The 140,393-nt window shown below is 33.0% G+C and overlaps 16 protein-coding genes and 1 long non-coding RNA gene across 35 annotated transcripts in view; 8 read left to right on the forward strand and 9 right to left on the reverse strand.

Moving 5' to 3' along the window:
- Nucleotides 1-1,956: 1,956 nt before the first annotated feature.
- Nucleotides 1,957-5,122, forward strand: LOC137828877 (F-box/RNI-like superfamily protein). Its single transcript, XM_068635619.2, has 4 exons — nt 1,957-2,211; nt 2,297-2,502; nt 3,000-3,093; nt 3,357-5,122. Exons 1-4 carry the CDS (start codon nt 1,984-1,986, stop codon nt 4,800-4,802), a joined length of 1,974 nt encoding a protein of 657 aa, XP_068491720.2. The 5' UTR covers nt 1,957-1,983; the 3' UTR covers nt 4,803-5,122.
- Nucleotides 5,123-15,481: 10,359 nt separating this feature from the next.
- On the forward strand, nt 15,482-27,577 carry LOC137829888 (serine/threonine-protein kinase STY46). Of its 3 annotated transcripts, none has more exons than XM_068636907.2 (16): nt 15,482-15,857; nt 16,227-16,341; nt 17,530-17,630; nt 17,807-17,926; nt 18,327-18,381; nt 21,589-21,699; nt 22,062-22,115; nt 22,210-22,385; nt 22,503-22,610; nt 24,263-24,336; nt 24,443-24,618; nt 24,792-24,887; nt 25,253-25,333; nt 25,410-25,463; nt 25,626-25,760; nt 27,189-27,577. In XM_068636907.2, the coding sequence occupies exons 1-16, from the start codon at nt 15,637-15,639 to the stop codon at nt 27,261-27,263; spliced, it is 1,752 nt and encodes a 583-aa protein (XP_068493008.2). In that variant the 5' UTR covers nt 15,482-15,636; the 3' UTR covers nt 27,264-27,577. The 3 variants fall into 3 exon arrangements, with proteins under 3 accessions (XP_068493008.2, XP_090160449.1, XP_068493009.1); XM_068636908.2 differs by having other exon boundaries at nt 15,606-16,098; XM_090304323.1 differs by lacking the exon at nt 17,807-17,926 and having other exon boundaries at nt 15,494-15,857.
- Nucleotides 27,578-34,034: 6,457 nt separating this feature from the next.
- On the forward strand, nt 34,035-38,434 carry LOC137828346 (mechanosensitive ion channel protein 6). The gene is made up of 5 exons (XM_068634869.2): nt 34,035-36,335; nt 36,446-36,569; nt 37,230-37,523; nt 37,612-37,814; nt 37,910-38,434. The coding sequence occupies exons 1-5, from the start codon at nt 34,489-34,491 to the stop codon at nt 38,193-38,195; spliced, it is 2,754 nt and encodes a 917-aa protein (XP_068490970.2). The 5' UTR covers nt 34,035-34,488; the 3' UTR covers nt 38,196-38,434.
- Nucleotides 38,435-39,128: 694 nt separating this feature from the next.
- Nucleotides 39,129-41,119, reverse strand: LOC137827947 (monooxygenase 2). The gene is given in 6 exon segments (XM_090305280.1): nt 39,129-39,838; nt 39,974-40,202; nt 40,318-40,480; nt 40,609-40,680; nt 40,769-40,915; nt 41,002-41,119. Coding segments are annotated over 6 exon segments (1,245 nt in total). The 5' UTR covers nt 41,082-41,119; the 3' UTR covers nt 39,129-39,284.
- A 5,485-nt stretch (nt 41,120-46,604) lies between these two features.
- ATR (Ataxia telangiectasia-mutated and RAD3-like protein) lies at nt 46,605-59,383 on the forward strand. Of its 2 annotated transcripts, none has more exons than XR_016523438.1 (16): nt 46,605-46,932; nt 47,111-47,255; nt 47,337-47,449; nt 47,619-47,917; nt 48,030-48,154; nt 48,323-48,467; nt 48,610-49,188; nt 49,263-49,338; nt 49,963-50,275; nt 50,752-52,005; nt 52,755-56,145; nt 56,261-56,830; nt 57,421-58,044; nt 58,288-58,463; nt 58,720-58,934; nt 59,007-59,383. XR_016523438.1 is itself a non-coding variant. In XM_090305281.1 (16 exons), exons 1-15 carry the CDS (start codon nt 46,755-46,757, stop codon nt 58,885-58,887), a joined length of 8,175 nt encoding a protein of 2,724 aa, XP_090161407.1. In that variant the 5' UTR covers nt 46,605-46,754; the 3' UTR covers nt 58,888-58,934; nt 59,007-59,383. The 2 variants fall into 2 exon arrangements, 1 of the variants encoding a protein (XP_090161407.1); XM_090305281.1 differs by having other exon boundaries at nt 58,269-58,463.
- A 556-nt stretch (nt 59,384-59,939) lies between these two features.
- On the reverse strand, nt 59,940-61,866 carry LOC137829891 (monooxygenase 2). The gene is made up of 6 exons (XM_068636913.2): nt 61,681-61,866; nt 61,456-61,602; nt 61,298-61,369; nt 61,017-61,179; nt 60,662-60,890; nt 59,940-60,531 (listed from the first exon to the last, which is right to left on the reverse strand). Exons 1-6 carry the CDS (start codon nt 61,800-61,802, stop codon nt 59,978-59,980), a joined length of 1,287 nt encoding a protein of 428 aa, XP_068493014.2. The 5' UTR covers nt 61,803-61,866; the 3' UTR covers nt 59,940-59,977.
- A 694-nt stretch (nt 61,867-62,560) lies between these two features.
- Nucleotides 62,561-64,399, reverse strand: LOC137829890 (pentatricopeptide (PPR) repeat-containing protein). Its single transcript, XM_068636912.2, has 2 exons — nt 63,874-64,399; nt 62,561-63,803 (listed from the first exon to the last, which is right to left on the reverse strand). The coding sequence occupies exons 1-2, from the start codon at nt 64,147-64,149 to the stop codon at nt 62,697-62,699; spliced, it is 1,383 nt and encodes a 460-aa protein (XP_068493013.2). The 5' UTR covers nt 64,150-64,399; the 3' UTR covers nt 62,561-62,696.
- Nucleotides 64,400-66,115: 1,716 nt separating this feature from the next.
- On the forward strand, nt 66,116-72,217 carry LOC137828018 (Transducin/WD40 repeat-like superfamily protein). 6 transcript variants are annotated; one of them, XM_068634416.2, is made up of 6 exons: nt 66,116-66,217; nt 66,393-66,509; nt 66,794-67,045; nt 67,395-67,538; nt 67,614-68,354; nt 71,792-72,217. In XM_068634416.2, exons 1-6 carry the CDS (start codon nt 66,155-66,157, stop codon nt 72,065-72,067), a joined length of 1,593 nt encoding a protein of 530 aa, XP_068490517.2. In that variant the 5' UTR covers nt 66,116-66,154; the 3' UTR covers nt 72,068-72,217. The 6 variants fall into 6 exon arrangements, with proteins under 6 accessions (XP_068490517.2, XP_068490514.2, XP_090160382.1 ...); XM_068634413.2 differs by having other exon boundaries at nt 66,134-66,217; nt 71,446-72,217; XM_090304256.1 differs by having other exon boundaries at nt 66,134-66,217; nt 71,449-72,217.
- Nucleotides 72,218-74,347: 2,130 nt separating this feature from the next.
- LOC137829894 (Zim17-type zinc finger protein) lies at nt 74,348-76,767 on the forward strand. The gene is made up of 4 exons (XM_068636915.2): nt 74,348-74,596; nt 74,676-74,761; nt 75,170-75,424; nt 76,409-76,767. Exons 1-4 carry the CDS (start codon nt 74,461-74,463, stop codon nt 76,574-76,576), a joined length of 645 nt encoding a protein of 214 aa, XP_068493016.1. The 5' UTR covers nt 74,348-74,460; the 3' UTR covers nt 76,577-76,767.
- Nucleotides 76,768-77,394: 627 nt separating this feature from the next.
- LOC137829893 (uncharacterized) lies at nt 77,395-84,701 on the reverse strand. The gene is made up of 14 exons (XM_068636914.2): nt 84,076-84,701; nt 83,051-83,162; nt 81,845-81,957; nt 81,316-81,438; nt 81,014-81,213; nt 80,834-80,909; nt 80,342-80,428; nt 80,130-80,210; nt 79,429-79,461; nt 79,294-79,347; nt 79,156-79,197; nt 78,627-78,705; nt 78,473-78,543; nt 77,395-77,951 (listed from the first exon to the last, which is right to left on the reverse strand). The coding sequence occupies exons 1-14, from the start codon at nt 84,238-84,240 to the stop codon at nt 77,856-77,858; spliced, it is 1,332 nt and encodes a 443-aa protein (XP_068493015.2). The 5' UTR covers nt 84,241-84,701; the 3' UTR covers nt 77,395-77,855.
- A 9,169-nt stretch (nt 84,702-93,870) lies between these two features.
- Nucleotides 93,871-96,449, forward strand: LOC137828787 (serine/threonine protein phosphatase 2A 57 kDa regulatory subunit B' beta isoform). Its single transcript, XM_068635476.2, has 2 exons — nt 93,871-95,256; nt 95,917-96,449. Exons 1-2 carry the CDS (start codon nt 94,222-94,224, stop codon nt 96,253-96,255), a joined length of 1,374 nt encoding a protein of 457 aa, XP_068491577.1. The 5' UTR covers nt 93,871-94,221; the 3' UTR covers nt 96,256-96,449.
- A 286-nt stretch (nt 96,450-96,735) lies between these two features.
- TRN1 (transportin 1) lies at nt 96,736-111,225 on the reverse strand. Of its 4 annotated transcripts, XR_016522881.1 has the most exons (30): nt 110,715-111,207; nt 109,732-110,019; nt 108,660-108,749; nt 108,489-108,566; nt 108,321-108,401; nt 107,906-107,956; nt 107,479-107,564; nt 106,951-107,017; nt 106,808-106,864; nt 106,688-106,717; nt 106,544-106,603; nt 106,276-106,389; nt 105,944-106,057; nt 104,227-104,325; nt 103,587-103,712; nt 103,405-103,479; nt 103,171-103,242; nt 102,930-103,040; nt 102,252-102,335; nt 101,559-101,663; nt 100,685-100,786; nt 100,358-100,420; nt 100,204-100,278; nt 99,794-99,912; nt 99,002-99,073; nt 98,804-98,928; nt 97,771-97,822; nt 97,630-97,698; nt 97,483-97,542; nt 96,736-97,365 (listed from the first exon to the last, which is right to left on the reverse strand). XR_016522881.1 is itself a non-coding variant. In XM_068635474.2 (29 exons), the coding sequence occupies exons 1-29, from the start codon at nt 110,916-110,918 to the stop codon at nt 97,282-97,284; spliced, it is 2,694 nt and encodes an 897-aa protein (XP_068491575.1). In that variant the 5' UTR covers nt 110,919-111,225; the 3' UTR covers nt 96,736-97,281. The 4 variants fall into 4 exon arrangements, 2 of the variants coding, with proteins under 2 accessions (XP_068491575.1, XP_068491574.1); XM_068635474.2 differs by lacking the exon at nt 99,794-99,912 and having other exon boundaries at nt 110,715-111,225; XM_068635473.2 differs by lacking the exon at nt 99,794-99,912 and having other exon boundaries at nt 99,002-99,088.
- A 2,769-nt stretch (nt 111,226-113,994) lies between these two features.
- LOC137828179 (DNAJ heat shock N-terminal domain-containing protein) lies at nt 113,995-118,279 on the reverse strand. Of its 3 annotated transcripts, none has more exons than XR_011083822.1 (4): nt 117,463-118,279; nt 117,027-117,209; nt 116,268-116,353; nt 113,995-114,841 (listed from the first exon to the last, which is right to left on the reverse strand). XR_011083822.1 is itself a non-coding variant. In XM_068634642.1 (3 exons), the coding sequence occupies exons 1-3, from the start codon at nt 118,123-118,125 to the stop codon at nt 116,333-116,335; spliced, it is 867 nt and encodes a 288-aa protein (XP_068490743.1). In that variant the 5' UTR covers nt 118,126-118,279; the 3' UTR covers nt 115,950-116,332. The 3 variants fall into 3 exon arrangements, 1 of the variants encoding a protein (XP_068490743.1); XR_011083823.1 differs by lacking the exon at nt 113,995-114,841 and adding an exon at nt 115,489-115,898; XM_068634642.1 differs by lacking the exon at nt 113,995-114,841 and having other exon boundaries at nt 115,950-116,353.
- Nucleotides 118,280-119,676: 1,397 nt separating this feature from the next.
- On the reverse strand, nt 119,677-120,121 carry LOC150025719 (uncharacterized). Its single transcript, XR_016522882.1, has 2 exons — nt 120,057-120,121; nt 119,677-119,943 (listed from the first exon to the last, which is right to left on the reverse strand). It is a non-coding gene; the product is annotated as an uncharacterized LOC150025719 (long non-coding RNA).
- Nucleotides 120,122-120,165: 44 nt separating this feature from the next.
- Nucleotides 120,166-127,344, reverse strand: LOC137828178 (V-type proton ATPase subunit B 1). Of its 4 annotated transcripts, XM_090304259.1 has the most exons (16): nt 126,934-127,210; nt 126,655-126,723; nt 126,374-126,438; nt 126,060-126,115; nt 125,840-125,938; nt 125,467-125,526; nt 124,678-124,789; nt 124,392-124,600; nt 122,898-123,029; nt 122,161-122,298; nt 121,827-121,977; nt 121,662-121,744; nt 121,223-121,270; nt 121,086-121,139; nt 120,931-121,014; nt 120,166-120,831 (listed from the first exon to the last, which is right to left on the reverse strand). In XM_090304259.1, the coding sequence occupies exons 3-16, from the start codon at nt 126,429-126,431 to the stop codon at nt 120,646-120,648; spliced, it is 1,470 nt and encodes a 489-aa protein (XP_090160385.1). In that variant the 5' UTR covers nt 126,432-126,438; nt 126,655-126,723; nt 126,934-127,210; the 3' UTR covers nt 120,166-120,645. The 4 variants fall into 4 exon arrangements, with proteins under 4 accessions (XP_090160385.1, XP_068490741.1, XP_068490742.1 ...); XM_068634640.1 differs by lacking the exon at nt 126,655-126,723 and having other exon boundaries at nt 127,177-127,344; XM_068634641.1 differs by lacking the exon at nt 126,655-126,723 and having other exon boundaries at nt 127,025-127,279.
- Nucleotides 127,345-130,238: 2,894 nt separating this feature from the next.
- On the forward strand, nt 130,239-133,663 carry LOC137827837 (chaperone (DUF3353)). 2 transcript variants are annotated; one of them, XM_068634190.2, is made up of 3 exons: nt 130,239-130,795; nt 132,005-132,350; nt 133,204-133,663. In XM_068634190.2, the coding sequence occupies exons 1-3, from the start codon at nt 130,472-130,474 to the stop codon at nt 133,377-133,379; spliced, it is 846 nt and encodes a 281-aa protein (XP_068490291.2). In that variant the 5' UTR covers nt 130,239-130,471; the 3' UTR covers nt 133,380-133,663. The 2 variants fall into 2 exon arrangements, with proteins under 2 accessions (XP_068490291.2, XP_068490292.2); XM_068634191.2 differs by having other exon boundaries at nt 132,038-132,350.
- A 2,745-nt stretch (nt 133,664-136,408) lies between these two features.
- The window catches only part of LOC137829594 (protein ALTERED PHOSPHATE STARVATION RESPONSE 1), a 5,135-nt gene continuing 1,150 nt past the window's right edge, over nt 136,409-140,393 (reverse strand). For both annotated transcript variants that reach the window (XM_068636434.2, XM_068636435.2), the window contains exons 2-5: nt 139,731-140,393; nt 138,442-138,662; nt 137,533-137,756; nt 136,409-137,447 (exon numbers count right to left, since the gene is read on the reverse strand). The exon at nt 139,731-140,393 is cut by the window's right edge. In XM_068636434.2, the coding sequence (XP_068492535.2) occupies nt 136,592-137,447; nt 137,533-137,756; nt 138,442-138,662; nt 139,731-140,393 (1,964 nt within the window). In that variant the 3' untranslated portion in view covers nt 136,409-136,591. The remainder of the gene's footprint in view (nt 137,448-137,532; nt 137,757-138,441; nt 138,663-139,730) is intronic.

Below are 140,393 nucleotides of genomic sequence, written 5' to 3' on the forward strand. Positions count from 1 at the left end.
ATTTCTTATAAATGATTATGTATGTTATTTTTAATAGGACAATTTTACTCTTTAATAAATAAATAATATTATATTTTTTAATGTAAAATTTAACCATTTTATCATTTAAGTTTGTGAAGATTTTTGTGAAAGATCATGTTATAGGTGACCTTAGAAACGTTGTAACTTTTTTACTAGATGACGTCACATATTAAAAAAGAAAATTAATATTTAAGTAATCATTTGTAATACATCACAATTACTATTACATGGTAACATCATACACAATTACACCATTAAATATAGTATATGATTTTTTTATATTATGAGTAGTTATTTCAATTTTTAAAAATTGTTATTTGAAGAGTGAAACCGTAAAAAATTGTATATGAATGTATTCTCTTTATATAATTTTATAAATAACAGTAATAATTGTCTATATATATCATCTTTAATTGAATAATTTTACTCTTTAATACATATATTATATTAATCTGAAAAAAAAGGATATACGTAATTAAATAGTTAATCCTATTGCATAAAAAAAATTAAAAATAAAAAAAATACAGTTGTTTATAATAAAAAATATATATTTATATAATTATTATAAAAAATAAATATAAAAATAATATTATTCTTTGAATTTAAGATATTTTTTATTTAAATTTTTTATAATTATGAATATTTAAATATTATTTATTTTATCTAACAATTTGTATATATTAACAATGTGAGATAATCCATATTTTATTAAAAAAAATAATTTTCATTATTATTTTTCATGTTTGAACAATCTTTCGTATTTTGTATTTTTTCAAGTCATTTATTGGACACTATTAGAGATAGTATTTTAATTATTAACTACTAGAATGTCTAAATAACTAAATGATTTATTAACTAATTATTTTTAATATAAGGGTACTAAAAATAATTTATAAAAATTTAATTAACTCAATTTTAAATAAAAATATCTTATATTTTATTATTTAAATAATTATATAAATAATGGTAAATCTGTAAACTTACATTTTAAAAATTAAAATTGTTCTTACTCACAACTTTCAATAAATTTTTTTTTACGAATCATTAATCTAAACAACTTTATTTTTTTTTTTTATGTTTTTCTCTCAAATCATTATAAATTCACTTTCTCCTAACAAAATTTTTCCTTAATTCAAACACGCTGCACAATAAATTTTTTAAGTGGACAATAAATTTAATCTTGTTCCATACTTTTTTAAGTTATTGAATGTAGAATCACATGAGTTGTCAAACAATTTTGGAGAAGCAAATTCAAAGTATACATTTTCACTCAAATAAAGAAAAATATTATTTAATTTTATATCCTCATTTATCAATTATTTCCACTTGATTCTTATAATTTCAGTGTAGATGTGATTATATTTTTGCTCTGTATATCATCACACTATTTTCTCCCTGTCCATATCAAATAAAATAAGAGTATACTTGGAAAAAATTATATTAAAAATATAAAAATGAAAAAGTACATTGAAAAAGCACATTTTAAGATAAATGAACAGTATTTTAAAAAACAAATCAACAAATACACGAGAAAGATAAATATAAGGTAAAAAAAAAAAACAAAAATAAAAGACATTGATTCAACTAAATATTATTTAACATAACTCAATAAAAACAATTAACAGATATAATTGAGAATACTCACCTTATTTTTATTCATTCCAAGAAAAATAATTGAGTTGGAATTTGATTATGCACCAACTAATTCTCGAGTTTTATCTGCTATGATTAAACGATAAAACACAACAAAAAAAATTGTGAATAATTGATTTTAAAATAATTAAGAACACGTTTTTTTTTATGTTTCCATGTTACATTAATGTTAAGGTTATTTTAAAATATTGACTCTAATATAAAATTTATAAAATCAATATTTTAATTAGTTTTTATTTATATTGAAAAAAATATAACTTTTTATTTTTATGGTCTAAGAATTATTTTAATTTTTTCATTTATGAATGTATGTTTAAGAGAGGATCCGAGGAAAGTGCGTGTGCGTGTGCGATGGGATCGAAGGAAGAAACGGGTGGCGCCGGCGAGACGAGCCTCGACGGGCTTCCGTCGGCGCTGGTGGCGACCGTCATGACGAAGCTGGACATCGCCTCCATCTGCTCCCTGGCCTCCACCTCCTCCGCCCTCCGCTCCTGCGCCCGTCACATCCTCTCCTTCCTCCCCTCTTTCAACCTCCTCGTACCCCTCTCTCTCTCTCTCTCCTAACCTTCTTCTTTCTTATTTTTTCCGAAATTTCCCAAACTCATTCTCCGTTTTGTTCCAGGACACTGCTCCCTCCGGCGACCTTCTCCGCCCCTTGCTGCCGCCCAATCCCTACCTCACCACTCTCAAGCTCGACTGTTCCCGCCTCGATGACTCCGCCATCGCCTTCCTCCTCAAACCCTCCCTCCACGACCTCTCCCTCCACAATTGCGCCGATTTCAGTGGCAGACTCTTGTCCGAGATCGGCACCCGCTGCAAGGATCTAAGGTTTCGTCTCTCTCATCTCCCGCATCGCTCGCTTTTTCGGTTTCATGCAATGCTAGCTCGCATCTTCGTTTGTAGATTTTTTTCATTGTTTTGATTTGAATATCTGTTACGGATGATGAAGACTATTGCACTATTGCGGAAGCATGAAGAATTGTAGAATTTTGATAGAGATAAAAATTATGAAGGTGAATTAGGTTAGGCAACACTTACTTTCTAGAGTGAACTATTAGGAGGAATCTATAAATTTTCCTAGCAATTCTAGAGTGAGGTTAGGTCCAACACTAAAAGGAATCTAGGAATTTGTCTACCAAGAAACAATTTAGAGAGAACTTTGAACAAGTAAAAGTGTCTCAATTTCATGTTGTTTCGGCAATAGTGTTCATCTTCAGTAGAAGATATTTAAATCAAAACAATGAAGAAGGAGATCTATAAATGAAGATGCAAATTAGGATTGTATCAGAGTTACTCCTTCCGTTTATAATTTTTTTCCCGTTTAGGTCTCTTTACCTTGGCTCCGTCGCCGAGAAAAGAGGGAGGGCCATTCATATTTCCGATCTGGAGGAGTTGCTCAGCGGTTGCTCCCATTTGGAAGTAAGCGTGCATTTAAAGTTAAAGCCTTTATTCAATCTCAACGTTTGGGAACATAATATTATGACAAAACTTGCGTACAGTTCCTTAGTTGTGTTTTGATACAAACTTTTAATACATGATTACACCGCAAAATCTCTGGATTAGGAAAACGTATTTACCATGTTGAATAATAATCTATTGTAGCATCTCTAGTTGTAAATATGGCAGTGTTCTTTGATTGTTGATTTAATTGGGTCTAAGATGTAGTCTGATTATTTTGGTAGGAGCTGATTCTGATGTTTGATGTCTCCCTCTTTCTACGTCACAACTTTGCTCGAGTGTGGGCTTCTGCTTCAGAGAAACTTGCTTCTCTTGAAATTGGCTACATTTCTTCAGTTACCGTCACTGAACTACTGAGCCCGAATTTGGGATCCCATATGCCCTCAAATCCCGTTCAACCTTCCATACTTCCAAGCATTCAGAAACTATGTCTTAATGTGGACTATATAACTGATGCTATGATTGGCACAATATCCAAAGGCCTAATCTTTTTGACTCATTTGGATCTTCAAGACGCACCATTGATTGAACCAAGAATTACATTTGACCTTACCAATGCTGGTCTTCAACAAATTAATCAACTTGGGAGATTGAAACATCTTTCTTTGGTTCGAAGCCAAGAGTTTCTTATCACCTACTTTCGAAGAGTGAATGATCAGGCATTACTTCTAATGGCAGACAAGTGTGCAAACATGGAAAGCATATGCCTTGGTGGCTTTTGTCGTGTCACAGACACTGGTTTCAAAACCATCCTGCATTCTTGCTCTCGCTTATACAAGCTTAAGGTCACTCATGGGACTCATTTAACTGATCTAGTTTTTCATGATATTTCTGCAACATCCCTTACTCTGACACATGTTAGCTTAAGACGGTGCAATCTGTTAACTAACCATGCTGTTTTGAGTTTGGCATTAAACAAGGAACTCAAAATTCTTGACCTGAGAGATTGCAGAAGCCTTGGGGACGAAGCTCTCCAAGCCATTGGCACTCTTTCTATGCTGAAAATTTTACTATTAGATGGCTCTGATATAACTGATGCAGGGCTTTTGTACTTAAGACCATCTGTCATTAGTTCACTGTATGCATTGTCTCTTCGCGGCTGCAAGAGACTAACTGATAAATGTATCACAGCTCTATTCAATGGCTGCTGTGTGCTGGAATTGCGAGAACTGGATCTATCTAATCTCCCTAACCTCTCAGATAATGGAGTTCTGCTGCTGGCAAAAAGTAGGATTCCCTTCTTTGAACTCCGTATGCGACAGTGCCCTCTAGTTGGTGATACTGCAGTCATGGCATTAGCTTCAATGCTGATTGATGAGGCCAAACATGGAAGCAGTTTGCGATTGTTAGATCTTTACAACTGTGGTGGCATTACAGCACTTGCATTTCGCTGGTTGAAGAAACCATATTTTCCAAGGCTCAAATGGTTGGGAGTGACTGGAAATGTTAACAGAGACATGGTAGATGCTTTAGCCAGAAGCAGACCTTTCTTACATGTGGCATGCCATGGTGAGGAGCTTGGGGCTGATCCCTACGACACTTCAGATGGGTTATACACACATGATTATGATGATGTAGATGAATTTGAACAGTGGCTTCTTGAAGCAGATATTGACAGTGACTATGAAGAGATGGGCGATGCTGAAAACAATGATGAAATGGTTGTGTGACTTGCTTTTATACTGTTGTTGTTGTGTCTTTATGTGATGACTCTGTATGTATATATCTATGTTTGTTGTAACTTGTTCTTTAGCTAGATGTTATTTGTCACAGGTTTTAGTACCAATCAAAGACTTTTGTATGATCCTTCCATGTAACTTTCTAATGTTGTGTAAAATTACCCTAGATTCATGTTTGTTGTAACTTGTTCTTTAGCTAGATGTTATTTGTCACAGGTTTTAGTACCAAACAAAAACTTTTGTATGATCCTTCCATGTAACTTTCTATGGATAATGTTGTGTAAAATTGCCCTAAATTTTACTTTGACCAATTCTCTCACCTTAATATTTTGATCTTCTTTAATCTTTCAAATCCTTCTAGTTTGCCTATATTTTTGTTGAGTTTTTTTCTTCAAAATTTACTAGATCATATATTAATATTGTGATGTGGTTGGATAGTTAAATCTTTTTATTTAATCATTATTAGTATACTTTCTATAATAATTAATTAGTTGAATTCACAAAGGATAATTGTATAAAACTCTAATTTCTTTCTGCAATAATTTTATTCAGGAAACTTAAAAAGTACAAAATTTTAAAACATAAAGGAAAGTCATGAATAAATTGTATTTGTGTTTGATGTTTCATGTGGACTAAGTATATGATTGATTAATTATTAACACATACAATATTCACTTTTTTTACAATAATGATAATGATAATTATATATTTATAAATTTTTAAAAAGTAATTACAAAAATAAATAATTTTTATGATTTTATTGTAAGATAATTTTTGTTATGAATAGTTATTTAAATTTAAAAAATAGTTACTTCAATGCTAAAATTGTAAAAACTTGTGTCTACCAAAAGCGTAGTTAAAAGGAAATTTTATTTTATTAATTTTATAGATTATTATTATTATTACGAGGAACATGATTAGTTACGGTTTTATTATCAAAAACTAATTTCTTATTATAATTGTTAAGAATCACTGAAGGATTATATACAATCGTATTCTTTAAGAGTGGTATTTAACATAAAATTTAAAATTTAACATTGTTTTTTTTTTTTTTTAGATACAAAAATTTAAAAATGGTTGTTATATATTTTGGATTTCGATATTAAAAGGTCATTTTCAAGCTTTATTTTAAGTTTTTGGATTACCATATCTGAAAATGAGTTATGAGTTTTGGATTTTCATGTTCGGAATCATGAGTTGTAAATGGTGATGGAAATCGAAATCCATAATTCATTTATGTTTGCTTATTTTGACATTTAGGATGTTATTTATGTTGTCCAAGTAAACTTTCGGATGGCTAAATTCAGAAATGACATATTAATTCTGAACTTGCATATCCAAAACTTTGTGATTTGACTTACGAATATGAATATTCAAAATGCAAAATCTTTATAAATCATTAAGGGCAAAATGGATATTTCACATCAGTATGTTGGGTGCAAATTTGAATTGTCTGGTGCAGGGAGAATCAACTCCCTACAAGTTGTTAAAGGCCCATTAGATTTTTAAAAGAAATCCAGCCCAAATTCATCACTCCTTTTATTCCAGACTGTTTTTCCTTCCCCCACACCCCGAGACATAAACTAAAGTATTTTTGAAAAATAATTAGTTTTCTTCATAAACTAAAATTAGTTTATGTTTAATTTATAAATAAATTTTCTAAAAATATATACAATAATATTTATATATATAAACTAATTTTAGTTCATCCCAGAAATTGCACATGGAAAACTTTTTGAATGAAATTATATATTTATACTTTCAGTCAACTTTTCAAAAGAGAAAAGATTCAATGGGTTAATAGTGTACTTATTTAACATTATCATCCAATAAAAAAAAAGTCTATGTACTAGTAAAATATGTTTACAATTTTTTATGATATAGAAAATAATAATAAATTATTTTTTTACATAACTATTATTTCAATAAAAAAATAACAAAACATAAAAAAATTTGTAATAAACAGTTATAAGATAGTTTAATTTTTATTAGTTATTGTAATTATATCATTAAATTATTTTCTATTTTGTATCACAACTACCGAGTAGTTTATTATAGATAATCAAAACTACAAAAATAGTTAATGAATATAAAGATAAAAGAAAAGAATATAATATACAATACAAAAATAAATCTCTATTGTTAATGATTATTAAAAATAGACTCAATTAAATTTGATATATCTTTTAAACTTAGATATTTTCAATTTATTTTATATTAAAAAATTATTCTATTAAATGATAACAAAAATTATTTAAGTGTCGTATAGTTTGATTTTGTTACCAATGACATGACTGGGATGTGATTATAGTTAATTTTGTCTTTTCATTTTTTAAAAGATTAAAGAAAGAAGGAACGAGTTGATTAATAAATTAAATACAAGAAAATAATAATAATGGTATCTTGAAAAAAATTAAACGACAAAATATGTAAATAAGTACAAATTTAAATATTTAATAGAATGGATTTTTAATATATAAAATAATATTTAATTTAAATAATATAGTAATAATTATTTTTATTTTTAAATTTAGTTATTATTTAATGATTTTTTTTTATAGTGATCTACCAATATAAATAGATAAATTATACTGAAAAAAAAACTTAGACTTGAAAGAAGTTGATATATAAAAAGATAATAGCTTGCTTAAAATTGATGTCAAGTTAATTTTAAATTTAACGAGATTAGTCATTTTATTAAAGTTAATAACTAAATGGTTTTAAGTGAGAAAGAGTAGCAATTTTTAAATTTCAAACACAGTTTTATTTACATCAAAGTTTGTGACTATATATATTTAACAAAAACAATTAATAAACTAAATTCAGTAATAAAACTAAGAAGATATTGCATTTAAATCACTATTTTTTTACTCTAATATTAGATGACATTAATTAATTATTCATAGTTCGAATAAAATGTCAAATGAATAGTTTGAGTGGTGTATAATAGTATTGTGATATAATGTCCACATATTACCCCAAACAAAAATCTAATACTCATAAAATAAATGTTGTTTATCCATTTTAAAATAGATACTATAGACTAAGCAAGTGATATAAAGTTTTTAAGAAATGAAAACCAAAGAAAAATATGTTACCCTAACTAAAACTACATTTTTATAAAAAAAAAATAAGAATATTTTATATGAATACAAAAATTCTAAATTAAAGTTTTCTAATTGTAGTGGAATTATAAACATATTTAAGTTCATTTATAAATATGGGTTGTTTTTTTTTTCAATCTTCATATTCATCATCTTAAAAAAAATAAAAAATAAAATAAAAAGAGAAGGTTTAATTTATGTAGTACAGACACTGACAAGGACGGACACAGACATATGTATAATCTGTAAGATAGAGAGACACAGATCTATATATTATATAATTATGAATTATATAAATTGACAATAAAAATTTATGTGCATTGAATATGTTTCAGTTTTTTTTAGTATAAATATGTTATTTTATGGTTGGTTCAAAAAAAATTTGTTCCTTATTTTTATAATCATAATAAAAAAAATATATATATATATATATATATAATAAGTTTGAGTTTTTAGAAAATTAATGCATTTTTGTTTTAAATTGTGTTAGACCTGTGTTGGAATTGTCGGAAATCCAACAAATATTTTTTGACTTTGACACTTAACCAATAAGTGTCATACGAATGTCGTGTCTGATATGTGTGTCCGACACGAACACGCCATTTAAGAGGAGTGTTCGAGCTTCATAGGATCCAATTAATAGATTGTAATTAAAAAATATTTGGATATTATAATTTATCACGTTACAAATATAATAAATTGTGGCCCAAAGGTAATAAATGATGGAAGATAATGAAACCCCAGATACAACCTCATCCATGGGTTTTTCTTCATTGTATAATTTCGGATTTGTATAAGATAAGATAAAAGAGGGAAGAAAATATAAGAAAAACAAATTAGAGAGATTAAAGAAAAGGTATTGTTTTAACTTGTTTATTTAAATTGGTTTGTCCCATTTTTGCTAAGTTTTGTTTATGGTGTGCAACTTCCAAATCAATCCAATTAATTAAATTTTAAAAACTCTGAAATTTACAAGGCGTAATTACTCTAATGTTCATTGGGTTTAATAATACAGTGTGACTCAATTTGATGAAATATAACCTAAATTAATTGTTATAATCCCTCAAATTTAACCAAATCTTAAATAATCAGATTTTTTTTATATATTAATTAAATCTAACTCTACTTAACTCAACCAATTTAGTTTTATTATTGTTCCGATTGTAAATTTAGTTTTATTATTGTTCCGATTATAAGTTCGTTAAGATAACATTGATCATCACATCTAAAAAGTATTGTCCATTTTAAAACCTGGTTTCAAAGAAAACAAAAGGATTTACTTAATTAATAGAGTATAGTTAAAAAAAATTGATTAAGTTTGTATTTGATCTATATAAAAAAATAAATTATTTCATTTTAAATGAATTCTTGAAGTCATTATAATCATAACACTAAATTCATTTTATTGATACATAAATTTACTCACAAATTCAAATATTTCATCAAATAATTGATAAAACAGATTCAATATGTTCGGTCTCTAAAGCAAACTTTTATTTTTTTTATTAAAAATTTATTTTTAAAAAATTTGCGAATCTCTATCCTTCTTATCTTACCTAATTTCCAAAGTTTTTTTTCGACTTTTTTTTAGATATCACTTATGGAATCTTAGTACTCTACATATGGAATTTTAGTATTAGTAATAGATGACATAAATGAAGTTTAAACTACTCGTCTTTTATAACAAACTAATAATTCCAACGGTTTTGTGTTTAAATTTTTTTTCTATGGATTAATGGATGAAAATGTATATAAACTCTCATTAATGTCGATTTTTTGACGAGATCAAACCTAAAGAGTCAATAGTGTACCAGAACAATTATAAAAAAAAAATATATGTTGTTAGACAATTTAGTTATTTATCATTTTAAGAAAAACATATTTAGAAATCCCAAATTAAAAAAAAATATTTTTTTTCTTCTAAATTTTGTATCTTTTTGACTGAAGAACATGAAATATGAATTGGGTATTAGGCCTAATAAAAAAACTTAAGAAATCTAGTTCAAAATAAGAACAATAATTATGAAAACTCCACTATAGATACACTTGTGACTTTCTCTTCTCTCCATGGTACAAATCTCTATTTAATAATTCATCACATTTAAATGTCAAAAGTTTATCTTGCAACGAGCTTTTTTAAATTAATTGTAATTTTTGACTTTGTTAAGAGTTTTTTTTTTATTCTCCATAATCTCATTCTACATTAATTAACACCCAACTTGAGGTCAAGCCTCTCTACAGTGACAGTTATACTTTTTGTACGATTTATGAGATGCAATGTATATTCTAATTGACAACGTTGATCATGTGGTTCATTCCTATTTGTTCGTATTATTTTTATAAAAAAAAACAAACTTACCTTAGTAATATCATGTTTTCGGATAATATAACTAATATTTTTCTTTAAAAAAACTTTAAATTTAATTGTATAAAACTAAAATTTACACCTAGTTATGTTATAGAATGTGTATTGTGATTTAAAATGAAGAGATATTTTGTGTTTTTCATAGCTGAGATTAATTGGTATAAGAATAATAATATAATGAAAAAAAATGAATGGTTGGTTTTGAAGGTTCAAAAACAAGAAAATGATATGTTGTATGAAAGAATTTGACCTTAGAATTCACAACTGTATTCATAAGCTTTTCTTTCACGTGCCGGAAATGGGGTATTTCTTGCCAAATTCAGTTAAGTTTGGTTGAAGTATTAATTGTTATTAAATATATATTTTTATTTAATTTTTAAACGTGTATTTATAAAGATAATGAGGTTTTTGAATATTTCGGTATGTTAATATAATCTCATATCGTTTAAGAGTTGAGACTAAAGACAGATTATATACTCATTTTTTCTTCAACTCATTCTCCATAGCGGTGAACTCATTGACGAACGAGATTCTTGAGTGTTCCGGTATGCCAACATAGTCCTACATCGTACAGGAATTGAGGTCAAAGACAGTTTATATATTTTTTTCTTACCCTCCACAAAGGTGGACTACAAGGTATTGTGGACTCCACGACGAACGAAGTTTTTGAGTGTTCCATTAATTGTGATCCATTGGGGATAGATCAAATTTTTCATTTTTTTTATCCTTTTGAATTTTTTTTTATCGTTGTCAAATACAATTTATATACTCCTTAGAATGAGCTTGTTTGGGCGAGATCCACATGTGGCGTTTAGGCTTTTTTGCGAGTTTGGAACAACTCTAGTGATGCTGTTTCTGAAACATTGTCCAGAAAGATTTTTTTGTTGAAATTTTATGAAAGAATCCCAACAAAATTTCAAAAGAAACACGACAAATTTCAGCTCAACGGACGAACGAGTATTCAGTTAAAAAATGATTAAACAGTTTTACACAAAAACAAACTTTTCTATATACTCCTTCAACTCACCCTCCCTAAACCCTAAACCCTAAACCGTAAACCGTTTCACAGAGTATATTCTACAACAACTTTTAAGAACAAAATCATGAAGTAACACTGACCAGGATTAAAATGAATAAGTATTTTTTGTTTAATTGAAGGTTGTGCTTGCCAATTGATGCTCTCCACACAAATCCACAACATATTTGTCCACAATGAGTCACACACACATACATTATTGAAGAACCTTAATTTTTATTAATAATAGAAATTAATATAAATACCAATAATTTTTCTAGTTTACAATTATATTTAATTTAATTAAATAATAATTAATTATTTTAATATCTTAAATTAGTTTTTATTTAATAATTTTCATATAGTAAATGTTTCGGTCACCATAAATATATTTTAATGATAAAATCATGACCAATATAATTTATCTAATTATATTAATAGATGTTTCCATCTCAATAAATATATTTTAATAATAAAATCATGAAAAAAATTATAAATTCAAAACGTATAATACTTCAAATTAATAATAATATATTATTCCTATATATTATTTTAACGAATTTGAATTAGTAGATATTGATATTAAGTGATAACTTATGAGAAGAAAAAGTTTTTAAATCTAACTTGTAAATAAAATGCTTATTCATTTGTTTTAAAAATAAAAAATTAAACATATTATTTTATTTTTAAAACAATAATATTAACTTGTTAATGCTTTTTAAAAAGTCAAAGAAAAAAAAACTTAAAAAAAAACACTGTTAATTTGACTTTTTGAATACATAGATTCGGATAAAGCGGCGAAAGAAGAAAGTAATGATAGTTGCACTGTCAACGTCATTCAAAACGTCCCTTCCTTTTCTCAAGGGTCACTTTTCCTTTTTCTTTTTTTAATTAACTATTATTTTTTTTATAGTTTTAGTCTTTAATATTTTTAAATCATAATTTTGGTCTAATTCTTTTTATATTATAATAATAATAGTTAAATGATTTTTTAATGATAATTCAAATGAACATGTTATGCACATGATTAAATCATATTGAGATCAAATAAAATAAAATGTACATTATATGAGATATGCTGTCCTTGATATTGATATTTTATAGTCTGTCTAAATATTATTTTCGTAAATAATTCTAAAATGTAAAAATCAAATTATTTTATACATATAAAACTTATTAAAAAATATTTCATTTACAAATACAAGATTTAATGGAAGAGAATGGAATAAAGATTATTTTTTTAACGAAAATAAAGATGATAATGAACAGAATTTGAAACTATCAAAACAAATAGTAAATATGTTAAAACAAACCATCATTATAATAATTGTAATACAAATAAAAAAATTTAGTTTCTGAATCATATTTTTGGAATTTTATGAAAGTTTAACAATTTTTTTTTATTAAAATGAAGTGGTTTTTGAAACAATTACAATCATGAAAATATTATATCTATATGATAAAACTTTATTTGAAAAATTATGTTAATATGTCTCGATTTCAGATTAACCTAATTTTTTGTCACCAATTTATTTTGAATTTGAAGTGTAAAATAATAAAATTATTTATATCTATAATTTTAAAAAAATGTTTTATTAAAAAAAAAAAATCCATTTTTATTAAAAAAGAAACCCATATTTTCTTGCATATTTAAAATTGTAACACATTTATTTAATCCAAGAATAATTATTTTCCACGCTGGCAAATGATGCTTCCGTGAATGTGAATATCACGTGTGCGGTGTCAGAACCTCGTGTTTCGCAGGTGCATTTCTGAGTTCGGGTTTCCTCATCCCACATTACCCTAATCCTCGTTAATTACGCTAATTAATTTTCCAGATTAACACAATCTAAAAAACCTAAAAACGTGTGATAAGCAATTTTTTAAAAAACTTCACAATGAATAAGATAATTTTGTTTAAGTTGATTAGCGTAATCCACGCTAATCAAGAGTCAACTTATTCCACCTTCTATTTTAGGAACAACGACCGTTAAACAGTTTCCGAAAATGACCAAATTCATGGTCCTTTTATTACTCGAGTTTAATAGTGAAAAGAATGTTTAAGGTGGTTTTTTCTTCATTTTATATGACCCATAAAGTTTCATATTCAAATTTCACTATCATAGATTGTAAAAAAACGAAGTGGTGCTGTTGTTTTATCACGTGTATGATGTATTATGCTTACGAATTACAGTGAAGAGGGAACATATCTCATCAAAATAAAATTATAATGCATTTCAAATCTTCATATAAGGATATCAAATGATGGTCATCACTACATGGGAAAAGGAACATTTGTCATTCAGTGGAAGAAGATGGTGTATTCATAAAAGAAACACAAGTGTTCACATTATAGGCATTTGCCAAATTTGACACCCCATATATTATAAACAAGTTTAACTACTAATTAAGTTCGATTCTACTTTACAAAATCGGTTTATAGAGCGAGATTTGTACCCATTTGTATATTATGAAAAATCTTTATTTTGATGTGGGTTTTTTTTCGTCAGAACCTATTATCTCGTGCGTTAAATTATTGGTTGTCATCCTTTCATGCTGAGACCTACAAACTTGTGTGTGACACTATATATTAAGAATGGTTCATAGCAAATCGACCCATAAAACCGACTCATAAGGTTGAGGATTGCACCCACTCATATACAATGAAAGACTCTGATCTCTAGTCAATGTGGGATCTCCAACACACCCCCTCACGCCACTTGCTATGACAGGTTAAAAAATGACTCTGATACCAGATTACGAAGTGGACTTTAAGCCTAATTCAACCCCATAAAACCAACTCATAAAGTTGAGGATTACACCCACTTATATACAATGAAATACTCTAATCTGTGAGATCTCCAACATATCTCTAATAGCATACAAAACATGTTAACATTTTTCATGATATTTACAAACATATTTAGATCTAATCTAGCTTATGATGAAATATAATATTTTTTTGTGTGGAGAAGGGTAGAATTGAGTTTTCTGAAGGGGCTTATGCTTATCCAAGTGAGTAGGCACCCACAATGCGCCACTTCATTCATTCTCACTTTGTAGTCTTCCAACAAATATTTTATTACCTTATCTTTCCGTTATATAATTGTTTTAACTTACATAACAAAGCGTGGTGTTAGAGAACATTCGTTCACAACACAGGTGCCGCTCATCTAATTCAAAAAAAACTCGTCAAATTTTATAGTGGTAATTTTTATAAAAAAAAAGTTAAAAAAACTCATTTATATGTAATTTATGTGCTAAAAAAAGGTGTGATTCCCTATCCTCGAAGATGTTCACCATTCCACCATCACGGCCACATACACCTTAAGCACACATGCATCCTACACTTGCACGTCACAATCACACAATAAGAAAGAAGATTTGAAGGGAATAGAAAATTTCAACTTAGAAGACCCATTATTTATAAGTACATGCTAACAACACACATGTAACATGTTTGCCCAAACAAAAAATAAAAAATACATAAAGATATATTGGTAGGTGGAAGAAGAAGGAAAAAAAGAAAAAAAAAAGTGTCCTCAATTATTATTATTATTTTGTTTTGTTATTAACTATAAGACTCAGACACACCTCTTAAATGATGTGTCCCTTATCAGTATATGGACAGTTATCTCTCGAGCACAGGTTTAGGTTTGGCCTCAATGGAAAAAAACGGAGCACCTAACAACGTATCTTCACAGACCAAGAACTACGAGATCGCCCCTTTCATTCTGGGGTGACGGCGGGATCGTACCATTCGAGCCTTTTTTTCATGCTTTTCTAGGGGTCTGGAGAAAATTGCAATCAATAGGATTTTTCTAATCCTTCTCGAAAGGAAGAACGTGAAATTCGTGTCGTACATGTATCGGACACCGACACGACCCCCGTACAATATTTGTAGGACATATAATTCAAAAAATATTTATTGGATTTCTAATAATTTTAACACGATTCTAACACAATTTAGTAAATTTATTATATAAATTTTAATTATAATTACAAAAATAAAGAATAAATAATTTTAAATCAGCAATGAAAAAGTCTTTATACTTAAAAAAAAATTAAAAACTTACCTTATACATATAAATCTTTATTAATTATATAATATATAAATTCGGATAATATTTATCGGTAAGAAAATAATAAAAGGTTTATTAATGGTTTTAATTATTTTGAAATTCTTGGTATCCGTTCTAATTTGCATAATCCATAATCCATATTCCGCATACGTGTGTAGTGGATTATAACAAACCCAGGTGAGGTCTATCCCTCACAATAAAAGCACCACTGTAGGTGCGTTGTTTCATGTGAAACGCCCAATCGCATCGACGTCGTTCCATGGCCATGATTGTGACGGAGGGCAACGACAGCTGCGGCAGCGGAGTGCAGCACCACACCACCTCCTCCTCCTCCTCGCCGGCGCAAACTCGCCAGCAGCGCCACAAGGTCGAAGTCTACAATGAGATTATTCGCCGCTTGAAAGATTCCGGCCACCAAGAAGCTATGCAGCCTGGCTTCAACGATCAGCTTTGGGCTCACTTCAATCGCCTTCCTACACGGTCCTCTCCTTGCATTCTCCTTTCTCTCTTCAAATACTCGCTTCAAACTACGTTAATTATTCTCCTGCCATTTCCATACGTGTTTCGTTTCAGCTTTGTGTACGAATCTCGTTTTCTTCGTCGTTTTGTTCGAATTTTATCTTATTTGAGTCTGTTTACGTGAGGTTTTGGCGGTGGATTCGTTTTGTCTGAAGCGTGAACTTGCGTAGTGGAATTAGCCTTTCCTACTTATCCTGAATCCGTGCGTGCGGGAGATACTCGATTTTAGTGAATGCTTGTTGTGATTGTGTTTTGTTTGGTGTCGTGTATTGGATTAGGTCTGCGATTTTGGGTGTCGGAGAGTGATTTTGAGGTTGTTCTGTAATGCAGGTACGCGCTGGATGTGAATGTGGAAAGGGCGGCTGATGTTCTTATGCACAAGAGATTATTGCAGTTGGCGCATGATCCTGCTAACAGGCCTTCAATTGAAGTTCGATTAGTTCAGGTGACCTGATCTTTACTCATTATGGGCGACACTGGTGTATTCTTCATGCTGTTAGCTCGTTTTCTTCTCAGTTTTTGCTTTTTAGTGCTTTCACGTGGTGCAGCATTGTTGTTGGCTGTGCTTTGTTGACTTATTAATTGTCATTTCCGAGTGGATCTTTTCGTTCGTGGCAGAGGATAACTATATGAAATGTACATGTTGCAATTAGGCTTGCATGTTATATTTATATACTAATACATTACTAAATGCCTCTGGATGGAGTCTATAGGTTTTGTTGGACTCCCTGCATGTGAACAATATTTTTATTTTGTGAAATCCTTCCGACCCATTAAAATAGTCTTCTATCTGTCTGGAGTCAGGAGGGTGCCATTTTGGTCACATGCAACTGCAAACAAATACATGCACTGTCACCAATGCAACATACCTAACACAATTCAGTCTCTTGCCGAACTAGCATCAAACCAACTTTTTATGATTTTTTAGGATTATGGTTTACTCTCTCCATAGTTCTTTCAGGATCCCCACCGCATCATCCGGGAATAATTTAAATGTATCTAAGATTAAGAAATGTTAATTTGCGTTTCTGCTTAATATGCGGTCTGAAGCTAGCTTGATTGTGCGTACTCTTGAGAAGGGGAAAGTTGAAGAAAAAAAAATGACGGTTTCAAACGGTAGCAAATTTAATTGTGAAATGCTGTTTCGAACCTGAAATAGCATCTGTTTCCATTTTATGCGTATGGATCATGGCACAGTTTACAGTTGTATGATCTATGATGGTCGAGGACTCTAAACTCTGCATTGCTTGATTTTTCTTATTAGGTTATTCATCGAAGAAATAAAATACTTTGTGAATTTCAACTTGTTTGTCTTCATATAGCATTGTGGATGTTTCATTTGAGCCACTCTCTGCATACTAGCACGATCAGTATTGTAAAAGTCTATTAGGTTACTGTATCATTAGAATGTTGAGGAATATTTTGTCAGCAAATCAACCTTAATTTGTTTGGTTGATTAGTCCCTTGTAATCAAAATATATTTTCATGCCTATGATTTTGTAAAGATTATGTGCTTTCCTGTTGGATTCAAGTTGTTTTTAGTTTTAATTTTCATTTTTTGTGTGTTGTGATTCATATCCTTTACCTCAGTCCATGTTGGTAATATCATTTTGGTATTGGAATCTTCGTGCAGGTTCATCCCATATCTGATGGAAACTCAGCTGACGCTCTTGAATTGGATGATCCAGGGACAGAATCTGGCCAAAGTTCTTCAAAGTACTCAAGCAGACAGAGGTACTATTTTCTCATTTGTTACATTGATTTCATAAATTTCTAGTAAATTATTGGATGCCATTATCACAACAAAGCTCAGGAAATGGGTCTCCATAAGCAATACTAATTATTCTAGTTAACCAGGGTTGATGCCAGGAGTTCTTCAATTCTAATTTTTCTTCTTTTCAACGTTTTAGTATACATCCACCTCCTGCTTTTGGTTCTTCTCCTAATCTTGAAGCATTGGCTCTTGAAGTAAATAGATCTGAAGACATAGAGGAGGAACAATCTGTACATGCCAATGTTCAATATTCACGGTGAAACTTCTGTTGCAAGCTACGCTGAATAATTTAGAACTAGACATGGATTTTTTTTTTAATGATGACGTAGAGTGTAAATTGCATATGCTTTTCTATGTATACAGCGGTGGATATGAAGATGGTCTGTGATACTTGTAGCTTTCATATATATGCTTTTTAATCTTGTCATGATTCTTTGGCTTTCTTGAGGTTGAGGTGTGATGATAATATTATTTGTATTTTTTTAGTCAATCATGTAAAGGACAAATTTAAGAACTTTGCTATATGCCTATCTCAACTTGTATGATGTGTGGAGCTTTTATAACAATCAAATGGTTTATGCAGTTTCTAGTCAAATTATTTAATTTTGATGTTTACTTTGAAATGTTAAACATTTTTGTCTCTAAAAATGATGCAGTCCCATGCATGAAATCACCATCTCAACAGATGACAAGCCAAAGCTTCTTAGCCAGGTATTTGATATCTTTCTAGTCAAAATATGTATAGAGAATATATTTGATGTTGTATTACGGAACAATAGAATCACGAATTAGAGTGTAAGAATCAATCATTCATAAATGCATAAGAATAAATTAAATCCCTAATTGTAGTAACTACAACTTTGATTTCTACTAATAAATATTCTAATACTTTAACCAATATTACATTTTCTTATCTAACAATCCCTCTCAAGTTGGAGCATATATGTCATATGAATCTAGCTTATTACCAATGTCATCGAAACAACAACTTTTGAGGGATTTAACATGTTAACCAATGGTCATTAGAGTCGACAAAGTTATTTTTTTATTTCCCCTAAAAGCATATTCTCTCTTACAAAGTGACAATCTATTTGTTGTGTTTAGTCTCTTCATGAAAGACGAAATTTGGTGCAATGTGAAGGGCAACATTGTTGCCATAGATGCGTGTCGTATATTCGATATCCTCAAATATTAGTTGTCGGAGAAGTTGCTTCAACCATGTAATCTTGCATGTATTTGTTGCCATAACATAATATTTAGCTTGACATTGGATCTAGCCACTATGTTTTGCAGCTTACTTTTCCGTGATATCATATTTCCTCCAATAAGAACATAATATTAGAAGTGGATCTCTTATTTGTTGATAATCCGACCTAGTTAGTGTCAAAGTAACAAAATTTTTTGGTACTGTCCTTTTCCTCACTTAACACAGTCCCATCCTGGTGAATTTCAATGTATTAAAACATACTTATAACAAATCCTAATGACTATCACAGGGAAACTAAAATTGGTCTTACCACTGTAACTACAAATGTGATGTTAGGTCTGGTGATAGTAAGAGTTGAGTTTGCTCACAAGACACCGATATCTTGGATTTTTCAATGGTTCCCCATAACCTAAAAGAAGCATGCGATCGAATTCATAGGAGTATTGTTAGGATGACAATCAAGTATTTAGTCAAAGTATGTAGTATATAGTTTCATTGGGTAAATGGCAATAGTAGAAGAGGATTGGGCAAAGTCTATTCCTTGGCAGTTTTTGAGTTGTCTCAACTCAAGCCTTTTATCTATAACAACGTGGAAATGGGAAATTTAGGTGGAGGTAATGTTGGGTACGCGAGTTGGCCCATCCGGTTAAGTGTGCATCCGCTTAGGTCCTTAGTGACATTAGTCAACTTGTTTAGTTCACATCTTAAATGAAATTGTGTAGAGTGTGTACAACCAAGGTTGCATGAAGAATAATGAAGGACAAAAAGGGTGAAGTCTCAAAATGTTGATTTCATTGAAGTTGACTCCAAGAATAACCATAACCCTTTTGGGGTAGCACATGTATCCAGAAAAATACATTCGAGACATGAAGGGGAACTTATCTTTACCTAAAATGAGATCATTAAAAAAACATATGCAACAAAAGACCTTGAGGAACTAGGTTGAAAGCATATTATGGGTACAAGATATGCAATAGGGAACTTAATGGTTGAGGACAAAAGAGGGCATACAATTGATTAGATAACATATTGTGAGAAGTGCTTCACCTTAGAAGTGAAAAGGAACATGATAGTGAAGTAGTGTACAAGTAGTTTCAACTGAGTGTTAGTTCTTTCTATGGCAAGGATCATTCTAGTATGGTGTGGGAGCAAAATATATTTGTTAAATGATACCTTATGAGGTAAAAAACTAAATATGGGAAGACAAGTGTTCACAAGCATCATGAATGCACACAATTTTAACGCAAGAACTAAATTGTTTCTTAATTTTAGTTGAGAAATCATGAAATTTAGAAAAAAAATATTTTCCACAAAGAATTACTAGAAAAATCACCAAAGTGACAAAATAGCAATAGCCTAAAGTTGAATTGACACTAGGACCCCATAATAGAGTAAACCAACACAAAAGGTGAATAGTTCCTTTTATTGACTCAATGACTAGTAGTATGGCAGGTATGTTTTTTCTAACTTACAGGACTCATTGAAAAGATTAAGTTTTAAAGAGACTAGGAACATAGGAGGAAAATTATTAGGACTAGGTAGTTCTTATGTACAAGAGTCTTTGAAGCAATAACGACAAAAATAATTGATAGTGATAGTATATATACCTTGAGAATCGTGTCTTACTCTAATCGTGTATCTAGCACATCGATTCTAGATAAAGTTGTTAACTAACTAATAGAACAAAGTACTCAAGGGTGCAAGTGAACTTTGCAAATGGGTTTTAAATTTAAAGGGCTCCTGAAATATGAAGTTCAGAGTCTAATGGAAGGTTAGGAAGAGAATGTGCTTGTCCAATGCCTTGAACTTTTAGTTGAGAATCCAATGTAACCAAAGGCAAAGACTCCAATCATATGATAAAAGGTATGAAAATCAAGTTACCAAGGACTTCGAAAGTAGGATAGAGAAACAAAGGGTACATGATTACAATACAACTGACCAGTGGCAATGATAAGTGGGGAAAGTTTGCTATTAATGGATATTAGTTGTTTTCATGAATAGGAAAATTTGAAGTTTACAGTGATGATGAACATTGTCTTAATTAACATTATTGGCTTTTATCCAAAGATCATAGTGGGTTATAGAGTCTTGGTTTTGCAAATGGAGTTTGGGTGCAATAAAAAACCAAAAAATGCTTCACAAAGAGGCAACAATTTGCTTCCAACTTGTTGGGAATAACCTTGGCTTGTTTGGTTAGGTATTTGCACTTGAAACCACAACTATACAGCACAATCTAGGAACTATAGTTGGTTGTCCCAATTAGTTTTTCACATTGAATCAGCAGGATAATGGTAAATGTTACTATAGCACCAGAGTCCAAAGAGGATCCATTAGGGACCCTAAGGAATAGAGGCAGAAAAGGGTTGGAGAGGATTGCGAGACTATGGGTCTGACATGAAAAAGGGTCACTTGTTAGTGTACATACAACAGAATCATAAATATGTAAGAACAAATTGAATCCCTAATTTGTAGTAACTATATACCCAATTTATAGTAATAGATTTGTTATATTTATAATCAAAATGTCATATATTAGTACTACCTTATTCTTAAACAGGTAGAAGAATAAATTAGCATTGTTTAGCATGTAACTTGGATCAAGCAGGCATTTAAGATAGCTTAGAAACAATTAACCACCCCACTTAGATAATCTCAAATTGGACTAACTTTAAATCCTACATGGTAACTGAAATGTCTAACTCCTTGTGCAGTTAACTGCTTTGCTTGCTGAGATTGGACTGAACATCCAAGAAGCACACGCCTTTTCCACAACTGATGGTTACTCATTAGACGTGTTTGTTGTTGAAGGATGGCCCTATGAGGTATGCTGATAATCATTTGCTATAAGTTTGTTTTTGACGGATACATAATGTTAAGAAAAAAGAGAAGTTTATTTCAAAGTTTGATGTCATTGAACACCACACCATATCTATTTTTAAAAGCATAGTTCTAATTCATATGAACCATGTTATAGCAACTGTATTTGATTTCACAAGCACCAGTTCATCAACCACATAGGCCAACTGATTCTTTCCTCTGGAAGGCTTTATTTTTCACTTCTCATGCATTCTGAAATACCTTGTTATGTTACCTTTTTCCATCACTTCCATTCTCTTTTTTAATGTTTATTATTGTTAGAGGTTCAGCTTATCCAGCACTGCTTGACTATTTGGTATTTAAACAGGAAACAGAAAATCTTAAAGCAGCTTTGGAAAGAGAAGTCTTGAAGAAGATTGAGGTAAATTGGACCCTATACTATGTTTCTAAATGTTGGTTAGAGTCAGTTTGACTGATGTTCATTAAGTGCAGTCTAATTTGAACAATGCTTTCAGAGACAGGTGAGTTCCAGTCCGCAATCTGTATCTTCTGTTGATGAGCCTGATCAAGCAAAGATGAAAAGCGAACTGGATCATTTGACAATACCGAATGATGGGACAGATGTTTGGGAAATAGATCCTAAACATTTGAAATATGGAACTCAAATTGCATCTGGGTCATATGGTGAACTGTGAGTCCATATCTGCTGAGAAATATACATTTCTTTTATTACTTCCTGTCAGATGTTCGCACTGATTGCATATTTCAAATCACTTTTTAATTAACTGGTTATTTTTAATTAAATCAGGTTTAAAGGTGTGTACTGTAGCCAGGAAGTAGCCATAAAAGTTCTCAAGCCTGAGCATGTAAATTCAGAATTGCAGAAAGAGTTTGCACAAGAAGTCTATATCATGAGGTTTGTTTTATTAAATTTGTGTTGTAAGCATCTGAAGTATATCTACCTGAGACTGGATTTCAGAGCTTGATTTCGAAAATTATTTAATTGTTGACCATGTCAAAAGTCTGCTCATTAAGATGGTACAACTTTAAAGTAGGACCAAGGGGAATTTGCTACTAAAACTTTCAATTTTTGTGGGGAGTGTTTAGTTATCAATCTCAGGTAGAGGTTGTGTACCGGCTTGCTCTGAAACACCATAGTGGGAATTGGGATGACCTCTATTTTAAATGTTACACAATAAAACTAAATAGTATATACACTACACATAAAATACTCAAAACGAAATAATACCCAAAATTAAAGAAATTCATGATAAATAATAAGTACACAAGCAACACATTCGTCTTCAGTCTAGGATCAATGGGTAATGATATTAAAAAATGAAATTTGATGGTGAATTAATAGAAAAGGAACATAACAAGTTAGATATAAATTTACAGAATGGAAATTGGGAAGTCTGACGGTAGAAGAAACAATAGAACACATGAAAAAAAAATACTTGTGTAGTGAGAAGGAATAGAGGTCAAAACAGAGGTATTTTTGTGTAGGATATTCTACCCAAACAATGGTGTTCAAAGGGTAAAAGTGGCTTTTTGTAAGCTATATCATGGTTGTTCTTCCTAAAGCAGTTATTGGGACCCAATGGATGATATTAAAAACTGCTCTGCTATTTGACTCCCGTAGCGGTCCAGTGCTGGTCCACTACACTACTGTGTTATATTGACTAGTACTATGAGGGAGTGACAATTAAAAATTTGTACATGCTGTAATTCTTGTTAAACTATAAGAAATAAAGCGCATTGAGGTAAAATCGTGTATTCTTCTGACAATATAGGGATTTTATTTATACTGAGAAAATTAAATCAATACAATAAATAGAGTAGATTTGATATCATTTAATAATAATAAAGTTATGATATTAGAATAAATAATAATGTTTCTAATAATACATATATAATCTTGATATTTCTAATTATAAAAATTCACTCCTTATTTTATAAAGATCTGTAATTATAACAATTCTATTTTCCTCCACATAATGATATTTGGAGCAATGTTCTGTGCTTCTTCCCATTGTTGATTGTAATTCAACATCCCTCATCTTTAGATGTGAAGTTGACCTTCATAGCAGTTGTCACCGATTTATCAACTCAGAAGACCTAATTACTTCAAATTTAGTGTCAACTTCCTTGTGTAATTTCTGCCTCTGATCTTGATTTCTATATGTCAATCTGAACCTAAATTTTTTAGGAGTTTTAAATTTTCTGCTCATAACATTCTGTAAAAAAATAGCCATAGTTAATGTAAGCAAGGGGGAATTGACTTAAATGAATATTAGATTGACTTTAAGTATCTCCTCACTATGTTATGGTAATGCACATGTTACCCACAAACAGTTTACAGATGTACTTTAACACTTACATTCCTATCAAACTTGATACTAGTTGTCATATGCCAAAGTTTTAATTTAGTTGGCTTATTGACGATTTTTATTTTTTTTTGGTCTTTTGGTACAGGATAAGAATAGAAAAAAGAAAATTAGTTATAGTATTATCGTTTAAAAAAATATTATGCATATACCATATTTAACTCGCTAATGGAACTTGCAGAAAGGTTCGACACAAGAATGTTGTACAATTCATTGGAGCATGTACCAAGCCCCCACGTTTGTGCATAGTAACAGGTGAAATTGAATGAATTACTTTTGTTGTATTGTAACAGAGTAGACATGGCCTTAAAAATGTAGCAATTGTCAATCTCGTAATGGTTGTTTCCTTTTCAATTTTCAGAATTTATGTCTGGTGGAAGTGTGTATGACTACCTACATAAGCAGAAGGGCTTTTTTAAATTTCCTACCCTACTTAAAGTCGCAATTGATATTTCTAAAGGGATGAATTACTTGCACCAACATAACATAATCCATAGAGACTTGAAGGCTGCCAACCTTTTGATGGACGAAAATTATGTATGATATGATGTTTCCTTTCTTGCATTTTTTTAGAAGTATATATACAGTGCTTCTTCTACTCTGCATCCCCCCTCCCCCACACACACAATATACCACACGTATGGATGAATACCGTGAATATTATAAACTGGGCATACAGAACTGCAAGTAGTGCATTTGTTCCATTACAGATTGTAAAGGTTGCTGATTTTGGGGTTGCTAGAGTTAAATCTCAATCTGGGGTTATGACAGCAGAAACCGGAACATATAGATGGATGGCTCCGGAGGTATTTGATCTTCTCATGTTACTGTCATCAAGTTGTTCAAATAGTTTCATTGATATTGTTTGAGCCTTTTAACACCCATGGTTTGTTTATCAGTTATATTGTCATGTGTTTGCACTTTTTTAACTGGTTTTTCCTACCTAATTAATGTTAGTGTTTATCTTGATGAATTTTTTGTTAGCCTGTTGTTATGGAAATTTATAACAAATTTGAAGGTTTCATGAATCTCAAGCCCTGAATGTTAGTACTAGGTCCACTAAAATTTGCTGTTTAGTAGTTTTCCTTCTTTAAATATTTTCTGGTGGCTAAAATAGATGGGGGATATAACTATTGTTATATTTTCTTATCATGATTTCTTTGTATTGAAGGTTATAGAACACAAGCCGTACGATCACAAGGCTGATGTATTTAGTTTTGGAATTGTTTTATGGGAGTTGCTCACTGGAAAGGTATTTCTTATTTGCAACACCTTAAGATTCTTACTGTATTTGTTTTCCTCTAGTAAGTTATTGGTTTTTTTTCCAGCTTCCATACGAATATTTAACCCCCCTACAGGCAGCTATAGGAGTGGTTCAAAAGGTAATATTTTTTCTCTTAAACTTGTGTGTTAGGATACGCCACCAATTATAATGTATTGTCTTGTCGCTTCTGGAAATTTAAGATATAGCGGTTTACATGATTAAAAGGAAATGTGTGTTCAATAGGTAGTGATTCTTTGTTACTTCTGTAAATGGGTTTCAGGGTTTGCGACCCACCATCCCCAAGAACACTCATCCAAAGTTTGTTGAACTTCTTGAGAGATCCTGGCAGCAGGATCCAACATTGAGACCTGATTTCTCTGAAATTATCGAGATCTTGCAGCAGCTAGCAAAGGAGGTATATCAAGATTTCTTTATGTTAATGTGTCATTTTGTTTTAGTCTTAAGGTGCATTGTATTTCATATTTCATATGATAAGGGCGGAAGGTTGGGGTTCGATCATTTTGATTTTGGTTCCTAAAAAGAAATTGGTGCTGAGGTTGTCCCTCATTCTTCAACCCAACAGTCATTTTATTTCCTATGTTAACTATACAACATTAATTATAGTAAACACTAATGCTAGTAACATGGAAACATCGTTTCTCCATGTTTTGGGTCCGAAAATTGTTTCCCTCTTCATTGTCTGATTGGTGATTTGATAAGATCACCATGATCAGAAGGGTGGTAATGGTGGCGATTCGTGGAGGGAATGGTGGTGCTAACAGGAGAGTGAAGGATTGGAATTGAGGAGGACAAAGGACTTAGTGGTCGGACCTCGAGTGAGATAATAGAGAGACCCAAGAGCGAGTGGGTTGATTCTTGTTCCTCTCATATATCTGCTAGAAACACTGACTGGAGTTGTGCAAGTGCAAAAAGTAGATGCTGGAAGAAACAGAGGAAGAGGTTGGAGGCAAATTGTAGTGGAGGAAAAGTTTTTGTGAGGAGCTTATGAAGGAGAGAGTCAGATGAAGAAACGGAGGATTACGGCGGGGAGTTGTGCTAGCAGAACTGATTGCTTATGAAGCGCAAACACTTCTCTTGTTTGAACTGTAGCAGTGTCAAACAGTTTCTGACGTTGACACCACTCTAACACATTTCAAACACTATTAAATGTCTAATAAAAAATTAATTCTTGTTAGTTTGGACCTTAGAGATTTGGACATTACAGAAGTTAATGGGAAGCAATTTTTAGAAAAGTAGATAGTGTGGATTTTAGTCCTGTCAGAGGGAGAAGAGAGAGGGTAATAAAGACATTGAAGGGAGTTTTTAAGAGAGTTTGTGGTAAATAATGCCTTTAAAGACATACTAATATATTTTTTTAAAATAAACTTTTAGAAAAGTCAGTTTAAAATAGAATATTAAAATTAACACGTCTCACTTTGTTTTGAGTAAACAGAATCATAGTAAAGTTGTTGGAAATCCATTTCAATTGTTGTTGGAGGCCAAGAAGTTTATGGGCCGAAAGAGGCATTGATCCATGAGGGGCGAGAGACACTAAGAAATGGAGGGTATTTGTGCATAAAAGGAAGAAGATCCTAAAGCTGAGATGGCATGATTAGTGGAGAGTTGTTAATGGCGAGAGATACTGTTATGTAACAATTGTGGTCATTCCTGATTCGTTTACTTATGATCTCTTTGGATTTACTTTAAACGAATTGTGAAGACTGATGGTTTGAAATTGAGTTCATGAAAATAGGTTTTATGAGATTAAGTTTAAAGAAAAGAGCATATTAAATTTGATAGTGTTTGTGGTTTATAGCAGAGATTTTGTTTGTATGTGGAGCAGATTGGAGATGGAGAGGAGCGGCACAAGGAAAAATCTGGACGACTTCTGTCAGTTCTGAGACGAGGACATCACTAACAAGTTGTTTGAATATGGATGATATCCATAACATGGTCATAGGTAGGATCAATCCATCACAAGCCCCATTTCCCATTTATTTCTATATTCTCATGTACAGTCACTCATCTTCACATTATCCCATTGCTTTTATCATAGATTTCTCACAATTTAAGCTTTTTCACAATATCATCAATTGCACATTTCTTCGACTTTTATGACATTTTTATTTATATCTGTAAATAAAAGTTGTTCAAGGTATGTATTAAATTAGAATCCTAACATCAAACGTATATTTTTTTACCTTTTTAAATTCATTATCAGTTCATTCTTCAGTTATTGCACATGATGACATGTTTATCAATATTGCATGGATCATGCTAGTAAATCTCTTGAGAGGTGTAAGATAATGTAGTTATTTTGAAGACGTAGTTGAAGAAGAGGATGATGCATGAGATATTGAATTAGTTATTATGTTGTTCGGACACGTCTCTAAAATAGTGTGTCGTGTCGGACATACATATTAGATGCCGATACTTGTAGGATACGTGTCAGTGAAGTGTCTAATTAAAAAAATATTTGTTGGATTTCTTACAACTTTAGTATGATTTTAACACAATTTTAAAAATGAGAAATACATCAATTTTTTAAAAACTCAAAATTATTGTATCAAATGTTATGATTGTAAATAAGGAACAAATTATTTTGAATCAACCATGAAAACATCTTTTTACTATTAAAAAATTAAAATATACTTGTATACATAAATCTTTATTGTCAAATTATATAATTCATAATTATATAATATATAACTGTGTGTTTCTATGTTCTATATATGTTAGAACACAATTGCTACATAAGTCAAATGAAATGAAACAAGAGTGTGTAGGTCTAGTTAAAACTAAGCATTCATAATTCAAATTGGTAGCAATTGGAAATTATTTATAGGTTTACACGCTCGGAAGGAACCATTATATATAAAAAATACTAACTTTTTTACTTTTTAATAAATAAAAAATAATAGCTCATTAAATATGAAAATAATAACGGTTAAACATCATTAGTTCCACAATTAACTAGGGCATTTTAAAAATGATTACCGACTAAACTACAGACATAATTTTTTGTTGCCAAGTTGTCTAAATTATTTGGATAATCATGATATAAAAGTAGCACCGAAAATTATCTATATTTAAAGAAATAAGAAACAATAGAGAAAAAATGTCTTAATGTATGTAAAAAACTAAAACACACAATGTTTGCTCCTCCAATAACTTGTAATGTTTTGTGTGGAACTGCAAAATAGAAAATGAGTGAAAAAAAGAAAAATAATTTTTTTAGATTAAAAATAAATAAAAACTGGTATAAAGGGAGTAGAAGGTGAAATATATAATTTTTTTATTTAATATCATATTTTAATTTTTTAATAAAAATATTAGCGGCATACTTTATTTAATTATGTAATGAAGACATAATCCATTATAGAAACTGGATTATATAAGTTTAACGTGTACTTTTTTATTAACTTTGTTTCCTTGTTTTTCTCTTTAAATTTATCTTTTTCATTTTTCAGTAAATTAGTACAACCAAATATGGGCTAACTTAAATAAAAAATTAGCCAACTTGTATATTAATTAAAAAAAGTGAATATAGTTTAAATTTACAAATCATATTTGAAAATAACTTCTTTTGTAAATTATCATTATCATTATTATTATCATAATAATAATAATTAGTAGTAGTACTTGGGGGTTTATTTAGTAACAATGAGGATGCAGTAAGCAAAAGTCCTAATTATTTACCATTTCAGAAATTAAAAAATGCAATATTTCAAAATGATTTTTTGCCTTCTAGATTTTCTATTCTGAAAAAACATTTTGCTTATGAAAATTCTATTCGAGAAATACATTTTGCTTACAGAACCTTTATTTCGAAATTATCCAAAATTATCAAAGATAGTTCTGGTATTATATAGAATGTAGGGGTGCAGGAAAAAAAATATAGGGATGCATGAAGAAATATTTCCATTCCTATCAATTTTTCTATTCATCGTTTTCTGAAAAGTCTAGGCCCATTCTCTTGGACCAATATTTACACTATTCGACACTTCCACATTTTATATCCTTACCCCAGTCTTTTAAAAGGAATGTGGGTCCATTCAGTTCACCCAGCATTTCCACTATTTACCAACTACGTTTTATATATACACCATCTTTCTTTTAAAAGCCTAGGCCCTTTCGGCTGTGCCAACATTTCTACTACTTGCCACTTCTTTGTTTTACTTATAGACCCACCAGTTTTTATTTTATTTAAAAAGGTTTGGGCTAGTTCATTTCCCTACGCTTCTTCTTTCTACCACCTGTTTTTACATATGCAATAACCAACGTTTTTTTTTATGAAAACATATTTTTTAATTCTTTGTCACGAAAAATATAAGACAATGCATATATCATATAATACTCAAACAATCATATTAAATATCACATGGTATGTTGTTGGAAAAATCAAAATTAATTCTCCATTTTTTTTATAGATACAAAATGGAAATAATAAGTCGATAAAAGAAAAATAGAGCAAATTATAATAATGACATTGAAAATTTGTAAGGTGTGAAAATCTTCTCAACTTAGATAAATAAAAACTCACGGAACATAGTCTAGAGAATATTTTTGCTATGAAAGTAGGATTACAATATTTGTTTATCTTACTCCGTGAGGATAACACTCAATCTCATCCAACAATGATTGAATACAATGTTTCTCTAATCTCTCATTATGATTTATAATCTCAAAGTATAGGGGATATTTATTCTCTCATCTACTCTATATTGCTCTTCTTGTTTTTTTCTTCCTCACAAGTTTCCTGTATATAGAGAATGAAATGAGGACTTATCACATAAACAACCAGTGGATAATTAAAGCTTATTACATTTTCAAAAAAGATAATTTCAAGACTTTTGGAATGAGAATATATTCAATGGATCAATTATCAATATTCACCGGTCATAAATTCTATTAAAATAAGGAGAAATTTTCAACATGTCTAAAAGGGTCTTTTAAATTTGCAAAAATGTTGTGCTTATGTAACATAGTATGCATTTATTTCAATTGAATTTATTCTATAAAGTCACGAGCATGTGGTTTCAATACAATCCAATTCACATTCATTTCAATTGAAATTATTCTATAAAGTCACAAGCATGTGCTTTCAATACAATCCAATGCATTCATTTCAATTGAATAATATTAATGTCCAAAACATATGTATAAACATTTATAATAATTTAAATATACAGTTAAATTGTAGCATATTAATACGAATATATCACGTTCTAAGTAGAATAAAAACTGTTGAATAATTTAATCAATAATTTTTCCCAATTTGTTTCAGGTTTATATTTAATGAGTAAACTCTGAATCATTGTTAAAATTTATCAAAACTATTAGGTGAATTAAATTTGAAATTAGTCATGATTCTGTAGATGAAATTCCTCAGACGAATCTTTAAATAAATGTAAGAATTATATTCATCAACCCATTATTTTTTTAAACTAAAACAAATAAATAAATGTGATATCAATTGTGTCTAACAAAAGGGATAATCTCACACAATATAATGAATTATAGTAATTTGAATCTTTATAGAAAAATGATATAATTAATGTACAAAAGTCTGTCACATATACATATTTAAAAAAACATGAAAAATAAATAATAAATAAAATATTTTGTCATTTTTTTATAATTTTTTGTTTTTTGTTTTGCCTACATTCCCTGCATTGATGTTGGCCCTGTGTGGGACACTGTGTTTGTGAAATGAGAAACGTATACAACACTCACTTTTATTATAATAATAGTAATAAATAATATTTTAACAAAATAATTTTAATAAATAATTAAAAAGTAATATTAGTTATCCATATATCAATACTCATGAAAAGTTATATTTCTTTATCATTTTAAAATTGAACCATCCTAATGAAATTAAAATGAATTATTAAATGACTTTTTAGGAAAACTAGAGTTGAATATTAGTCAAAAGATTAGTTATTGACTGAATGAAAGAAAAGAATGATTATGTTATTTCTTTATACATATTTTTGTCAAATGTATAATAATTTTTGTTCTTTCACTTCCTAAATTACAGCTCATTTTCTGGTACACTACAGCTCATTCATGTGAGAGAATATAATATTTTTAAAGAATTTAATTATTATATATTATTAATGGGAATGTATTGAATTTTAAAACATTCCAATTCTTGTAAGATTAATTACTTAATTAATATATTATTACTAAATTATAATAATACAATGTTTTCACTAAAATACTATTAAATAAATAATAATTTTATATATAAAAATAATTAATTATTATTTAACTAAAATAAAAATCATTTTATAAACTAAAAAATTATTAATATTTAAAATAGTTTATATTATTAATACAAAATTATTAAATAGTTTATAAATTTTATTCAAATTAGTTATTAAGATTTTAGTTACTTATATTTTAATTTATTAATTTAGAATATGTAGTAATAAGCAATTAAAACATTAACTAATAGTTAGATATTAATTTAAAAATTATTTTATAATTTTTTATTAATAATAAAAATTACTTTAAAATATTAATAATTTTTTAGTTTTTAAAATAATATTTAATTTAATTAATATAATTATTAAGTTTTTTTGTCATTTTAATATTTTTATAGAGACAAATAAAAAATAGATTTTCTTGTAATTCAAGTTTATTAACTTCCAACTTTTCTTCATGCATTTCATTATTAAATTTTAAATTTTCTGATATTTTGTCATTGAAGTTTTTTTTCCACACATTTTATCATTGTATTTTTAGTTTTTACACATTTGTTTTACGGTTTATTCACAATAAAACAAAATTTATTGCAAAAATTATAATCAAACTACGCCAACACTTTATTTTAAATCTTAGAAACTAGTAAAACATATGAATTTTAAAAAATACGATATGAAAACATACAAACTTGAATAAAATCACAAAATAATAAGTTAAGTTTTAAAATACGCAGTTTAAAAGAACAATTAAGAAACATTTCACTTTAAATAGCTATTTATTTTTGCACAAAAACAAAATTACGAATTAAACTTATTATACTTGATATAACAAAATCACGATTACAAAACATATTAAAATTAAGAATGTTACAACACCACATCACATTATAATTGGAAAGAGAATTTGGTTTTACTAAAACATGAAATTAAAAAAGATAAAACAATTCTAAAATTACACTGTAACAAATCATTTTTACTATACAATTATAAAAATAACATTTTCCTAAAATGAATATTTGTTTGGTTGTAGTGATAAAAGAAAAGTATTGTATGAGTATAAAATGAAAAAGGGTGGTGGAAAAGAGAGAAGGAGAAGCGTTAATGGCGGCAACAGTGAACACCTGGTGTTTTGCAGCATTCACAGCACATGAATGTTCGTGCATGCATGTCTTTTAGGTACACCTATTCTTCTTCAACAATACAATATTACACCATCAATCTTACGTTATTATTATAATATACTTTTTCTGTAGACATCACATGCCAAATGAACACGTAAGTTAGTTATGTTTCTGACATTCTTTGTCTTTATGTTCACCTTTTCATCCTTAGCTTTACCGTTTTCTTTCTTTTATTATTATGAAAACCTAACTGAATAACAAAAAAACCTAATTCAATTTCATTAATTTGGTTTATAAGGTATAAAATTGTTTTATAAGATAAAATTTGTTTATATTTATAAAGTATAAAATGTTTTAGTTAATGTGGAATCTGTAGAACATTTTATTTTATTTACGTTGAGACTACTCGTACATGCGATTATGTATTATAAATTGTCTGTTAATAATTCGAGAATGAATGGTTTGATAAACTTAACAAATAGATTTTAAATCATTCTGATACTGTATTTGTTGAATATGAAATCAGAACCAATTGAGTTAGGCTGAGTAGACATCATGGTTTAGTGAGTGGACTTAATCATTGTTTTCCGTCAATATTATGAGGTTGAGTTGTACTTAAGTAAACTTTTTAACTTTAATAATTTTCACATTTTTTTATTATTAAGAAAATTTAACTCAACTTTATAAAACCAAGTTTATAAGGTGAGATTTGTATTTATTTATAAAATATGAAACGTCCTAATCTTGATGATGAAGGATCTTCAATTCACCATCTTCACGCGGAGACTAACAACTCGTGTATGAGATTATATATTATGGATGATTTAATAGCAGATACTTTGATAAGTTCAACAAACACTCATTAATATACACTTTGTCCCATATTATGAAATTATATTAGACTTAAATTACACTTCTTTAACTTTAATAATTTTGCTTTGCTATCTAAGCCAAGCCAAACTCATTTTGTTTACACTTGATCTTGACTCACTGGCAATGAGAAAGAACAACATGTGAGGTGTTTATGAGTGCTTATAAGTTAGTGATTAATTTAACAGTGTAAATCAGGGTAGAAAGCTATAAAAAATCTTGGACCTTTCTTAGCCAAAAAGGAAAAAGCTCTCATCTGGGTTACATTGATTTCAAATTGACCCACTTTTTGTTTTAAATTATTTCTCAAACCATTTTTTTACAACAATATTATATTAACATGTAATTCATAGTATAAAAAAATACATTTTATCATTTTTATATAAAGAAAAACTGATAGTTTAAATAAAAAATAATATTATAAATCAGTGCAAGTTGTCAAAATAACAAAAATAACAAAAATGTCACAGCTGGAGCCCACATCGCAGAAGACATACGCGGATGTTCGAGAAACATCGTCACATCATCAACAAGAACGAAAACGTTTTCTATTCCCACCGTCTCACACGAACACGAACACGAACACTACTTAACCTAACATCGCATGCAATCTATTTAAGAACAACATAAATGGTCTGAAGAAGATCAAGAACACGCGTCAACACCAAAGACACTTTCAAATTTCAACCCTTCAATTTTCTATTCTCAAAAGCAAAAAAACCATTCGTATTTTTATTTTTTTGATTTTTCTTGGTCACTAAAACTCTCACTTTCTTTCTCTTTCGCGGATCCACTTTATGAAAATAAAATTTTATTTTATTGGATGTTGATATTGTTATGATAGTATGAATTTTTATTATTATTATGATGATTATTATTATTATTATTATTAATATTATTTGAAGAGAAAGAGAAGCATTAATCTGTGCCTTTAACCCTGATGCAATCTATCAGGAAGTCCTTCAAATCTTATGGTTCGTTCAAACAGTCAAAAAGGTTTTCCGGCGCCGGAAACCACGATTCCGACCACGAGCAGCTGCCTATTCTCCTCGACCAAGAATCGCACCGCCACACCGCAATGCCCGCCGGCGACTACGTCGTCAAGATAGACGACGGCGCCAACCCCCCGCAGGGCAACAGGATTTGGCGCGAGTCCAGCTACGAGTTTTGGAAGGGCGAAAGCTCCTCCTCCGCCGCCGCCGCGAGCGACCAGAGTTTTGATTTTCGGCAGACGGAGGACCCGCCGTCGCAGCTGATAGGGCGGTTCCTCCACAAGCAGCGGGCCTCCGGGGAGATGCAGCTGGACATGGATTTGGAAATGGAGGAGCTCCAGCGCGACGCCGACGAGCGGAGGTTGACGCCGGTGGAGGAGTCGCCGGTGAACCTTCGCGTGTCCAGGGAGCTGAAGGTCTCCTTCGACGAACCCCTTTCCAATTCGACTCTCCTCGAACCGCAGACCGAGGCCTTCAGGAGAAGGCACAGCAAGGAATCGCCGACGATGACGGACTTCCAACGCCCTCCGCAGGTGCCGCAGTACGACCGTCGCCGCTCGCCCTCGCCGTCTCCCGTCAGCGACAGCGAGGTCCTTCGCTGCACCTCAAACGCCTCCTTCGAGAGAAACCTCTCCATGCAGAGAAAATCCGCGTTGTTGAAGGCCAAAACGAGATCCAGGTTGATGGACCCGCCAGAGGAACACGACAGAAGATCGGGGCGGGTCATGAAATCGGGTCAGCTCGTTTCCGGGTTTTTGGGAAAAAAGGGTGATGAGGAGGAAGACGACCCGTTTCTGGAAGAGGATATTCCTGATGAGTTTACCCAGACCCATTTCAGCTTCTGGATTCTTCTGGAGTGGGTGAGTTTGATTCTGATCATTGGGTTGTTGATAACCACCCTCTGCATTCCCCTTCTGAGGAGGAAGCATCTGTGGCAGCTCAAGTTGTGGAAATGGGAGGTTATGGTTCTGGTTTTGATCTGTGGGAGATTGGTGTCTGATTGGGTTGTTAGAATTGCTGTGTTCTTCATTGAGAGGAACTTCCTCTTGAGAAAAAGGGTGCTGTATTTTGTGTACGGTGTGAGGAAAGCGGTTCAGAATTGTGTTTGGTTGGGGCTGGTGTTGATTGCATGGCATTTGTTGTTTGATCAGAGGGTGCAGAGGGAGACCAACAGTGATATCCTTGAGTATGTTAACAAGGTGTTGGTGTGTTTCCTTGTGGGGACTCTGGTGTGGTTGCTGAAGACTCTCATGGTTAAGGTCTTGGCCTCTTCTTTCCATGTCAGTACCTACTTTGATAGGATTCAGGAGTCACTGTTCAATCAGTTTGTGATCGAGACGCTTTCGGGGCCTCCATTGGTGGAGATTCAGAGGGCAGAGGAGGAGGAGGAGAGGCTTGCTGATGAGGTTCAGAAGCTGCAGAATGCTGGGGTTACCATACCCCCTGACCTCAGAGAAACTGCTTTTTCTAATATCAAGAGTGGGAGGATCAGGAGTGGAGTGCTCAAGAGCCCCAGAGGAAAGAGTGGCAAGTTTTCTCGGCCTCTTTCTAAGAGATCCGATGATGGTAATGTCATCACCATTGATAACCTGCATAAGCTCAACCCCAAGAATATCTCTGCCTGGAATATGAAAAGGTTGATGAACATGGTCCGGCATGGGGCTTTGAGTACCTTGGATGAACAGATAATTGATAGCGCCAATGATGATGAGAATGCCACACAAATTAGAAGTGAAAACGAGGCAAAAGCTGCTGCTAAGAAAATATTTCACAATGTTGCTAGGCGTGGGTGCAGGTTACTTGTACCTTCATCTGTTGTTTGCTACATACAATTTTCCATAATTTCAACTTTTTCTAGTTTGTAGAATCCTTTTTTCCGTTTTCTCATTGCTTTCTGCTTTGCAGGTATATATACCCGGATGACTTGATGCGATTTATGCAAGAAGACGAAGCTGCAAAAACCATGAATCTCTTTGAAGGAGCATCTGATTCTGGGAGAATAGGCAAAGGAGCCTTGAAGAACTGGGTGGTGAGAATTAACTAACATAACATATAACATATGCAGCACAATTTGAAGAAAAGAACTGGATATATATATATATATATATATATATATATATATATATATATATATATTTACTGTAGTGTCGAAAACATGTAGTTTCTGTTATATCTCCTTTTTCTATTCATTTTTCAATTACTTTACTTGATGTTTTCTTCTACATTTTCAGTATTGGTTCCATGACATTATTTATTTGTCACAAACCTTGGCATATAATAGTGTATTTACCAAATCTCAGTTGGAAGGGGTTGTAGTAGAATCCAATTCATTTCTTAGAATCTGTCTCTGTCAGTTGCACAGATGACACAGTAATGCACACAAGATTGACATCATATAATTTAACTTGCCCATGTCATTTTTCTACTCCAATTCATTTTTAATGGATGCATGGTCATGTTCTCTCACATGCTTCAAAAGATAGTTTTGTTCTTATGAATAATTTTTGCAGAGGTCAGAGTCAATATTTTTATCCTCGACTGGTTTCGATTGATGTTTTTACATGCAACAGTTTGTGCTTTGCTTTTATAGCATTTACAGATTGTGTTTATGTTTAATTAATGGTTACATGCAACTGTTTATGCTGGCTTTTATAGTATTTACAACAGTATTCTGCATTTAACTACTCAGGTCAATGCCTTCAGGGAAAGGAGAGCACTTGCTTTGACGCTGAATGACACAAAAACGGCAGTGAACAAACTTCACAGAATGCTCAATTTTATAGTTGCAATTGTTGTACTGATTATTTGGCTCTTGATATTGGAACTTGCCACCACCAAATTTCTTGTCTTTTTGAGTTCCCAGGTTGTCTTGGTTACATTTATATTTGGAAACACCTGCAAGACCATATTTGAAGCAATTATTTTCCTATTTGTCATGCACCCATTTGACGTGGGAGATAGATGTGAAATTGATGGGGTTCAGGTAATGTTCATCCATTCACCAGTTTACAGATTCTGTTTTCATGCAGACAGAGCCTAATTTCTCCCTCATGTTTGCTCACCAATTTCAGATGGTGGTAGAAGAAATGAACATATTGACAACCATATTTCTGAAATTTGATAATCATAAGGTGATCATCCCCAACAGTGTCCTTGCCACCAAGGCTATATTTAACTACTACAGGAGTCCTGACATGTCAGATATTATCGAATTCTATGTACACATATGCACCCCAGTTGAAAAGATTTCACTCATTAAACACAGAATAAACAGGTATGTGCTGAAAAATGTCTGTCTCTTTTGTCTTGTTGTTTCCTTTTTGTTATCTGAGTGCTTGAAAGTTGAAACTACTTATGGTCACAATGCAGTTTCTGTGAAAACAAGAAGGAGCACTGGTATCCTTCACCTATCATAGTAATCAGGGATTATGATCAATTAAACATGGTGAAAATGGCTATCTGGCCAAATCATAAAATGAACTTCCAAGATCAGGGAGAAAGGTATATAAGGAGATCCCTTTTGCTTGAAGAGTTGCTCAAGACTTTCAGGGAGCTGGACCTTAACTACCGTCTCCTTCCCATGGACATTAACGTGAGATCAGTGCCTACCTCTTCTGAACGGCTTCCACCTAGTTGGTCAACAATTCAAGGTTGAGTAGAAGCAAATTCATGTAATTCATAGCTCCATTTTGTGTGGAATACCGCGGCACTAACTGCTAGGAAATCCTATATTTTAGCAGGATAGCATGTGTAAAGAGAATGTCTTTGGTCTTTTTTAGTTAGATTAGTCTCATATGTACCAAGTTTAGTCTGTAGTTTTTCCATGTATGTCTTTCTCATGTACTAGTTGTGTTGAAATCAGTAGTATTAATGGCTACCTTCTTTATACTTTCACTATCACATTCACTCCAAGTTCCCTGTTTCTACCTTGCCTTTCCCCCAACATAAAGAGAGATATCTTATAAATCCACGCGTTTCAAAATTCTGAAACTCAACCAAATCAAAGTTTGCAATGCATATTTTCCTCTTATCTCTTCATATTAATGCACTTATTTTGAAGATACTGAATAGTTTTATGTTTATTCAGAATCAGGGGAGATAAACAAGATGTTGTTATCAATATAAAATTGTTTATTATTCTATATCAGAGGATATTAGTGAAAAAAGTAATGATTTAGCAACAATGATACTTGGTCTCTTAAATGGTGTGTCTGAGTCGGACACACATATCGAATATTGACAATCGTACGACACTGATATTCGTACTATACTTGTAGAATACGTATTACTATACTTGTAGAATACGTATTACTATACTTGTAGAATACGTATTATATTAGTAAAGTGCATTTGTTGAATTTCTGATAATTTTAACATGTACATTACTTTTTTTTAAAACTCAAATTTATTATACAAATTTTTATTTTAACTATAAAAATGAAAAAACAAATTTTTTCAACCAGATATATGTTTTTGCTAAAAAAAGTATTGAAACATATCTGTGTATGTATACTAAATAATTTAACAACATTACTTATAAGGGAATGTAACATGAGGATGACACTGTATTTAGTATTTCAGAAAAATATTAGCAAAGAAAGCCCCCATATCCCATTTAAGAATAGCAGTCAAATACAGACATATATTGCAACATTTAAGTCAGAGTAGGATAAGTGCAACATTTAAGTCAGAGTAGGATAAGTAACTCATCCATTACCAATCATGTTACAAGATAACTGCGTGGCTAAGAGCTATTTAATGTTCCACAATCATAACCTGTCTTGTTCAAAATTTGACTAGCTAAGAATGTAGCCAAGATGTTTTCCCTCAAAAAAGTAACAATTTTGGACTCAGTCTGCTGAATACGACCCAACATATAATCTGTAGCAGTGACATCAATGCTTCTCAATCTTCTCTCCCTTGCATATTTCTTCAAGCTTTCCTCAATCCTTTTGTAATGCACCTCTTCTTCATCTTTCTCTTTCATATCTCTTCCTGCTTCTTTGGAAAAGGCCTCAGCCAAGCATCTGGCTAAAACAACCCCATCCTCTAAAGCACAACACCCTCCCTGCCCAAGGTCAGGAGTCATGGGGTGGAGAGCATCTCCAGCAATGCAAACATTGCCCTTACTAATATTCCCCATCATCAGATCCCAGGGATGTCTATATCTCAGTGGAGCTGATATTAAACTCTCTTCTTCCGTTTTTTCTATGAAGGCTCTAGCATCACTTGGCATGTTCTCAAGCTTTTTTAACACATATTGTTTCAGTTAGGCAGGGTTCTCTGCTAGCTCTTTCTCTGCAAGGAAATCAAAGGTGACAACCGTAAGCATATTTTGAATGTCTTTACCATATCTAGTGAATGAATGATATGATATGATATTTTCTCAATACAAGTTTCCACAGTAAAGAACTTGTGTTTGTGAAAAATAACCTTGGCTGGTGGGTTTCCAATTGAAAAACCAGCACACCGTCTTTTCATCACAAGGAACAGCACCAGCTCGAATACCATTGCCAAAAAACCGGGTGAACGTGGGCTCAAACCCATGGTTGGTCTTGAACTCTGCACAACCCCTGATTGCATATCTCCCAGTAAAAGAGGCCTCCTTGAAGCCTAGCCACTTTGCCACCAAGGAGTTCACTCCATCACACCCAATCAATACCTTTTTCAATTGCAAACATCCATGCATTAATTCAAGTTCATTCATTTGGGTTCATAATTGTTATACATGAAATATCCTTGCTTATTTCTCATGAAATGTCACACATACTATTTACCTTGGTTTTGATGGTTGTCCCGTCAGCAAGATGGAGTATCTTATAGAAGCCAGATTCCTCAATAGCAACAACTTTTGACAAATATCTGACCGTGCCTCTTGGAAGCTCATTCACAAGGACTTCCAACATTGGCCTCCTTCTAACAGATCGAAGTTCAATATCTCTACAGCATCACAAAAACACCAATCACAGAAAGAATTTGGATAAAATTTAAGAAGCATGGCTTTTTTCCATCAGCCTCTACAAGTGAATTCAAAGATTTAGGCACAGTAATTCAAAGAGTATAGTTACTTGAGGTTTGGTGTTGCTCTGAGAGGCATGGATGCTGTTCGTTGCCCTGTAACCAATGAAGTGATGGCAATCCTGTAGTCCAATTTTGCAGTAGTTTAGCTTACAGAAAAATGAAAAATAGTAAGAAAAGAGAAAGTTTAAAAGATGTGGGTGCACATACCCATCTAGCTGGAGATGTTGGTCGCGGAGTATGTCTCCAACACCGACAGCATCCAAAGCCTTCCAAGCATTTTCCCATACGGACAAAGCAAAGCCAGTGACCCTTAAAGTATCCGAAGATTCCAAGACCAAACTTGGGATACCCAACCTGTGAGCATAAATGAAACATAAAAGAAAAATGAAGAGATAGAAACATAGAAACATAGTTGGTAGTGAAGGAAGTGGAAAAGATACCTGTGAAGTCCTAAGGATGTTGTGAGGCCAGCAATTCCAGCTCCCACAATCACAATATCCTCAACTAATTCCCTTTCCATTGCTAATGCTGTGTCTCCCTTCAATTGGATTGAGTGATCCAGCTAAGTAGTGTTTATATATATATAAGTAGTTGGATAAAGATGAAGAGAAGGTTGGCATAGTTAAATTTAAAAATAAAAGAGATACATAAGATGTGAGCATATTTGTAAATAATTATCATCATAAATTACTTATTAATGTTTATACATAAGAATAATATAGTTAATTTCAAATTTTTTAGACCACTTTCATCTTTTTATTTATAAAAAACCACCATATGTTTATCTTTCCAAATTACATATACATGTATAAATATTTTAAGAGTCATGATATATTGACACGCTCTGACAGTAACACATTTGACGTAGTAAACGTGACAATAACGTAACAGAGTGAGATTGTGCGCACACAAGCTATATTACATGGGTTCTTATTAAGAACCGATGTTTAAATTCAGAGTTTCGCCTTTGATCCCCGCAGCGAAGGGTCTTGTGACAGTCGAATTATCAAATGGCAGCATTTTGAGAGTCGTGTGGATTTGTTTCGACATCGATCAGTTCCGCGCCATTGTCCATGACAGCGACCGCACGCGATCCTTGTTGTTAACGGCGGAGTTGTTCCCGGTGTGCCGTCACGTCGAGTGCGTCAATGAAGATTTTGCTTGGTGATGTGGGAGGAGTCGTGATCCATGAGAACAACAACTTTCAATTCGACCTCGCAGCAGAGGAACTCGTGGAGGAGGCAAAGGAGCCAGGATATGGAGATGAGAGTCACCGGAGTAGTCCTCGATGGTGATGGACAAGAGTTTCGAGAAGTAGTCTCCGACTTCTGAAATCATTATTGTTACAAAATTGTCATTGACACGTAATTATTTTTTGCTGGTGCAATGTTAACAAAACGTTTTTGATATTTTAAAGGCATAACAGTTTATTTAAGTGAGTATTGATTTTTACTGTAGAAAAATATTGAAATGGGATACTTACATTACATAAGACAGGTATTGGAATAGTGTGTAAATTAGTTATTGGTATTATTTTTGTCTGTTATGCATTTAAATCTCCTTTTCAGTAGATCTCTTAATTAAATATATAAAAACGATTAACAAAACATCTCCATATTGGTTAAAATAACAACAAACAAATCATTCGTGCTTTGAAAATCATACTAATTTTTGAGTGATTGTGGTTGTGGTTGGGTGGGGAAGTACATCAGGAAAATTGTGGTCCCTATGCTGCTGGAAAAGTAATGAAATAGCTGTCACTCATGTGTCGTGTCATATGGAGTACGGGTAGGGCTGCTGTTATTTGTTTTTCTTGCTGCTTTTCTGCATAATCTGCAGCAATCATTTATTCATGGTTTGTGTCCTGTCATATATATATATATGGGGTAGGGGCTGCTGTCATATGTACTTTTTGCTGTTTTTTCTGCATATTCAGCATTCTTTTATCATGAAAGAAAAATCAATTTGTAATAGAAATCAAAATAATTAGTTTTAATAGTAACTAAATTATAGACTATTTTAGAAACTGAAAAAAATTTAGTTTTTAAATTAATTTTTATTAATTTTTATTATTATTAAATAATTTTTAAATTGATATCTAATTAGCGACCAATGTTTTTGCTACCAAATTTATAAACTAAATAATTGGTAGTTAAAACCTTAGTTGCTAATTTAATATCAATTTATAAATTATTTAACAATAATAACAAATAATAAAAACTAATTTAGAAACCATCTTTTTTTTAATTTTTAAAATGGTCTCTATTTTAGTTACTATTGTAACTAATTATTTTGGTATGTAAAAATTGGTTTTTATTTCATGATTGTGGTGATATAAGGCTCAAACACTTCTCTTAAATGGACGTAGACACTCGTAGGACACTTATTGATGAAGTGTTCAATTCAAAAAATATTTGTTGGATTTTTGAAAATTCTAACACTGTTCTAACACAATTTTAAAAGGTATAAATATAATAATTTTCTAAAAATTCAAATTTATTATATAAATTTTTATTATGATTATAAAAATAAGAAACAAATTATTTTGAATCAGTCATGACAAATATATTTCTGCTCCCAAAAGAAACCGAAACATACTTTTACACATAAATATTTATTTTTAATTTATATAATTCAAAATTATATAATATATAGATCCGTGTCATCATATACTACATTTTAGAGATTATAGGTATTTCCGTGTCCGTATTTGTATTTGTGCTACATGGTGAGAACACGGAATAATGCTCGTATAAAGGATGTTTAATGTATGTGGTTTATTTTAATATTTATTATTATCATTATTATTGTATATATATATATATAATAAATTACCATAAAAAAATTATATTAATTGATAAGTTAAATTGATTTACTGGTTCAATAACAAAACTCGATGAATCCGGTTGATTTAAGTTTGATTAAAACACTGAAATTATTTTACGCAATTGTGAGAGTTGTATGGAATTATCCTAAATTAATGAGTATTCATACCCATAAGCATCCTTTCTGCCAAACATATTTTTCTTTTTTAACTTAAAAATCAATAAGGATGATTAATTGACTGATAATAATACTAATTAATATATTAAGTGTACAAATTTTACACTATTAATTAATTAGTTAGATATTATATATATATAAAGGATGTGCATATGATTTATTACAATTTCACCTTCTAAGTAACTAACTACTCCTTTAAATTCATATAACTACTCACAATAAAAACTACCTACACAATAAAAAAATTACCTACGATAATTTTTTGTTATAATTACTTTTAATAAAAATATTTTGATAGTTTAATAATACTATTTTTTCAGTAATTATTATAATAATTATTTTTTTGAAAAGAAAATAAGTGTAGGGTGTGTAGATTATTTTTCTTTTAATAAAAAAGTTGAAGAACTATAATTAAATTATGAAATACCATAAATTAAATTTTAGTGATAAAAAATACACTAATGGCATAAATTTACTTTCATAACCCTTATTTGGAACGAGACACTCATTATTAACAAATATATTTTAGAAACATATCGATAATTAAAAAAACATTATGGATTGTGATGTTTTATTTGAGAAAAAAATGTATGATATAAGGAGAGGATTTTTGTGAAGGTATTGTAAATTGTTCAAAAAGGTATAAATGCAAAGATTTTTTTTTCATATGGTTAACTCCTCTTATGGAGTAACATAGAGGGTGTTGCATTTATAACACAATATGAGATTATTACAACATCACAACTTTTTGCAAAATATCGTGAAGATGAGATTAAACCTACAAATTTTGATGGTATGGTAAAATAAAAACATGAAGTGTCATGGGAAGAAGAGAGTTAAATACAAAAATTTATACAATAAATATCTTTCCAATTGAATTTTCATAAATCAGATGCATCTTAAGTGATTCATAAAGCCATTTTGACTATAAAATAGGAAGATATTGAAAAACTTAATAATATGTTTATCGATAATTTTTTAGATAAACAACATAATCTGATGTCATTTAATGATGTTGAAGGAAACACACATTATTTATACCAACACACGTATTTGCACTCCATTAGTCAAGGTTGCTTGTCACTCGTATTTTAAAGGTTACAAAAGGTGCACTATTAATGTTTTACGAAACATAAACCCTAAATATAGGTTATGTAATGAGATAAGATTATAAACATATTGGATATTGAAATCCCGACATATAATCATGTTGGAAAAATATTTTTCTTACCAATAATTAAACATAAAATAATAGAAAGTGTTGATCTATTTCTTGCTTACTAGGGAGCGATTTAATGTGAAACTAAGTTTTGCAATTTTTATAAATAAATCATAGAAACAAATTATACTCAATGTTGGAATTTACCTTCCATTTCATATTTCTAGTAATGACAAACTATATGTTGTGTTTGTCAATAGATGTTACTTAAACTTCCATAAAATATCTTATGAATTTTTTTCCAAAATTGTTATTTGTAAATATATTTTGTTATCTCAAAATCATATATTATCCTTTTTATTTATGCGTGACGCATGAAGTTATGTATATTTTAATATTCTATTTTATTATAAATCACTTTATAAAATATTGAGTAAATTTCATTACACTTAAACGAAGATAATACATAGAAAAATGCATTTATATATGTGCTTACATAAACATATATTGTCAATATACGCATATATTTTTGTTTATTTTGTAATTTTTAACAATTGACATTGTGACATAAGAAATTAAATTTGTAAACCAACGAAACACTTGGAATGATAACCGATTACTCGCATTAGTTAAGTCAGTTGACAAAAACATAATAAAATTAATTCAAATTTACAATAGCATATATGATTATTAGATATATGTTCTTTTTATGATGATTTTATATAACAATGAAGTCCACAATTTATTTTATTGGGTGAGGCTTTATATTAACAACAAATAAAAATAGACTTTCAAATTTGATAAAGAAACCACTCTACCAAAAAATAATATTTTGTTCATGGTTGAAATTTATAGTAATACATATATTATAATTAATTTTACATTTCTGATATAATATTATTCTTTGTCCTTGTTAATTTGGTGGTTCCTTTGGCAATCCGCTTAGAACTTAGGAGGCACAATAAGATTGGGCCGAATAGGGTCAAATGGGTAGAAGGTTGGGGCAAATTCTTCCTACACCTAATTTTTTGAACATGCACCCAATATAATTTTAATTTTAAAAAAATGTCATTCATTTCGAAAATAAAAATCTGAAATTGGAAATAATACATTTTGAAAAAAAAATTCAAATTCTGGAAAAAGAGATCCAGAAGAAATTATTGTGTTCCGGAAATAAAAATTTGAAAACAAAAATCAAAATTTGATTCCAGATAAAAAATTCCGCAATACAACAAAGACAATTTCTCCCTGCACCGTATCATTTAAAACACGCACCAACATAAAATTTAAAACTCAACATTGCCCTTGGCTTCATTTTTGCTTATGGATGCAGAAATCCGGAAGTGATTGTTATATACTCCGGGATTCGATATCCAAAGGTTATTTTCGTACTTCATTTAAGCTTCCGGATGACCATATTCAAAATTGAGTTATGAGTTCCGAATTTCCATATCCAGAATGGTGTGCTGCAAATGATGTTGAAGATCGAGATCTGGAACTCATTTATGTTTACTTATAAATCTTGATATCCAGAAGTCATTTATGCTGTTCAGGTAAGCTTCTGAATGACGAAATCTGAAAGTGACATATTAGTTTCAAATTTATATGTTCAGAATTTTGTGATTTAACTTACAAATATAAATATTCGATTTTTTTTTTAAATTATTAAGGAAAAAAAAACATTTTGCGTTAGTACATTGAATATGAGTTTAAATTGATATGATGCAAGAAGAATAAAAAAAAATAAATCCAAAAAACATGTTATAAAAAAGAAAGTCCAAAATGTATTTTTATATCTACCTTTATCTCAGAGCGTTTTCGTCTTTTTCATATTGAAATTAGGAGGAATATTATATATTGGTGGAGGAAGTAATTGCGGAAGGTTGGTCCTAAGCGAGGTTCTAGCGTCCGTTTTCTATTTATTTTTTATTTATTTATTTGAAACATTATTTGTTAATTTGAAGCATTGTAATAGGTTTTAGGAGGGAAGAAGCGAAGAAATGAATGAAGAAAGGTTGTAATGAAAAGTAAATGGCGAAAGCAAACCTTTCGAGTCTCGTTCACGAACTCCGTGAACGCATAGCTGCTTCCTCTTCCACTCCCACTCCCAACAACCCCTCAGACGACGTCGCTTTGGAGGTCAGGTTCCGTACCGTTCTCCCCAACCTTCTCCACGCCTACGTTCTTCCTTCTTCCTCCTCCTCCTCCGGTACCTCTCACTCCGATCTTCTCCTTCTCCTTCTCCTTCTTCTTCTTCTTCTTTTTCTTCTTCTTCTTCTCATTCTTCTTCTTCTTCTTCTTCTTCTTCTTCTTCGTATTAACTATGAATGCAATGTTACTCACTATTACTTAACTTCCTTCTTATCTCACTCTCATTATCAATGCAGGCAACCAGAGAGAAGTGATTGCTGTGGTGAAGCTTATCTCTCACACCGCCAGAAACTTCCCCGGAGTATTCTACCACGGCAAGCCCTCCGCCGTTTCGCCAATCGTCGCGCGAATTCTTCCGTTCTTTGCTCAACCTCTCTTCCGGTCTCTCGCTCTCTCTCAACTACTCGCTCTACTTTTATTTTCCTTGCTCTATTCTCTTCTCACTCCTCTCTCTAATTTCAGATCTCGCCACGGCGTCTTCTTCGAAGCTCTCGGTTCTCTTCTCGCGCTGCTTCGCTCCGGAGCCAGAGATGCTTACCGCCAGTTTTTCGTCGATTCCATGTCGCTCATTCAAGGTATGAAGCTACGCGTAAATTAGAGTTATGAACTCCACGTGTTTGTTGCAGTAGTTCGAAACTATGTTTCTGTTTTATTGTGTATGATGAATTAATGTGATATGTATGTATGCTAGTTTTGTGTGTGTGATGAATTCACGGTGATGTGTTTGTTTTTTTGCAATCGCAGATATTTTGTACGTGGCTTCGCTCGATGTTAATGGATCCTCCAGGGTGACGCTCAAGTGCTTTTGCGAGTTCTTTTCTGGAGTTGAAGACCTTCCGTCCGCCAACAAGCCGGCTGATGGCTGCGGTTTACTGGTTGACCTCACTGGCCGCAGCCGATGGCAACCGTTTGCAACGTGGATTTTGAAGCTTCTCAGTAAATGTCTCACTGAAGGAACGCTCTATGTTGAAGGATTGATCCATGCGTCCTTTATTTCTGCTGCGTGCTCTCTTTTATGCTATGGGGACGGTGACCTGCATATGGTGTGTAATGGTTGACGAAATTTAGAATTTGAGTTTGAGTTTTTCACTTGATTTTACTTACGTTATTTCCTGGGCGATACAAATTATTTGACTATTTGTGACGTTATGGAAGGCATGCTTTGACTTTGTACACATCATTGGAACGGTGACAAACTATGATGTCATTCCTTATCAGAATTTAATCCTGTCAATAACTACTATCTTGGGTATGGACAAGGAGGGGCTTCCTGTTTTCAGGTTTGGTTTTTATTTTAAAAAAAATCATGTACTTGGCTTTAATAACAAACTATATTCCATTAGATTCTTACGTTTGCTGCATTTGTATAAATGTAGATGACCTTAATTATAACTTTTTTCAGTATACGAGATTGCTTATTAACAAACATTAGGATTATACACCTGCAGAAACATGGCTTATGATTCCTCGATGGGTATTTGCCTTAATACACTCTACTCTAGCTGTCCAGAAGATATTGTCAAATTAACAGCTGCTGATTTAGTCAATGTATTCCTTCAATCGTTGGGGAGAACCAAAAGCCAGCAACTTAAGGTTAATATTGATACTTAAATTTTCTTATACCAATTTAGTTAACTGGGAAGCTATTCATTGATTCACTTCTCATTCCGGAATATGATGAATTTGAGCTACTGAATGGTTGAGTTTGAAGAGGATCTGATAGAAGTCCTTTCAGGTTGCATTATGCAGTGCCTATGCTAGGATTGCTCAAGTTTGTCCCCCTCATATCAGTAAGCCAGAATATCTCATATCTGCACTTTATCATTCGGAACCATGTTTGCCTTTGATAGAGTGCTTCGAGGTAGCTCTGTCTACTCTTGGCCCACATTTTGTTAGGGGAATCCTAGGAAACAACGAGGATTTAACTGTGTTAGCATCTGAAGATACGTCAACCGAAAGAACGAGGCTTGGCCAAAAGAGGCCTATTCGAGATATGGATATTTTAAGTATGAAGAGACAAAAATTGAATGAAGAAATTGTTGTTGCTGATGCCAGTCTTGACATGGAATGTAGAAGTGGTTATATAGTTACTTGCCAAACTGTAGAAGGTTATGCTAGCCATATGAATAAATCTCTTCTTTCATTTGTTGATTCATTAAATGCTCCTGCTGTCAGACCTGGTTCTTTGAGGCCAGAAATTGCTTTATCTGCACTTAGCATTTTGTGCATTACCTTCTCTATTTATCCAGAGATTGATCTGTCTCTCAGAATCTTTCAGCAGATGCTTGCATGGCTTCCATGGATAGCTGATCAGGTTGGTACTGTTTCAAATTTCTGTTATATATATATATATTTTGTTTCCAATAAATTAACTTGCTGGTATTATAGGCAAAACAAGGAAATTCAATTACTGTAGATATTTCCACATACTTGGAAGGAATTCACAGTGTATTGCTTGTGCAAAGTAAGCTTTACCTTGCATATATTGATACCGTCATTTAACTTTTCCTTTCCTTAGCAATAAAATGTTATACTTCTTCCCAGCTGTTTAAATTACTGTGCTTATTTGTGTGATGGAAAGTTATAAGGACTCTCTGTATTCTCTTAGTGGTTAGAGTTGGATCCCATATCGTAACCAGAGTGAGGTGCAAATCTCACCTTACAAGCCGATTTTGTGAAGTTTAGTTAGGTATAAATCCACTTACTAAAATGGTATCAGAGTCATTTAGAACCTATCCTAGTCAAGTTCTTTGGAGCTATTATGCCACCGTTATTTGATTCCGACCATCCATAAATATATAATCCAACCACGAGATGTTCATTCCTCGACATTAGGGTGTGTTACCGATCTCACATCGACTAAGAATAAGACCTTACTATAACATGTAATTGGGGTGCAATCTTTACCTTACAAGCTGATTTAGGGAAGTTAAGTTAAGCATAAACCCACTTTACCAAGAGTCAGAATTGAATATGAGAATTCTTTTACATATCCTTTATTTTTATTTACTCTACTTATATCATAAATTTGTGGTGTTTGGTAGTTCATGCTTATGATTTGTATCACTTTGTAATTTTTCTCAATCAGATGCATCTCTCGAAGAACACAACCCTTTAGATGATGAGAAGTACCATGTAGACCTCACACTTGTGCTTAAACTTCCCTGGACTCATATGTCTGTTGCTATTGATAATCATTGCCCATGGAAAACAAAATGCCTTGCTCTTCAAGTAGTATCAAAGCTAGGCCCAAGCTTGAACAGAAAAGTTGTTCTTGAAGTTTTAGATCTGGGTCTTCGTGATGAAGTTGAAGAAGTCAGAACTGAAGCCGTCATTTCTATGCCAGTGATGGTTTTATGGTCTGTTCTTGATGTACCATCTCATGTTTTTGAAAGGATGGAGTAAGTGAACTGTGGATATTTTCTGGTACATAATTTCAAGAAACATGTTGGTCAGATTTGTCATTCAGTTAGTTTGAATACAGGCCCTTGATTAACTTGAAGTACTCGTTAGATTTAAAATCTGAATTGCAGGAGCTGATTGAAAGAATTTATTTTATTTTAACATTATTAAGTATGGATATATGGTGGAAGTAAAGCGTAAATTAGGTTTGGATAATCTTTACCTAATGAGCTAGTTTTTTGGTGTTGACTTAGACCCAGCTCCAATTCAAGAGTTTTCAACAGTTTTTTCCATTCCTAATTTGTTATAGTTGATCCTTGTTCTTAAGCAAGTTTTTTATTTTCCCCATCGTGTATGTATTTGTTATTTTTTTTGCATCAGTTGGAAGTGTTTGGTTGTGTGTCTGAATTAAATTTTTGAAGAAACAAATCCTCTGGTAACCTGGTTTTTTTGCTTTTCCCTATCCAACACGCAGGTACTTAAAGAGAGATAATGAGAAGGTTAAGAAACTTCTTCCCACATCTCTTGGTCTACTGTCATGTATTTATGGATGCAAAAGATCTGTATCTGATTCAAATATAAACGAATGCAAATTATTTGTAAATGTGAAAAGTGGAAGAACGTGTTTGACAGTAGATTGTTTACTGCAAGGTTTCTTCTGTTCAAAATGCAATGCCAATTTTATTTGCAATCTAGATGAGAAGCAAGCTCCAATCATTCTCCGTTCTGGTACACATGGAGTAGATCCAGATTTTAGTTTTGACCATACTTTCATTCAACTACAATCTTTATTTTTTGAACTTCTATTTGATGAGGCATCCGAAGATGTCCAAATTTCCTGTGTGAGAGTTATTCATCAGATCCTTGCACACGGAGCTTCTGATATTCTGCTAAAAACAAGATTGAAGTGGATAAAATGTTTGGAGTTTCTTCTTACTTGCAGGAGCAAGGAATTGAGAGAAGCATTTTGCAGTCAGATTAGATTCTTTGTGGATGATCTTATTTTGAGTTCAATTTTTGCTGGAGACGCCGATAAAAGCAAGGAAGAAAAATTTCTCGATAAAATTAAACATGCCATGACCATTGCTGGTAGTCCACATATATTGGAGACTTTAATGGAATGTACAGCAGAAATAATGATTGCTGTCAATATAGATAGCAAACTTTTTTTATGTTCTCTTATACTGCTTGTTGATCAACTTGATAGCACACACATGACTGTAAGAATGAATGCATCACGGTTAATACACAGATCTTGCTATTTCCATCTTAAAGGAGGTCTTGAGTTAATTCTTTCAAAAGATGTTTGTATTTGTAGTGAACTGTATGATTATCTCTCTGAGAGACTTGCCAGCCGCCCAATCTTAGTGAGAGAGTTTGCGGAAGCTGTTTTTGGTGTTGAAACCAAAGAACTTGTCAAAAAAATGATTCCTTTTGTTCTCCCAAAGCTTGTTGTGTCTCAGCATAATAGTCAAGCAGTTGACACCTTATATGAGTTAGCCAAGTGTTTAAACACTGACATGGTGCCTCTGGTAGTTAATTGGCTACCAAAAGTTCTTGCTTTTTCTCTTCATCAATCCGATGACCAACAATTAATTACTGCCGTGCAGTTTTACCATGCACAGACGGGTTCTGACAAGAAGGAAATATTTGCGGCTGCTTTGCCTGCTCTTCTAGATGAACTTGTATGCTTTACAGATGGTGGCAATTCAGATGAGATAACTAGAAGGTAATTTGTGTATATTTCTGAAACTTGGTTTTAATTTGGTTCGTAAGTGGAAAACTTTCATACCAAGATATTAATCTTTGAAATTTGTGTTTTTGTTGGAAATTATGACACTGCTGCCATCTCTGATTTAGCTATATCAAGGATTATTATGTAAGGGTTGTTTGTTTCACGTTATGCTTTTTCATTTCTGGGAATGTGAAGATGGGACTAAATATTCCCACCTTTGTTAGAAGGTTATAAAAATATATTCTCAGGAAAATTAGGCCTTCACATTTTAATTATTTTTTTTATTCCCACAGGAATGGTGTTATTGTCTACAACAACTACCTATTCCCACTGCATTCTGTTACTTTCTTTTTTATATTATTTTTGTTTTTCAGTTTTTTAATTAAATAAAATTTAACTTTTTTTTCTTAAATTTATTGAATACCAACCAAACATGTTTGTGGGAATATCATTCTTGGTATAATTTCCAGAGAATATGATTCCTGGGATTACAAAATCATAACAAAAGCCCCCTAATTTGTTTTTATAAATTCTTGATTGGCCAAATTGGTTTGTTTCACTGTGGAAATTTCTTTCTTGATTAGCAACTTTATTAAATCTCATATTTCTTTGGGGTATAACCTTCCATCATAAACCAAACAACGATTCATACTTTAGTGCCGAGTTATAATGAAAAAAATGGCAATTGAAGTACATAGAAGTTTTACTTGTCCTTGATCCATCATTCTTCTGTTTGTTGACAGGTTAGCAAGAGTGCCTCATATGATTAAAGACATTGCTAAAGTTCTCACTGGTGCAGAAGATCTCCCTCTATTTTTGAGGAATCATTTTGTAGGCCTTCTTAACAGTATAGACAGAAAATTGCTTCATGCTGATGATTTTATGCTTCAGAGGCAATCACTGAACCGTATTGAGTTGCTGATTAGGATGATGGGTTCTCATCTTAGTACTTATGTGCCAAAATTGATGGTTCTTCTCATGCATGCTATAGTTAAAGAGCCACTGCAAAAGGAGGGTCTGTCCGTCTTGCATTTTTTTATAAAGCAATTGTCTAAAGTATCTCCAGCTAGCATTAAGCATATTATTTCTCAAGTTTTTGCTTCCCTCCTTCCCTTCCTGGAGAGAGACAAAGAAAATCCCTCAATACATTTGGACAAAGTGGTAACAATTTTAGAAGAACTTGTTCTCGAGAATAGGGTTATCCTAAAGCAGCATATATGTGAGTTTCCCCCATTGCCCAGCATTCCTGCTTTGACTGAAGTGAACAAAGCAATTGAGGATGCTCGTGGAACTATGACTTTGAAGGACCAATTGCGAGATGTTGTTGATGGTTTAAATCATGAGAACTTAAATGTGAGGTATATGGTAATGTGTGAGCTTCGCAAGCTTCTGGACTCAAGATGGAAGGATGTTACTGATCTGATAACTGCTGAAGCTGGTTCAGACTTGGATGTCTTGAGTTCTTTGATAACATCATTATTAAGAGGATGTGCAGAAGAATCAAGGACCACTGTTGGGAAGCGGCTGAAGTTAGTCTGTGCTGACTGTCTTGGATCCCTTGGTGCTGTTGACCCTGCAAAAGTAAAAGGTTTTTCATGTCAGCGTTTCAAAATTCAATGCTCTGATGATGACCTCATATTTGAACTGATACACAAACATCTAGCTCGAGCATTTAGATCTGCACCCGATACTGTTATTCAAGACTCTGCTGCATTGGCTATACAGGAGTTGCTAAAATTTGCTGGTTGTGAGGCATCGTTGGATGAAAGTGCTCCAACCACTACGTCACAGGCACAAAAGGATGAAGATAATCACAAAGCTGTTGTATCTAAGATTAAGAGTACTAATGGTAGTAAAGGGATGAATAACAGGGGCCATAAATTATGGGATCGGTTCTCTAATTATGTGAAAGAGATAATAGCCCCATGCTTAACATCTAGGTTTCAGCTTCCTAAAGTAGCTGCTGATTCAACATCTGCTGGCCCTATTTACCGCACATCTATGTCCTTTAGAAGGTGGATATTCTGTTGGATAAGAAAACTAACTGCACACGCTACTGGGTCTCGTGCAAGCATCTTTAATGCTTGTCGTGGTATTGTGCGTCATGATATGCAAACAGCCATATATTTACTTCCGTACTTGGTTCTCAATGCTGTTTGTCACGGTACTGAGGAGGCACGTCAAGGCATAGCAGAAGAAATCCTGTCTGTTCTCGATGCAGCTGCATCAGAGAACAGTGGTGCTTCAGTTCATGGATTCAGTGGTGGTCAAAGTGAAGTTTGTATTCAAGCAGTGTTTACTCTTCTTGATAACCTAGGACAATGGGTGGATGATGTTGAACAGGAGCTTGCCCTTTCCAGTTCTCAACCATCAGTTTCGAAGCAACAAAAGTCAAAAGTCCAAAATTCAAATTCATTTACAGATCAGGTCCAACCCCTTTTACAGTGTAAATATGTTTCAGAGCTTCTGTCTGTGATTCCAAAGGTGACTCTTGCTAGGGCCTCCTTTAGGTGTCAGGCTCATGCAAGGTCCTTGATGTACTTTGAGTCTTATGTCAGGGAAAAGTCAGGTTCTTTCAACCCTGCTTCCGAGAGGAGTGGCATCTTTGAGGACCAAGATGTTTCACATCTAATGGAAATATATAGCTGTTTGGATGAGCCAGATGGACTATCCGGCTTATCTTGTTTAAGTAAATCATTGAGGTTACAAGATCAGCTGTTAATGAACAAAAAGGCTGGGAATTGGGCTGATGTTTTAACTTCTTGTGAACAAGCTTTGCAGATGGAGCCTACCTCATTTCAGAGGCATTCCGATGTCCTTAACTGTTTAGTAAATATGTGCCACCTTCAGGCCATGGTCACTCATGTTGATGGTTTAATTTCTAGGATTCCTCAGTACAAGAAAGCATGGTGCATGCAAGGTGTGCAGGCAGCCTGGAGGCTTGGCCGGTGGGATTTGATGGATGAGTACCTTGGTGGAGCTGAAGAAGATGGTTCGGTTTGTAGTAGCTCTGAAAGTAATACTTCATTTGACTTGAATGTTGCCATGATTCTCCAGGCAATGATGAAGAGGGACCGTTTCTCTGTCGCAGAAAAAATCGCTTTATCCAAGCAGTCACTAATTGCACCCCTTGCTGCTGCAGGAATGGATTCTTACATGCGAGCCTACCCATTTGTTGTAAAACTGCACTTTCTACGGGAATTGGAGGATTTCCATTCTCTACTGGGTAATAATTCTTTCTTAGAGAAATCTTTTCACTTAGATGATCAAGCTTTCTCTAAATTACTGGACAACTGGGACAATCGACTCAGGTTTACACAGTCATCACTCTGGGCTAGAGAGCCACTCCTGGCTTTCAGAAGACTGGTATTTGGTGCAAGCGGCCTTGGTGCTCAAGTTGGCAATTGCTGGCTTCAATATTCGAAACTGTGTCGCCTGGCTGGTCATTATGAAACCGCCAATAGAGCAATTTTGGAAGCTCAGGCCTCTGGTGCACCTAATGTCCACATGGAAAAGGCAAAACTTCTCTGGAGCACACGGCGGTCTGATGGTGCCATTGCAGTGTTGCAACAATCTCTCTTGAACATGCCTGTTGAGGTTTTAGGTTCTGCAACAATATCATCTATTACTAGCTTGTCCCTCTTACCACTTAATCCACAGCCAATTGTTTGTGAAAGTCAGGCCATGAATGAAAATAGAGACATTGCGAAGACCCTTCTTCTGTACTCTAGGTGGACTCATTACACTGGACAGAAACAGAAGGAAGATGTAATAAATCTTTATACCAGGGTGAGGGAATTGCAGCCCAAATGGGAGAAAGGGTACTTTTATATTGCTAAGTATTGTGATGAGGTACTTGTTGATGCCAGGAAACGACAGGTGGAGAATTTTGAACTTTGTCCTAGACCGATTCCTTCAGCAACTGTTGCTGCTGGCTCATCAAACCTGAATGGTGAGAGGCGGTGGTGGTCCTATGTTCCTGATGTACTGTTATTCTATGCAAAAGGACTTCACAGGGGACACAGGAATTTATTTCAGGCACTTCCAAGGTTATTAACCCTGTGGTTTGACTTTGGAAGCATGTATCAAAGAAGTGGTTCATCACACAAGGATTTAAAGACTGTACATGCGAAGGTGAGTTAGGGAAATTTCTTCCCTCTACTGCTTTCTTTGTGTTCAATACATGGAAATTCTTATTTTGCAATTGTAGTTTTTATACTATGTGCTTTCTTTTCTTTTACTCTGGCAGGTAATGAGTATTATAAGAGGCTGTTTGAAGGATTTACCAACATACCATTGGTTGACAGTGCTACCTCAATTGGTTTCAAGGATTTGTCACCAAAATGAAGAGATTGTTCGACTGGTCAAACTTATCATTACCTCTGTTCTCCGCCAGTATCCACAACAGGGCCTGTGGATAATGGCTGCAGTTTCAAAATCCACTGTTCCTTCAAGGCGGGAAGCAGCAGCTGAAATCATACAAGCTGCTCGTAAAGGTTTCAGCCCAGGAAGTAAGGAGAACAGTTTATTTGTTCAATTTGCTACACTGATTGATCATCTGATCAAGTTATGCTTCCATGCTGGTCAGTCAAGATCAAAGACAATCAATCTCTCAACTGAATTCAGTTCTCTGAAGAGGATGATGCCCCTTGGAATTATAATGCCAATTCAACAATCTCTTACTGTTAATCTTCCAACATATGATGGGAATCTGGGAGATTCACGTATGTCTAATATCTTTTCGGCTACAGATCTTCCTACTATATTAGGCATTGCTGATGAGGCAGAAATTCTTTCTTCTCTTCAGCGGCCTAAGAAAGTAAGCTAATGATTTTCTACCTTAATATTTGTCTGGTTCTTGATATGCAGTTCACTTATTTTAAATGCATGGTGCGGTATATCCCTGTTTTTGGGGTTTCCACATAATATCAATTGAGCAAGCATCATAACTCAGTGGACCAAATTATAATATTGGTACTTCTTGTTGTATACCTTTTTTTCGGTAGCATCAGTGTAACTTGATTGTTGGAGGGGCCAATTGGGCAGAGTATTGTGAGCATGTGGCATGCTACAAGCATTAGTTGTTCTCTAATTAGGAGAAAGTGACTGGGGATAAGAACTGCATGGAAATTCTTTTGGGGTTGCATTCCAATTATTGATATTTGATCGAGATTCCTAACAAGAATTTGGCCTTGTATTTATTTGCAAAGATCTCATTACTGTATTCCTTCCACTGGACCATTTTTTACTTAGTAGAGTTATCTATTTTCATTAATTGTTATTTGCTTAAGATACTGGATAGGTCTAAAGAACTTGTTTTCCCAATGAACCCACCAATAAAAAATGCCACTATATTGTTGTCTTGTATATTGTGTTCACCATCTTTTTAATCAATACCTTTGATTTCAGATTGTTCTATTAGGCAGTGATGGTCTTGAGCGCCCATTTCTTTGCAAACCAAAGGATGACCTTCGCAAAGATGCTCGCATGATGGAGTTCACTGCAATGATCAACCGATTGCTATCCAAATATCCTGAGAGTCGTAGAAGGAAGCTCTATATTCGAACATTTGCTGTGATTCCTCTGACAGAAGACTGTGGCATGGTAGAGTGGGTGCCTCATACTAGTGGACTTCGGCAAATTCTTCAAAACATCTATATTACCTGTGGAAAGTTTGATAGGCAGAAAACTAATCCTCATATTAAACAAATTTATGATCAATGTCAAGGTAAAATGCCAGAGGATGAGATGCTAAAGAACAAAATCCTTCCAATGTTTCCTCCCGTTTTCCACAAATGGTTCCTGAAAACGTTTTCAGAGCCTGCTGCATGGTTCAGGGCCCGTGTTGCTTATGCTCACACAACCGCAGTTTGGTCCATGGTTGGGCATATTGTGGGACTGGGTGACCGGCATGGTGAAAATATTCTTTTTGATTCTACCACCGGCGATTGTGTTCACGTTGATTTCAGTTGCTTATTTGACAAAGGATTGCAATTGGAGAAGCCTGAGCTTGTTCCTTTTAGGCTAACTCAGGTAATAGAAGCACATAATTGGAAAATATTTTGTAATCAATCATAATATTGTATTTTTCCAGGCTATTGCAGATCCTACACTTAAATCTTTGGGGAAAAATTCATCACTACTTTGAAATCAAGATTCATGACACCTATCAACACCTAGCTTTGCTAAATATTTTTGTTTCTCATATTTATGAATGCTTGCGTAAATGTCCTAATGGATTGCAAAATAACCTACAGAACGTGATCGATGGCTTAGGTATAACTGGATATGAGGGTATCTTCTTGAGGGTTTGTGAAATTACACTTTCAGTACTGAGGTCGCACAGGGAGACTCTCATGAGTGTGCTTGAAACTTTCATCCACGATCCTCTTGTGGAATGGACAAAATCTCACAAGTCCAGTGGTGTAGAAGTGCAGAATCCACATGCACAGGTTTGATATTCAGTTTTTGTTTTCATATTGTTAATGTAATAGGCTTTAGCACCATCTGAAATTTATCATTTGCATCGAGGATAGTTTAGATGAAAATAATGTAGAAGAAAATCCAATTTCTATGCCTCTGTTATTTTGTATCCATTTAAGTAGATAGTGGACTCCTATTTCTGATATCAGATTCCTTTAAAGCAGATAATTGTTGCAAGACACTAGATCAATTAAATATAATTGATTCTTTTATGGATTTTATCAGAGAGCAATTAGTAATATTGAGGCAAGGTTACAAGGAGTGGTTGTTGGTGTTGGAGCTGCGCCATCATTGCCACTTGCCGTAGAAGGTCAAGCTCGTAGACTAATTGCTGAAGCAGTCTCTCACAAGAATCTTGGAAGGATGTATATATGGTGGATGCCTTGGTTTTGAAGATTTGGATGGGTAGAGAGAAGTTCTTTCCATATTATTTCAGACAGGTACGCCATGATGTCATTAGTTTCATTTCCTTGGTTTAATTTTTGAGTATTTATGTGGATATACACATACAGAGCTTCAATCTACAAATTCAACAAATGAATGAATGGATGAAGGTGGTCTTTTTTTGGGTCAAAGGGAAACCATACCATACAGGCAAATTTTTTGGAAGCAGATGTTGGACCTCTTCCTGGGGATGGGTGGAACTTGACACCTCATAGCTTCGCAGGTACCCATCCCATAGAAGCCTATGCTTAGAGTTTAAAGTACAGATGTTCTGCTATTTTATTGTATATATTCATTCTTTGAGGTCATTGTGGACGCATTCCTTTGTATATGAAGTGACCTTTAAGCACGGGGTGCAAAAAAGATAATTGTTTACTCAATATCTTTTTTGTTTCTCAAACATAACCAAGTTTTATATAATGAAATACCATAAATTATTATCTAATTATAAGGGATAGATGATCCTATTTTCCTATAATAATCTTAAAGGGTAGGGTTAACACTACTGTAAAAACTAAGAAATAATTACATTCTAACATAACAGTTAATATTTTAGCATATACAAAATATTTTCAACTAAAATAACTAAACAAAAATTAGAAATAGGTAACAAAATCTAGATCATCAAATTAATGTGATAGTCTAGAGATTAGTTTATACTTTCATCAAATTCTGTTTTCAGAATACTGAAAAAAGTTAAAAATTTGTCAGAAAAAGTGTTTTCATTTTGGAAAAAGTAAAATCTCCGTTTGAATTCGTGCTAAATTAACACCGGTTCTCTTTCTTTGTTCAAAGTGAATATTCAGATTAATAATCTCACATGCACGTACTAAATAAGAAAAATAGCCTCTCGTATCAAAATGAAATTTTACACACGTTTTCACCATCTACTTTTTTTTTTTCACATTTAAGACTAGCAGTCAAATACACACGCATATACATATATCACATTATTTTTGAAACAGTATTGCATCATTTTAAGTCACAGTAGGTTAAGTTACTCATCCATTACCAATCATTTTACAAGATAACTGCGTGGCTAGGAGCTATTTAATTTTCCACAATCATAACCTGACTTCTTTAAATATTGACTAGCTAAGAATGTAGCCAAGATGTTTTCCCTCAAAAAAGTAACAAATTTGGACTCAGCCTGTTGAATAGAACCCACCATATAAGCTGTAGCAGTGACATCAATGCTTCTCCATCTTCTCTCCCTTGCATATTTCTTCAAGCTTTCCTCAATCCTTTTGTAATGCACCTCTTCTTCGTCTTTCTCTTTCATATCTCTTTCTGCTTCTTTGGAAAAGGCCTCAGCTAAGCATCTGGCTAAAACAACCCCATCCTCTAAAGCACAACACCCTCCCTGCCCAAGGTCAGGAGTCATGGGGTGGAAAGCATCTCCTCCAACGCAAACATTGCCCTTACTAATATTCCCCAACATCAGATCCCAGGGATGTCTATATCGCAATGGAGATGATAGAAAACCATCTTCTTCCGTTTTTTCTATGAAGGCTCTAACATCACTTGGCATGTTCTCAAGCTTTTTTAACACATATTGTTTCAGTTTGGCAGGGTTCTCTTCTAGCTCTTTCTCTGCAAGGCAATCAAAGGTGACAACCGTAAGCATGTTTTAAATGTCTTTACCATATCTAGTGAATGAATGATATGATATTTTCTCAATGTAAGTTTCCACAGTAAAGAACTTGTGTTTGTGAAAAATCACCTTGGCTGGTGGGTATCCAAGTGAAAAACCAGTAGACCGTCTTTTCATCACAAGGAACAGCACCAGCTCGAATACCTTTGCCAAAAAACCGCATGAACGTGGGCTCAAACCCATGGTTGGTCTTGAACTCTGCACAACCCCTGATTGAATGTCTCCCAGTAAAAGAGGCCTCCTTGAAGCCTAGCCACTTTGCCACCAGGGAGTTCACTCCATCACACCCAATCAATACCTTTTTCAATTGCAAACATCCATGCATTGATTGAAGTTCATTCATTTGGATTCATAATTGTTGTTTGCCTCTTATACATGAAATATCCTTGCTTATTTCTCATGACATGTCACACATACTATTTACCTTGGTTTTGATGGTTGTCCCATCAGCAAGATGGAGTATCTTATAGAAGCCAGATTCCTCAATAGCAACAACTTTTGACAAATATCTGACCGTGCCTCTTGGAAGCTCATTGACAAGGACTTCCAACATTGACCTCCTTTTAACACATCGAATTTCAATATCTCTACAGCATCACAAAAACACCAATCACAGAAAGAATTTGGATAAAATTTAAGAAGCATGGCCTCTACAACAAAGTGAATTGAAAGATTTAGTCACAGTAATTGATAGAGTATAGTTACTTGCTGTTTGGTGTTGCTCTGAAAGGCATGGCTGCTGTTTGTTGCCCTGTAACCAATGAAGTGGTGACAATCCTGTAGTCCAATTTTGCAGTAGTTTAGTTTACAGAAAAATGAAAAATAGTAAGAAGAGAAAGTTTAAAAGATGTGGGTGCACATACCCATTGAGTTGGAGATGTTGGTCGCGGAGTATGTCTCCAACACCGACAGCATCCAAAGCCTTCCAAGCATTTTGCCATATGGACAAAGCAAAGCCAGTGACCCTTAAAGTATCCGAAGATTCCAAGACCAAACTTGGGATACCCAACCTGTGAGCATAAATGAAACATAAAAGAAAATGAAGAGATAGAAAGATAGTTTGGTAGTGAAGGAAGTGGAAAAGATACCTGTGAAGTCCTAAGGATGTTGTGAGGCCAGCAATTCCAGCTCCCACAATCACAATATCTTCAACTAAGTCGCTTTCCATTGATACTATATAATTGAGTGGCTCAGTAATATCTCTTCGCATGGATATGTTTATATAGACGGAGAAGGAAGATAAGTGCAATGATTTTCTCACAAGCACTTAGTCCTGTAATAATGAAATTTTGAGTTATTTTATAAATGTGAGAATAATTTTATAAATTAAAATTAGAATATATTTCTTAGACATTGTGAAAATAAAAATTGTAAATAATTATCATCATAAATTACTTATTAATGTTTATACATAAGAATAATATAGTTAATTTCAAATTTTTTAGAGCACTTTCATCTTTTTATTTATATAAAAAACACGATATGTTTATCTTTCTAAATTACATATACGTGTATAAATATTTTAAAGGCATAAAAGCTTATTTGAGTGAGTATTGATTTTTGTTGTAGAAAAATATTGAAATGGGATACTTACATTACATAAGACAGGTATTGGAATAACTGTTTTTTTTGTGTGTGTAAATTAGTTACTGTTATTATTTTTGTCTATTATGCATTTAAATCTCCTTTTTAGTAGATCTCTTAATTAAATATAAATGATTACTAAAACATTTCCATATTAGTGAAAATAAAAACAAACAAATCATTCATGTAATGAAAAATGCATCTGAAAGGAAATATTTGTGGTAAAAACATTTTCTTCAAAGCCAAATTACTTGCAAGAAGTTCAACATATTGTAAGTTGGGATTCATAACACCTTAAAAGCCTATTTTCCCCTGTTCATCCTCTTTCTCTCTCATTCAAATATCAATTTAGAATCCAATTTTAAAAAAATCGAAATAGTTATGTTTGAAAAATATATAATGATTTTGTTACTTAAAATAATCTCCTTTTAGGGTTTCCTATCCCTTGAATGCTTTTACATCGGAAACAACCAGCTCTGGTGGTGTAATCTGCACCTAAACTCATAACATTGCAGCAAGTTCAGAGAGAAGCAGATCCCCTGAGAGGTGCCTTCTTCATTTCACACAACCAATTTTGAACAGCTTTTCCTTTAGCAACAAAGCACCCATTGTTCTTCCTATCAACCTTCAAAGGACTTCCCATCTTCACCATCATCTTCTGCACCAACACTCTCACCTTCGATTCCCCGAAAACCCTGCTGTGATTTCCCAACCCAGAAACCACCGTAACCTCCGCCGGAACCCCACTACTCAACCCATTCAACCTCCTCCACATCTCCTCCAACCAAACCAGAACAACCAAATAAGCCCCACCCAGATGAAACCCATGCAAATCCACCTTCACCTCCGCCGTCTCCCACACCATCACCTCCTCCAAAATCCCACCACACCCCAACAGCTCCCCCACCACCATTCCCTCCCCTCCCTCCAAACCCTCCTCCAATTCCTCAATCGACAACGCCAATTCACTCATTCCCCCCACCATTCTCAAAACCCTAGGGCAACAATTCGAAACGGAATTGTAAGTCCTCACAGAAAACGGAACCCCCAAATCCCTCATCCTCCGAAGCCACCGCACCATCTCCGCATGCTCCCCGTGAACGCCGTAAGCCGAAACAACCATGTTGCAGCAAACCGTGTCAACCACAAACCCTCTCTTCTCCATCTCTTCCACCACTCTCCGCATATCCCCAAACAACCCCAACCTTCCATACCCGTACACAATCGACTTCAATTCAAAGCCCGAGGGTTTAAGCCCAAGCCCACCCTCAGCCCCAATAACCAATTCCTCCGCCTCGCCGGGCCTGTCCATGCAACACAGCCCGCTCACCATGAACTCGTACGCCCTGCGTTTTACGTGCGCCGATTCCGACGTGCGGAGAACGTTGTCGAGGTAACCGTGGGCCGCGTCGAAGCCGGTTTCGGATTTTCGTTTGGAGTGTGCCTGCGCGAGTCTCCCGTAGAAAACGACGAGGTCGCGCTGGCGAGACTGTAGCTTGGAAATGGCCTCGGAAATTAGGGCTTCGGACTGGGCCCGGTGGCCCAGTTGGTGGAGGAGCGCGGCGAGCTCGGCCACGGTGGTGGAGTTCCAGGTGAACCACGGCGCTTGGGTGGCTCTTCCGTAAAGCTGCCATGTTTTCAGCAATGTTGGAAGAGAAAGAAAGAGGAAAAGGATTGGGAGAGAGAATGGTACTTACGGGGAGAGCGATGGAAGAGAGGTGTGCATAGGAGGTGGAGGGTGAGAGGAGGTGCGAGAGAGTGGTGAGAACCACGGATTTGGGAGAACCTTGGACGAATCTTCGGATAAGGTTGTCGGTGGCGGCGGCGGAGGTTGTTAGCTTTGTCAGAAACCGTTGGCCTTGTTTGGTTAGCGTGGAAGTTTCCATTGTAATCCTTGTAACTCGGGTAAGTGGGGCACTGTGTTGTTTCCATCTCCATAGCAGCCCTTGCTGAGGACACTGTAAGCCATTCATCGTCTTCCCCGGTACCAACTTCACTTCAGTCTCTTGGATTCAAACAATACAAATATTTATAACAATACAAAAAAAATTATTAATTTATTTACAATTCACTCCATAACCATTTCTAAGTAATATTAAGAAAGTAATTTAATTATTTTTTAACTGGTGGATCTCTGCGACACTTGGAGGTAATCATATGAAAAATATAACCGATTCTTTTCTTTCTTTGGGTTCCTAGCCATCCACAGGAAGTTTCGTGTTTAATGTTGATATTTTATCAACAAATTCAATAAATCTTAGTGTCTGACACTCGACCGTTTAAAACCATTACATACAAATAAAGGATTAATGAGATTAATTAATGATCAAATGTTGTATAATATATTTTTAATGACGATCAAAATCCTTAATCCGACCAAATAATAAATGGTCCACTATAATCGTATAAATAACACAGATTTCAAAAATCAGGTATCATGCAGTACTAATAGCATCGAGTACTAAACACCAAAGTCTTATTTGAGCATAAAATGTCTTTTGCAAATAACATCTGAAGTTCACAGAGACGAGGAATAGAGAAACGAGAGGAACACCAAAGTCTTACTTGAACATCAGAGTGTCTTTTACCGATAGCATCCGAAGTTCAAGGAGACGAGGAACAAAGAAACGAGAGGAGTTTGAGTAGAAAGGAAGAAAGGTAGACCGACTGAGAAGAAAGATAATCAATCGTTCTCTTGGTTCCAATCCCATACGAAAAGAATCTTAAAATAAATAAAGTTATTCAATTATTTATTTTCTTTAATAAATAAATAAACTATTTTTTTATTAAAAAAATACCATATAATTTATTTATTTTTATATAATAGTATAGATTAAAAAATATTTATAATAATAAATTAAAAAAAATAGTAAAAGTTTTTTTTTATCTTATCACTAGGATCTCATAATAAATAATATTTAAGTATAAAAGACTTAACTAATAATATTTATAAATTATTAAAAATCTATATATATTTAGCATGAGGAGATGACAATTGTTTTTATGATGACCTCATTTAGACAAATTCTTTGTATTCCGTAAAAAGTAAACAAATTTAGTATATATATATATTATTTTATTTTTAATTCTAGAAAAAAAATCTCTAACTTTTGGTTTTGGAAAAGTATTTTGTAATATAAAATTATTTAAAAGAAAACTTTAATATATACCAATATAAAGTAGCAGCTCAAAAGCAAAAGTAAAATCTAAATTTCTCAGCCCGAATTTCGCGTGGCCCAATAGCGGGCGTGAATGCAAATAACTAACACGTGTCAGTTGAAATGTCGAATCATTAACTAATTATGATTATGATATGAGTCTTGTGTTTTTTAAAATTTCAAAAACAATTTCAGTTATAAATTAAAACTAAATTTCAAATTGATTTTATTTATAAAGAAAACAATGTTATGAGGGTGACAGTGATGTGTCAGGTTAACCGTGTAAAGTAATTTTACGTGAGCATTCCACGATTATCTATATCAACATCCATCCCCATCCATCATGATCATGATGGTGATCACCATACTAAAAATATGTAAATTTTTTAAAATTTAAAATAAAAAAACACAAATATATATATATTATATAATTATAAATTATATAAATTGATAATGAATTTTTAGATATAAATATAGTTGATGATGATCTATGTCAACATCTATCCATCATAACCATGGTAATTATTTTTTTTAGCATAGATAGACACTAATAAATATAACCATCAATATATTATATAATTATAAATTATATATATATATATGTATAAATATATTTTAATTTTTTTAATAAAAAAATATATTTAGTAACTGATTTAAAAATACTTATTTTTAAATGATAATAAAACTTTATATAATAAATTTAAATTTTTAAAATTAATGTCTTTTATTATATTTTTTAAATTAAACACTCTACTAATATACATCGATTTAATTTTGATGTACACACGTCATTTAACAGACGTGTCGAAACTTTTGAAAGATGATCATATCATATAGAGCAAACCAAAGGAAGCCCATCCCAGTCTCTCACACACATATAGCAGTGTGTCTCCTCCCATCACTCCTTTGTTTTTTTTTTTTTTGTTTTGCATAAAAACCTATCTATCTATTTCTCTATATCTTGCATTCTTCTTCCTCTTCAAGGTATCTTCCATAATCTTCATTCATCATTCATCATTCTCTGTTTTCTGAACCCAATTCCTTTTCTTATTCCACAGGATAGGATGAACAAGAGGCCTATAACCGCCGTCTACAAGGCCCTTCCTGATCTCTGCCATCGAGAACTCGGCCATCTACCACCCAGAAATTTCGCTCTTCGCTTTGGCGCCTCTGAGGTTCCAACACCCTCTCTTCTCCTAACCCTCAATTTCCATTCTTTTTCAATTATTCATCTGTTCTAGTTACTTCTTCAAATATCTGTTTGCTTCCATGGAATATTTTATATTGAAGATGAGAATGTGGTCCTTTTGTTGTTTCCGTTTTGTAATGTGTTTTTGCGTTTATAGATGACAATAATTTTTGGCTTCTCTGTTGGCATGTGAATCTGAATGTGCCTCTATCCAGAAGCTCAAAGCTCTACCCTGATTGTTAATTAATGTGCTGTTCTGTGTTTTTATAGGATCTTGTCCTTCGACTTGATGTGCTCAGGAAACTGCAAAAGCACAGGGGTTGTGTCAACACTGTCAGCTTCAACACTGATGGGGACGTTCTGGTGTCCGGTTCTGATGATTGGAGGGTTATTCTGTGGGACTGGCAAACTGGCTCTATCAAACACTCTTTCCATTCTGGTCACAGTAACAATGTTTTCCAGGCCAAGATCATGCCTCACTCTGAGGATCGAAGCATTGTCACCTGTGCTGCTGATGGACAGGTATCTCTCCTTTCTGTCTGTTCCTCCACTTTGTGATAAGGATTAGTTTGTGTTGTGAGCATACCTTGCAGATTTTCCTTTCATATCCGTGGGGTGATCATGTCTATTCCAATTTTTTGTGTTTTACTAACAATGTCATAATTGAGAAAATATGGTATCGGTTACTGGTTCTATCTTGTGCACATATTTTATCTTGGGGATGAAAAAAATGTAATATGGTTTCTGGTGGTACTGGTAACTGCTTCTACAGTACTGATTTTACTGTTGTAGTACGTTATGAATGTGCAGGAATCTTCTTAGATTGTTTTACTAAGATAAGGGTGTTTTCCTTGCGAACTCTCAATTATAGGTTAGACATGCTCAAATTCTTGAAAATGGAGGAGTGGACACTAAGTTTCTGGCCAAGCATCAAGGAAGGGCTCATAAATTGGCTATCGAACCTGGCAGCCCTCATATATTTTATACCTGTGGTGAAGATGGATTAGTACAGCATGTGAGTGATTGATTCTTTCCCACTTTTAACTCTTTATTGTTTATTCTTTAGTAATCTCACTATGTGTTTTGACAGTTTGATCTCAGAATTGGGGTCGCAACAGAACTTTTTACATGCCAGCCAATCAAGGATAGACGGAACTATATGCCGGTCATCCATCTTAATGCTATTGCAATTGATCCAAGGAACCCAAATCTCTTTGCCGTTGCTGGGTCTGATGAATATACTAGACTTTATGATATTCGCAAGTATAAATGGGATGGATCTACTGATTTTGGTCAACCAACCGACTTCTTTTGTCCTCCTCACTTGATTGGTGACGACCGGGTTGGAATAACAGGCTTGGCCTTTTCTGAACAAAGAGAGCTGCTTGTGTCATACAATGATGAGTTTATTTACCTTTTCACCCAAGATATGGGTTTGGGACCCAACCCTGATTTTGGGTCCCCTAAATCTATGAACTCTGATGCAGGTGAACTTGGATCTGCGCTGTCTCCATCCAACGTGGATGGTGATGAAAAAATCATCCCGCAAGTTTTTAAGGGACACAGGAATTGTGAGACAGTTAAGGGTGTCAACTTTTTTGGACCCAAGTGTGAGTATGTGGTGAGTGGGTCAGACTGTGGTCGGATTTTCGTATGGAAAAAGAAAGGTGGTCAGCTTATTCGTGTCATGGAAGCAGATAAGCATGTTGTGAATTGCATTGAGTCTCATCCTCATTCAATGGTTCTTGCAAGCAGTGGTATTGAGCATGACATCAAAATATGGACTCCAAAGGCCCTTGAGAAAGCTACTCTGCCCAAAATTATTGAGCAGGTATGAATTTTGTCTTAAGAAGTAAATTATTGCAACTCAGAACTTAGGACAGGATGATATTATTATATGTGGATGATGCCCTTGATGTGCAGGAGACATTAGTTTTGTGTATAAATCTCTGACTGGAAGTTTCTATTAAAACATCATATATATAAAATATTTTATAATGTACTATAATATATTATCTTAAGAAGAAACCAAGTACATAGTGTGAAGATATTATCCAAAGCTTTTCTGCCCCCTGGCTGTCCCTCAATCTCAGTTGGTTCAAGAGCCAAACTGATGTTGTACTGTTACCCTAGGCATAACTTTGAAAATTCTAGATTCTCATCCACCCATCACTATTAATGAAGGATCCTTTGTGAGTTATATCAGACTTTATTGTTTTGATCATGGTTGTCACAATTGTATGAATAACAATTCGACGGATTTTTAAATTGCTTGAATCACAGAAAAATTGCATACTTTGACTGGTTTGAACCAATCGGAATATGCATTAATTTAAGTTGACATTTCTTGTAAACTCCCAAGTACTTGAGAAACTTACCTTGTTGAAAAAGAACCAAACACTTGCATACTTTACAGAGCATTCCAAATTGCTCCAAGTGAAACTTAAGAATAATATCTTGAAGTCTCTATCAAAACATTGAAGTCCCTAACACTGCCCTTGAGAGATGATGTCTTACAAGTCCCTATCTACGACATTTACTACTGGAGAATGAGATTCTCTGATGACATACGAAATCACCTTCTGTTCCTCCATTTCCTTCAGCAAATCCTCATTCTCTTCCACCTTCCTAGTTTCAATGATTTTTTAGTCTATTTTTGACACCCTGCTCCTCAACTTTCTTGTCCTCAACAATGGTGTATTCAATTCTCCCATTGGTAGAAACCTTAGGCTTCCACAGGATCACTGTGTTGCCGTGACTTTGTAGCATGGCTGCAAAGTCAATACTGCTTGTGTTACGGCATAATTGTGACCCTTAATAATACTTGGTTTATGCTTTTTTATTTTATTCCTAGTTTTATGTAATAGATGGTGATTAGAAAATTGAGTTCACGTGCATTGGGCATGCCCAAGCTGAGGTGTCTAAAGTTTGTTAGAAATTGCTTTATGTTGTTTGGAAATTGTAACCATCTTGAGCATTTATTGCAGTCAATTGGCCAATGAAATCAGCATATCATCATTTCAGTAAAATTCTATCTTATATGATTATTCTCTGCACAAAATTATTCTGCTCTTTTCAACGGAATCCATTATGAACATTGGGGTCCCTGTTCTGAGCTAGGATTATTCTCGGGTTACTCCTTGAATATCGAAAAGTCCCTGCTTGCATGGGTCTTTTTTCGAACTCAAAACTCATGCCTTCTTTCTTCATGAACAGCTGCAGCATCTTTTCAATCTGTTTGATTCCCTTTAATGTGATTATTAGTTACACTTTTTTTTGGGATTAATGCTAAAGTCCATCATGATCTCTGCTTGCTTCTGGTTTTGTTTCTTGTATTTTCATCAATCGATTAAACTTTCTCTTTAGCCTTGATAGCTCATCGGGCCTTTCTGTCAAGAATTTTGTGGAATTGTCCAATGCTTCTCCCTAAAATGTTGATTTGGGGTTTAGTTAATCCAATTGAATCCATCTTGCACGTTGGACTAAGTTTTTGGGAATCCAAATTAAAAAGTAGAAGAAACCAAAGTAAGACGATATTTCTTGCTTCCAAAAGAACAAAAAATGAGAGATAATTCCCCTTCAAGGGTTTCCCTTCACATCCTTTCTCAAAGAGTAAAGCTCAATTATGAAGTGGTACAGGATAGAATGCCTCTTTGCTTGCATCCTACTCCTATTTATTTTCCTCTCAAATCCCCTTTGTCTGACTAACCCTTCTACTAACTAACGTGCTGACAACTAACAAACCTGGTTTCGTTTAAGTTGTGGCAACATTTCAAGTTTCCTTGATTTTCCTTTTTGGGTCAAAAACAGCATGCCCCAAATACCCAAAAGACAGAGTCTAGCTTTCATGCAAAGACCAGTAAAAGCCCATAAATAACAACACAGAAGTACACTACATGGAAAGTAGACCATGTTAGACTCTAGAGTTTGAATACACAAAGTGGCAGATTTTATTGAAAGAATTGTGGAATTATTCCTGAATTTGTAGTCCAGAACAATATCACAGGCTTAATCCCTGTCAAAGAGTCTCCTTCGGTAAAAAAACTTGAAAAAAATTAAAATAACAGACCATGAATCAGAAATCTGTCAAACATCCTATTTAGGAAATACACACATATCTGCCTTGCAGTTTATCACATAAGTGATATAATTTATAAGCATTCTAGGGTTACTCAATAAACATAACTGCGACAACATGACACATAACTTTCCAATATGAACTAGTAAATTTTGTTGAGAACCAGCGTGAACAGTAATGCAGGAAACTTATGAATCGGTACTGGATTACATGGTTGGGTCATTTCATATTTGGATGATTTGGCAAGCTTATATGCTGCTACATCGTTTTAAGGCTGTATGATTTGTCAGGAAAATGGGTAAAACTGGTGTAAGTTAGAGGCTTGAACACGCTGCCATAAGGGAGTTTTGGGTGGATGCCCATTGCTCAACTGGGTGCGTGTTGTGTATTCAAAACATGTTAAATAATTTATTCGTTAGTGATTTTATGAAAGAACATGGTATACATTTAAAGATTCATGTTCTTAAAATATTTACATGGATTAAAGAGCTTGTAATAAAATATAATTTTTTGTATGCTTGTTTAGAAAAGTCATTGGTCCAAGTTGAATTAGACTCATCTCCTTGAGGAAGATTCTAGGTTCGAGCCTCGTCAATAAATGTGGTGGTCAATTAGGGTTTTTGGTGGAAATTAGTCATCGGTTGAGAAATAAACTATCTATCCTAAAGTAACTTCTAATAAAAGCTAAAATTTCATATGCTTGTCTAGGAAAGTCCTAGGATTATGTGATTAACACTGGTACTGGTCTGTTATTATTTGAAAATCAGAGAAAGCATAATATTTTTGTTGCATCTACTGTTTAAGCAGCAGAGGAACTAATTTCTCTGCTGGTACTTCTTTGAAGAAGGTTCACGTGTTTGATCGTGTTAATTGGTTTACAATTGGTGGTGGTGGCTATGACGAAGATGAGGATATTTTGTTTGATGATGAGTATGATGTTGAGATGTTTGAGAGTGACGATGATGAAGATGACGACGATGAAGATGATGACGACGACGAAGAGGAGGATGATAATGGTGATGATTGTGATGAAGACGATTATAGTGATTATATAGATGATTATGATGATGATGAGAACAATAATGTTGATGATGATAATAAAGATGATGATGATGATAATAAAGATGACAATGACAACGATGATAATTTTGGTGGTGGTTGTAATGCAAATTGAATTTTGTGTACTACAGAAACCAAGGGCTAGGGGCTGGATGTACCGGATTGCATCTCCTGAAGACCTGATGTTGCAACTGTTGTCACTTCCAAGACGAAGGCTTAGGACAGAAAACAATGGAGAAAACTCAACTACAGATCAAGACCTTCTACAGTTGTTACTCACATTCAATGCTAATAGTGACAGTTCTAATGATGAAGATGATGATAATGATAATGATAATGATAATGATAATGATAATGATGATGATGATGATGGTGATACAACCAGTCACCAGGACTTGTTCTGTTAGTTTAGAGCTACATATAGGTCAAAACTTGGCCAGTTTAGCAAATTGTAAATAACATAGGATTAACAGTAACTCTTCACTGGAATATTGCATACTGTCTAAACAATATTCTACGTACAATTGCCCTCAATTTATTTTTTTGCCATTTTTTTAGTGAGTTCTTTCTGCTTGTTCTGCTCACAGATTTTATTTATTTGTGATTTGTGACTTGTATTTTTATTCCGTTTATCTAGTTATTTGCAGATGATGGGAATGGTGAGTTGAATAGCATGCTGAATTGTATAACACGATCTAATAAGATTACAAAATAATTTTGTAAGAAGCAATGCAACACCTATAATAACACGGACACTGATACGACACAAATATAGATATACGTATCATTTATAAAATGTAGGATACGAAAACACAAGTTTATATATTATATAATTATAAATTATATAAATTGACAATAAATATTTATGTGCATAACATGTCCTACAAGTGTCAGTGTTTGACACGGATACATCATTTAAGAGGAATGTTTGATCTCTTAGGTGAGAAGAATAAAAAAAATTGATTGAATAATTTAATCTTTTGTTAAATATCAATACTCCAAAATGTATTTTATAGGATAAAATATAATAATTCAACGTTTACATATTTCCAATCCTAAATAAATCAAACATAAACATCTAGACTCAACTTAAAATCTTACAATTTTTATTCTCTTAAAATTACATTACATGGGAAAATTTTATAAAGGTTCATTGGAACATTTTAGAAGTAATTATTGTTTTTTAACTCGTCTAAAATTTTATGGAAAATATTCCATGTAATCCAATAAATTCATATACCTATCAGGGTACTACTAAATTACCTTTTAAAGCTTTTATGTAATTGCAAATTGATTCTTGAGGAAAACCCAAATAGAGACATTCGTTAAAGAAGATTATTATATAAAACAAAAATTAATCACTATTTATTTTAATATATTTACAATCTCTCATGTTTCTATATTTATAATATTTGCTGTCGAATGTTTTTATTAAAGACTAAGATTATTCATTTTACTATTTGAAGTGTTTTATAATCGGAAGAATAAATTAACATGTGGTAATTTATGGTTTTGATGAAAGTTTATAAGGAATTTAATGAAAATATTAAATGTATCTCTTAATTTTATGTCTATATATGGAATAAGAATAATTATAGTTTAATACTTATATTAATGAGTGAGAGATATTTATGTTATTAGGTTTTATGATTTAAGGGGTCATATTTATTAAAAATTATCTACTATCTCTTGCTTAGAATAAAACATAAAAATACATGGATAAAAAATATGATGAAAAGAAAAGAAAAAAATATAGAAAAATGAGAAAATAAAATATTAAAAAGCACAAGAAATATTTTAAGCAGCATACTTTCTTCATAGTTATAAAAATATTTAAAAAGGAATATATCCATAATAATGATTATGTTTGAAACATCAGACAATGAATCTATAATATTTTTTTATTAATGTATATGCTTTTACGCTATAGTAAAATAAATAATAAAATAAAAACTATTAAATAATAAATAAGTAAAATAATTTAAATTTTGGTATTTCATGAAATATAAAACACACATCAAATTCATAATTCTTGTAAGATTACATATTCAAGTCTCAAATATGTAATGTCAAAAGATAATAAAATAATTATACACTAATAAATAATAATTTTTATATTTATATATAATTCAAATCAGTATATTACTTATCAGGTAATAATCAAAATATTGAATGTGATTGGAGGATAATTAATGTACTCTTATATATCTATCTAATATTATTTATAAATTTGATTAAAAAAAAAATTTCCTATTTATCACTCGTTGTGATTTACTTGGAAGTCATAGACCATGTTAATATTTTTCATATTGTTAGATAAGATATTTTTTTACACAAATTATTTAAAATTTATATTTATAGTGATTATTAATTAAAAATATAAAAATCTGTTCATTTATAGTATAAAAAATTCAATATTTTTCCATATAACTAGATGGCATTTTTATTCCTGTTCTGGAGATTCTTTCAATAAATTAAATCAGTATTTTATGTTTAATTAATTATATAACAAAAAGTTCAACTCCCTTATGGTTTGAATCATCATTATATAATTTTTTTAAAAATAATATTCTAATAATTAAACTATATTAAGAATTTTAAGCTGGTATGAAAAGTAATAAAAGTAAAATTTAATTGACTAAAATGAAGTGTGATATTTTATATATAGTAATATTATTTTGTGGTGTGAACATATTTTGTGGTATTTAGAAATAAAATAAAGAGCTGAGAGAAGGAATTGGATTCTTGGTTTTGTTTAGTCTTAGTTTGTTCTGTCTGAGAAGACAACACAATTTGATCCATGATGATGATGGAAACGTTGGCCACATCTTCTTCTGCAGCTCTTTCATCTTCTTCTTCTCCCTTTTCGATTTTCCCTTCAACAAGAACCTTGCTTTCTCCTCCCAAGACTCTCCAATTTCGTTTACCCTCCAAGCGTGCGTATTCTATTCTATTATTTCGCTTACCCTTTTGTTTTTCTGCGTGATTTTTCTTCAATTTTGTGTTTTGTTTCAGGTGATGATGCTCGCGATTCAGACACCGAGAATAACACCTTTCCGATTATCAGTGATCGCTGCCTCTCCCTTTCCCCTCTGTCCAAAGTACGTTTTTTCCTTTCCCAAAATTTCAACTTTAATCAATTTCTGTGCACAACTTTTCCTGAATTTTAATGGGTCAGTTGCATTAATTTTAATGGATAAGAAAAAAACTGTTATCCCTTTTGGGCAAAAAGGAAAAAAATTCAACTGGGTTATTCATTTCCTCAATGCATTTCTGTGCCTAACATAGGTGAAATTTCAAAGGGTCGGTGTGAAATAGTTGCAATGAATAAAAATAAAATTGTTGTCATGGAAATTTTTAACCTTGTTGTTCCTTTCCCAAAATCTGAATTTGCATCGGTACCTGAAAGGGTCAGGTGTTGTGCTTGCATCTGATGCAATAAAGGATAAAAATTTGTGTTTTTTTGGTGATGAAAGTTGTTAAATTCTGATAATAATTTGTGGGGTCAGGATGCTGCGATGGGACTGGTGCTGAGTGCTGCGGTGGGTAGAGGATGGACCACAGGTTCTGGGATGGAAGGTCCCTCTGTTCCTGCAGTTGGTAGGGATAATGAATCGGGGAACATTTCCACTTTCCCGTGGTCTCTCTTCACAAAATCCCCTAGGAGAAGGATGCTGGTGGCTTTTACTTGTACCATCTGTGGCCAGAGAACTACACGGGCTATTAATCCCCATGCTTACACTGATGGCACTGTCTTTGTGCAGGTAACATTCTGCTTTTGTTAACCTTAACCCTTGATTCATCGTGTGTGTGTCTCGCTTCGACACACGTGAGCATTGGAGGAAAGGCAACAGCTCATTCGCGTGGCTTCTCCCTCAACACCATCCTCGCGGGCGGTGTTGGGGAGTAGAAACACGGATGATATGGGTTGAAACTCTGGTGCGGTGAACACGGGTCACTTGATGTTTCCATTTCCATTTGTTCTTTTCCATTTGCTCACTTATCATCATCACATGTCTCAGTGATTTTCTTGAACTGAAGTTGGAGCCAAATCATAAACTAATAGCATTTGGCAAAACCGAATTGATTCAAGGGTCTATAAAAAAAACTTTTGGTTGAACTGTTATGTGTCTGTAAATGAAATGAATGCTTCTCATCATATGGATAAAAATAAAACCATTTATTGACTTGTTTGTCATGCCGGTAGCTGGGGCATGCCATGCATCACCTAAAGATAAGTAGGTACTTGCACAACACTTCAATCATTTTTCAATTTTAGAACATTGAACTGGCTCCTTTGTCTGGTTCAATGGTTCTAAAGCTGGTTTTAAATTAATGCTTTTCGTGGCTTGATCAAATTGGTTTTCTTAGTTTCTTTTATTTTTTGTAATTCTTTTGTTCTGCCTCTCCGCATGGAAGACTAAATCTTTTTGGTTGTTTCCTTTGTAATTCCCTATTGAGGTCAAACTGGTTGATGTCTTCTTCATGGTAGAACCAGCCAGACTAATTGGTGCAGTCTGCTTTTTGAAAAACTGGTTTTTATTTATTCTGGGGGAAAGAGACTTGTTAGTTTAATACTAAAAGGTTGATAATGTTATAACTTTATATATATTTTGATATTTTGATACATAGATTTATTTCATCAATTAACATATGTGTATATGGTTTTTATAACATACTGTTGCATAATTATCTAACTCTAAAACCTGAAAGCAAGATTGATCTTGACCATTTGTCATTGTTGCCAGTGCTGTGGATGCAATGCGTATCATAAGCTGGTGGATCACTTGAACTTGTTTCAGGAGACAAATTGCTACTTGAATTCAAGTTTTAAGTATAAAGGAGAAGGATGGGATGATCTTAAGTTTAGGTACATGGATGATAACGATGACGAAGACACATTTCCCATTTCATAATTGAATTGTCATATGTAGCATATACTTTCTGCTTCATCCTATCCAAGTTCAGTTTGGATGTCTTGTATATTCTCTAGGCTTTCACGCTTTATAGTAAAATTTGTACGAGACTCGTACTGTAACATGTTTATGTATAGCTGTGAACTCATTTGTATGATTATCAATTTGATAATGTACAAGACATTACATAAGTTTTTCCTTTGCTTCTCTACCTTCTGTGAAATCGTTAGGATGGTTTTTTTCCCTTTGATTTTCTGCCATTGCTTGCTAGGGTGTCTCTGACAGTTCAGCCATGCCATTATTGTTTATCCTCCACCATAGTTTTTATTTCCTTTATGAGATTTTATAGAGGCGATGATGGTAGCAGTAACAATATGATTACACATTTGTGAATGTTTGCTGCTGTAGAGGCATATATCCATACCTGCAGGGCCAACCTATGGCAGTCTTGCTTTATTAGACTGAGTTTTTCATTGATTAATCTCTTTTCTGTACAACCATTATCGTTTCAGATTCATGCACTCAAACTTAATAAGTAAAGTCAATCGTTGCATTACTTGGCTCTAATTCAAATGCTTAGTTTTTTTTATCAGCAAAGAATTAAATGAATTAAAAAGGATGACACTGTCCCAACCCATATACAAATATCTTCCTCACTTTTAAATACAAAAAACAACACAAACCAACTTGCATAATTAGCATTGTTGCTATGACAGACTACAACATAATCATTGTTTTAAATACCTCCTGCAACAAGCTGTAGTATCCTTAAACAAAAGTGCTGAAAAGAAAAAATACAGAACAAGAGAGAAAAAAGCTGCATAAACTCAAATGCTTCATTCACAGGATAAAAATTACAAAGTTCCTGACTACTACTACCCGGTGGAAACTTTGGAAAAAATATATACTAGCTAGAAAGAAATGTAAGCTAAATAGTGCTGAGGCTTAAGGATGTTTGCATACAATGGTCAACATTGCAAAGATAGAATGACTAAGCAGTAACTGATGAGACCCTACTGTTCATAAATATATGCCACATTTCCTCTTAATAATTCCAAGAAATCTGTGGTTCTTCTCTTGGTTCATCGGATTAATATTTTTCAGAACCAACATCTTTTTTGCATTTTGCTATTTACTGTTTTATATGTCCAATTCCTTCTGCCATCTTTCTAATCTATGGTCTGATGAGTAGCTATGGACAACAATTTTCTCGAGGCAAAATGAAGCAGTAAGGGATAATAATGCTTATTGCTCGATCGAGAGCATAGTAGTCTCCACCTCAGACCAAAGTATCCGTGCAGCGGTTATTGCTGATTTTGCCACCCGCAATAGGAGGAGCAGCTCGGATCATTAGACTCTGAAAAAATGCTGTCATCTGAAATACAATGTGTGATGTGTTCAGTACATGACCAAGGAACGTTGGCAGAAACCAGTTAACAAATGATGATGAAAAGTTGAAGCACTCAGCAGATGAAGCAAAAGCCAATGATCATAAAACCATAAAGTGTTAATGAATGTACACAATGCTAATATAGTTGTCTGCACCAACAATGTCAGTTCAGCACATTCTGAACATGGTTCATTTGGATAGGTTTAATCATGGCAGAATGAAACTCCAAATCAGCCCTCCCCTTAAATAGATCCATTTTGGTATGTTAGGCCATGGTGACTTCTACAACTCCTATTTTCAGGGTGTTGGAAGTTATCAATTAGTGTTCAAGCATCTACCAGATTTCATTAGTAGAGATGAGAGCTTTGGAAGCATATAATATCCATGATCATACTATTCTATATCTAATATCAATAGGATTCAATTTGCACGTTATTCTATCACGTTAAACCCTAAATCCTAAACTCGTTCAATTACGGATCTTTGAGGTTGAAAGATCATCTTACCATAGCTAGCCCAAGGCACATTAGACTGAAGCCAGGATAATAAAACGGAGCATCTTCTGACAGAAATAAGGCTGCATACAAAGGATGAAGAAGCTTATCAGTATTTTTTTTCTCACATGTGGCCTTAAGATTTTACTTCTAATTATAATTATACCTGTGAGTGGACTGAAAACTAACGGAGCAATGATGTTGGCGAAGGAACTAATTCCTGAAAGACATCCTTGAACCATTCCCTACATCAGAGACTGATCAGTTAGACTAAAAGAGAAAGGAAGAGAACAATTATGTGCAATGCATATAATTGTGAAGTTTAACAAAGTTGTTACTCATTGTTGCAAATTGATTTTTTTTTATCAACAAGAAAAAATAAATAAACATGAACCGGGGTAGTCCAACCCTTATACAGAAAAATAATCCTTAGTCTTTCCCAAAACAGGCCGAAAACCTTCTTCAGACAACTAATAAACATATCTGACTAAACTCATACACCTACTATAGTGCTAACCAACAATGTAATACATCAAGTAATCAACCTCATATAAATCAAAGGGTCAAGACACTAATCAGAATAAGAGAAAGAAACAAAATTATTGTATGAGTTTGCAATCTTAGAAACTGAACTTTCTGATAACATTCTTAAGAAAATGCAGGAAACCCAAGTTCTTTTTTTCAGTCAGGGATACCTGTTCAGTAGGTCCAACTTGCTTCGATGCAATGCTGCATAACTGTACCAGCAACGTTGTGAGAGATCAGAGAGTATTTCATAGAAATAAAACAAAAACATGTCGGTTGAGGGCTTAACAGATACTTTAGAAACTTACACTTGGCCGCACAAAAACTGTGAATATAGAGCAACCTGCTAGAGCATAAGGAACCTGCATCGTTTTCAACAGTTTTAAAGGCTTGTTGGCTTCTAAAAGTGATAAGAGAACAACAAAGTGTTACAAGAAAATTACCCATGTTGCCCATGCTATGCTGTAGACAAAGACCTGCATAGCACAATACATTGAGAAGTGCCATTGTTAGCCTCAGTGTGCACATTTGTTACACTTTAGGGTATATATATATTGTTGAAAAATTTCGAAAAATTGACAAAAGTACTTTCATATGTTGTTTGCATCTACTTAAGAAGGCACGTCAAAAAACAAAACACAAAAAAAAATATAGGAAAGAAAAGTTAGGTTGTTTTGTTTTTGGAAAAAAACAAGTTTTTCAATTTTGTTTGCTATCGATTTGGGACTTATTACGCCTTATTCTTTGGATGTTTTGATATGAAATTTTTACCAGACATTCCTTATTGTGTGTATTGAGATGTGACTGAGATTTGAGCAAAAAACTTGCAATAATTTTTTTATTCATCACTGCAGGACTAAAAGAAAGGTCGGTTTATGTATGAAACTGTTTATTTTTTTTCTAACTGAATACTTATCCATTTGACCTAAAATTTGACAAATTCTATTGAGATTCTTACATGAGATTTCAACAAAAAAAAATTTGAATTTTTTTTTCAGAAATTCGGTACACTCCAAGGCTTTACTCTTTTCAAATTTGTGAAACTTCGTCATACTTCCTACCATTTTATTCCGAGTCCATATTAGGTTGAAAAAATTCAAAAAGATTCCGTTAGAACTCTTAGGAAGAGTGAGCTTAAACTTACATTTATACAGCCAATCAAGAGCCCTGTGGAGAGCAGCCTCTCCTCTCCTATAACCGGCACTAAAATGGGCATGAGAAATAGCTGCAAGTACACAAAACCAACCACATGGCCATTAGAGCAAGTCACTTTTTCAATGGAATTTTGGGTAACTGAAAATATTGAGTTGTTCAAAGAACATGTTAAAATAACAGAGAGTAGGACTCAAGGCGTACTTGTGCAAGAGTAGCTCCAACCCCAGTAATCATAAACAAATCTGCAAACTGGTTCTTGTTGAACTGAAAACGTGCCTTTAAATAATACTGCATGCAGTAACAAGTTTAATCAATTACTTTGTACAATAATTTTGTTCTCAGTAAAACTGAGGTGTAATTCTCCAATCATAATTAAAGTTTCCCTTCAACTCCTTTAACCCAAACCTTACAAGACTTTTGATTCTAACAAACACTTGAATAACTGCATCTATGTTTGGTTCTATCCATAATCTCAACTAAAATCTTAATATCTCACCATCTCACAATGTTTTTTTTATCAGTAAAAAATAATAAATAAATATGAATCACTTCAGGTTATCCAAACCTTATACAAAGTAAGATAAAACCTTACATTCAAATCTAAACCAGTATCCCAACAAAAGGTGTCGACTAACCCAAAATACAAGAATATCGCCATTTCGAATATGTGCAGTATAGAAAACAGTACTTTACCAGCAATACAGCCATCAAGCCACCGTCCACAAGACTATTGAAGAACGAAACCACTGCTGCTTGAGAGAACGTGGGACTGCAGAAAATTTAGATCAACAACTCCATCTAATTTGAAATATGTAGGTAGTAGGAAGGTGGTGAGAAAGAGATTTTGTCCAACCAATATACCAATTTGCTTACCTACACTTGACCAAGCAAATCAAATCCCCCAGAGAGGGAAGTTTCTTAAATGCTCCTGTTGCCCTTTGTGACGAATCATCCTCAGAACATTTCCCCTCCACCTCTTTCAACAATGGCTGCCTCACACCACCACCAGGTACACTATCCTTAAGGAAAATTCTCATGTACATCAATGCAATCATTGATGTGACAGCAGCAACCTGAATAATTAAACCAGATTGTAAATGTTGGAGAACAAGAACAAGGGTATGTGTTTATTACAATGGTGAATGTAGGAACCATAACAGAGAGGAAAATGGAACCTGAAATGTTAAGGCAGTGGATAGGAATCGAGCTGCTAATGTTCCAACCACGAATGATGCTGATCCAGCACCAGCAAGTATCCCAAATGCAGATGTTCGTTTCCCATCTGGAACCTTGTCTGCCTATACTCATAACATCAAAATGCCCCATGTTATAATTTGTCTGTCATGCCTAGTGTTATCTTATAAGATCATCGGATAGACTCGAAATGACTTTAATACCATATTAAGAGGTGGACTTTAAATCTAACTCTTCTCGTAAACTGGTTTATAAGGTAAGGTTTGCATTCACTTATATACTAGGAAATACTCTAATCTCTAGTCGATGGCTTATGAGGTGAGGTTTGCATCCATTTATATACTATGAAATGCTTTAATCTCTAGTCGATCTAGATCTTCAACAGACAGTTACAGTGAAATAAGAAAGTATAATAAGTTGAGCTTCTTTTTGGAAACTCTCTTCTCTAACTCTTCCTAAACATGAGGTGAATAGGTTAATTTGAGTTTGAGATGGAGAGATGAGAAGTACCACATATGCAAAAGCGAGGCAGTGGAAGGACCCTTCGCCTGCCATGGAAGCAAGAGTTTTGACAACATAGTACGCATAGAAGAATCTGGTCTCTCTGCTATATGCCAATATCACTGCAAATACATCACATTAATCACAAAATTGTTACATTCGTTAAACTAAAACTTGGTGGTGGTTATCACATCTTTGTTCTGAATGATCTTTTCTTAAGGAAAACTTCTGAGTTCTATTTTGCAGTATTAATAACTTTTGAAGCATTATTCAACATAAGTCAACCTACTTTATCACAGTCACCAACCAAGGTCAGAAATATATTATTATTATTAGTAAGAAAATATTTATTATAAAGTAAGGGTATTTTTCAATTATGTGGAATCAATAATAAGGATTCAACAGTAGTAATAAATGAACTTCTGCATAAAAGAAAAATAATCATTACTTTATGATAAAAGTAAAAAATGAATGAGTTATGTGGGTTCATTCCTTGTCCAAAACAATCTCTCTCTGTGAAGTACGCAATCATATATAAAACGACATCGTACACCACGAGATGTCAGAATGGAAGTCTGAATAGATTCCCATATTCTTCCAGATACTTTTTAAACAGTAGAAAATCAAATCAAATTTTGTAACTATTATTATCCTAAAACTTAATGGGTAAAAATGAAATATAAGTTTAAAGATATTTTTTTTCTAATTTTTACATAGTTAATAAACCATAAATGATACTATAAATTTGTAGGATAAAGTCATTTTGTGTTGTTTTGAGAAGATTGCACATCACTGATCCCACATAATAGTTAATTGCATATTTTTTTTTAATATTTTTTAATAATATTTTTTTTATGATGACATATAATTTTATTTAAGATGTGAGTCTAAATGAAATGTGAAATTGTACAGGAATGAGGATAAGGACTTATCAAGTTATTGTTGGTTGGTTAATAGTTATAGTCAATCATTAGGTTTCCCTCTAAGGAAGCAACTCTATCAATTCATCAATACCACAGTCTTACCAGTTTTTTCTTTTCAAAAGCACTTTTTTAGAGATTCTCCAAGCTTAAAAGTATAAGAAAATTATAGTTTTACTCTGACTCTGACTGTGAGAATATTAATCAAAATTATTTATTTCAGAAAATATTGAACACAGAATTAAAATATTGGTAAACATTGAAAGGAGAATAGAGCAGAGTAAAGTATACAAACCAGAAGGAATGACTGAGAGAGTGAGAGGAAGAGTGATCAAGGCTTTTCTGCCATATCTGTCTGACAAGTTTCCTATCAGTGGTGTCATCACCACTGATCCCACTCCAGCCATCTGCAACATCAATCCATTTCAATTCTTATTCCTCTTTTTCTTTTCATTATTTATGGACCCAATTACCTTTTTTGTGCACATGTCACCAAATTCTACCCCACAAAACAAAAATCAATGCAACAATTAAAAGGGAAACAAAAAGTAAGAGTTGATATTTATGGGTATTTGGAATTGTGCAAACTGAGAAGAATTGTACTTTTTTCACACTCACTGTAGTATTTTCAGTGTATATTAGTTACCACTGTAAAATTATACACCTACAAAGTTTTCTTACTGCATATTACTTCTCATAAGTGTAAAATATTATGCTACTGGTTTTGTTTTCTGGTGTTTGAAAATTGAAACTATAAACACATCACGCCAAAAGGGAAAGTAACTTGCACATGTAAAGAAAAGCATGTTTGTGTAACAAAACAGAACACAAGTACATATGTAATGCAATTATGTTTTTACAGCATGAAGTGACTTTGAAGTTTAACCTCATTAAAAAACTTGTACAACCAAAACATTTAGTCCAAAACCATTAAACTATTAATACTTTTATATAATGGTGTAATTAAAATAGTGTGAACAAATAAAGAAGAACATTCTATCCTTCAACATAACAAGTGTTGCTGTCCCCAAAACTTAGCTTAGCAGATCCCCACGTGTGTGTTCGACCGAACACCGCAGTTCAGAAAATCATAAACATACAGAAAAGTCCATTTCATCTTTCAGAAGAAGACATTTCTAGACATGTAAACCAAAACCAATTTGTAAATGGAAAAAATGTATAATTTTGAAGAAAGTAGTGTGTGAGAGTTTTTGTAAATATTTGTGTGTGGAAGTGTTTGAAGAGGAGTAGAAGTGAATGAAATGGAAGAGCATATGTAGTATTAGTGTTCGTGTTCGTATCTATGCTAGTTATACTCACTGCTTGTTGGATGCCAGAGAGGTAAATGGCAAGGGAGCATTGATCTTGACCAGGGCAAAGTGCAGCCATGGTAACATCTGTGATGGATGGAATAGCTATGACAGCACCAAACCCTGTTAGAAATATTGTCACAAAAAGATGGCTCAAACCAGCTAACCCCTCCATCCCAGAAAAAAAACTCTTTCCAAAATGGAAAACAGAAACCCCAAGAATTGAACTTTAGTTGTACTCAAGAATGACACAAGTATATGTTGTTGTTATATAGTTTGTTGGTTGGTTGGGTGAGTTGTGTCTTGTGAAAATAGTGGGCTAGTGGAGTGGGAGAGAGTGTGAGAGGAAGAAAGAGAAAAGGGTGTTTGAGAGAGAAAGAAGATTCCAAATAGAGTTTTGAGATATTAACAGAATGCAGAGCAAGGAAGCAAAGCAAAAGGGTTAAGAGACGTAGCTTCCAAGTTTTTTGAAAGTGTTTGTGAAAAGTGTTTGTGAGGGTATTCATTATAACGAAACTTCATGATTTATCGTATTTTCCGTATTGAATTGGCATTTGTGTAAAGGCAAATAATATGCAGTGTGGGGGCAAAATGAGACCTTCGTGTAAACGTCACGTTTCCACCTCGTTTTCAACTATGCCATCACATCTCTTTCTACTTTACCATAAGCAACTCTTTTTTCTTCTTTTCTTCAGTTTTCTGCTGTTCCTTCATTCCCATTTTTTTACTCTCTATCCTCCATTTAGCCATCACAAAAATTGGAGCTGTAACTGTTTGTTCACTTAATTTACAGACCCAACATGTGACATTTGCACTTTCGGCTCGGCAAGAAATTAACTAAAAAATGTCAGATATGAAAAGTTGTTGAGTGTTGAAATTAATAACTTTAGATATTTGTGTTATCCAACTGGTTGAAACTAATAGAACTATTGAACTTCTACTTTGCGGTCTAATCTTTCTTCTTTGAACAAACTCCTCTTATCTCTTTACTTATCGTTTTTGTGAATTCTGAACTTAGATGATACCTGTAAAAGGTGATGGAAAAAACGCACGCGGAAGCTCAACTAACACATGACTTAATGTGGTTCAGTCGCCAACTGCAACCTACATCCACACGGACAACTATTAGGTTTTCATTATATCCTGTTACATATGAATTACAAGTACAATGATTTCTTTAAATGGAGATAAATAGAGATAATAAAGGGACACAATGATTAAGCCCACTCACTACAACATGGTGTGTACTTAGCCCAAACCAATTGGTCTGACTTCATAGCCCAACCCAATGTTCACCTGCGCTTCAACTGTGTACATGATGTCTTGTCAGCCCAACCCAATTGGTCTTGACTTCATACCCAACAAAAGGCACATTAACACTTAAAAAGTGAGACTTCGATATTCAGACTCAGTTTATTTTATATTGAAGGATGACGTACCTAATTTTACTAATCTAGACCTATTTATATGATTATCATGAATAATTTGTTATTAGATCATATTAAAAATATGAATAGTAATTAAGAATGTATTATTTAATATTTAATTATTAATTAGTCTTATTAATCTTGTTAGAGTATGATCGTATGTCGGTCGGGACATTGGACTTTTATTCAATGTACATGATACAATTTGAATATTTTGTTTTCCAGTGTTTTACTTTACAATTTATTACTTTATTTCCTCTGAAATTTTGAATGGATAATTTAGTATTAGCCCAGTTAGAGTTGTGATATTTGATTTATGAATTGAAGTCCCTATCAGCAACATGTGCACGCATTAGAGAGGAAGCAATAATATATCATATTATCACATTATCACATGAGAAGAATGCGTAAAAGCTTAACATAAGAAGAGTGTGAAATGAATCAATGATGTTCTACAAGAAATGCCTACATATGCACAAGGAACACTCTCATCATTTACTTCAATATCAACATAAAACTCAATTTAGAAACTCTAACACTGAATTATCTGCAACTCAACTTAAATATATTCAAAACAATGGGGTCCCTTTCTTCCTCAAAAGAGAAAGGAAACCATAAGAGTGTAAACAAAAAGAGAAATATCACCAAACTTTAGTTTTTTTTTCTTTTTCTTTTTCTTTTTCAATTCTTTTAATTACCCATCTTTGCTTTCACTATACATGTTCAATCTTTGCATACCATAAGGTAACAATTAAATTAAAGTTAATTTTTTTTTTGTTGGATCTGAAATGTCTTGTTTCTTAGTAGGTTTTTGGCACTTTAACAAAGAAGCATATACTTTTGTTTTTGGGGTGAAGGGGTTGAATGGGAAATAGTTGAGAAGAGAATAACATTTTTGTCAGGAATTAGGGTTCAATTGTGGTGTGGGCCCCAATGAAAAATGGCCCACACAACACGACAAACTCAACTCACATAAGAAGAAGAAAAAAAAAAGATATGAGGATAAGAAATGGAAAATAAATTTGTTGGATAAAAAAACAAAAGAAAATAAAGTGTTGGATGCTGTTTTTGACACCTTAGAATTCGATGGTGTTTGTTTAAAGTTCTTATATTTTAATGATGGGTTTTTATTAAAAAAAATCCATTACAAGAAACTAAGAATATTTATTGATGAGTGAAATTGGAGTGGGAAGAGGAATAAATGTAATTTATGTAGAGTAATATAAAACCAATGTCAAAAGAAACCATACATTGCAACAAGATGTGACATCAATTTTGAAAATTTGTAGCACAAATTCGATAGTCAAAAAAAATATTAAGAATATATTAAAGTTCAGAACTATTCGTGTACTCACCCTCGATACTTCTTAAAATAATAGAAAGATTTAAGAATTTAGAAAGATTTAAGAATCTTTGTTGAAAAGACTGAAAATTCAAAAATATCAAAAATTTGAAAAAATCTAAAAAGATTTGAAAATCAGAGTATAATTATAAGTACAACTATAAGAAAATCAAATATAGAAAAAAATAATAATTAATTAGTATAATGAACAAATTATATGTTATTTTAGATACTAAAAAAATTATTGATTTCTAAATTAGTTTCTATTATTAATAAATAGTTTCTAAATTGGTAGTGAAAATCTTAGTAGTTAATTAGATACTAATTTAAAAACTAAGTTATTTGAAAAGTTAAAAATATATTCTAACGTGAAATAACATCAGTTTTAATTAAAAAAATATTTTACTAAAATTACATTTTTGTCTAATTAAGATATATATCCTTTATTGTTCTCGGTCTAGGTAATTATAACTACAAATACGCCCTAAAATCAAATTAAGAGGAAATCGTATGCTACATTAATCTAAAGTCTACGAGCACAAGGGTCCAACTTATTCTTATAAATAAGTTAACCAATGTAAGATAAACCTTTATTAGCATTTATCATACTCAATCATCACATAAGGTAACTTAGTTGGAGTATATTTTGTAGATATCAATTCCTAACTTATACCAAATACTGAAACCAAGAATCGAATATATTAAAAAAACAACTCCTACCATCTCTATGTAAGAATGTTGGAGATCCCACATCGACTAGAGATTAGAGCTTTTCATTGTATATAAGTGGGTGCAAACCTCAATCCTATGAGCCGGTTTTATGGGGTTGAGTTAGGCTTAAAGTCCACTTTGTAATATGGTATCAGAGCCATTTCGAGTCTATCCTAACGAGTGTTTGTGTTGGGCCTATCGTGCCACCCGCTACGGCGTGAGGGGGGGTGTTGGAGATTAGAGCCTTTCATTGTATATAAGTGAGTGCAAACCTCAACCCTATGAACCGGTTTTGTGGGGTTGACTTAGACTTAAAGTCCACTTTCTAACAAAGAACAAAATAAAATTATATATATATATATATTTATATATTTATATATTCAATGAAAATGTTTAAGAAAACAAAATGAAAAGTATTGTAGAGATAATATTGAGTTCTTGGTTTTGTGAAGAAAAAATTAGGAGTGATCTTATCTTGTGTATTTGGTATCTAAAGGATTATGTTGAGAATGAAACATGTGAGTTGAGTTCGTCTTCTTCTTTGAGTCACTTGTCTCTCTCTCATTAAAGCCTCAAACTACATTACAAACTTTTAGCATTCTAAAAATTGATTGAAAACCAAATTTTTATTTTTACAATTTCAATTGAAATTGTTGTAAGAGAAAAAAGGTCTTAAGCTCATAAATGCCCCGCAAGAGTCCGAGTTCTATGGAGCCATCTACCATCACACACAACACTATCATATCATAATATTATTCCTTCTTTTCATTCTAATTTTATTCACTCATATATATCACAAGCCCACAACAGATTATAACTAGAAAAGGACATTTTTTTGTTAAAATAAAATAATTTTAAAATTATATTTACTAAATGACAGTGATAAATTGATATTTTTTTCAATGTACACTTGATAAACTGATGTTTTTTAAATATAAGTTATTTATGTTAGACATTATTATGCAACTTGACATCTCAGTCATGTTGGCATCTCGTAACAACAACCATTTGTCATCGTATAAAAACAATTATTATTAAAAAAGAAAAAAGAAATACAAAAATATGGAGGACTAGACCAAAACCCATATGATCACTATAAGAAAATCATGAAATAAAAACTAATTTTTAGAAGAAAAAAAAATAGTTGCAATAGTAACTAAATTAGAGTCTATTTTAGAAACTACAAAAAAATTGATTTCTAAATTAGTTTATATTATTGTTAAATAGTTTCTATCAATGTTTTAACTACCAATTATTTAGATTATAAATTTGGTAGCAAAAACCTTGGTTGTTAATTAGATACCAATTTAGAAACCATTTGATAATAATAGAAACTAATTTAGAAACCAAATTTTTTTTTAGTCTCTAAAATTGTTTCTAATTTCGTCAATATAATAACTAATTATTTCTTTTATCTAAAATTGATTTCTATTTCATGATTTTCTTATAGTGGATAAACTGATATTTTTCAATCTACATTTATCAAAATAATATTTTTTATTTTTTTTATTTTATTAGGTGTTTGCCACTTTCCACCAAATCATGCAATTCTCAATCCATCATCCTCCTTCCCATGCTTTTTCACACACACAAAATACAGATATTAACACTTTTTTTTTTGCATTTTTAGATACTATATTTTAATAAGATAAGACCCTCATCATCAATTAAGAAAAATATCCAAATATGTAGAATTTATGTTCCTGGCTTTTAATTAAATTCACATAAATTCATGCAATTGATCTAAATACATAATTTATTTATTTAAGATCTTACGTCAATTAGTAGAAGTAAAATCAATTTACAGTGTGCAAATAAGAACAAACCTCCACAGACCTCAATTTTGTTGATTTTGTAAAATTGATTTTTTAACTACTCACAAATATTCCAATATTTAAGATATTCAGTCCTCAACATAAACAATATATATTAGACATTTTGCATTTACTAGAGATAAAATAAATTTACGAGAAATTTCACCTTATCTGTGTTTTAGAATTAATTTTCCATAATATAAAATTAATGTCTATTATATATATATGTTGTAGGTTTTGAAGATGATAAATTAGTCATATCATGGAAAATTGAAGAAATTTATCACTGATTAGACAAAAGAATTTTGTGTATATTAGAGTATATTTACTGTTTTAGAGGAATTCTAGAATCAGTTTAGTTGAGAAATTTATATTATATATATATATATATATATATTATTTATTGTATGATTGAGAATTTTTATTCTGCAATTTGATGAAAATACCTAAATGAAAGCCAATTTTCAGAAGAAGAAAAACACCACATACTACGTGATAAAAATTGATGTAATATGTGACCATTTTTACATTTAAATACTTTTTAAATAAATTATCAAATAAAATAAATTTTGAATTATAAAAACATTTTTCTTATCTAATAATAAGAAGAAGATTAATTCAGTAAAAACAGATTAATTATTGATAAGATGTTATTTCAGAACATTTAAAAATCATTATAAAATATATTTTATTATGCTTGTGTAAAAAAAAATATCAAATACTAATTAGAACTATGTAAAATTTACCAATTTAAATTATAAAGATTGTATTAAAGAAAATGAAGCTTTGGACAAGCGTTGCAGCCAATTTATGAAGGTTCCATTCTTAGAAAATATTTCAAAAAGTATAAGCACACGAATTTATATATTTATAATATAAATTGACAATACACAAATATATTTTAATTTTTTTTTTTAAATATTTTTTATTTATTCCTTATTTTTATAATAATAATAAAATTTTATATAATAAATTTAAATTTTTAAAAAATTAATGTATTTTTTATTTCTAAAATTATATTAAAATCGTGTTAAAATTATTAAAAATTTAACAAATATTTTTTAAATTTGACACTTTATGATGTTTGACCAGTGTCGTAGGACTACAATATCTGATACATGTATCTGACACGAAGACACCATTCAAAAGACATGCAGCCTCATAAGTTACAATTGAATTCAACATTGAACAACAAATTTCAGTAGCCAGTGTTGTAGGTACCTGTATTAGGCTGCGCAGAGAAAAATCTAGAAAGCATTCATACAGAGTTCAACTAAATTCAATTTGTCAAACGGAGCGACCCATTAAATACCATTAATGACAGCTACAACAGATGCATATTTTTTTCTTCATAAACCAAATAACACACCTCAGCTACTCAATTATTAGACAAATTTTATGAGACCCTATACTGTTACAATAAATTCTGGCCAAGATAAATTATAAGTTTTTTTTTTTTAACATTGACAACTACTATTTTAGTATCTCATCTCGATTAAAGATTATAATATTTCAGTAAAAATAAATCTCACTTTATAAGTCGATTTTAAGAGATTGAGTTTGGTTTAAAGTGCATTTCTTAGAATATAGAGTTATTTAAAACCTATCCTAGTAAGAATTAGTTGAATTTATCGTATCCCGTGCTATCGGATCATTATTGAACCGTGAGGGGTGTGTTGGAGAAATGGATTCTCTGTTGCATGTTACATGGATTTAAAATCATCTGAGATTCGCCATTAAGAGACCAAAACAAGGTATAAATTTTTGTATAGTTTGTAGATAAGAAAACACGCTTACTTAACCTGAAGAGTTTCCACTCCATGCAAACGTGTCACTTTCACCGTAGTTGGCCCAACAATAAGTGCAGCAAACTTTAATAGAGAGCATGTGAGTGGTTGGAGAAGCTGATTTCAATGTTTATTTATTGCTTCAGCATGGTAGCAGTCCATATATACATCACATATATGCATATAAAATGGCACCTCCCTCTCAGTATTTTACTCATTGACCATGTTTTCTAATTTAATACAGCACAGAATGCCAGATAACAAGACCAACATTTTGTATTATTTTAGTTCATCCATCATCTCTATATATACCAGGTTGGCTTCACACACAAAGATATTGTGATTAAGGTTGAAAGATTCAGAAGAATGGAGTTGAAGGGTGTGAGTGAAAAGAAGAAGAACAAAGGAAAGGGAAATGGAGTAGTTTCATGCACAGAGGAAGGTGGAGGGGTTGTGAGGGTGAAGATTGTGGTGAGAAAGAGTGAGTTAAAGCAGGTGGTGGAAATGATGAGTGGTATGAAGTCAACAATGTTGTTGGAATCTTCTGTGGAACAAAGATTGAAGCTGTTATTGAAGAGAAAGCATGTTTCCACAACCAATAGAAATGGCCACACTTGTTGGACTCCTGTTCTACAAAGCATCCCTGAAGAGAGATTAGTTTAACTTTGTCTGTGAATTATTATCTCTTCTTGTAACATCATGTTATCCAAAGTATCTGTCATTTCTCTCTGTAGTGCAGAGAGTTTTGAAAACATTTTCACCATCACTATTGTTCTAGTTCTGATTATTGCTTAATGTGTAACTTGAGTCCTTTTTGCAACTCAAAAAGTGTAGGTAATGTACTGCTACAGGAAGAGTTTTATTTTTATAGTAAAAGTTTTTATAGTATGAATAAGCTAGAAAATGTATAAATAATTATGTCAATCTATTTGCCTAAATAGAATGTATATATGGCAGATGTGGATCATATTTGCATTTATAGTTAAGATTATTTACTGTTGTTAATTTAATGCAGACAAAAAATGATTGCAAAAAAAAATGATGATTGCAAGAAACAATGATTTCTAGTCCTAACTGTGTCTTTCCTCATTAGTCTTCTTTCTTTCTTATACTCATTCTTCTTGCTTTGGTTTTCTCCCTGTTCCTCCATCAATATGAACTTTGTGCTATTTATTTAAAGAGAAAATTAGTTTTAATTATAGAAAAAGGTAAGTCATATATTAAAGTGGCAAATTATGAATTCAGTTTTTATAAGCAGAATGTAATGAGATAGGTACTGTTTGTTTGTGCCACAGTTTCATTTCAGCCATAAATAATTAAAAACTCTTAGTTCAAATACAGATACTTTGAAAAACTCTTAAAATGGTAAATAAAGAAGAAAAACTTAATAAATGCCTAATAGAAAAAAAAACCATCAATTTCTTATATTAAGGACTAGAGAAAGAGAGTGTAATATAGTTGAATACATAAAGTTTAAGTTCTACAGTTTATACCGATTAAATTGAAACAATCTGAGGTGAGATAATTTATATGTTCTGTATTTCTTATTATTCGACCCTTTAATGTTTGAAGTTAATGATAGCTTCTGCAAGCAAATTCATAGTTACGTTATAGGAAGTCCTGTTATCTCTCAAATTAGTTGTGGAAACTTAGTGACACGACAACCTTTGTTTTTGTTAAATTCTTTGTAGGAATATTGTACGATGATGATGGGTTGTGCATGCATGGTGTGGAGAGCATGTTCATTAATTTGTTTTCTGAGGTGGTGTCATTCCTTTGTTTCTGACATGGTATGATTTGGTGCACTCTCTCTTTAAAAATAAAATATTTGTGCAGACAAGATTTGACCAAGTTTTTATCAAAATGTTAACAGAATTCAAGGATTGGTATCGAATGAGCTATAATGGTGAAGACTGCTTATGGTTCCAGGAATCAACAAACATGCAATATATAAGAACATTCACCTTCCTATCTTGGGTCGATCAACCAACTCCATGTTCTGTTTTTCTCAGTCATGTACAAAGTAAAATGAACCATTCATTTTGAACTTTAAAACGATCCAATGGGGTTGAAACAAAGAGAAATGATTGTCTTTTTTCTAGGTCGGTCGGTCTACCTTTCCTTCCTCCTTCCTGAAATGGTTTTCGTGTCTTTCTTTCGCTCTCTTACTTCTCGTCTTGTGATGTACCTTATTCTTGAAGTATGTGTCTACATACATGATCATTATGGACTTTGTGTTATTAAACTAGATTAGAGTTTTGGATCGTGATTACGAGTGTATTACTAGTTAATCTTCTATTCAGACATAACGGATTCAATTGTGTCAGTCGACCTTAACCGAATGATGAGTTTCCAGTCGTACCACTACAAATTTATTGTAAAAAGTAAAAGTAAAAATAAAATAGCATAAATACCAATTTCTAATCAGGTAAGAGTATAAAGTGCATGCATTGTTTATTCCATAAGCTTAGCTCCAAAAGGGTAGTTAACTTTGTCTGTCTTCTTATGTGCTTCCTCTCTTTTTTTTCATAGAAGTTATTTCTTTTTCCGGCCAAAGACCTGTTGTTTTGTTATTATAAATTGAGGAAGAAAGACACAAGAAACAACTAGGATTTGTTTTTTGTCCTTTTACTTCCAAACACAACATTGTCATGTGCTGAGGAAAACAAAATGACTAAAATCAAATCTGTCTATTTACAAACACAATCCATAATGGTAGCCGGAGAGGCACATGCAAGACACATAATACAACTGAAAAACTGATCCTAACAACAAATGAATACATTAAGAAAGCCCTTCATGTCGATGAGTTCTAGGCCAATGAATATGCCTGAAATTCCATGTGGCAAAGTTCCAATGGAGGAATCAGAAACAATGAAATGAGAATACATTAACTTTAGGACATTCCAACGCTTCTTGTGCAAAGGCATCGCCGTTCTTGGCTTTTCTGTGAACCAAACAAACACCTCACAATAACTTTAGCTCTTTGATGGAAAAGACATAACCGGAATAACGGTTTCTGAAACAGCCCAGAAGGGGAAAGTAGAAACTTTCTTGCAGAGGAAGAAATCAAGCATGGTGGGTAGCCCAAAGAAAGTGTCACCATCAACAAGAAGCCCAAAGAAAAGCTCAAGAACTCTGCAAGATCTCTTTGTGCAGGAAAGTCCTCACTTCACCATCACATCTTCTTCCCCCACTTCAGGAAATGAAGAACTTCTCTCCACAATTTCTTACTGCACATTTGTCTTCACCTTCACTGACCCTTCAGAATCTCCTGCACAAAGAGACTCAAAGAGGCTTCAGCTCACAAGACTCGTCTCTATATTGAAGTCTTCAAAGAAAGCAGTGCATGGAAAAGTTCTGGTGGCTCTGGTGACCATGATATCTGCCAACCTCTTCAGGCCACTCCCTCCACCTTCCAGCCCCTCTGCAATCACAGATTTGCCCGAAGAAGATGACCCCATCTCTGTATTTTCTCCTCTGTGGTCACATCTCCAAATAGTATACGAGATTCTTCTCAAGCTTGTTAACAGCACAGAGCAAAAGATGCTGAGAGAGTGCATGGATCACTCTTTCCTCCGCAACCTGCTAGCACTGTTCCAGTCAGAAGATCCAAGGGAGCGTGAGACTTTGAAAAATGTGTACCACAAGATGTATTCCAAGTTCATATGTGATCGTTCCTTGATGAGGAAATCGATGACAGAGGTGCTCTTGAACTACGTTTTTGAGACAGAGAAGCATCCGGGTATTGCAGAGTTGCTTGAGATATGGGGAACCATAATCAATGGGTTTACAGTGCCACTGAAGGAAGAGCACAAGCTGTTCCTGATGAGAGTGTTGATTCCTCTGCACAAAACGAAAGGGATGCAAGTGTACCACAGGCAATTGGCCTATTGCGTGTCACAGTTTGTGCAGAAGGAGCCTATGCTTGGAGGGGTTGTTGTGAGAGGGATTTTGAGGTATTGGCCTGTCACAAACTGTCAAAAAGAAATTTTGCTAATTGGGGAGTTGGAAGATCTTGTTGAGAATTTAGACCCTGACCAGTATCGGAAGTTGGCCTTGCCCTTGTGTACCCAGATTACCAAATGCATAAACAGTTGGAATTCCCAGGTACATCTCTTACTTGGTTCTTAAATCCAATATCTAGTACAATGTTCTTGGTTCTTAAGTATGTTGAAATTTATTGAAAACTATAAAATGATAGTAGACTATGAGGCTCGGATATTTCCTTTTAAATGGTTTGTCTATGTCAGACATATGTATCATGAAGTGTTCAATTTAAAAAATATTTGTTAAATTCCTGATAATTCTAGCACGATTCTAACGCAATTTTAAAAAGAATAAATACATTAATTATCTAAAAATTCAAACTTATTGTATAAATTTTTATTATGAATATAAAAAGGAAAATGATAGTTTGACAACTCTTGGATTTGTATACAACCCTTGATGTGATAGGTTTAGAAATAAATATATATATATATAAAAGATAAAATTGTAATTAATTAAATGATATGAAAAAAAAATATTAAAATAATAGTATTAGGAGTTGTAACATGGTTGTATAAAAAATTGGAGTTGTCAATATATCATTACTCTTATAAAAATAAGAAACAAATTACTTTGAACAGCCATGAAAAAACATTTTTTTACTAAAAGAATCTGAAATATACTTGTGCACATAAATTTGTATTCTCAATTTATATAATTCATAATTATATAATATATAGATCTATATCTCCGTGTCTTACATTATTTTAATTGTGTTAGGTAGCGGAGCGTGCACTGTATGTGTGGAACAATGAGCAGTTCGTGAAAATGGCACTGATAGGAACAGTGGAAGTGTTTAATGTGATTGTAGAAGGCATGGAAAAGAACCTGAAGTGGCATTGGAGCAAGAGCGTTAGGCAACTAACAGAAAGTGTTAAGGTGATGCTGGAAGAAATGGACCCAGATCTGTATTCCAAGGGTCTCATGGACATGGAAGCTAAAGAATCAATGGCACATCAAGAAGATATCAAAAGAAAAAAGAGATGGGAAAGAATAGAATTGGAAGCTGCCAAGAATCAGTTTCTCAACCCACAACGTTATATACGAGTCTCCTACTGAACATTAATGCATGCACATTTGTGCTGCCATTGGTAATGCTAACTTTTCTTGGGTAAACAAATAATTGCAGGAGCAAAATTGTTTAGAAGTTGCTTAGTTGTAACAATGCCTAATATGAATACTTCAAACCAGAATTTGGCACCTGTGGTTTGAGATATTCAATGGAATCAAATAACAATTAAAAGCCTCCAAAATATAGAGAAACAGGGACATACTAAAACCAGATGAAGAGCTGAGTAGACTAGCACCTAATATATTTCTAGTGTATACTATAGAAAAATCTTGCTTGCGCCTAACAAATAAAATTATTTCTTTATCCAAACTATTTGAAATTGTTCTCAAACTACAACTATAAAATTGTTGACAAACTAGATAGTTATGCCAAACATGAGAACATGTTACCGTAGAGGCATCGACGGTATAAGAAAATAATGTCCAAATTTTTGCTTAGGGATGAAAGCATAAAAAGAAAGAGAGAGATGCATACACAAGTTTAAATAATTATTGTCTCAATCAAAATTTAAATGATGTGCTGCCTAACGCAAAACCGTTGAAATCGGTTTTCTTGTTATACAGCTTACAAACGATTTAACAAACTAATACTCTGGAAACTACGAATCAGATGATATCCCCCTCCCCTCCCTCTCTGGTGGTACAAAACTGTGTAACCAATACACAACCTATGAACTTAAACTATAGATATTGGAAAACTGTGGCGACGAGCACAAGGGTGGAATAAAACTCCTAGCCTTTAATTAAGGCTTTAACTATAAAGACAACAAAGAATCAAGCATTTCTAAAGGTTGAAAGTCATTCCCCTGTACATTTTCCATGGGAAACTCCATCAAATCAGATCTCGAAGGCTTCTGGAACTGCTTGTAATCATCAAGCTCAAACGAATTGTACAAGTGTCTGGAAACTTGGACTGAGACTAAGCTCCTGCTTCATATGAATCCGGACTCCAATATTGCTTTTCAACACACAAAATGACCAACAAGGTCAATGCAGCAGATACACTCACACAAACTATACTTGATATTTTGAAAGCTTTTCTTTTACTGGAGGTTCCAAAGCAGACATACACTGATCCCACGCTCCATTGCGAAGCATCTACAGCATAAACATGAGATTGTAGTCTCATTATCATGAGCAGGGTATTACAGCAATAACTTCAACATAACATTACCCAAAAGGTAGATGTGTGCCTTAAAGAGAAGCAACACTAACCTGTTTATACCCATGCAAGACCTGGCAGACTTCATTGTGTAAATCTTCACTCCTTATTTCCTGTAGACGTTAATAAAAGCAGTTACATTACAAAATCCTTAAAGCACTTTTTAACTTTAAGATGACCATACTGACGGCTAAACATACATGCCAACTTGCAATGGCTTTGCACATGTAAACAAGCGAGCTTAGAGCTCCAGAAGGATTAGCTTTGACCTGAAAGCAAGTGTAAAACACCAATTACTTTACAAGGCTACATCTAAAATTTTAGTGCGAATAGGAGACTACCATAGCGCATAGGCCTCTGAAAGCATCCTCTTTCTCGACATCATCTCGTATCCTGCAAAAAAATCATCAAGAGAATTAGTATACAAGGTAACCTACAATGAAAAAGTGTTCATCTAAAATCATGTTCAATTTGTAAAATGAGGATGTTGAGATAATGATTACTCTCCTTTATGCATGGATTTCAAATATTTAAATACAGGATTGCAGGATACATTGACTATTCGAAGTTCTCGGACAAGCATTATCTAACACCTTCATTGTAATACTGGACATTAAGCTCTTAAAGCTAGAAAATGCCTTGAACACAATCAGGTGATTTTGTGTCCTCAATACCATATACTCCCAAGGAATTGTCAATTGTTAACACGTTAAATGGGCATCCTTAGTATAAGAATTTGACAGTAAAATAATTACCACAGTATCAGGTTTATGATGGGGCTCTCTTACCATCCTGACTTTTGGAAAAACACTGTATGCATATGTTTGTATTTATTTTTGTTGTGTCGGAATAGAAACATAGTAAGCAGAAGAGATTTTACAAAAAAAAGTTATTACAATTTCAAAGGGAAAAGTGAATTGCACATAATAGGGAGATTGCTCCAATTTGTTTACTTTTTTAATTTGTTATTAAAGTCAACATCAATATGCATCTCAACTGCTTTTTAGACCACTCATCAGATCTTCTCCATCTATCTTTTTTTGAAAGAAAAATATTCATCTCCAATCTCAGCCACCAACCTCTCAAACCGAACTGATCACACTGCCAAGGGAACAGTACTATAATCAATTTCTCAACTTTGTTGAATACACTATGTTTTGAATCCCTCAAGCCCTTCCTAAACATCTAAGATGAAAGGGTAAAACAATAAAAGAGCCACAAACTTCTATAATGAGTAGTAATTTATTCACGATTTATCGTGCACCAAAAGTTGCAAAAGCACATTTGATTTTGAAAACATTTTTAAATGCAGCAACACAAGAGAATCGGAGATATTTGTTATGTGCTACTGTGAAGCTCAGTACTATAACATACATTGACAAAGCAGTGCACCAAGATTGCATGAAATGCTCCATATGTGGTGATACAAGCTCTGGACAGACCCACGCAAGCCTCCCCAGTGTTATTGCACTATTCTCTATAAGTGACTTATTGAGTCCCTATAAACAGCAAACACAATCAGCAACTAAACATGATCAAAATTATAATTGAAGAACGTAAAATGATAGTGACCTCTGCGTGCTGAAGAATGGGAACCAGGCATGAAATTACAGTCAAGACAACAGGAGAAATTTCTTGACGAACCTGATATTCAATAGACTGATTTTGTATCAAATAAATAAAATGTGACATGGTGTAGTTAATGTCAGAAGATATTCACATTAATAACAATATCAGAAACATGAAAAGCAATGAGGGAAGAAGAACCTTCAAACACAAACAGAAACATGAATGAATCAATATACAAAGCTGTAGAATACTACAAGAATATTGGAAAAATTATCTGTCAAGAACCTACAACATAAGTCTCATCATCACAACTAAAGAATGTTTGTGTTATGAGATGATTTTATCCACCACAACTGACCTGCAATTTTGATGGGTTTATTTATTTAACCTGAACCCAGCCCAATCAAAAAACCCAATAATGAGACAAGTTTGGCTTATCACAACCACAAGACAAAAGTTAATGTGTATTTTATAGTATTTTATAAAATTAAGTAATCCACACGACAAAAGTTAAAAGTCGTTACTTGTTGTAGCCTGATTATATTTGTCTTAGTTGGGTCTAGTTAGTTGCTTTTAGTTTTCACAACCAGTGTAGCCTATTGGCGTTCAATGGGGACAGCTGTCTCCGTCTGAGCCTGTAAATAGTAGTGCTATTAACAAAGGTCATTCAATAATGAAAATATATACAGATTCACAGATCTACTCAGATCACTTCCTATTCTCATTTCCTGCAGTTTTTATCATTTTCTCTTCCAATAAAAAAACTTATAATGTTTTCTAGAGCTTGAATTTTACCAGAGCTATGGACTCACAGTCCAATCATGTTCCAAACAACCAGGTGGTCCTCACCTCCAACTTCTTCTGTTCAAATGTTATTCTCAGTTTCCTTTCGATTGGATGAGAAAAACTCTCATCTGAAACAGCACGTTGAAGCTGTTATTAAAGGGCGTTATGTTCATCACCATGTGATCAAAACCAGTTTCTAAATAAAAGTGACAGAGAAGGCTTCTCTACTGTGTCAATATACATCATTTTTAGTATATGGCTATCATTTAACAATCACGGTATTCATTACAGTTTAGGGTTTAGGGTTTAATCAAGACAATTTAGAACTATATCATTCAAACCAAATGTCAATGCCAATTAGATTCTATTTTGCATGTTTTTCTATCATTTTATCAGAAAGCAGCATTAAAATGGTATACCTTAACTGCTAATTCTCCAATTGCCCAGCATGCATTATTTGCTACTGAAATGGCCTCCTTTACCTTAGAAATCTCCTGCACACCAGACACTATTAGAATAAAATGGCCAAACAAATGCAACCTATGGACAAATTTGTATCAGGCACACACATACCAGCTGTTTGGCAGCAGCCTCAAGAAATTCAGACAAACGAGGGTGCAAATGGACCGGGCACACCTAGCCAAATTACAATTGTTAGAATCCCATCGACTAAGATACAGTCCAAAGAACAATCCCTGCTACCCCACAATGTAAAATTAAAATATTTGGGCATAGACCCAAACTTACTTCCACCCAATCCCCTCCTTAACCAACCCCGAATAAAAAAATTAAACTAACAACTTCAAAAAGTAAATTTACTTCCAAAATACAACAGGACAAGGAAGAGCTTATGGCTAAGCAGGCTTCAGTATAATGTATGAAGGTACACATTCAACTTACTCGTGCCAGGTCTCCAAGTAAGGCAAAAGCACTTTGTCGAACATCAGAAGCATCATCCACACAACAATGCAGAAGTAGATCTCTCAGAGAACATTGTGCAACCTGCAAAATAGTGTATATCAAGATAATCTCAAAAACACTCATACAAAGGGAACTTTAGAAGACAGAATAGCTATCAATTCCAAGTCTTACATACAAAGAGGAAGAACAGGTTTTTCAGAAGCAAGGTACAATAAAAGGACTTAGTTTTATCATTGATTTCTGCTAAAGAAGTAGGTCTTGTACAGAAAAGATAATATCATGCTAGAAATCAAAGAAACAATCTAGTGTTGCTGCCTCCAGTTTGTAGAAGAAACCACCAGCATGAATCACGAATGTTTAAAAAGGTAAAGTTTATGGTCATATTGATGTTCTTTAGATAATCCAGAAACCCTACTTCTGGCCCCAAAAAATATTAACTCTTTAATTAGAGAAAACGGATCAAAATATTGCACATATATGAAATAATATATTAATAGATCTTTCTAATGATGCAAAAGCCCAATCAATTAAAACGAAGACAATATTTACAAAATAACAAGCATGTTTCTGAATACAAAACGACATATTTTACACAAGTAAAAAAGGTGGAGTAACAGAAAACCATAGAACTGTTTCAGTATTAAAATTTACAGAAACAGTTTAACAAGTACTGCACTTGATATGAATAAGAATATTAATGAGAGAATTGCACCATGTTTTAAGATAAAAAAAAAGCTCCCATTTTGTAAATTAATGCAAGCTATTTCAAGAAACACATCCAAGAAGATGAGAAATAATTAGCTAACAGATAAGTATCATCCATATCTAGAAAATACGAGTTTAGGATGAGTACCAAACTCTCTACTCCACTGCCAAGACCCTCTGCTAGTCCAGAAAGCAAATCAAGAGAACACACAATGAACTCCTTGTCATACTGAACCCCAGTTGTAGAATCAGCCTGAAATAAAATGACATTCAACTTGTTGGAAGATAAAATAAACTTCAAAATCAAAACTTATTGGTAATTAGTTATACAGTAGTTTGTTGGACAGATCATAAATAAAGGTGGTCAATGAAATGCATCTTTTAGAATCAAACAGCATATGCAGACATATTAATTTGATAACAGACACGGGTATAGACCATAATAATAACATTTTGACACTTTTTCAACTTTAGATGTAAATTGGATACCTGTCAACATATATAGCATGCTAGAGGCACTTGACTGCTCAATAAAAGAAAAATATTCAGAAGAGATAACAGCACCCTCTAAGTAGTGTTCATTCGATTAGTTCACACCGCTAGAATATCATGTAATATCAAAATATCATATCCAAGAACAATTTAGATTTTATCCTATAAAATATTTCTTCATAGTAGTTTCCCTATTTTGGCAGTTCACATGCTTCATGATATCTTATGATTTGTAGTTACCTTATTTAGTTTAGGGTTTAGGGCATAACACTGTAGGTTTGATATATGGTGCATAAATATATAGTGCAAACTAGATATTAAAAGATCTTTGAGCAAAAGTAACCAGAACCTTAGCAAATTGTTGGGTCTGGATTATATTTATGCACCTCCTAAATACAGGTTCAGCAAATTGAGTGAAACCAGTACCCAGAGCCTGCATCAATTGAACACCACATCAGGAGCAAGAAAAAAAAACGGAACAAAATTTTCAAATTATATTAATAGTTTCCCAAACCCATGCATTTATTAACATGAGAATCAGAATGAAACCAACTTCCAACTGCCAGCATACTAATACATGATTAGAAACTTCCTTTGGAATTAAATTTGACGTAGAATTCTTAGCAACATAAATAAAATCCCCTAAGACGTATCAAATTTGCATGCAACCTTTTAGGCAGTTTAAAAATAAGATGCGCTTTAGCTATTTCAAATGAAATCAAATTTTCAACATGCACAGACAAGTGCCTTCTGCATTGTTCCTGTGCCAATACTGTCAAGAGGATATACTGCACATTGCAAGATCAACAGCTTCAACCCTTCAATTAGTTATGGTGAAATTATTTGTTGACACATGAGAAGTAGGAATCTGTTGTCAAAGAACAACCTACGGTTTACAATTCTACCAGCAAACTAATTCAAAGTTCAAACATGCATATTCATAATAAATGTTATGAACAGTAAATGACAACAAAACCAGAAACACTTTTTTAATGCATAAGATGGTGGGAAAAACAGATATCCGTACATGTGCTATAGATGTAAAGCATTCCAGGAGTGGAAAAAGATCTTTGTCTGAATTTGAAAGTTGCTGCCACTTCTCAATTAATGGTGGCATTAGAATGTCAAGATAAACAGGCTGCAAAGCAAGGAGATATACAGTAAATAAAGAAATGTCTTTTGAAGCAAAAGGGAGAGAATATCAGTAGTTTGAGTAAGAATGTTGATTGTCCCTCCATGGAATGGATTACTGCTAAAAATTAGCATACCTGATTCAACTCTCCTCCAACAGCTTCAGCTAGAGTTCCAATTGCATCATATACAATTCTGAGGTTTCGCCGCTGCAATTTAGGACAAAAGACTACAGTGAACGATGTCTAAGCATACAGGTAATGATAAGATATGAAGAAAAATATAGAGCTAGTGTTCGTCCAAACATGAGTCATTGCACAAGAAACAACACGAAAATCATGTATTAACTATTATTAAGGTCAGGAAATCACTTGATATTTCCCAAATGCTGTCAGCAGATGCTTCAGTATAATTTCCAAGCGTGGTGCCAACTCTTCAGCAGCCTCCTATTATATGTTTTGTAAACCAAATTTGAGACTTGTATAAATTGAAAATATATGAAGTAATTTGATCAATTCATTAAGGGTAAATGGACAGAAATTGTATTCAGAACCTCTTCCAGGGTTGCAAAAGCTGAACAAGCAGCCTCTTGTACCCGCTTATTGTCATCCAAAATTCTTCGTAGAAGCCCCATAAGAACATTATCAAATTGTTCATAGCCTTTAGGATGTCCAATACCCTAAAACAGACAAATTCAAACTCAAACAAAATTATACAGTAAATTGCTCTGTAACCTTGCATGGCTAAACTTAAATATCAGTTCATTTAGATGTTGTATATAATATTCACTTGTTGTTTTGTCACTTTACAATTATCTGGAAACATACGATATTCCAATCGACCAAGATCCTTTGAGACTGATGCAAGATTTGGCATATCTACAAACTCCTTATATTATAACATTTTAAGTTCAAACTTGAATATTGAATACACAAATATAAAAGTGATAGAGCATATTAAAATAATTAGTTATAATCATATCAGGAAAGAGAATGTAACATATTAATATCGATTGGGAATATATAAATAGTGATAAGATATTGAGACATAAATTTAATGATTAGGAATTTGATAGTAATTGGTATTTAGGATTGGAATAACTTTCTCCAAGTGATCAAAACCTTCAGAAGTACATAAAGTTATACAACTGTCCAGCTGTGCAATAGCAGAAGAGGAACAAAGTGCTTGTATACCTGAACAATAAATTTGCTAAAACGAGATAGTGTCCAGCACGAAATACTTCGTATCAGAGGAAACTTATCATCAAGAAGCGGGATAAGAAAGGCCACAATCTAGAAATGAAGAACACAGCATTGTCCAAAATTCAGAATTAGTAAGAAGTAATGGCCACATAAAAGAATAAAAAAAATCTGACAAATTTGTAAGCATAAAAAATCAATAAAGCAGATCATAAAACAAGACTCGGTAAAATAAGAGTCAGAGATTGACAGATTAACTAAATGTTGTCAAAGACATATTTTTCTTCTTTTAAAATCAATAATAATAATAATAATAATGTTGTCAAAATTAAGATCCTACTAAGGACCCAAAGAGGTGTTGAAAGATCTTAAAATGTTGGAATGTAAGACTGTAACAAGTATATAGGATCTTACCAAAATGTATATTATATTAATACACACACAAAACAAACACATACAAAAAGGGGGGAAACTATAAATAAAAACATTAAAGCAAACCTAAAACTAATGTTTCATAACCATAACTCCAAAACTAAAAACTAGCATTCATTTGACTGTGACAACATTCTTCTTCTTTTAGTATCAATAATGTTGTCAAGATTGAGGAGTTGCAAGATCTTAATCGTAGAAATGAAGAATGGTAACATGGATTATAAGATCCAATCAAAATGTAAACTATACTAATATATACACACATAGAAAAAAGAGGGGAACTATAAACGAGAACATTGAAGCAAACATAAAAACTATCGTTCCATAACCACAACATCCAAGAGAGGGACACGCAAGATGGGGAAAAACACTTCAAAACAGATATTTGATACTTCTTTATTTAATCCTATGATTTGAGTTTTCTCAGATAATAAATAAACAGAAATGTGACAGTTACTAATTTTTGGTTTAGTGCCAAAATCTCAAGTCAACTCACTCGTATGATTCCATCACAATCTTATCAATTTATTATTTCAGGTCTGATCCAGATCAGGAAAGGGAAAAAAGATAGTAAGACCATGCGAACTTACGATCTAGATAGCAATTTTAACAACATTGAGCATGAATTGCAAATTACAAGTCATCCACAAAGTATCACAATTATCTGACAGTGATTGAATAATTGAACATAAGAAAGAATAGATCAACAAAAGGGGAAAAAGGAAAGATTGCACTATGTAATTTATAAAGCTTGAATGATTCGAGAAGTTATCATATTTTTTGGAAACAAGATATTGTGTAGCTAGAGAAGCAATACACAAACATGCACAGACCAATGGGGTTTTAGGTACAAAAGGGAGTGAATAGAAAGAAATATGCTTTGAATAACATTTTCTAGTGTTCTATGATGTATTACAATAAGATGAACTGCAATGTACGTAAAACATTGGGTGCTAACCATTATTTACACTAATGTTGATCCTAACAATAATAAAGAAGCAAATTATGAGATATTAGGAAATATGGAAACTAACCATAACTGATAATATTTAGTATACAATTAGATAATATTGGATATTCTGAATAACTCTAAAATACAATATTGATATTAATGAGATATTCAAACACACACATGCATACATTAAGTTATAAAATCATTCAAGCATACATTAAGTTATAAAATCATTCAAGCATACATTAAACAAAGCTAAACAATTTTTCCTTCAATAAAACCATCTGCTTTTGGATTGCGTAATCAGAACCAAAAAATAGAAAATACCTCCAGCAGATGAGGATAAAGACCATTGATGCAACCTTCACCTATGGCACCAAGGGCCAACACGGCAGCTTCCCGGTCTTTCCAAGCATCATCCCCACCAGCAGACAACTTAGCCTGCACACATTCTCATAAGCTTTAGTATATCCACACCAAAAAAAATATGGCTTGTGGAGAAATTAGCATCATAATAGTTGATGTTTGACATATATACACCTATGTTTCACCCACTATCATTATGCCTGGTCTGCCTTTAATTAATAGAGCACTAGTTTGACTGTTACTCATTCTTAGCAACTGTGATATAGAAAATTATCATAAGAAGTGTGAATCACCTCAACAATAGGCATAAGTGTTGGAAGAATCGCATCTCCAAACACATTTGAAAGAATATCAAGGGCGGCTGCACTGCATTTCCGCAAATTCCATGTGTTGACAACATCATCATCCTGTAAATATAAAAAATAAAAAATTGTGACTTTAAATTGCAAAGCAATTTTTTAACAGCTCATCTTTCAAAAGCTACATAAGCCCTATTAAATAAGGGAAATAAGATTAATCAAATAATAAGAATACGAAAACAATAGAGCTAGTACAACATACGTCATCTTCTACTTCATCAGATCCATGAAATCTTGACGCATGAAATCGAGGCTTAAGATCCTATGGTGAAAAACAAATAAAATTAGAAATGTGATGGTCATAAACAAAAAAAAACCCAGTAAGTCAATTAATAAGCAACCACACCTGATCTCGATCAGGTTGAGATCCATCTTCCTGGAAAAAAAAAAACATTCAAACAAATGAAGTCACAAACAAGAATTAGTTGCAATCCACCTATAAACACTAATCAATCCAAAAGCAAACCTCAGCTTCAATAAGTGATTCGTCATCATCAGCATAAGCCATGTTTGACAACAATATCTACATGGATGCAACAAATGAACTTCAAATTTCAATATTACATAGGAAAACAGTTATAAAAGAAAAATGTGTATAATTTGATTTACTGGAATAAGACGAGGCAAGAATTCTCTTAAGTTTTCAGGTGGTAGTTGAGCATCACAATAAGCAGACCTGCAACAACAAAATTTAAAAAATAAAATATGCAAAATAGCAAAAGCTCCCAGGATTTCAGAAAGATAAAATATTGGTAAAGTTTGAAATTTTAAATAAGCTTAAAAGGGAAAATAGCATCACTACATAATAGATTCATCGAACTCTTATTTGCATCGGCATGCTGATTTTAGAAACAATAAATTGATTATGCATATGCCATCTTAGTATCCAACGACAGAAAACATACATTGCTAGACAACAGTATGACTTGAACTAGCATGTCTCAAATTAGAATACATTACAACCACCTGAAACCCCTCCTCCCAGTGACGAAAAAAAAAGCAAGTAACACAATAAAACAAAATACACATAAATAAGTTTATTATTTTGGTTGTGATTCATAACAACACCTAGAACTACATGAACTCCAGCTACTAGTTGTATCATTAAGAAAATAACATGGCAAACATATATAGTACCAAAATTCACAGGCTTCGAGGGCTACTTCTTCATCTGTGTCCTTGTTGACTTGTAACATGTATTCAATCACATTCCTTAAATGTGGCTGCAGTGAATTGATAATTGCATTAGGAAAGAGAGAGCAGATAGAAATAACATTAATTTTAAAGAAAGTAAATAGGCAAGACACTTGGTGCTTGCTTGTTTGACTAGTTGGAAAATTAAAAATGCATAAATAATAAAATCATGATAAGTATATAAAACAATGTAATATGTTCTGATTTTATGATTTCTAAATGAATTCTACTTGCTCAAAGAAGTAAACAACTGGATATAGTGTGATAGAATGAATACAATAGATAAACCACCGCAATGTGAAAAATCCCGAAAATATAAGAACATTCAATTAACTTGAAAAACTCCAATGAACCAGAACAAGAAGCTCACCTCCAAGAAAGATGGACGGACTTCAATAAGCTGAACAAATGCCGCGCAAACCTGGTTATGAATAGCAACTAGGATGGTTTCAATTGATTCCAACATTAATAAAAAAATAGTAATTACCAAATTTGAGCTAAAAACAGTTAATCAATTTTCTTGCACAAACTATCAGAAATTACAAGAAAACACAAACAGGGTATAGCTTTGACTTGTAGAGGTCATCAAAATAATTCATGTATAAAGATAGAATACAAAGTGAACAGAAGGCAGGGTCAATGGACCGAAGCCTTCAACTACTAGCAATTCAAACCAGCAGCTGGATTTGGAAAAGGATCATATTGAGTAATTCAGTAATGAAGTAATAATGAAAAACACTTTATTCGAGTTACATCCACGTGCATATAAAACATTAAGAACTCACCAACTTCCGCACTTCAGCAGAAGGATCATTTGAGAGGACAAACAGACCTTGAAGATATTGATCCATGGATACATATAGAGCCTTTGCAAAACAATTAAGACTATTATTATTAATTCCAAACTTCAGTAGTTCTTTAATAACCAGATAACTAAGAAACTATACACTTACAGAAGGCATTAACATAATGTATTGATTTACAGAACCTAGTGATAGCTTTCTCAATGAAGCATGAGGAGATTGGAAAAACTGAAACAAAAACAAAAAATAAGAATAAACAGCTGGAGGATAGTATAATAAGAGGTGAAAGAGACAATTATAAAAAGGAAATACTGATGTTACCCGAAATAATCTAGGAAGAAATATGTTAATAGGGCGTTCTGCTAAACCCGGTACATCAGAATCAAGATATTGAGGAATATCTTCACAAATCTTCATGCGCAGTGAAAAATGAAATGTTAAAAAGGTACTACTAGAAACAAATGCTATGAATATATTAAGAATCAGTTGACAAGACTGTAATATAAACAGGGATTATTAATGAAACAGGAAACAGTACAAGAGACATATATCAATTGCATAAAAAAAAAATCAGGGGGGACATACTAAGCACACTATGTCTTTAATTTCAGTTGTTACTTTCAATTTTTTCCAGTCATTATTATAACCAAGTGTAAATAGATAAAATAGAGGGAGAAATACACGGAATTTAGCATACTTCAAACCACGTTTCTAATGTCATTAACATTGCAATGCAATAAGTCAACCAATGCTAAAACCCCAATCCATATAAACTCAAATCCCCATCTATATGGACACATCTACCACACTCTACCACTTAATGCTTTCATATTCTCCACTGCCCCTCCCCCAAAAAAAACATCCCACAGAAGCTACCGAGAAGTTCACGTGGTGGGTCCAAACACATTCATGTATCCACAAATGCAATAAAAATATGGCACTTGTTATCTTATTTATCTTCTTTATAGATGTGTGTTTATTTTCTTGTGACGAAAACATGGTGGGAAGCACTCTACTACAAATTAATACAGTAGCTGCATTTTTTTCTATCCAACAGTTAATGACCCAACCATTCAATTACTGTTTGATAAAAATCCGATCACAGCAATTGGTATTGTGCGAGGGTCCATGCTTATGTGTAACTTGCTTTGATTAAAATAATTTTGTTGACATCTCTCCAAGGAAGATTCCTAAGAATCCTCCTTACCTCTGTTTCTATTCTTACATTATAATAAAAATTCTTCTTTATAAAATAAATCTTGCCTCTTTCTCTACAAGGATCTCAGTAGCACCAATTCATATAATGCAAGTATTTGCATTTTCTTTGAAGATTCTATTTTAGCCAGAATTATAATTTAAGAATATTATATTGAATCTAAAATGGAAAACCAACCTTGGATAATGCATCCATTGCACCTTCCATGTGATTTAGATCGTTGCTGTCCAAGCAATTTACGAGGGCTTGCAACAATTCAGGCCACCCAACAACTCCTCCTATTTCAACAACAACACTAATAATAGTTCCTGTTGTAGACCTTATGTGCTTATCCGCTGCACCAAGACAAGGCAGCAACTCCGATTTCACATACTGTTGGTAGGCAGGCTGCATAGATTTATAAGCATTTCTGAGGTTATTCTTCAGGTATAACCCTGCAGCCTGACGAATTTCCACTGATTTTCCCTGGTCAATTGAAAATCACCACAGCACCATTAATATCAATGCAACACCACTTGAACCACAACTGCCACACCATATGCAGTTTTATAAACAAATAAAGTCTTATCAAAAACATATCTCCAAGAACCACTTGAAACAGTTCCAAAACATCAGACAGACTAACCTTTTTAGATGTGATTCCAGACACACTGATAGTATTTTGTTTCGCATTTAAAAGCATGACGCACGTAACAAACACAAGTCAAACTATACAAAGTTGCTTCACTGTTAAAGTAGAAAATCGATGCGAATTTCCAGAAAACTTGACAAAAAACCAAAACATACTACAACATATCTTAAAACAAGTTAAGCGACACTAAAAACAAAACAAGAGAGTCGAATAGTGTCATATCGTTAACCGATCAGTGCAGATTAACAAAGTTGCAGCAACAGACAAAAAAATAAAAAAAAACAAGAATAAAACTCGCCGGAGCATCACCTTCATCAAGTCCAGTAGATTTCACTCAGAACAATCAAATCAAGCAGAAACACACTACGACAAGAGCTCCACATCACGCAGACTTAATCAAACCAAAACAACGCAAGGCGATCCTCACTCTTGCACATAGATACAAGCAAAGCACATACGAAAAGCCGCGTTTCGACGGAGCAGAGACAATAGCAGTAGAAAAGTGAAGCGGAGATAGGCGAAGGAATACCTCGGCACGGGAGAATATGAAGGCGAGGTAATTGTTGAAGTCAGGAAGGAGCGAGTAGCGCTGAAGGTGTTGCCAAATCTGAGCCTTATCGGCGGAAGAAGAATGCGAAATCTGCTGCTCGAGGAGGCCGCAGATCTCCTTGAAGCCTTGCTCCTGAGGCTGCCACGCTGGAGTCGTCGTCGTCGTCGCCGCCGCCGCCGCCATCGCCACCGGAATCCGCCCCCGCGAGAATTGAGTTCAATCGCAGAGAGAGGGGTTTTTGGAATATTTGTGTGCGCAACAGAAAGAGAGTGAGAAAGAGAACAACACCGCTTTTAAATGAAACGCAACAGCTTCAAGGTTCGCAAAACAATACAAATAACTTTTTGTTGTGCCAGCAAACAAACAACAACCCTCTCTCACTCCTCACTGTTCACAACCTCAATTATCCAACAAATAACACTGTTTCACCCGCTTGCGTTCCGTTTCCTTTAGGTTAGGCCTTCGCGTCGTTGGGCCATACCACAAAATTAAAATTAAAATATATCTGTATGGATACGTATAAATACGTACATAAAAAAAATACAAAATATGAAAACATGAATTTATATATTATATAATTATAAATTATATAAATTAATAATAAAATTTTACATTCATATATATATTTTAATTTTTTAACAAAAATATGTTTTTCATTGATAATTTATTTCATATTTTATAATTATAATAAATATTTATAAAATAAGTTTAAATTTTTTAAAAAGTTAATATATGTTTTTTTTTAAATTATGTTAAAATCATACTAAAATTATTAAAAATTCAATAAATACTTTTTTGAATTAGAAATTTTACTTATACATGTCGATACTCGTATCGGTGTTCGATACTCGTATCGGTGTTCGATACTCGTATCGATGTTTGATACGTGATACGTGATCATGTGTGAGTCTCGTAGATTAAAATTAACATTAAAATGAAACAAATTTGGAAAACAACAATTCAAAAATGATATTCAACTTGCCATCGTCGTTTTTTCACTTTATCCACCACTTATGGTAACATAGAAAATTTCTGGTTGGGACCAACCTATTATTATTTTACGTATTGTTTAGTGAAAATATATAAATATGTTATCATTATGCTATGTGTTTTTAACCCATACTTTTCAGATTTGGCTTGCTGTGTTGGGGGAAGCAATAAATTCAAGTATAATTAACCTTAATCACATTTGTGTCCTTAAACATACAGTTTTGTGTCCTTGTGTTTGTGGAAATATAAAATCAAATTAACTTTCCCACGGCTATGTTTGTTTGAAATAATAATAAAATAATCAGTTATTGTGATTCTGAACATGTTTTCATGAATTTATTTTAAAAATAGAAAAAAAAAAATTCTGTAACTTGAAATTGTTTATCGTGAAGACATGTGCACTTAAAAAATAATTTATTTTCTACTAAATATAGAAAATATGGGAAGAAAAACAAAACCACTATGTCAACTCCACTCTAGTCAAAGACATAAGGAGTTCTGTGATATTTATTATGCTTATTCTTATTAAAATAAAACTAAGGATATTTTTATAATTGAATGTATTATATAATTGTTTTTTTTTAAATATGTCAAATCAATTACATTTACTACAACTTTCACTGATTTACAAATTGGGCATAGAGAGAAAAAAAGTTTATCCATATCTTCAAAAGTAAGTGCTTTTTACCTGAACCAACTATTTATAAACATGTAAACTAACTCTTGGTTTATCAATGAGCTAAGCATAAGATTGGTTGTGTTACTCTCTTTCATTGTCAAAATAATAAAAAAATGGCTGTTTACTTTTGGGAGATGAACCAATATTATAAGTTATCTGAAAACCCAATGCATTAGTTTTATTTAGAAAGCTAAATCTGATCAGAATTTTCAAGAAAAATAAATAAAATCTCCATATGTGAATTTAACATTTTGCCCATTCATCACATCCACATGATGCTCAAATCCTCTCCCACCAATATCTTAGCATCATAAAAATGGCAATTTCTTTCTCCACCTCATAGTTTCTTCATCACCTTCATAAATATTTGAATTCCAAAACTAACCTTTTTTCAATTCCAAAATTATCCTTGAATAAAAGGTGCAAGATTTGTTTTTTTTTCTTCATTTTTGAACTCTAGAATTGAAGTCTAGAATTCAGAACATAATTTTGTATTTCAAATTTTAGAGTTTAAAAAGTATTTTTGAATTCAAAAAATATATTCCAATGTCATATTCCAAGTTTTATAATTTTATAGTTTATAAGGTATTTTATGAATTCGCAAATGCATTCTAAACTCTAAAATTCAGAAACAATTTTGTACTCAAAATTCTAGAGTTTAGAATATATGAATTCAAAAAAAAGGGAAGAGGGTGTCAATAAAAAAGATGAAAAAAATGGCAAAAATGTCATTTCAAGTGTTTTATGGGGGTGCAGGAAGAAAACGTGGAGGTAAAGGAAGAAATTGCCCACAAAGATGAGAGAATCACCTATAGTTTCAAGTAAGACAAGTTATCATAGTTAACCACTGTTAAGTCTAAGAAAGAAATTGTTTAGCCCACATTCACCATGCACTATATTTTTTAAAATCAGATTACTAATTAATCACGAGTAAAAAAATACTAATATCCCTTGCATTGGTTCGATGTCATTTGTATTATTATTATTAACGAAAACACAAACACAACACCTGTGTATCCGCATTTTTCTCTCTACCCAGATGATAAAAATTTGACATATATACATAAATAATTTTGAATGAGTCGAAATTAAAAATCAAAAAATAACATACAAAAGAAAATTGATAAATTCAATTAACCATTTTCTTCTTCCTCTTTGGTTTTAGTCTCTTTTCTTTTTCAATTTTTTTCTCTTCTAGTATTAGGATCAGAGAGTGTGATAATATTCATGTTGAGGTTAGGATAGACTAGATGGTAGATCCAAAATAATAATGACTTCCCAAAGAATTGAGTTGCTTGAAATGAAGTCAAGAAAGTAATTGAAAATGGAGATTATTTTATTTGATATGTGAGATTTGGTATGACAACGGTAAGAATATGCTCTATATCTTTCTGTTATTGCCTTAAAATAAAGAATTAAGGGAAGAGTAAGAGAGTTAGTTTGCATATAAAAATATATTCATTAATATTAATTTAAAAAATAAAAAAATATTTTTTTAAATAATTCATATGAAATGATAAAATACTATGTTGTACTTGTACTAATAAAATGAGATATTAAATAAGGGTAAAATCATAAAAAAAATTGTGGTTATAACAAAATACAAAACTATTATAAAGAAGAATCATCTTTACATATAAATGTAGACTATTAATATTATATAAATAATGTCATTGAATGAAGTAACTACCTGATTGGTTCACCCATGCGTGGCTGTACTTTTCAGTGGTTACTGGCCATTATCATCGAGTGGAGGAGCTAGCTCTGCACCTTTCTATGTAAAACAATTACATTTTTAGTCTTTGACTGACTCAAGTGTAATTCTCTCCGTTATGTTCACTTTTGCTTTACTTTCAGAGGTTACTGATTTGGCATTACACCTCTCAGGCTTGTAATGTAAAGCAGAAAAAAACAATAATGGTGTACAGTGGTGTGTGACAATCACCAGCATAGAAGGTACTTTCAGAAAGCCTCGGTACTTGACCGCACGTTCTAAAGCTCTACCCTTTTCATATAACTATTTATTATTCTAGCACGCACGGAGGGCTAACTGAAGCATTGTCTTAAGTATTATTCTATTCCAATGCCAAGTCTAATTACTAACACATTACACTATACACGTTGAACGAGAGCTTCTCCCAAACTGTTCTTGGCTTAGGTTTAATCCGAGTTCCATTCCCATTTATGTGCTGCATACAGACTGCAGAATGAATTGCACAATGATAAGAAAGCAAACAGGAGTTGTCTGAGTCAGAGATTATAAGCAATCCTGGGAATCAATGGTTTCTGACTTTCCATCAGCTTGCAAGTAGAAATGGTTTTCTCTGTTCTAACCCAACAGCATGTGGCATAGACCCCAGATGACATTAAAATCATACAACTGGTTCAACAAAAGAAAATTCTCTTGAATTATATCACCACAGAGGTTTGCAGACTCCTGAGAATCAATCAAGTAGAACAAATCAGCTACAGATCAGTTAGTGTTAACATATACATTCCTAGTCAAACCTGTGACACCCTCCTAGTACAATCGAGTTATGAAGTGACAATTTTATTGAGTACAAGGCACGAGTGTTTCTAAGCATAGTAGTAGACATATTGTAATTCTGTGGAATTAATCTTTTGGTTATCAACTTAAAAACTTAACAATAATTATTTCTTAGAAGAAAAATACTTGCATACTCGTGCCTTGTATGCAAGGTTGAATCAGTTTATGATTCAAACAAAACACACACGGCATTTAGGAGAGAGTTAGGCATCTTTTGTTTTACTTTCTTGACCTGAAGTAAGAACAGATAAAAATGAAACTAGGAAGACTTCATTTCCTCTGCACACACTATCAAATATCACAGAATGTGTGTAGAGAGAGGGAGAGAGCAGTTTTAAACATGCCCTATACAGTGTGAGTCTTTAAGAATGCTAAATAACCAAATAAAAACCAGTTGCTACTACCTTATTACTTTGAGTAGTATTTTTCAAAACAAACATAGTGGTGTAGACGTAACCTAAAACTATGCCGTATTTATTTATTCATATCCACAATGAGAAATTGGAAAAAGAACTTTCCCAAGAGTTGCAAAAAATGAACTAATCCAACTGTGCAATAACTCAGTTTTCAGACAATTTATTCTTTTCATTGTTCTTTTACAATTTAGCTTGAGAATAAAAAATGGCATTATAAACACCTATTCATGCACACAAAACAATATCACTAAAGTACATATCACCCTTTTTTAACCAAGTTCACAACTTCACCACAGTCATAATTTATGGCCAAACCAAGGTCCTTAGTTTAAAAAATTAACAAGACTAATTAACATAGATTCTGCAGTGCAAAAAAATATAATTTCGTTAATCAAAAAATCATCTCAGCTACAAAGTCAAAACTTCGAAACTCAGGCCATTCTATAGTAACACTATAATATCTTTTTATCCATTCTGACATAGCATCGTCAGGTCTTTCATTAATTGTTTTTCACCTTCAAAAACCATGCCTGTTGTGCAGCAAAAAAGCATTTTATTTCAGTTCTTATTAAGTTCAACCATTTAACACAACAAGAAACACAGATAATATCACATAAAACTTCAGCCTTGGGCCACAGAGAATGTACAGTGATTAAAATTTCACATTGTTGAGTAAACTTCTGCACCCATGAACCAATTACAGTTCTGTAAGAGAATCATAAATACTATAAAATATTATTTCATGGAGCATGCTGGCCCAGACCAACTAGATGACGACTTAAAATTTCTACAATGGACATTCATCTCTAGTGTGCTATTCCTGAATTAGTACACCTGGATACAGAAAGTTCAGTTGACAGATCACTAATGATGAATCATTACAATGGTAATTTCAGTACCTAAACATAGAATTGGGGATGACCGTGCCAAATAATTGAATCTTATGCTTATCATTCAGACAGCATCATTTTTGCTTTTCTGCAGCCTGCACAGAGAAGTCAAGAAAACAGGTAGGATATCATATCAGTGACTGACAGGTGTCATAAACAGTATTAGGATGTTCATGAACACATTATACTGAGAAGAGCAGTTTATTCATCAAAATTAAAGGAAACACATTCATATATATGCGTGTGCATAAAAAGCTAAGTTGTATGTAAAAAAATAAAATGCATAAAAGTTGATATATTGTTAACACAAAAGTTCAGTAGGCCTGAAACTTGCTATAGTAGATGGGGTCGTGATTGTGAATATGAGGACCGTGCATTCAAATTAAATTGAACTTAGATAAAAACTATCAGACAATCACAGAATCTCACACAAGATACTTTTATAGCCATTTCACTATACACCTAACAGAAAAAGACAAGAATTCTATCACAAGAAGCTGAAATACAACAGTGGGCAAATGATACCAAAAATCATACTGACACATCAGACAACCAAGTTCAAGAAATTAAAATAACAGTGTGTAAACCTAAATCGAAGAGAAATTAACTAATCTAAATCAAAATTCCAACAGAAAAAGTTCACGAAAAATACAGTATCAAAATTCAAGACCAACTTAATTCTAACAAGATAACCCATTAACTCAATATAAAGAAAAACGCAGCTTGAAACAAATTAAAATGTGAAAGTGGTACAAGCAAATGGCAAACCTTTTGCAGCTTCTTCAGAACAGAATCCTCAAAAGCTTGATACCCAGCACCAACCAGATTGCTCAATTTGGCAGTTTCAGCAGACTTCGGAACACTGGAAGAATTTGCCACGGTTGCCGGTTTAAGAGGTAAAACCAGTAACGGATTAGCAAGATGACCAATCACACTTCCCGTCGCAGCAACCTGGATAAATCGACAATTACAAATTAGCAAACCTAGAATAAGGTCTATTTTCAACAATTTATCCCAAAGTTTTTCTTTCTCTAAAACAAGGTTTTAAAATGCAATCACAGTTATGGCGTGAGAAATCACAGATAAGTGAGGCTACAATTGCAGTTGTGAATACCCTAAGACAACGCCGTCAAAATTGCAGTCAGAAACAATCTTTCTAAACTGTTCCTCCGACATACGCAAACATTGAAAGAGAGAAACTTACACTTCCTTCTTTAGTGGCCATAACAACGAGTGCAGAACCCTTCTTCTTACTCCCTTTGATGACAACATCTTCCACCTCACCAAACTCTGAAAACAATTCCCTCAACCTATCAGCCGAATAATCTTCACCCATCTTCTCCCACGAAACCTTCAGAACCTTCTCTTGATCCAATCCACCTCCACCACCGCCACGGTCACGGCCACTCTCCTTCTCTGTTTCCGGCGGAGGTGGTGGCGCCGCCTTCTTCCCGTGCATGGCACGAATTCTCGCGATCTCCTCCTTGAGCTGGCGAGCGATCCTGGCCTCCTCTTCGCGCTCCTTGGCGGCGGGGTCGGGGGCGTTGGCGTCGCGCTCCCGGCGCTCGAGGTCGGAAACCATCTTACGACGCTTTCCGTCGCGCTGAGAATTGCGGAGCTCGCGGTCGCGCTTGACTCGCAATAGGTCGTCGAACAACTTCCGGGCCTTGTCATCCCGGAGAATGTCGTAGGATGTGCGGAGCTGTTGGAAGTTGGTGGCGGCGTTGGGGTCGTCGGGCCTCTTGTCGGGGTGCAGTTCCAGAGCCTTCCATCTGTAGGCTTTGTTGATTTCTTTCTCCGTTAGCTTTGCACCTTCTTCTCCCGATGGTAACCCTAGCACCGCATAGTGATCAATCTCCGTATCCATTTTCCCCCAAAACTCTTATCCTGCAATAATCAATGTCTCAAAACCCTAACCCTAACCCTAACATTTTCAATTTGCAACTTATTGATCATAATAATCTGTTGCTTCGAATAAACGCGGCAAACGGTGGTTACAGTGCACATAAATATGGCATTATGTTTTTACTTTACATTGGTAATAATATATGCTAACAGAAAAAATTGGGAACTAAGATCGGGTTTGATTCAGAATTAAAATAAAAAATTTGAAGAAAAAAATATATTTTAGGAACCAAAAAGGCTTTTGAAGTATTTTGATAATATTTGTTCCTAAATTTTAATTAATTAATTTTTTAGAGTTTTATTAAAAAGTGGATTTTTACAATAATAAATTCAACAAACTTTCCTTAAAATAATTTTGATGTTATGCTAAGAAATGAGGTTTGCAACTACTATAAAATATCCTAATTTTATATATTATAAAATATTTTAATTTGCAGTAGTAGTTGAGGTGTATGTCAAATAAGTTTCTTACATTTTGTATTAGAGTTAAACTACTCTTATGTTTAAGGGACAAGAGCCTATCTCACTTAGGGTGTTATAACTTTCTTTTCTTTTCTTTTTTTCAAACTCTATTTTGAAGAAAAGATGTTTAGGTGGGAAAATGAAATTATTTGTTTAGAAAAAGGGGTTTCCCAAATTTAGATTTAACCTATTATAGTTTTATCCCATTTTATCTGTTTCTGGCATATGCTTTGTTTTGTTTGAATTGAGAATGAAACAGTGAGAAAATAAGTAAGGAAAGGAAAGAGAAAAATTACTAGAAAAAAAAAGTTAAAACCTATTTTATTTAGATTGATAAAAGAAATAGATAAAGTAAAATTTGTTATCCACTTATTTAGATGAATGAAATAGAAATAGAAATTATATTTTATCTCTTTTTGTTTGACAAAAAGTATTATTATTTTATAAAAAAGTATATTTAAATTTTTTTTATTTTTATGTAATACCTGGTCTACAATTTCTATGTGAAATAATGGCTAAAGTGAGAGGAAATTAATTTTATCAAATATGCTTATTTGTACAAGTTTTCTCCTCAATTCTCCTTTAAATAAAGTAAAGAGTATTTTGTATCTTTCTCAAGATAATTCATCCTAAACAAATACAGTGTGAATAATCTCTTCCTCTTATTCAGCGTTAATAAAGGTAAAAAGCATATTAGTCTTTCTGAATCCTAACTTGCCCAATTAGATATAATGATTGGTATCTAAAATTTAGAAGTAAATTAAATAAAATAATTTTCACATGACCAAATTTGTCTAATGTGGATTTAAGCAACAAAAGCATATATAAATCCCATTTTCGATGTGTTTTCTAAAAGTTGGAATTGAATATAAGCTTTTAGGTCTCGAATTTACTTAATGAAAAAGGAGAATTAAACTTTAAATATTGAACATAAATTAAATTTAGTATTTTTAGTTTGAACTCGAATCAATTTTTAAAAACTTGTGTCAATACAGCTGTCAGGTGCCGAAGTTTTTAATCTACTTAAATTATCGTTGTATAACATGAAATGTTTTCATTCCAAAGTCAAATTCAATTAAAATCAAATCAAATTTTATACAGTGTAATGGAATCAAATCAAATCAAGAATACTTTAAAACACAAATCTAATCTTGTATCCCTAATTAAATTAAACACGAACAATTAAAAGTGGGCGAAGAATACATCTTTATTCTTCTTTATTACGAGGAGTTGTAAGGATTTAATTGGAAGTTGAAATAAACAAGAGTAGAAGTAGGGAAGAAATTGAATCACCCAACAAATGGCGAGTGCGTGGACACTGAACAGCAACAGCATGATTTGAGTGAGCCAAAAAGCAGGGAATAATCTGACACGTGGATCATTTCAAATTGGCAGCTAGATAAATATCATCATAAAATCAATGACTCTTACCTTAGCAAGATGGTCCAATAAGTGGATTTACCAGCAGGATGGAATAATGGGTTTGGAGGTTGGGCCTACAAAATGATAGAGACAGATGCAAATATTGCCAGATTCCCCAGACTGTAAATGCTTGTTTGAATTATTGATAAACTAAAGCAGATAAATACATACAGGAAGTGTCCAAAAGACAACTGTCCTGATTATGAATATTCTAAACAATCAAATTACATGATAAATAAAATTATGAAACATGCAACGTACATTGGGAAAGCAGTCTCCACAAATTCCAACACCAGGGAACAATGAACATCCCACAATGCAAATGGCGCCAGCCATCCCAAACTAACACAACTCATTTTCCCCCACCAAAAGAAAAAATGGCTCAGGAATCATAACATCTATATGAGGGTCTACTTTTCTGACTAACTGACCAACTCAAAATATGAGGCACTCAAACAGACTCAATCCTTTATTATATTTAGCTGCATAGAAGAAATGTGGATTTGTGGGAGAAAGCAAAGAAACAAATAAATTTGCCGATGACATTAGGCACTGGTTGAGCAGGAGACCAAGGTATATGAACTTGCTTGCTTAATCATCAATTACCAGCATCTCGGCTGTAAAACTGATCAAGAGTCTTGGCTGGTATACGATGAAGAAGTTCACGAGGGAAAATCCGGAGTAAAGTCCATGCAAGATCTAGTGACTGGAATATATTGCGGGTGTCATAAGCTCCCTGGGCAACAAACTTTCTCTCAAACTTCTCCAAAAATTCCAGATACAGCTGTTAATAAAATGGGAGAAAGAGTTCCATTAATACCATTTTAAGAGAAATTTCATGTAATGAAACGAAATGTACTTAAGATGGAAAATTATTAGAGACCAGGTCCTCTGATGAAAGTGCTTCTTCTCCAACCACTGCTTTCATTGCCTGAACATCCTTTCCAATAGCATAATTTGCATAGAGCTGGAAAAACAAACACGAATGAGATGTTTGTGAACGAAAAAATAACTGTGATGAATAAAACAATATCAGACCTGGTTGGACACATCAGCATGATCCCTTCTGGTCATTCCCTCACCAATAGCACTCTGTAGAGGTGACCAATAATTAAGAAACAGAAAAAAGGTCTATCTCTTGAAAGCACCTTGATATCAAACAAATAATATTTTACCTTCATCAACCGAGATAGTGATGGGAGGACATTGATTGGTGGGTATATCTGCTCAGTTAGAAAAATTAAAGTGTTTAGTTTTGGATCGATATTTAATCCACAGGAGTAATCAAAAACATTAAATGCAAACAATCAACCACCAGATCATTTAAACAGATTTACAATAATCTCTAACAATCTAACTGGTGGCATCTTTCACATCAGTCCACCTTGATGAGTCAAAGGAAAAATAAAACCATGACATTTCAAACTCATATTTAAAGCCGTGAAATGATAGAAAAGTGAAGTTGGAAGTGACCGACAAACTTTTCACATGGAGACTAATTTTTCATTGAATAATAACAAGCCAGCAATTGAATGTTAGGATGCATTCTGCACCAAATTCTCTCTTTAATTACAATGTTCATTACATCCGAAAGCTTCAACATAAATAACCCACCTGTCTGTTATACAGCTGCCTGTCGATGTATATCTGCCCCTCAGTGATATATCCTGTTAGATCAGGAGTTGGGTGCGTAATATCTGTACATATGTTCAAAATATGATCATTCAGTATCGAGAAAGAACTATGAAAAATAGCCAATGAACTTGCAAATTTCACTACCATCGTTGGGCATGGTTAGAATTGGAATTTGAGTAATAGAGCCTTTACGCCCCTCAATTCTTCCGGCACGTTCATAAATTGTTGCAAGATCTGTATACATGTATCCAGGATAACCACGTCTTCCTGGCACTTCTTCTCGGGCAGCAGATACCTAACGAATGAAGTGTCATGCAAACTGTTTGAAAATGTTTAAATATTTAAATATTGTTTCAGTCATTTCTTAATATACTCCAAGAAAAAGCCAAAGGCACATTAAAGCCTATCAAGGTTTCAAGTCTCCTATCCTTTTATTGCTTCCTTTCCAAACTAATTACAGTTGAAGGTACATTATTACCTCACGAAGAGCATCAGCATAAGAACTCATATCTGTGAGTATCACAAGAACGTGCTTGCCACATTCATAAGCCAAATATTCAGCAGTAGTGAGAGCAATACGAGGAGTGATAATTCGCTCAATTGTAGGATCGTTTGCCTGGGTTAAATCACATTCACAGAGAACAGACATTTTAGAGATTAGCTCCTTCATGCAAGTTATGAAACTAAAAAAGAAATCATTTGAATGTCACTTTTAATGGGGAGAGTTCATTCTCAGTGCCTCATACTATCTATCACCCTGTGTTCCACAAATACAACTTTTTTTTTAAGATCATACAAGAAAAAACCACCTTATTCAATTTATAACTTCACCAGCTTGTACAGCCTAAAATTTTTAACTTCTTCACTTTTCACTTAAATTTAAATAAGCACTTAAGTCCTTATTAACATGCCAAAAATTAGTTCTGCACTGATCATAGACATACTAACACTACATACATATTTACTAACAAGATGTTAGATTTAAATTAAATACAATGACTGAAATGTGAGAAGTTTTTAAACAAAAAACTATACTTTGAGTTCGCTCCAAGCATGTATTACAAGACAATATCAATATAAGGGTTAATATATTGTTTAACTTGTAAACTACTCCAGAACAGTAACTAAAAGGAAACTGGGAAAATGAAAAAAGAAATACCATCTTAAGGGGAATAAAAGAACACTCTCATACAGATTTTAATTGTCAAAGATTACCAAATTAAGGAAAAGAGTCACTCTCTCCATTGAGCCATTCTCCTCAAAGTCACGTTTGAAAAACTGTGCAGTTTCCATGTTAACTCCCATAGCTGCAAAAACAATAGCAAAATTGTCCTCTTCTCCACCACTCTGCATAGCATGATATTTGTGAGAAAAATCACTTATCTTACAAAAAGTCTAGTAGTAATGAGTTAGTAAATGATTATGCAAAAATAATCTGAAGGCAATAAAGAGCAATAGATTTGTAAGAAATAAAACAAGTGAGATAATTTCAAATTAACCATGTGAGCATTTCATAAGTTCACTACATATGTTCAGAAGAATCAAAACAGTGACAGTGATTAATAAGTCATTCGGAATTATCAATCATTATTGTCATATAGGGAATATTTTAATTTTGCTCTGGTAAATGTTTAACATTTACTCTTAAGTATACAAAATATCTAAGATAGTGAGTGCTCTTGCTCCTGCAATTCACGGATCTTCTGCCTAATTTCTACAGCGGTCTATCATAAAGTTTCTTAAAATTTTTGAAAAACTAGAAACCACAAACTATACTTCCCATTTAATTTTCAATGTTACCTATATAAAAGTCATGCTTTAATGTTATAAAATTTGAAAACCAACACGCTAAACAACCAGTGATTAAGCTACTTTTCCAAGGAATTTTTCAGTCATATAACTAGCAAAAGCAATACATATATTATTGGTAATAAATGTTTAATATTTTAATCAAGCAAATATATTTTTTTCCAGAAGTGATGTCGGCTATAAATTACCAACATCCTAAAAAACACTTGTTTCCAAACACATATGCCAACCTCTCCTATTTTAGCAATAATAACCACTACCCAGGCAAGAGCGAAAATGCTGGTCACAGTTGGAAGGCATGGTCACAAATTTTATAGAATAAAGAATTAACTTAATGTACATAGGTCTAACTCCACAAATCATTAATTTAAATGATAAGCACTGCTTTAAAAAATTGCATGTGCGTATAGTTCAGCATGTTTGAAGAAACATTTGGTTATTTTTGCAAGTTTTGTGAGAGAACCTTAAAAATAAGATGCATCTATAAATTGAGCATGCAAGGTAAACAAAGAGGCGAGAGGCAAGTCAGATGTCTGAAAACTCATCAACAGTGCAGTTTGATGCAGCAAACACCCAAACCAAACCAATAATTTTTTTCTATAGTAAACATGGAATACTTTCTTTTTCTGGTTGTCTGGGTTTTCTCCTTGGATTGGATTTGTTCTGTGATTTGACTACTTCTATATAGTGATTTAGTTTTACTCTTCTACCTTGTGGCTTCTTTTGGAAGATCCCTATCTACTTTGTATTTTCCCAGTCCTATGTAATAATATTTATTTATCTGTCCATAGTAGTATTAAGGGGTCCGGATGAAAAACAAATAGTTACCAATTTCCGAAAGTCATAATTTAAGAGCCTGTAACATATTTTACAAAATACACCATAGGAAATCAGCTATACCTCAAGTAGATTATCAGTTTTCTCAAGTCTCTTGACTAAGCCAGCCTGACGACATATCTGTGCAGCAATTTCATTATGGGGGAGACCAGCTGCTGAGAATAAAGGGATCTTTTGACCTCTAGCAATGGAATTCATGACATCAATTGTAGATATTCCTGTCTGTATCATCTCCTCGGGATAGGTTCTCTCACTAGGATTGATAGAACTTCCTGAATTATTGGGAAGATATTAGGGAGGGAAAATCATCTGTCAACATACATTGGTAGAACACTGCAAGGTTAAATACCAGAAATATCCAGGTATGCCTCTGGTAAAATTGGTGGACCGTTATCAATTGGTTTTCCAGAACCATTAAATATGCGCCCAAGCATATCCAGTGAGACAGGAGTTTTTAATACCTGTGGACATAAACAAGAAAGAGAGGAAAGGATAAAGTCAAAATGTGGAATGAACTGATTCCAGTACAACAAAAGAAAGTCACAGAAAAAGTTTATAGGAAAAGATTTTAGCTTCAATTCAATAATCAATACTCTTGGCTAAATAATAAGGGAATCCAGGACGAACTAAATCATGTGAAATTACTACAGCTTTAATGTTTCATAACATGTACATGTGCCTGTATTACATTATAAAAGATAAGTCTCGAGTTTTCACGATAAATATCAATTAAAATGGCAAAAAATAAATGCATAATGTGAAATTAGAAAACTAATAAAGTAAATTGATCAACATTGTGAATTATATTGATACTGTCAAACCCAATTATCCTTTTCTCAAGGGAAGAAAAACTGCAGCTTCAACAAGCTCATGGAATAGTTATAATGGGATTTGTCTCAAGTATTCAGTGTAATAATTTAGAAAAAAAGAACACATTAAAACACAGCCATATCAGCTCAATTATGTGTTTCATACTAGTAATATGAGTCCTACAGAATTGGCATTTCGATGCTACTAACTAGTGCGACAAATCACCAAAACAGCAAATGATTTCATGATGGGAATAATAAACATACTTAGGACAAATAATTTTACTTGTACTTTTCCATATAGATAACAGTAATAACTGAGTTTTTACCTCTCCAGTAAATTGCACAGTTGTAAATTTATTGTCAATTCCAGATGTACCTTCAAATACCTGCTCAATAGTTAAAGAAAGGTCAATAAACATTCAAACATTGATGATTGTACTAGCAGATTCGCAAAACTAAGCAGTGACAAAAAATATTGAAGTCAATACAGCAACATCTCCACTTGGTGGGAAATTCCTACACTGGGTAGACAACAGCGAAGGCATTTCTTACCAAGAAAATGCTCACATATTAGGAGTACAGGGGAATCTTATAATGTTTTGGTTGCGTGTAAAAATAAGCACATAAATAGTCATCAACTCAGTTCAAAGACAAGAAGCAGGTACAGCAGATGATTATGAGCATGCCAAAGGCTCTAACCTGAACAACAGCCTTTTCACCATCAACCTCTAGAACTTGTCCACGCCGAGTAGATCCATCTCCTAAACGAATATTAACAATCTCTTGAAATTTTGGTCCCTGGTGTAGTTTATCAGTATGAAGTAAACTTTAGTCACAGCATAAATAAGGCATTCACATTGGGAAAATCAAAATACCGGAAAATTCAATAAGAATAACACAGCAAGCATGCCATCATTACCTTAACCTTGTCAAGAATGACCAATGGTCCAGCAACTCCAGATACAGTTCTGTATTCTGCAACATTAGTCAGCAAACAAATAGTTTAGGGAGAAACTGAAAAATAACGGAATGAACACCACAAGTTATCTTGATTGATCAAGTGTATCAACTCAGTGGTACAATAGTCTTGCTTGCAAAAGCTCTTTCATGCATAATGGCAGGCATTAAATATCCTTTCTTAATTTATCAACCGCCGGTGTACACACCCACAGGCATTAATTTATCCAATCACAGTAGAAAAATAATTAAGACAAGCAAACCAATACGACATACCCATTCCAATCTCCAAGGTACCCTCCTCCGTATCGTGAACATTCTGAGCCACGCCCATCTTGGAACTTCAAACAAACAGACAAAAGAAGAGACGTACAAAAAGTCAATCCATGCCAAATCAGAAAAACAAATGAGAAGCATAAACAGAAAACTTCAAAAGCATTCCTCTCGACGATCAATGACAAAACAAATACCAAAAACACAATCCAACACAAAAACCATCACAGTAAAAAAAATACATAAAAACCGTTAAATTAGTCCTTCAAAGATTAGCGACTCACCACCAAAAACAGTGTAAAGATTTTTGTTCACTAAATCAGCCGTTCAAGCATACATAATTCCCCGTATATCTAATAAAACAACAACCTATTCCTTTAGAAAAAAAACCAATTTAAACGTTCAATCTAACAAAAAACTGAGCGAAAATAACAATACACGGATCCAAATTGCACTCCATTAGTGCGTTAAAAAACGGATTGATCCGAACCAATCGCCACTGAACTAAGCGGTTGAACTAGGTAGGAACAAATAAAAATAAAATAAGACAAAGGCTCACTAACAACAATAACGACAGTCATATTCAAAATTGAAGGTGCAGTAGCTTTATTCAAGTAGATACAAGTGGTCGAAGTGAGAACTAGTTTTCCATACTTCGATAACCAAAAATCCTCTGTAACAGAGAAATGAAAAACCGATGCTAAGATTTGAGCGAACAAGAAGATCGAGAAACGCAGAAGTGAATGATGATTGTGAGATCGAAGCGAAAGGAATGGGAAAATGGATCGGAAGAGGGAAGAACGCACCAGCGAAACGCTTAGGATTTTCGTGATCTGAAGCGGAGAGAGACGTGGGTGAGGGATGGACTCTGGGTGAGGAACGCGGATCTATTGGACTAAAAATTTTAACACAACATCAAATTATTAATTTTTTATTTATTTCAAAATTAAAAATAAATAAAATCCCTTCAGGTTTCAATATTCATTAGAAGATTTCTTTTTTTTTCATTAATAAGAGTGGAACCCACCCATAAGTCCATGATGCCAGAGTGTCAAGTAACAAGGGTGACACGTTGCAGTTACTTTCTGTCAATTTTGGATGTTCAAGACATTAATAATTATTGTAATATTTTTTATTTAATAAAATTATGTTAGTTAAAATCTGTGTAGCATAGAAGTAGACATAAAAAAAAAATTATCACTAATAGAAAATAAATAAATGAAAATGAAAATCATGGTTCAACTCTTATAAAAAAAACACTTTACTATATTGTTATCTAGAAACACCTATAGAATTGATAAAGGAAGTGGACATAGGCACTAATATGACACAAATACAAACATTAATACGACACAGACATAGATATTGATACAATACGGACACGGAGATATGTATAATCTCTAAATATAGGACACGAGACACGGAGATACGTATAATCTCTAAAATGTAGGACATTGGACACACATCTATATATATAAATTGATAATAAATATTTATGTTAACAAGTATATTTCAATTCTTTTCGTAGCAGAAAGATATCTCTTATGACTAGTTCAAAAGGGTTTGTTCTCTATTTTCATAATCATAAAAATAAATTAAAAATTAATGTTTTTTTTTAAAATGTGTTAGAGTTGTCAGAAATCTAACAAATATTTTTTTGAATTTGATACTTCACTTATACATGTTTATCATATGATGGTCGATGTTTGTTTGATACGAATGTCCGACACGGAGACACTATTTAAAAGACAAAAGACGTATATGAGTCTCATACATTAAAACATTTTTAATGCATTCCCATAATTTTATTATACGTATAATAAAAAAAGGTTAGAAACATTTTATAAAATTTATTAACTCTGATAGTAGTTTTGAATTTATTCTCGAGATCCAAGATTAAACATGTTTTAAATCAAAAAAATATTTTAATATTAAATGATACTTAATAACTTAAAAATATGAGAATGTGTGGTTTTTTTTAGTATGGTTAATATATTTTTTATCAAGATTTGTGCACTCCACATTGTTAATATTTTTTAATTGATATTAATTAAATTTTTTTTTAATTGATATATTGTTTTAACTAATATTTATTAATATTTGTTAATGTGTTAGTTAGCGTTTTTTTCAACTATTTTTTTAAGTTAAAAAGAAGTTTCTTGACTATATAATCATAATATTTAACAATAAAAAAAACTAAATATAAAATATCATGTCAATATCAATAAAAAAAAAATCTGCATATTCTAATTAAAGTAGTACCAATAATCTCTAAGTCAAAGTTAAATCAATTATACACTTGCTAAAACAAAACAAATTAAAGAGAAAAATATCTAAACATGAGATAAAAATAATAAATTATATTAAAATTAAAATTGTCACATTTCAAATAATTAAAATATTTTTTATAAAATTAAAAAAATATTTTTTTCCAAAATATATACAAATCATACTTTATTATAAAAACATTCAAATTCTATTGGTAAATTACTTTTTTCATCTTAACCCTATTTAACTATTGGAACAATTGAAGATTTTAAATATTTTAGTAAATTATACATAATATGTTTTATAGTCATCAAATAATTTAATTTTAGTGACATGTCTTCGTCTTATATAATTAATGATGGATATTTAATCATGTGAGTGTGCAAGATTTCTTAATTATCCAATTGAAAATATAACAAAAAATGACTAATTTGTAATGTCCCATAGTTTTATAATCATTCTACGTAGCTAGAGATATTTAAGTGTGTTTAAAACAAATCAAAAGAGGATTTTACTAGAAAACCAAAATCATATCATAATACAAATTCAATCACAATATTACCTTAAATCATAACATTATATTTGTATATTGGTTAATTTATTTGGATAAACAATAATTAAATTTGTAATAATATTACCTGAGTGAGATAACTCTTAAACATTTTGAAATTAAATTTTATTTGGATAGACATGCTTTAAGAAGTATCACTTACTACATAGTAGAATCTAACCTCAATAAATATGTAAGAAAAAAAGTGTAAAAAAAAGGTTAGAAAAATAAAGAGACAGAAAATAAAAACGGAAGAGAGAAAAATAAATAGTCTTACTTAATTGATTGAAACACATCATACTAAACTTTTTGTAATGCATACACACTTCACATCTAACATCAGATTCAATAATAAGATGTATTCTTAAAAAAATAAAATTAAAAGCAAATATTTATATTCAAACCAGTTATATTTTCTTTCTTCAGTTTTTCATTTTTCCATATTAGTTTATTCACATACTTAATTTTTTTTTTAAATTTTCCTTTCTATATGCAGTTATTGATTTTTTTTTTAAAATGTGTGGTTATAATTAAGAGAATGATTATCTTTTTTTTCGGTCGGTCTACCTTCCTCTTCCTTCAACTAAAACGATCCCCTCATATTCCTCTTGTTTCTCTACTTCTCGTCTTTGTAAACTTTGAATTCGGATGGTACCTGCATAAGACAGTTTAAGTAAGATTTTGGTATTCAATCCTCGTTACTATTAATACTAGATGATGACATAACTAATTCTTGAAATTTGTGTCTATTTATATAATTATCATAAACTCTTTGTTATTGGGTCGAATTGTGATTAAAAACGTATTACCTAGTGTATGATCACTGATTTTGATTGTGTCGGTCGATGACCAGTACTATGTCCAGATAGGACGAATCACACCGTACACAAAATGTAATAATTTTTAAATTATATTAACTAAACAATCATTGTGTTTTCTAATATTTTTGAAATGGTTTATAAGAAAAATACGATTAAAATGTAGTGAAGAAGGTCAAGGTGGCGTAGAAGAAAGATGTAAAATACATGTAGACGAGTTTATCCATGAAGCGTAGCCGGTTAGATGATGATGATTTCTCAATTTTGGCATCAACGGTGGTGAGTGTCCCGTCACTGAAACAAAACAAAAATGTGGCTATTGCTGTTGCTTTTGCAGTTGAATGTTACTATTTCAAACACTTCTCTCTCACTCACTACAAGCCTCACATTTTTTTTTTCATTTTTTCTTTCTCCAAACGCTTCAATAATTATTACAATTACAATAATAATAACCAAACCGTAACAATGGCATGCACTCTCTCCCTCCGGCCCAACCGTCTCTCGCCCGGTTCACCCTTCCTCAGACCGCCGCCGCTCCCTCCTCTTTTCCCCAAACCAATCGCCGCCGAACCGTGGCGCGCCGCGGCGCCGCGGATACAGTGCCGTCGCAGGACGGTGGCGCCGGTTCACGCCGGCTCTCGCGCCGATGACTCAGCGCCGTTCGAGATGTCGGTGGAGAACGCGCTGAAGCTGCTAGGCGTGTCGGAGGGCGCGTCCTTCGACGACATACTCCGCGCCAAAAACGTCATCCTCGCCAATTGCAAGGATGACCAAGACGCTGTTGCTCAGGTTGAGTTTTCTTCAGTTTCGCTATTTCGCTCAAATTTCCGCTACGAGAATCAAATTCACATCGCGCTTGCTTGTTAATGTTAGTTGCAGCTCATGTTTGAGATGGTGAAAAATGAAATTAGCTTAAGTGTTTTTGGTGCTGTTGCATAATCGTTGTTAGAGTTTTTCCAATTATAATTAGAGTTTCGAAGCTGTGCTGATGTATATTTAATGTAAAGATTTATTAAGCTGCGTATCAAATTGAAATTTCCTTCTAACCGGGAACACTGTTAATGTTAGTTGCAGCTCATGTTTGAGATTGTGAAAATGAAATTTCCTTAAGTGTTTTTGGTGCTGTTGCCTAATCGTTGTTAGAGTTTTCCCAATTATAATTAGAGTTTCGAAGCTGTGCTGATGTATATTTAATGTAAAGATTTATTAAGCTGCGTATCAAATTGAAATTTCCATCTAACGGGGAACATTGTAAGCACTTGAAAAAACTGTATCTGAGTTTTTTCTATAAAATTAGCCTTTCCACTTACGGCATGACGTAATTTCGGCTTCTCATTGGTTTTTATATAGATATATTATTTGTTGAATATATATTTCTCAATTTTTTAATCGATGATTTGTTATATCAAACGATATTATTTTTTGTCACCTCATGAGTTGAGTTGAGTGGGTTTTTGTAGCGTATGTGGTGTGTTGATTGAAAACAAAAAATGATGGGTGTCGTTTGGGTAATATTTATTGTTTCAGGGTTAAACATGAGTGTTTGTGATTAATTGACATTGATAAGGTCAATCCTCTCTGTGGTGATGGCTCAACAGGGAAGCATTAATTTTTGTTTGGAAAAACTTCTCACTGGATACTTATGAGTTGTGTTTGTTCTAAGGTATCGAAAAGGATTTCTGCAAAGGTGTGAACATGGGGATTTCTCATTTCTGGGTTTGGTTTTGAATAGAAGTTTTCAGGCATTGTTGATTCCGAATAATATTCATGTTATTTTCATAGGAATGGGATCTATTTTCTGCAACATATTATATCTTGAAACATTCACCCATTAAGAAAAATATATGAAGGTAAAATGAATTAAACCTTTTTCAAGTTAAAATTGGCTTGTAGATAAATTAAAATCGGTTTCTAGAGAAGCCAAAGGAAACTAGTTAACTCTTGAATTCTGAATAAAGTGGATTTGGATATTGACACAATTAGTGGTGGCCTTCTTAGGTTGAGGCTGCATATGACATGTTGCTTATGCAGAGCCTAACTCAGCGGAGGGCAGGGAAAGTAGCAAACAGTAATGTTCGTTATGCTGATGTCAAGCGTGTTAAGCCCCCAACAGTGGGATTAATGCCTCAATGGTTGAAGAATTCACCTGTGTCAATTGAGTCACCTTCCACCAGTGATCTCGGTTTACAAGCTGGAGTGTATGGTGCCTTGATGGGTTTAACCTATCTTAATGGGGCTTCTACACCCGTTGCAGCTTATGCTGGGGCTGATGTTCCTGGACTCCTCTTGGCTGGTAGCTTTGGTGCTTCCCTGTACTTCATGACCAAAAAGAATGTTAAATTAGGTAAGGAGCGTTCACATGTTGTGCACTCTATAATCAGTTCATTGCAATTCAAGAGGATTTTTGTTTCGTGAGTGGCAATATTCATATTGACTTGTATGTTGGAAAGGAAGTGAGAATTGGAAAGGCCATAATGAATGGGAGAACTAGGGAAAAGGGGGAGGGAAATGGACATTAGAGAAATTTACCTTCGTATTATCCTTTCTTGAAACTTAATATTTTGATGACAGATAAGAGAATACGAGATGAAAGCAAGTTATATTAATGAACCTCAACTTTTTTGGATTCTCTGAAAAGAATTGTCGGTTGATTCATCTAACTATTCCCAGTCTATGGCTATACAAATTTCTAGATTGTTGTTTTCTTAGGTAATGCAAGATCTATCTCCATAATAAGATCCTGCAAGAGCCATTCATGACAGCATTTTGTATTGTAATTAGGCAGGAGCACATAATGAAACTTGACTGTGTTGTTTACTTCTTTTATTGTATTGTCCCAAACTCAATATTAAAAGTTGGGTTTATAGAAAAGACCTGTATTTCTAATGCTGCTGATATTGTTACTAATTCATTTATTAATTTGTCCAACATGATGATTATTTTTTTCTAAATAAATGGCTGTTTGGAAAGGATAAGTATCAAGTAAAGTATGACACTGCAGTTGAAAAACTTAATCTACTTAACAAATGACACTTCTAGCTATATTTTGTTGAGTTGAGATCTTTTTCTAAGCTTGTCGGACTTTTTGCCTCTTTCTTAGACTATGGTCTATTCTTTTAAGGATTATGGTCTATTTTTTTGGATTAGTTATAACACAAGTTTCATTCCTTTCTCATTCTTGTATCCTATTTTTGCAGGGAAGGCCACTGTCATAACCATAGGAGGGCTCGTAGCTGGTGCTGTTGTAGGGTCAGCAGTAGAGAACTGGTTGCAGGTAGATATTGTCCCATTCCTGGGTATACACTCCCCTGCTGCCGTTGTTAGTGAAATCATTATTATATCTCAATTCTTGGTTTCTCTGTACCTAAGGTAAACAGGAAAGCATGGTGATCTTACATTAAATTGTGAAACTTGTAATTATTCATTTGCATGTAGCATGTTCATACCCTAAGGTAGACAGGCAAGGTTACTGTTATTACTTATAACCGTAGGACTCCTAGCTGGCCCCCCTGTGGTTGTCAGCTGGAGAGAACTGTTATACCATTTCTGGGCATACGCTCCCCCTGCTGTTGTTGTTAGTAAAATCATAACTATTTAATTTCTTGGTTTTATCTGTACCTAAGGTAGACAGGAAAATATGGTGATCTTATTTGAAAATGTGAACTTGTAACTATTCATTTGCATGCAGCGTGATCATACCCAAGTTATTTTATAGGATGTGAAATCATTGCATATTGTACAAAACTGTGAATAGAATGTAGTTGTTCATCTGCAAATTAGAAGCGTGAAACTTGAATTGAAAAGGTGCATATTATGTTTACAGTTGGTGAGCAATGAGCATTTTGCAATCTCAATAGTCCGTCTTGCTTCGATTAATAAATAGACCAAGAAAAAAACACTTGGGAGTTCAGTTTCCTTTTACACCCTTTAAAGGTGTTTATAACACTTCAAAAGTTTCTTAACTGGTTTCCAAATTTGAAACACTATTTCACATGGAAGTGATTTTCCTAATCCAAAGGGCAAATGTCCTTTTTTATATTTGTGTACATCTTTATGTGTTATGGGTCCTCTGATGAGGGGTTCTGTTGATGTGCTTTGCTTTGCATGTTTATGATTATGATGTATATCAAACCATGCTGCATTTTGGCGTTTTGTTCCAAAGCTTTTATAAATAATGCTTCTGTCTTGTGTTTTTCCGGTGGGTCATAAGTGCTTGCCTTTTCTGTACTCGTACATCTCTCACGTACAGACTGAACCCTCAACCTTTTCAGCATGCGACACATCTTGTGTTAAGATAAAAATAGATAAACTAAAATAGAGACAGCAAAAAAGCCATGAAATTCACTTATTTCATCAAAATGTTAGGTTAGTTTATAGGCACTCACAACTCACAAACAATAGCATGAGTTTGCGTGGTTGAGTCTTCTTTTGCAATGTCAAAAATTTGAGTCTGGGAATCTTTATAAATAAACGCAGCCTCACTGATCCAACCATGTTTCTGGGAAAAGCCTGAGAAAAGAAGAAACAAAGAAGACACACAAACACACACTGACAACTTCATTGAAATTAATGTCAAATGAGACATTGAGGCGAATTCCTTGGAAAATGAGCAGTGTCAATTCTATTGTTAATTTATTACTATAAGTGATCTAATCTTAACCCAGTTATTTTTGTTGGGTTACAAACAGAGGAATAATTCACGTAGTTGAACGAAATGCATGAATTATAATTTTTAAAGCTACGAACAGGATACACATATTGAATACGACACTGGTAGGATACATATAGGTAAATTGTCAAATTAAAAAAAATATTTTTAGTTTTTGGCAATTCTAGCATGGTTTTAATATTAGAAAAATAAAAATACATTAATTTTTTAAAAATTCAAATTTATTGTATAAATTTTTATCATGATTATAAAAATAAGGAACAAATCTTTTTGAACTAGTCATGAGAAATATCTTTCTACTAAAAAAACGTAAACATACTTGTGCATGTAAATTTTTATTGTGAATTTATATAATTCATAATTTATAATATATAAATTTATGTCCTACATTTTATAAATTATACGTATATATTGTGTGCTTATATTGTGTGCATGTCTATGTTTTTTTAATAGTACAAATAATTATGAAATTATTTTGTCTTCATTTACCATCTGTTGGATTTTATATTAAAGAAAATGAGAAAAGAGAAAAAAATTGTAATTTGAATTGAAAAAACTATCCAAGGAAAATTTTGTTTCTAAAATTTATTACTTTTCCTTTACACTATAGAAAATGTGTCACAGTCTATGTTTTTTCTCCTCCTCTCTACATTCTTTTTACCCAAAATTTTATGTTTTTAAAAATTTATAAGAAAGACATGAAACATAACTTTTTAATGTGTCTTTTCATAATTCGGATAGCTCAAAATATGCTTACTTTTTCTTGGAAGTGCATAAATATTATATCACTGCAGGACCAAACTAACAACACCGATTAGGATATTTTTAAAATATTCTTTACTTTTCGTGTCCAACTTGATTAAAATATTTAGAACTAATCAATGTTATTGCACCATTTTTAACTCTCAAGTGTCATCTTCTCATTAAATGTTTATTATGAAAGATAAATTATGTAAGTGGGTACTATTTTTAAAAATCCATAAAAATAAATTAATTTACCTTTTTTATTTGAAATTTTATTAAGAGATACGTTCACATACTCAAATATAATTTATACATCGAGAAGAACAATTACGCTAATAAATAATTTAATCATAAAATAAAGAATCAGTATGGAGATTAAAAAAAATTAAAAATCATGTAATATAGAGAAATAAGAATGTAGATCCTATTAATTAACCTACTTAACCCATTAAATTAAAATGGGTTAAACGAGGCAAATCAACTCTTTAACATGCATTGCTCAACTCATAAATTGCCAACCAGTAGGAATGCTAATTTTTTATATATTGTTTAGTTAAATATCCTTTCATAAAGTACCATGTTTTGTGAAGTATTATTATAGATATCATATTATTTTATTAATTTATTTTACACTTATCATTTCGTAATAATAACTAACTTCCACAAGAACTTGTAACAATTTAGTATAATATTTTTCAGTGTCAGATTGCACTTAGATTATTTATAGCTACTTTATGTACTTAGATTGTTATCTTATGAGCCATTTTTTTTATAACTTTTTTTCTAAAGTAATACAAATCCTCCCTACCTACCACATGTTAGATTCTAACATCCCCACAAAGAAAATTCAGAATCTTGTACAAATTCCATTACTCAACCTCATTAAATTAACTATAAAACTATCACAACTTCACAAGTGCTACCCACTTGATCAAATTCCCTCCTTTATCTTACTTTTTCACCTGCTAAACACAGAAATGGGAGAAATATTGAGAATTGTGAAACAAAATAATTAAAGTCAGCAACAATATAGTAATACATTAGTGCACTCCATGAACTAACATAAAAATTGATGTCTCAGCGAGCTGCTTTGACATAACACAACACATAATAACAGCATAATTACTTACACAACAAAGCACCCCAAAGCCACAAATATCCCTTCACTAACACTATTTTTGGCTGTTGCAACTTTCAATGTTGCAGCCACCCTCTATATATGTAGTAATATTCCCAACCTTGTCACTATTTTCACTATAACTTACAAGATCATTGTACATTTTCTGTGATGCTTTGGAGAACTCAGACAAGGATTCAAACACTAGAGAAAATCCAGATTGCAATCCATGTAAGGTGATCCTCTGTGTTTCCTGCATGCTGCTGTGGTGCTTCTCCTTCTCCACTTCAAGTTTTCTTCTCAGGGTCTCCACATGATCATTTTTCTCCATCATGCACTCATCTTGATGATCAGTAGTACTCCACTGTGATTCGTGATCAGTGGCGTGCAGCTCAAGCATCTTGGTCTCCACTTTAGGTGGTCCTGAAGAGCATCTTCTGTCCAACACTCTTGTTAGTCTCTCTACCTTCCTTTTCTGCTGTTGCTCTTTGTTTTGCTGAAGCCACAAAGCTCTAACATCTTTCACAAAGCTTTTCAATGCCAGTGTTACCATTTTATCAGGTAACTTCTGCAGTGAAGCTAACCAATTGTTGCATATCACAAGGAGAGGTGGCCCGTTGACTTGGTATGGCATGGCGACATTTTTGCTTCTTGAGTAAAACTCAACTTCAGGGACTATGAACTTACTCAGCCATCCATGTAAAGCTTCAACATATGCTTCTTGTGCTGTAGTGTACTCTTTGAAGCAGTCGCGCCAATTTTGAAGCTGAGCTTCGAGCTGAACAGTTGCAAATCCATGAGACTGGTTACAGAATTTCTCATACGTGGTGCATGTGAAGTACTTGACTTCAGATAGAATCTTCTTCTGGGTTTCATGGGACTCCAACATGATTTTCCATGTCTGAGTCAGGCTGCATTAGGAAAAAAGAACATATGAAATCAGTGAAACTTGAAACTATTTAGTCTTTTTAGTTTTCAGTGGTAATGTTATCCCACCCTTTTAAGAGTTCAACAATTTGAGGTTGCAATTCTTCATCTCTCATTTTCTCAATTCTCTTTGAGATCGACTCTGCCCGTCGGATTGCAACCAAGATCCCAGCATAGAGATCTTTCACTTCAGATTTAGTTTTGTCTGTGCTCAGCATATCATCTCCTCTAACATTCTTATTTCTCAGCTGTGCACATTTTTTTTCGTAATTTTTCCTTGTGCTATCTCCACCCTAAGGTAAGGGAAATTTTCAGATGTTAAAAGTAGAACGAGAAAAAGTGGAAACTGGCAAACAAGGTCATGCTTGAAAAATACAAAGTCCTAACACCTACAATGTATTCTATGTGATACATGCAGTTGAAACTTTAAGACAAAAAAATCATGCATCTAACAAAATTGAAAAGCCATGACTGTCTTGAACTAAAAACTTGGTGGTAAACTAAATCAGATATAATACTAGGATCAAATTAACACCATTCTTCTACAAAATATTTCATGTTTTCATTTTTTTTTTCTCATTTACCAGCATTCCAACACGGTTTAATAGGAGACAGTCTTCCAACTGTTACCATCCAAACCAGGAATGCAAGTTCATGTTTTCATTTAAAAATTAGCAATATCATTGCATAGTTTTGCATGTTTTTAACACCGATCTTGAGTTTTCCTACAAGGAAGCATTCAATAAAACAGATATTAAAAATACAAGAAATAAGCTAAATTTGGTGCGATGTCAAACACTACTAAAAGTTAAATAAATGCCCCTAGAATTTATATGTAGATACAAGCAAGGTGTGGAAAAAGTAAACAGTGGTATATTTACCACTTATTTTGATCCATTCCAGAATAAATGTTGATGGAGTATAATCACAAACCAGAAAATGTGGATGAAAGACATAAGAATTATAACAATAACCAACCTTAACCTCCTCATAGAGTTTCTTTTCCCATGCATATAACCTTCCTAAGGTTAATGAATGCCTTCCCGAATCCATTCCTCCATGATCATCAAACAGATCATTCTTATATTCCACCCAAGTTGAGGAATTTTTCATATTTGGAGCCATGAGACTCTTGCATGATGATTGCCTAGATGAAATGGACTTCCATGTTATTGCATGAATGAGTTTAGTCGAACTTTCTGCAGTGAGATCAGATGGTTCAAAATCTCAAGGGTTGAAACTTGAAACAGAAGCATATGAACCCATGCAGAGATAATGGAATACATAAGGAGGAGCATATGAATCATACACAGCATTGGTTATCATGTGATGATACATGAGATAGATTTCACAAGATGGTACATGCACAACATCGATTTTCAAAAATAACAATAATAGCATGGCTTTGGTTAATTTTCGATCAAAATCATTTGAAAATAACAATAATAGCATGGCTTTGGTTAATTTTCAGATCAAAATCGTTTTTATCTTCTAGAGCTCTCTCATTCAGCTTTTGTTTATGATAAGCTATTTTGAACAAAGTAAACTAATCCAAAGTTTTTTGTGTGTAACCAGGAAAGTATCTGAGGCTTCTTGGGGCAATACAATCAACTAATTCCCCACACACAGAAGTGTCAAAGCACTTGTGTGGCATCAACTTGTGACTAATCAAAAGTTCAAACACACCAAGTACTCTAACTTAATAGCACTTCCTTGGAGTGTTCATATAAACCTTGCAATTATACTATAGTCGTTCAAATAAATAGTTACAGATATTTGAGGTTCACAGGGTTATGTACGAAATGCATTAGCTAATTAGAAACTCAAGTGTCTACAGTCACATGGATCAACACGTATAGTGTCAGAAGATGACCTATGCAAGAATATGAGAAAATTGCAATAACATATTTACAAGATGATCTAAGATGTTCAACAGTCCAAGATTGGAGTATATCCTAAAATATCCAAAGCTGGACAGAGAAAAGGACAGTCCATAATAGAAATAGAAACAAGTTAACGGAGACATGGTAATCATACCTTGCACATGCCGAATGTTGAGGCTAATGAATTGAAGCAGAACCAACACAACACAGCAATGTACAAGTTTTAATGAACCAATTACATCACATAGTAATTATTATCTCCAGTAGTTAATAATTCAAGAAACTCAACCACAAACATGAATTTGATATTTGCAAAATGATAATAATATCAATAGAAAAAAAAGCTCAAAAACTCCATATGTTACTACTTGAAGAGGGACCCACCTTTTATTTCATCCAAACTAGAATGAAGGGGGATTCTATTTGCTTCCAGCATTCTGGTCACATCTTTACCAGAATCATAAGCCCTGAGAAAATGGTCCTCAATGTCTTTCAATGCTTCGAGCAACTCTCTCCCCTCTGCAGGCGTATCAAGAACTGCAAGCCCCCTTTGCTCCCCTTGGTTCTCAGTAGCCACATCCACCACCTTCATTGTTTCAACACCACTCATCACTTGCTCAGCAACACCTTCATTATTACTTTTGTTATTATTCTCTTCAACACTCACCACTTTGTGCTCAACCTCTTCTCTCTCCACTTCTTCCTCCAACTCAGGAATCCCCTCCTCCTCCCTCACTGCCCTCAAATCATCATCTGAGTTCCTCTGGTAGCCACACATATCACTCCTCACACTGTCAAAAGGGTAGAAGAAGTCCCATCCAAAATCTCTCTGAGGGGATGGCATTGAAGGTGGCATGGGCATAGGCATGGGCATCGACATCGACATAGGCATAGTCATAGGCATGCAATAGTACCCACATGGTTGCTCATGCTGCGCTTCTTCTCCCTTGCCTTCATCCTCTCCTTCCCTTTTTTCTTCACTCTCTTCCTCAGAAGACTCTGAGGTTGTTGAAGAGATGCATGAGTCACAACCAATGGCTTCATGCT

This window comes from Phaseolus vulgaris, chromosome 7 (genome assembly GCF_051622355.1).
Source record: "Phaseolus vulgaris cultivar YP4 chromosome 7, ASM5162235v1, whole genome shotgun sequence".
Classification (NCBI taxonomy): domain Eukaryota; kingdom Viridiplantae; phylum Streptophyta; class Magnoliopsida; order Fabales; family Fabaceae; genus Phaseolus; species Phaseolus vulgaris.

What these genes read in the sequence shown, in the direction of transcription:
- LOC137829893 (XM_068636914.2), bottom strand. Translation starts at nt 84,240, where the DNA reads ATGGAGGGGTTAGCTGGTTTGAGCCATCTTTTTGTGACAATATTTCTA. An exon ending in TCTCTGGCATCCAACAAGCA is followed by an intron (nt 83,163 to 84,075) that starts GTGAGTATAACT and finishes TTGATGTTGCAG; the next exon opens with ATGGCTGGAGTGGGATCAGT. An exon ending in GCCTCGCTTTTGCATATGTG is followed by an intron (nt 81,439 to 81,844) that starts GTACTTCTCATC and finishes TTATGAGTATAG; the next exon opens with GCAGACAAGGTTCCAGATGG.
- LOC137828018 (XM_068634413.2), top strand. Translation starts at nt 66,155, where the DNA reads ATGATCATATCATATAGAGCAAACCAAAGGAAGCCCATCCCAGTCTCT. An exon ending in AAGATGGATTAGTACAGCAT is followed by an intron (nt 67,539 to 67,613) that starts GTGAGTGATTGA and finishes GTGTTTTGACAG; the next exon opens with TTTGATCTCAGAATTGGGGT. An exon ending in TGCCCAAAATTATTGAGCAG is followed by an intron (nt 68,355 to 71,445) that starts GTATGAATTTTG and finishes ACTTCTTTGAAG; the next exon opens with AAGGTTCACGTGTTTGATCG.
- TRN1 (XM_068635473.2), bottom strand. Translation starts at nt 110,918, where the DNA reads ATGGCGGCGGCGGCGGCGACGACGACGACGACTCCAGCGTGGCAGCCT. An exon ending in TTGGAGAATTAGCAGTTAAG is followed by an intron (nt 99,089 to 100,203) that starts GTATACCATTTT and finishes ATACAAAATCAG; the next exon opens with TCTATTGAATATCAGGTTCG. An exon ending in TCAGAGGCCTATGCGCTATG is followed by an intron (nt 97,699 to 97,770) that starts GTAGTCTCCTAT and finishes ACTTGCTTTCAG; the next exon opens with GTCAAAGCTAATCCTTCTGG.
- LOC137829891 (XM_068636913.2), bottom strand. Translation starts at nt 61,802, where the DNA reads ATGCGAAGAGATATTACTGAGCCACTCAATTATATAGTATCAATGGAA. An exon ending in ACATCCTTAGGACTTCACAG is followed by an intron (nt 61,603 to 61,680) that starts GTATCTTTTCCA and finishes TTATGCTCACAG; the next exon opens with GTTGGGTATCCCAAGTTTGG. An exon ending in GGACAACCATCAAAACCAAG is followed by an intron (nt 60,891 to 61,016) that starts GTAAATAGTATG and finishes CAATTGAAAAAG; the next exon opens with GTATTGATTGGGTGTGATGG.
- LOC137828178 (XM_068634640.1), bottom strand. Translation starts at nt 126,431, where the DNA reads ATGGGCGTGGCTCAGAATGTTCACGATACGGAGGAGGGTACCTTGGAG. An exon ending in TGACTCTTTTCCTTAATTTG is followed by an intron (nt 122,299 to 122,897) that starts GTAATCTTTGAC and finishes GATTTAACCCAG; the next exon opens with GCAAACGATCCTACAATTGA. An exon ending in GGCAGCTGTATAACAGACAG is followed by an intron (nt 121,271 to 121,661) that starts GTGGGTTATTTA and finishes CTAACTGAGCAG; the next exon opens with ATATACCCACCAATCAATGT.
- LOC137829894 (XM_068636915.2), top strand. Translation starts at nt 74,461, where the DNA reads ATGATGATGATGGAAACGTTGGCCACATCTTCTTCTGCAGCTCTTTCA. An exon ending in ATTTCGTTTACCCTCCAAGC is followed by an intron (nt 74,597 to 74,675) that starts GTGCGTATTCTA and finishes GTTTTGTTTCAG; the next exon opens with GTGATGATGCTCGCGATTCA. An exon ending in CCCTTTCCCCTCTGTCCAAA is followed by an intron (nt 74,762 to 75,169) that starts GTACGTTTTTTC and finishes TTGTGGGGTCAG; the next exon opens with GATGCTGCGATGGGACTGGT.
- LOC137828179 (XM_068634642.1), bottom strand. Translation starts at nt 118,125, where the DNA reads ATGGATACGGAGATTGATCACTATGCGGTGCTAGGGTTACCATCGGGA. An exon ending in TGGCCACTAAAGAAGGAAGT is followed by an intron (nt 117,210 to 117,462) that starts GTAAGTTTCTCT and finishes CGATTTATCCAG; the next exon opens with GTTGCTGCGACGGGAAGTGT. An exon ending in TTCTGAAGAAGCTGCAAAAG is followed by an intron (nt 116,354 to 117,026) that starts GTTTGCCATTTG and finishes TTCTCTGTGCAG; the next exon opens with GCTGCAGAAAAGCAAAAATG.
- LOC137829890 (XM_068636912.2), bottom strand. Translation starts at nt 64,149, where the DNA reads ATGAATGGCTTACAGTGTCCTCAGCAAGGGCTGCTATGGAGATGGAAA. An exon ending in TCTCTTCCATCGCTCTCCCC is followed by an intron (nt 63,804 to 63,873) that starts GTAAGTACCATT and finishes AAAACATGGCAG; the next exon opens with CTTTACGGAAGAGCCACCCA.
- LOC137828877 (XM_068635619.2), top strand. Translation starts at nt 1,984, where the DNA reads ATGTTTAAGAGAGGATCCGAGGAAAGTGCGTGTGCGTGTGCGATGGGA. An exon ending in ACCCGCTGCAAGGATCTAAG is followed by an intron (nt 2,503 to 2,999) that starts GTTTCGTCTCTC and finishes TTTCCCGTTTAG; the next exon opens with GTCTCTTTACCTTGGCTCCG. An exon ending in GCGGTTGCTCCCATTTGGAA is followed by an intron (nt 3,094 to 3,356) that starts GTAAGCGTGCAT and finishes TTATTTTGGTAG; the next exon opens with GAGCTGATTCTGATGTTTGA.
- LOC137829888 (XM_068636907.2), top strand. Translation starts at nt 15,637, where the DNA reads ATGGCCATGATTGTGACGGAGGGCAACGACAGCTGCGGCAGCGGAGTG. An exon ending in TTGAAGGATGGCCCTATGAG is followed by an intron (nt 21,700 to 22,061) that starts GTATGCTGATAA and finishes GTATTTAAACAG; the next exon opens with GAAACAGAAAATCTTAAAGC. An exon ending in TCTGGGTCATATGGTGAACT is followed by an intron (nt 22,386 to 22,502) that starts GTGAGTCCATAT and finishes TAATTAAATCAG; the next exon opens with GTTTAAAGGTGTGTACTGTA.
- ATR (XM_090305281.1), top strand. Translation starts at nt 46,755, where the DNA reads ATGGCGAAAGCAAACCTTTCGAGTCTCGTTCACGAACTCCGTGAACGC. An exon ending in TTTGCTCAACCTCTCTTCCG is followed by an intron (nt 47,256 to 47,336) that starts GTCTCTCGCTCT and finishes CTCTAATTTCAG; the next exon opens with ATCTCGCCACGGCGTCTTCT. An exon ending in TCAGATGAGATAACTAGAAG is followed by an intron (nt 52,006 to 52,754) that starts GTAATTTGTGTA and finishes GTTTGTTGACAG; the next exon opens with GTTAGCAAGAGTGCCTCATA.
- LOC137827837 (XM_068634190.2), top strand. Translation starts at nt 130,472, where the DNA reads ATGGCATGCACTCTCTCCCTCCGGCCCAACCGTCTCTCGCCCGGTTCA. An exon ending in ACCAAGACGCTGTTGCTCAG is followed by an intron (nt 130,796 to 132,004) that starts GTTGAGTTTTCT and finishes TGGCCTTCTTAG; the next exon opens with GTTGAGGCTGCATATGACAT. An exon ending in CAAAAAGAATGTTAAATTAG is followed by an intron (nt 132,351 to 133,203) that starts GTAAGGAGCGTT and finishes CTATTTTTGCAG; the next exon opens with GGAAGGCCACTGTCATAACC.
- LOC137828346 (XM_068634869.2), top strand. Translation starts at nt 34,489, where the DNA reads ATGCAATCTATCAGGAAGTCCTTCAAATCTTATGGTTCGTTCAAACAG. An exon ending in GTTGCTAGGCGTGGGTGCAG is followed by an intron (nt 36,336 to 36,445) that starts GTTACTTGTACC and finishes TCTGCTTTGCAG; the next exon opens with GTATATATACCCGGATGACT. An exon ending in GTGAAATTGATGGGGTTCAG is followed by an intron (nt 37,524 to 37,611) that starts GTAATGTTCATC and finishes CACCAATTTCAG; the next exon opens with ATGGTGGTAGAAGAAATGAA.
- LOC137828787 (XM_068635476.2), top strand. Translation starts at nt 94,222, where the DNA reads ATGGTGGGTAGCCCAAAGAAAGTGTCACCATCAACAAGAAGCCCAAAG. An exon ending in TAAACAGTTGGAATTCCCAG is followed by an intron (nt 95,257 to 95,916) that starts GTACATCTCTTA and finishes TAATTGTGTTAG; the next exon opens with GTAGCGGAGCGTGCACTGTA.